The following is a 138,361-nucleotide window of genomic DNA, read 5'->3' as shown; positions in this document are numbered from 1 at the left end:
ACCAACTTACCATCCTGAGACAAGGCCGAATATAGCCCACAAAGATCTCCGCCACGGCACAACCCAAGGGGGGGCGCCAACCCAGACAGGAAGATCACATCAGAATACATCCGAATAATTCTGTAATACATTTTTTAAAATAAATTTGCTAAAATTTCTAAACTTGTTATTGCTTTGTCAGTATGGGGTATTGTATGTAGATTGATGAGAGAGAAAAACATATTTAATCAATTTTCGAATAAGGCACTGTATATGACAAGATCTTGTACTTGAGAAACTGGGACTGGAGTTGATCTAGTGTCTGAACGTTCCTACTGTGGAGCCTGAGCCAGCAGAGGGAGTGCTACTCCCCCTTACTGCATACAACTCATCAAATCGAATTGAGCTTTATTAGCATGTACATAGCACTTCAATAGATTTTAACATGTACGATAAAAGTCAACAAAATCATATGAGACCTACCGCATGTCATATTTTTCAGGGTCCTCTTCATCTTTTCAGAAGCCATGGTTGTTATTATTATCAATAACCATAGATATAATATACCATCCAAAACATAACATCATGCACATCATCATATGCATATGAATTTATTAAAAGTGTTCATTGTCATGATAATAGGTTTATTGAGATTTGTCCATAGTTTATATTTTATTAATACCTGCATGCGTTTACATGAATGTCCTGATGACATATGATCACATGGGAGACATATGGTTTGAAAACCTCCTTCTCCCTGAAGTCATCATGGGACCGTCCTGTGTTGTTGATGCACAGAAGAATAGTTCTTTTTAGATGGATGGCAGCCAGGAAATAAAAAGGTCATCGTCATGACTATACAAGCAATAAGGCCCAAGGGGCATGGTGGTATTTTGTGAACATTCTGAAGTGGTGTTGCTTGGCATGACCTACGCCTCAGTCTGAACAACAACTTTCATTACCAACACCCATATTCAAGATAAATCAATCAGATGCAATATGAATCCTTTCAACAGATTATCTGCTCTATTGAAATATTCATCATCATCATCATCATCATCATCATCATCATCATCATCAACTCTGAGTTTGATGGGCCTGAAGGCATTTTCAGCTGTCTAGTCAAATCTTTGTAACATGGCCCGTCTCTGCCACGACAGACCCAAAAGTTAAATCAGCAACAACTCAGTGCACATAACCCTAACCCAACAACACAGTGTACATTGAACACAATACTGCTATACCACACAAAAAAAGGTTGAGCTGATAACTTTGCTTGGAGGTCAACAATGTTAGTATAGAAAGCAGTGGGAGCCTTACTCTCCAGAAACAGGTAGATCTTCATCTCCAAATCAGTTTTGTTTTTCTCCAGGGTGACCACCTTGCCCAGGTAGGTGGCTAAACGTTTTTTTTCTGGTTCTGCATGGCGAACTTCCCGCTGACACTGTTGTCCCCTGCTTCAGACATGGCCATGCCTCCTCCACCAAAGCCTCCTCCTTCACCTCCACCGAAGCCGAATTCACCACCACCACCACCAGCAGAGAAGGACCTGGACGCACCCCAGAGCCACCTGCATCTCCGTACTCACTGCCAGCCCTCATGCCACTGATGCAGCTGCCATCTTTCGTGCTGCCAAATCCAGACATGGAGAGGAGCCGATAGATGCTCTCCTCATGGATCCACCACAGGACACGAAGCTGCTGCTGGAGGTCATGGTGATAGTGGCTGCAGCTGTCTTACTGTCTGTAAAGAGGAGTGAGTATATTCAAGGGAGGTACCATTGTTCCTTTTATACAGCGTCTTACACATAGGGAGGGATGAGACAGATCTGAGGAAACAGGGGAACACTAAATTCAAAAACGTTGCCTTTGGCCTTTTGACACTAGCATCAAGGCATTCTTATATTAGTGCTTGCTTTGCACATTTGCCCATGAGTTCATAAAACTTTAAATGTGCTTTGGCAATGTGGAATGTGACTGTTTGTACAAGCTGTGCCAATTATTGCAATATGAATACTTAATCTTTGATACAGACAAGATGAAACCAAGACATCTGTAAAAAACATGCCCTGGACTTTGACATATCACCTCTTAAATCACATTCTTGAACATCTACAAATTCACAACCATTATGTAATCTTGGCTGACACAGCTATTTCATACTGTAACATAATAATAGTTAGTTCATTTACATGAACTAAAATGTGAAAGTGAACAAAGTTCCCAACTTATATGGGCATTTCCTGAAAAATATACAAGTCATTGCTTGAACTTACAAGTCAGTTTGGCTAAAGATACTTTTTTAAAATCTTAAAACCTGTTTGCTTTTTCATGAGGTGAAGTTGGAGTGCGAGAACAGTGTGTGTGTGCATGTACAGTTGGAGTGCGAGAACAGTGTGTGTGTGCATGTACAGTTGGAGAGCGAGAACAGTGTGTGTGTGCATGTACAGTTGGAGTGCGAGAACAGCGTGTGTGTGCATGTACAGTTGGAGTGCGAGGACAGTGTGTGTGTGCATGTACAGTGCCTTCAGAAAGTATTCACATCGCTTGACTTTTCCCACATTTTGTTGTGTTAAAAGCATTTTGTCAAGAATCAACATAAAGTACTCTGTAATGTCAAAGTGGAAGAAAATTCTAACATTTGTAAAACAAATAATAATAATTAAAACACTAAGATATCTTAATCCTTTACATGAAAGATATATTGTTGATATGTACTGCTATGATAGTGTTATGAGAATGCAGTCTCACAATGCAGAAAGAAACACCTGGTACATGACCTTATCTTACTGGTACACATCAAAATATAATGTAACTCCCTTCAGGGCACTTCACTAACTTCACTGTCACACAAATCTGTTATTTGCTGCATGTATTGGTTTTTCACTTAGGCAAATCTTTCTTTGCCATAGTTTCCTTGCTATGTATACGCCTAGATTTGACATACTATGAAACCCTCTCTCATTAACTGATGTTAGATCAAAATGTATCCCAAATTAAATCTAGTTCTGGACTAAAAAGGATGGTCAATGCAAAACTCGCATTGAACATCAGATTTTTTGTCCAGGACTAGACTTCTATGTTTGGAAAAAATGGGTCAGGAAACCAGTTCAATGTGTTGAGAGGTGAGCATAACGAGTGGATTATTTCTAAGGTTGGTCATGGGAGTGGCCATACAAGTGTAACAGAAGACATCTTGGGCCAGTGAGTGTTAAAGCTACAGTATGTGATTTGAAAAACAATTAAAAGGGGTCCCAGCCACTTGTTTTGGTAAACAGCTGAGGGAGGGGGCTAGGGAAATTCAACCCCTCTCAGATTCATAGACAGTGTTCTAGATGCAAGGACTAACTTCCACATGATAGATTTAACCACATGATAGATTTAACCACATGATAGATTTGTTTACAGTGTTTTTTGTAAACAGTAAGTAATGTGATAAAGACAGACAATTGTGGTACAGTCATGAGTAATTTATTAGTTATATTCTTCAAAGAATCAATGGGTATATCAATAATTAAGATTACAATTGAACAGATTCCCAATTCCCAGACTGTAGCTTTAAAGAAAAGACTTTGATAGGAATTCTCGCTGTAGATAGATACAGTTGAAGTCGGAAGTCTCTACATACACCTTAGCCAAATACATTTAAACTCAGTTTTTTACAATTCCTGATGTTTAATCCTAATATAAATTCCCTGTCTTAGGTCAGTTAGGATCACCACTTCATTTTAAGAATGTGAAATGTCAGAATAATAGTAGAGAGAATTATTAATTTCAGATTTTATTTCTTTCATCACATTCCTAGTGGGTCAGAAGTTTACATACACTCAATTAGTATTTGGTAGCATTGCTTTTAAATTGTTTAACTTCGGTCAGATGTTTTGGGTAGCCTTCCACAAGCTTCCCACAATAAGTTGGGTGAATTCTGGCCCATTCCTCCTGACAAAGCTGGTGTAACTGAGTCAGGTTTGTAGGCTTCCTTGCTCGCACACACTTTTCAGTTCTGCATACACATTTTCTATGTGATTGAGGTCAGGGCTTTGTGATGGCCACTCCAATACCTTGACTTTGTTGTCCTTAAGCCATTTTGCCACAACTTAGCAAGCATGCTTAGGGTCATTGTCCATTTGGAAGACCCATTTGTGACCAAGCTTTAACTTCCTAAATGATGTCTTGACATTTTGCTTCAATATATCCACATAATTCTTCTAATAATGATGTCTTCTATTTTGTGAAGTACACCAGTCCCTCCTGCAGCAAAGCACCCCCACAACATGATGCTGCCACCCCCGTGCTTCACAGTTGGGATGGTGTTCTTCGGCTTGCAAGTCTCACCCTTTTTCCTCCAAACATAATGGTCATTATGGCCAAACAGGTCTATTTTTGTTACATCAGATCAGAGGACATTTCTCCAAAAAGTACGATCTTTGTCCCCATGTCCAGTTGCAAACCGTAGTCTGGCTTTTTCATGGCAGTTTTGGAGCAGTGACTTCTTCCTTGCTGAGCAGCCTTTCAGGTTATGTTGATGTAGGACTCATTTTACTGTGGATATAGATACTTTCGTACCGGTTTACTCCAGCATCTTCACAAGGTCCTTTGCTGTTGTTCTGGAATTAATTGCACTTTTCGCACCAAAGTATGTTCATCTCTAGGAGACATAACGCCTCTCCTTCCTAAGCGGTATGATGTTCTTGTGATCATTTTGACCCCACAGGGTGAGATCTTGCGTGGAGCCCCAGATTGAGGGAGATTATCAGTGGTCTTGTATGCCTTCCATTTCCTAATAATTGCTCCCACAGTTGATTTCTTCAAACCAAGCGGCTTACCTATTGCAGATTCAGTCTTCCCAGCCTGGTGCAGGTCTACAATTTTGTTTCTGGTGTCCTTTGACAGCTCTTTGGTCTTGGCCATAGTGGAGTTTGGAGTGTGACTGTTTGAGGTTGTGGACAGGTGTCTTTTATACTGATAACAAGTTCAAACAGGTGCCATTAATACAGGTAACGAGTGGAGGACAGAGGAGCCTCTTAAAGAAGTTACAGGTCTGTGAGAGCCAGAAATATTGCTTGTTTGTAGGTGACCAAATACTTATTTTCCACCATAATTTGCAAATACATTCCTAGAAAAATCCTACAATGTGATTTTCTGATTTTTTTTCTCATTTTATCTGTCATAGTTGAAGTGTACCTTTGATGAAAATTACAGGCCTCTCTCATCTTTTTAAGTGGGAGAACTTGCACAATTGGTGGCTGACTAAATACTTTTTTTGCCCCACTGTATATGTAGGTTTGCTTAACATCTACTTGCACCCCTAAACCCAACACTAGGTGACACCTGTACTTAGTAATCAGGCTAACACCAAGTTCCACCTTACCACTCACAACTGAAACTATTTCATGAAGTTGAATTAAATAGGCACAAATGAAATCATTCATGAAACCAAAGCAGACATTTGTGAAAAAACAATAGTATAATTTTAGCCTGTTATGAAGACAAAGTAATTGAACAAACAAAGGATTTCAGATGTATTATTTTATTGCTGTTGCCTTCCAGATATGCACTGGATGTTTAGTGAGTCAGATAATCAGTTGTTGTATTTCCCTCAGTACACTCATGTACTGCATCAGCGGCGTGCATAGGAAGAAGCTGAGGATTGGGTGGAGGAGACCACTTTCCCATCCACCACCTCTTCTACCACTGTGATGACCTTCCTGGTGCTGGTAGAGGAGGAGGAGGAGGAGGAGGAGACACTGTGGACCAAACAGAAAACACAAATGAGCACATCATCGACTGTACCCAACACAATATGGCAAGGTCTTGTACACTGGTAGTGTACAAACTGGTGAGGCCACTGTTTTGCTTCTAAGAAAGTAAGTGAGTCTAGCCTAGAACTTGCTCAAAGTTTAGAATCAAAACACCCTTGATAGCCTAAGAATAACATTTGATGGACTAATAGAATAGGCTTGTTTGGCTCACCTTCTGGCCTCTCCGTCCAGCAGTCTCCTGTACTCAGCGATTTCCATCTCCAGCCTGGTCTTGATGTCCAGCAACATCTTGTATTCCTGGCCCTGGCGTTGCAAGTCAGCCCTGAGATTTACCAACTGTTCCTCCAAGCTAGTCACCTGCATCTGATAACCCGACAGCTGCATGGAGAAACGGTTCTTTGTCTCTGCCAGGGTATTTTCCATGGATGATTTCTATTGGAGGGAAATGAAGAGTTAAACAAAACATCAGGAAGTAGTTGTGCAAATTCATTGATGGGTGGCAGACATTGAAACACAACTTACCATGCTTATTTGTGATTGCAGTTCGATTTCAAGACTCTGCAGTGTGCGTTTGACTTCTGAGATTTCAGATCTGGACGTTTGGATAACTTCTGTGCTGATTGCGACCTCCTTATTCAGCGCCTCGGTCTGTGGGAAACACCATCCAAAATAATGTTTTTACATGAACAATTCAATTGATGGGACATTTGACATCATGGACCTAAATTATGGAATCATTTTTATAACGAGAAACAGTATTACCTTGGCGTGGAACCAGCCCTCCAGTTCTCTGTTGTTCTTGGCAGCGACAGCCTCGTAGTGTTCGCGAATCTCAGCCATGACTTTGCTGAGGTCTTCCTGTGGTGCAGCGTCAACCTCCACATGGACCTGGCCGCTCATCTGGGCACGCATGGACAACAGCTCCTGAAGAAGGACAATGAAACAGATTTAGGTCTGTAGGTCATCATCATGGTTCAGAAAGTGGTTCTAGATTTGTTCAAATGTTTCTGGATTTAAATACATAGATTATGATGTATTACTTGCTCACAAAAATGTTGTACAGTAATGCCTGGCTGGATCTGTTATTTTAAGACCCGACACTATAGATAGGCTAGTATGGGAATCAGAACCCGACCTCCTCGTGGTTTCTCTTGAGGTAGACCAACTCCTCTCTCAGCCCCTCAATCTGCATGCTCAGGTCCTTCTTGGACATATTCAGCTCTTCCAGAACACACCTCAGCCCAGCGATGTCTGCTTCCACTGACTGACGCATGGACAGCTCGGTCTCATACCTACATAATAAAACATACAATGATTTACAGTGCACCAGTGTGTCTCAACTTGCTCTGTAATCATCGAACCTGAGCTATTTCACGGTGTGAGCTTTTTTACATGACAGACGGCATCAATATTTTTATTTGTACACTAGACAGGAATCAGTCGGTCACTTTTCTGGTATTGAGTCAATACTGGTATTCTGGTATTGAGACAATATTTGTCTGAGTGAGTGGACAAAAGATTTGCCAATTTGGTGAGTGAACTCACTTCATTCTGAAGTCTTCAGTGGCAAGCCTGGCATTGTCAATGCTTAGATGGACAGCACCATTCACACGGATGGCTTCCTGCATCTGAAAATAAAATGGATACTTTTGTTTTTGTTTTAAATTCTAAATAAAATACATAGTGCCTGTTTTTCAATATGTGGTATGAAATAAAAGTGTAACAGTACTGGCATACAAAAGCTTACCTTGGATTGGAGGTCTCTGATGATGACATGCGATGAACCATAGTCGCGAGCACTGGGGGAGGCCTTGGCCCCGAGGAACTGGCGGATCTTCAGCTCCAGCTCAGCGTTGGCCTTCTCCAAGGTGTGAACTTTCGCCAGGTAGGTGGCCAGACGGTCGTTCAGGTTCTGCATGCAGAACTTCTCGTTGCCGATGACATGGCTGTCACTTCCTCCACCAGACATACTGAAGCTGGAGCCTCCACCGAAACCAGCACCACCACCGAAACTGCCACCACCAGCAGAGAAGGACCTGGAGGCTATGGCACTGGAGATGCGCACCCCAGAGCCACCTGCACCCCCATACACGCTGCCGGCCCTAATGCCACTGATGCGGCTGCCTCCACCAGACATGGACATGGACATGCCACCACCACCACCAGACATGGACATACGCGAGGAACCCATAGAGGAGCCCTTCATGGATCTGCTTGAGGAGGATCTGAAGCTGCTGCTGGAGAAGGACATGTTGATGGAGTCTGCTGATGTCTTACTGCTCTGGCTGGAGAGAAGTGAGTGCAGAGCAGTGGGTCTAAGCTCCTTTTATGCTGTGAGAGGAGAGGAGGACACAGACGACACTTGAACTCAATACAGTAATTACATACTTTAAAAGGGCACGCCAGGCATGCCAAAGTTGTTAGGATTCAAACCTGTTGAGCCTACAAAAGCAATTGTTTATTTTAGGCAGTTCTTTCCATTGAATGTCACCAATGCAAAGTCATAGAATTATAATTTTTGACTGTTGAGAAACAGATGACATTTGAAAGTAATCCCTAACTGTAGAACTGGTAGTTAGGATGACCTGACAGCCTTGAGGCCTAACTTGATCTTTAGACTAATACTAGGGTGAGACAAGGATGACACAGTTACTGTATGTGAGAACTCCACCTACATTAACAATCCATCGTGTTATTTCCAAATCACATCTATTGTACTGAACATGACACAATCAAAGTTTCTGTGAAGATTCTAGAGCAGAGTACAGAATTGGTTGACTTGTTTAACATTGCTTTACACTGTAAAGGAGTGTAAAGTAGACAGGATTTCAAAACCATATATATATATATTTTTTTTTTTAAATGTAAAAACTGTTTTGTGATATTCAATTGGTAGTTACAGTCTTGTTCCATTGTCCCGTACGGGCTCGGGAGAGGAAAAGGTTGAGAACCACGCGTCCTCCGAAACATGGCCCTGCCAAGTCATACTGCTTCTTCTTACATGTCACTCCTACTCCTGCTCCCTCTTTCCGGCGCGCAACGTCACCGGTCTACTAACCACTGGTCCTGGCAACCCAAATTGCGCACACCTGGCAACCATCATTGCAGACAACTGCTCCCCATCATTAAGCACACCTGGACTTCATCACCACTCTGATTTCTCTCCCTTCATATAGCCCTCAGTAATCCTGAATCATCAGGTAGTATTTTTTTTTCTCTCAAGTTCAGTATGGGGCTCATGTTTATTCTTTCATCATTTCATTATTAAACTCCCCTTCTACACCTGTTCTACTGGGTACGACCATGAAGGAGGTCCTCTGCGTTCTCCACCGCCTCGACACCACTGGTGAGGTTCTCCATACCTCTGACGGAGGACCTCCTACTACGGGTCGTCACAGTGACCCAGTCCCACAGCCTACCCAGCAGTCCGGCCAGGTCGGAGATGCCGACTGTCCCTTCCGGAGAAGTATGACGGCACTCCATTGAAATGCCGTGGCTTCCTACTCTAATGCTCCCTCTATGTCGCCTATCAGATGGGAGCCCCCACCAGCGAGAGGTCCATAGTTGCCACGGTCATTTCCCTGCTGAACGGAAGGGCGTTGGAGTGGGTTATAGCCATCTGGGAGAGAGGAGCTGGGTTCCTATGAGAGATTCATGGCTCTGTTCAGGGCGGTCTTAAACCATCCTCCAAAGGGCAGAGAGGAAGGTGAGGGACTTTTCCAACTCCAGCAGGATGCCCAGACCACTGTGGAGTACGTCCTAATATTTTGGACTGTGGCAACCTTGCCTCCTCCCTGAACTTAACTTCTTACTTGCACTCCTCTCTTTTTCCTGTCCAAGCCCTGGATATGCGACTATTGGGATCCGGCACACTCACGCACATCACAGCACCACTGACCCTCACCGTGGGACCCAAGCACCAGGAAAGCCTTTCCTTCCTCATCATCACTGCACCCGTAGACAAAGTCATCCTTGGCCTCCCGTGGCTCCAACTCCATAACCCCACCATCTTCTCGTCAAAGATGAGAATCACCACCTGGTGACCAGAATGCTGGAGGACCAACTTTCCCCCACCCTGTGATTCCACGTTGATGGAGGGCCCTGTGAGTCTCCTCCTGCCCATCAATCCTCCTGTATTGTTGGCCCAGTGTTTTGGGACGTAGATGTGGACATCTGCCAGGCTCTAGAGAGGGAACCCGCTCTCCCGCTCTAGAACCCGCTCACCTTGCCAGTCCTCCACTGGGCTGACTCCCTTCCAGTGTGTCCTGGAATATCAGCCGGCCCTGGCTCCATGGACTCAGACCAAGGCCCCTGCAGTGGATGAGTGATTCTGGCACACAGAGAAGGTGTGGAACCCCGCCCTCGTGAGGCTCCAGCGTGCCGTCTACCGTCAGAAGGATCAGGCGGACCGCCACCGCAGCGAGGCTAACGTGTTCCATCCTTGTGCTCGCTTCTGGCTCTCCACCACGAACCTTCCACTCCACCTGCCCTGCCGGAAGCCGAGCCCCCGGTTTGTGGGGCCCTTCAAGGTGCTCCGGAGGGTCAATGAGGTAACTTATCATTTTGACTCCCAACGTCGTCGGGGTCGGCTCCAGTATCTGGTGGACTGGGAGGGTACGGTCCTGAGGAGTGCTCTTGGGTACCGGTGGCAAAAATCCTGGACCCCAACATCATCCGGGATTTCCATCTCAGCCTCTCAGCTTCTAACCACTAGGCTACCCTGCTGCCCCATTAGGCAGTATTGTTTTCTCTCACATTCAGTACGCTTCTCATGTTTGTTCTTTTGTATCATTTCATTATTAAACTCACCTTCTGCTCCTGCTTCCTGACTCCCTACGTATACGTTACATTACAGCAAGTCCTTATTAAAGTTTACTGTGATTTAAAAAAAATATATATTATTATGTTTAGAACGGTTTTGTAAGGTTGGCCAAATATAATATTTTTTAAGCACATTTCTGGAGTCGCGTGAGAACTCTGCCCTTTTAATTGAAATGCTCAAGTTAAGTAAGATTGTTTCTACCATATGCAATACCTAAACTACACAAGAACCATATCTGATAAAATCGTAGTTTTCCACCAACAAGTGAAACTTCATGGGTTTGTTCCAATGAAAAAGAGGGTGAAGCTAACTTGAAGCCAAAAACATCACACAACCTTTTTAGAGCTTTTGTATCATTCATCAGAGTAGGATATACTGTACCTGTTGTACAGGCTATGCCTGAAGAAAAGCAACACAAGCATGACCTGTCTAATTCAAAATATACCAACCTCTCAACTCGTAACAGTGTATAATACTAATGATGCTACAGAGAAAACATCCCTATTCATGAGCAATCATGTTGACAGAGGTGACAAACCAGTTTCTACACTTTCGTAACTAAGTTTTACAACCTCCAACAGAGAAAAATATTGTACACCAGAACACTAACATATGGTATCTCAGTGGCATGCCGAGTTCAATGACATCAAACTGACAACATTTGGAAACAAAACGTGTCGAAAAAGCAGTAATTTTTGAAACATACGTGTAGCTTTTTTATTATTGTAATCTATATAATTTTGACTATCTGCAAATCCTTAAATGGTGATTAGTCTAATGTTCTTTCTCAATGTATTCAATATCCAAATAAAGAGTATGTCAATAACCTAATACCCATTAACCATTTCTCTGTAGATCCAAAAGTATCTACATTTGATTGTGGAGCTCAAAAAGGTCATTTATAGATGATTTGATGTGTGAAAAATGCTCATATCAGTACCATAACTTGAATGGGATTATTGACACAAATGCTAAAATGTTAGCATTTGGAAACGGTGCCAGGGAAATTGCAGTGGCTTGCGAAAGTATTCACCCCCTTTGGCATTTTTCCTATTTTGTTGCCTTACAACCCTGGAATTATAATAGATTTTGGGGGGGTTTGTATCATTTTATTTACACAACATGCCTACCACTTTGAAGATGCAAAATATTTTTTATTGTGAAACAAACAAGAAATTAGACAAAACAAAACAGAACTTGAGCGTGCATAATCCCCCCCCCCCCCCCCCCCCAAAGTCAATACTTTGTAGAGCCACCTTTTGCAGCAATTACAGCTGAAAGTCTCTTGGGGCATGTCTCTATAAGCTTGGCACATCTAGCCACTATGATTTTTGCCCATTCTTCAAGGCAAAACTGCTCCAGCTCCTTCAAGTTGGAAGGGTTCCGCTGGTGTACAGCAATCTTTTGGTCATACCACAGAATCTCAATTGGATTGAGATCCGGGCTTTGACTAGGCCATTCCAATACATTTAAATGTTTCCCCTTAAACCACTCGAGCATTGCTTTAGCAGTATGCTTAGGGTCATTGTCCTGCTGGAAGGTGAACCTCCGTCCCAATCTCAAATCTCTGGAAGACTGAAACAGGTTTCCCTCAAGAATTTCCCTGTATTTAGCGCCATCCATCACTCCTTCAATTCTGACCAGTTTCCCAGTCCCTGCCGATGAAAAACATATCCACAGCATGATGCTGCCACCACCAATGCTTCACTGTGGGGAAGTGTTCTCGGGGTGATGAGAAGCGCTGGGTTTGCACCAGACATAGCGTTTTCCTTGATGGCCAAAAAACTCAATTTTAGTCTCACCTGATCAGAGTACCTTCTTCCATATGTTTGGGGAGTCTCCCACATGCCTTTTGGCAAATACCAAACGTGTTTGCTTATTTTCTTCTTTGAGCAATGACTTTTTTTCTGGCCACTAATCTGTAAAACCCAGCTCTGTGGAGTGTACAGCTTAAAGTGGTCCATGGGCAGATACTCCAATCTCCGCTGTGGAACTTTGCAGCTCCTTCAGGGTTATCTTTGGTCTCTTTGTTGCCTCTCTGTTGCCTCTCTGATTAATGCCCTCCTTGCCTGGTTCGTGAGTTTTGGTGGGCGGCCCTCTCTTGGAAGGTTTGTTGTGGTAACATATTCTTTACATTTTTTAATATGGATTTAATGGTGCTCCGTGGGATGTTCAAAGTTTCGGATATGTTTTTATAACCCAACCCTGATCTGTATTTCTCCACAACTTTGTCCCTGACCTGTTTGGAGAGCTCCTTGGTCTTCATGGTGCCGCTTGCTTGGGGGTGCCCTTTGCTTAGCGGTGTTGCAGACTCTGGGGCCTTTCAGAACAGGTGTATACATACTGAGACCATGTGACAGATATTTTTTTCATTTCACTTTGTGTATGTCCGTTACATGAAATCGAAATAAAAATCAATTTAAATTACAGGTTGTAATGCAACAAAATAGGAAAAATGCCAAGGGTGGTATACTTTTGCAAGGCACTGTAAACCAAAGCATGGATTGTTGTCATACCTTGTCCATAGACTGCTTACAGAGTAAAGAAACCAATATGCAATTTTGTATTTTGGGTAAACTATCCCTTTATCCCAGGGGCCAGGGCCCAACCTGGAGTTAGCCGACAAGTCTGTAATGGGCTTACTTGAATCTGTGGCCACTGCGAGCGCAACAATTTCTGTGGTTCAATTCAAACATCATGACAGTTGAAGGGCACCATGCTAAAAATGGCAGTTTAGTGAAAGCTAAAGTTAGCTAATTTAGGTAGATAGGTAGTTAACTGTAGTCATATTACTTGCTTTGCCTTGTTTTATGGTCCTTTCATACAAGCTACCGTCATCTTGTTCTGAAAAACATTTAATAAATTAAGCCATTAAGCTTTGTTGAATCAAGCTGGCTAGCTTTGTAATGTTAGCTTAATAAGCTAAGTGAGACCCATACTTGAGGAGAAAATATATGTGACGTAGAGCAAACATAAGAATAAAAACTCAATGTCAATTTTTATAAAAGTAAAGCCATCAAACTGAGTGAACTCAAATAATTGTTCAATCTCTTTGACTGAGCATTGGAAAGGGGCTAGCTAGCTAGCTAGCTTACTGTAGGCCAACAAACCTACAGCAGGCTTATAGCCCTGCTCATCAATTTCTAGTTGAATGCATGCACCAAATGTGTCTGTGGTAGCCAACACAAATACAGGCTTCAAGTTTTACTAGATAGCCATTGATATTCTTCTCATTGTTGTAATTAGAGACCTCCTTACTTTGGTAATTTGTTATATACCACAGATGATTGTTTCTGTCAGTGGCCTCCCCTGGAGCCTAGATCACACATTCAAGTAAATATAAAGAAATCCACCTCAAACTTTCATCTCAAACAGACATTTAAAAAATGCTTGCTATTTCCTCATAGAGTAGCTGGCCAATCAGCAGTCTACTCGCATGACTATTTTTAATAACCGGTATACGCCCACACCATTCTCTTGTTGGGGTACGCCCACACCCTTCCAACACAGAAAATATGCTTTTTAATATACTTAATTTAAAAAATTGGAAAGAAAACTATTTCACTAATTAATTATATTATATTTCATAGAAATCTGGAAACACTGGACAGTTACTCTAAAGGTGACTGTCACAGTTTCACAGAGTTTCAGAATCTCTTGAAGTTTACCAGACCAGAGCAGTAAAGCTCTTCAACTCAGTAGGCTAGAAAGGCCTAAAATAATACAACACAACTTCATTGTCCGTAGTCACAGCAAACAACAGGAATTTGAATTCTGCTCTCTGCATTTCTCAACCCTCCACACACATCATACAGACACACAGTTGAGAGGAGCACAGGGTCAAGCTGCAGTGCAGCACCCCTGGATGGCGAGCATGTTGTGGGGTTAAGGTACGGTAGAGGAATATTGTTAGGATATGAACCCAGCAGCCCTCCAGTTGCTGGGTTTATTCAGTTTATTCCAGCGCCCGGCCTTGGATTTGAACTGTTGGGCTACTTACAACCCAACAAAATGTTTTGCTCCAAGTTACACTATCCATGCCAGAAAAATGAAACTGAATCACATTCATATCCTACGAGGCAGATGGCTTTTCTATTTGAAGCCCTCTGCCATAGAAGTGATGGAACTGCATTACTATGTCATGGCAGAAGAGGGCAGCATTGCCTCTGATTAAACAGTATGACACCACATACAATAGGGAGCAAAAAAATAGCAGTTTAAAAAAAAAGCAATGTTGGGCCAGAGAATGCTGGTGGAAGGAGCATTAGGGTCTACAGTCAATCACGGACTACAGGAAGAAATCCAGCCCAGTCACGGACCAGGATGTCTTGCTCCCAGGCAGACTAAATAACTTTTTTGCCCGCTTTGAGGACAATACAGTGCCACTGACACGGCCTGCAACGAAAACATGCGGTCTCTCCTTCACTGCAGCCGAGGTGAGTAAGACATTTAAACGTGTTAACCCTCGCAAGGCTGCAGGCCCAGACGGCATCCCCAGCCGCGCCCTCAGAGCATGCGCAGACCAGCTGGCCGGTGTGTTTACGGACATATTCAATCAATCCCTATACCAGTCTGCTGTTCCCACATGCTTCAAGAGGGCCACCATTGTTCCTGTTCCCAAGAAAGCTAAGGTAACTGAGCTAAACGACTACCGCCCCGTAGCACTCACATCCGTCATCATGAAGTGCTTTGAGAGACTAGTCAAGGACCATATCACCTCCACCCTACCTGACACCCTAGACCCACTACCGCACAAATAGGTCCACAGACGATGCAATCTCAACCACACTGCACACTGCCCTAACCCATCTGGACAAGAGGAATACCTATGTGAGAATGCTGTTCATCGACTACAGCTCGGCATTCAACACCATAGTACCCTCCAAGCTCGTCATCAAGCTCGAGACCCTGGGTCTCGACCCCGCCCTGTGCAACTGGGTACTGGACTTCCTGACGGGCCGCCCCCAGGTGGTGAGGGTAGGCAACAACATCTCCTCCCCGCTGATCCTCAACACTGGGGCCCCACAAGGGTGCGTTCTGAGCCCTCTCCTGTACTCCCTGTTCACCCACAACTGCGTGGCCACGCACGCCTCCAACTCAATCATCAAGTTTGCGGACGACACAACAGTGGTAGGCTTGATTACCAACAACGATGAGACGGCCTACAGGGAGGAGGTGAGGGCCCTCGGAGTGTGGTGTCAGGAAAATAACCTCACACTCAACGTCAACAAAACTAAGGAGATGATTGTGGACTTCAGGAAACAGCAGAGGGAACACCCCCCTATCCACATCGATGGAACAGTAGTGGAGAGGGTAGCACGGTTTTAAGTTCCTCGGCATACACATCACAGACAAACTGAATTGGTCCACTCACACAGACAGCATCGTGAAGAAGGCGCAGCAGCGCCTCTTCAACCTCAGGAGGCTGAAGAAATTCGGCTTGTCACCAAAAGCACTCACAAACTTCTACAGATGCACAATCGAGAGCATCCTGGCGGGCTGTATCACCGCCTGGTATGGCAACTGCACCGCCCTCAACCGTAAGGCTCTCCAGAGGGTAGTGAGGTCTGCACAACGCATCACCGGGGGCAAACTACCTGCCCTCCAGGACACCTACACCACCCGATGTCACAGGAAGGCCATAAAGATCATCAAGGACATCAACCACCCGAGCCACTGCCTGTTCACCCCGCTATCATCCAGAAGGCGAGGTCAGTACAGGTGCATCAAAGCTGGGACCGAGAGACTGAAAAACAGCTTCTATCTCAAGGCCATCAGACTGTTAAACAGCCACCACTAACACTGAGTGGCTGCTGCCAACACACTGACACTGACTCAACTCCAGCCACTTTAATAATGGGAATTGATGGGAAATGATGTAAATATATCACTAGTCATTTTAAACAATGCTACCTTATATTTATGTTACTTACCCTACATTATGCATCTCATATGCATACGTATATACTGTACTCTATATCATCGACGGTATCCTTATGTAATACATGTATCACTAGCCACTTTATACTATACTATGCCACTTTGTTTACATACTCATCTCATTTGTACATACTGTACTCGATACCATCTACTGTATCTTGCCTATGCTGCTCTGTACCATCACTCATTCATATATCCGTATGTACATATTCTTTATCCCCTTACACTGTGTACAAGACAGTAGTTTTGGAATTGTTAGTTAGATTACTTGTTATTACTGCATTGTCGGAACTAGAAGCACAAGCATTTCGCTACACTCGCATTAACATCTGCTAACCATGTGTATGTGACAAATAAAATTTGATTTGATTTGAGAAGGACAGGCTCATTGTAATGGCTGGAATGGAATAAATGGAATGGAGTCTAACATGTGGTTTCTATGAATTTGATGTGTTTAATACTGTTCTGTTTATTCCATTCCAGCCATTACAATGAACCCATCCTCCTATAGGTCATCCCACCAGCCTCCTCTGGTGTAGACCTTTGCCATTTTCAGTGAAATCGACTTGATCAATTATGTTAGTGCATATTATGTTAGGATCTAGGCTCATCTGTTTGGCATAGCCTAACTCTACAGAGTATGCTATACTGTATAAAAATAACAATTTGTCAATAGAGATTGCTTCAACTATGTTGTCGATAGCTTTAATTTCATAAAATGATTCCGTCAAATCAAAACAAAAATGAAACAAGTTTTAGGGCTTAGTTTTATTGACAAATCTCTCTGAAGGTATCAGAGGAAGTATATAAATCCCAAGATACAAGTTCACACAACCCAATTGAATCACAGCTTCTGGGAAAGGTTGACAGTAGGAATCAGCGGGATCGTGTTCTGTTCTGTGAATTCCCCGTTTTAAGATGTCTCACTTGGTCTTGGTCTCACTGATCACCTTGCCGTCAACACTTTCCATGATGATAGTCACCACCTTATGTGTTTTGGTGGCTGTCGAGACACTGCAAGGTCAGAGACAGCATTGTCAGGTACACTTACTTTGGCTCAATTGTTTTTGCCATACAATCTTTACTTAAATTGAATGTAATACTTTGGACGATTTGTGCGGGATAAGGTGTAGAAGCCCAGGCTCACCTGCTTGTCATTTCTCCGTCCAGCAGTCTCCTGTACTCAGTGATCTCCATCTCCAGCCTGGTCTTGATGTCCAGCAGAATCTGGTATTCCTGTCCCTGGCGCTCCAAGTCACCACGTATCTGACCAAGATGGCCCTCTAAGCTGGTCACCTGCATCTGATAACTCAATAGCATATTGGCATAGCGGTTCTGTGTGTCAGCCAGGGTGCCCTCCAGGGATGCTTTCTATTAGACAAGAATAGGGAAAAGAGAAATGAATAGGTGCTGTGACATACTGTAGAATATTGGTTGTTAATAAACCTAAAAAATAAAAATTCCACTTGGTGTTTGTAGTTCATCTCACCATGCTACGTTCAGATTGGAATTTGATTTCTAGACTTTGCATTATGCGTTTAACTTCAGTGATTTTAGATTGGGATGATTGGACGGTCTCTGTGCTGCAGGCGACAGTTTTCTGAATTTCTTCTGTCTGTAAAGGACAAAGGGCATAGTAAGCTATCAAACTCACTGAAGAAAAATTCGAAACAATTAGTTAAAAAATGTATCATATCATTGGTCAAAAATAAAAGATCTGGTATTGTACCTTTGCATTGAACCAGCTCTCCAGTTCTTTTTGGTTCTTGGCAGCAACAGCATCGTAGTGCTCACGGATCTCAGCCATGACTTTGGTGAGGTCTTCCTGTGGGGCAGCATCAACCTCCACGTTGACCGTCTGATTAACCACCTGCGCCCGAAGGGCCTTGACCTCCTGAAGAAGAAATAACAGAAGACTAAGCGTCAACCTCCCCTCCCCAGCTTAGAAGCTTTGATGACTTGGTACTTAGTACAATCATTCAGGCACACCTCCTTGTGGTTCTTCTTGAGGTGGACCAACTCCTCCTTCAGCTCCTCAACCGCCATCTCCAGGTTGGATCCTCCAATGGTCAGGTCGTCCCTCACCCGCCTCAGCCCAGCAATATCAGCCTCCACACATTGCGTTATAGCCAGCTCATTCTCATACCTGTGTAACATCAAAACACCAACAGGTTGCCTTTTGTTTGGCAACATCTGTACTATACTTCATGTACCACACCCTTTTCCCATTTTCATAGAGGTTGCATTAATGGATAGTTGCTGATGTATTTTACAGCTATACCACAGTCATTCTCACACTCACTTGACTTGAAAGTCATCTGCTGCCAACTTAGCATTGTTAATAGCCAGGTAGAATCCTCCATTCATATGAGTGGCATCAAAGATCTGAAAGGGGGCACAGAGGAATGTCACTGTCACAATGGAATAGAAAGAAGACGGGTACAATGCCAATCACAAATGTTGGGATAAATGTAAAGGATAATTGGCAAGAAATGTAATCTGGATCACAACTGTACAGAGATTTAAACAAACCTACTGTAAAATAAACAGAAACTATTCTGAAATCTGCTAATATGGGTTGCATGGGATGCAAAAAGAGAGAACACGTTCAATTTGACATGAAAGAGGCTCAGGTAGCCTGTCTTCACTCTTGTTTTACAGTGCCTGGCGTAATTTGGATAATTTTCAAAAGTTTAACAATACAGAATGAGAACCAAGCATATGTTACCCCCTAAGGCATGGCCAATTTTTTTCTTGAGCGGATGGTCAGAGGGCTGGAACATAATTATAAATCATTTATACTCTGCAAATTGACGCAAGAAGCCAGAACAGATATTGTATTTGACAAAAACATAACCATTTCAAACCTTGATTACATTGGTACATGATCACATACTGTACTCTGTTTATGAGTGGAAATACTTGGGAATATCTTTCCTAAATAAAAAAATGTAGGTGAATTCCTAGAGATTTAAGTATTTTATGTCCAAAAATGAAGAAAAAAAAGTATCCCTTACCAAATAAACCCTTTTTAATATAAGTCTATAGGCCTCAGGGAAAATCAGTTTGGATCACAGGAGGCTGGAGGCTCATAATAATGGCATTGGAAACCTTGGGTTTGATGTATTCGATACCATTCCACTGCAGTAACATGAGTCTGTTCTTCCCAATTAAGGTGCCACCAACCTCCTGTGGTTTAGATGAGGCTCAAAGAGTGAGTGGAAACAGAAAAAACAGTTGATGCAAAATTACCCACTCAGCTTTTATCTTACTGAGGGGTCTAATCCAACAGAGTTGGAAGTATATAAACATTGTGCTTCATTTTTTGCATAAAATGGCTTTAAGTTTATCCATTGATGTCAATGAACACTATTCAAATTGATTTAAAAAAAATGGATGTATCCAAGCCACAGTCTTTTCTGAATGCTTATTATTTTGTATCTAAAGGGAGCACAGAGGGCATGACGACACTCACACCATTATACTGACACTAAAGCCCCATTTTCTAAACCTCTTCCACATTCCCTTCACAACAGTCTGACTCTGTTCAATAGAAGCTACCTGTTTAGCAGAGGATTGTTTAGGGGCCTTACCTGGTTTTGGAGTTTGCTGATGACGACTTTGAAGGCAGTGCAGTCATGAGCCTCAGGTGTGGCTTTTTTCTCCAGGGACTGGTGGATCTTCACCTCCAGATCAGCATTGGCCTTCTCTAGGGAGCGGACCTTGTCCAGGTAGGAGGCTAGGCGGTCATTCAGATTCTGCATGGTGGCCTTCTTATTTCCGTTCAGGTAGACAGCGTCGGCTAGGTTGGAGCTGCCACCAGACTCACTGCCAGCAGAGAAGGTGCTGGAGGCACTGGAGATGCGCACCCCGGACCCATCGGCACCCCCGTACACGCTGCCGCCCCTCATGGCGCTGATGTGTCTACCTCCACTAGACATGGACATGTGGCGAAAGGAGCCCATAGATGCAGAGGACATGAAGCTGTTGCTGGAGAAGGAGGTCATGGTGGCAGAAGTTGCTGTCTGGTCTGAGTAGAGAAGAGTGAGTGAAGAGTCATTGGACACAGGCTTTTTATGCTACGAAATGAGGGAGAGGCGAGGGGGCTCTACCCAGATGACATATGGTGAAATCACTCCAACCTTAGCCAAAAGCTAATGAAAACAAATCAAATTAACAGGCTCACTAATCAGGTATGGGCAGGGAGGAGAGCCAACACAAAATCTGTGGAATCTAAATTCTAACCTGTTTCATGATAAAATCATGACTTTCTTAGGACTTGCATCTTTGGCCAAACAGGTACTATTGTTTGGTGCAGGTAGTAGGCTACTTATCTTAAGGGCTTGGGGGGATGTCCTGTATCTGGGTGAGTCTGGACATATTTTTCTTGATAGACAGGTTAAGCGACAATGTGAGTTGAGACCAGTCCACCTTTTGTGCCCTTTAGTGCCTCCAATGTCCCCCAAAGGTAAATTCACAATAATCCTCCAGCTCTGTGCAATACTCCCTTGAGTGATCTAGATCATTTTTGTAAGAAATGTAGATGTTACTGAACATTGTTCAAGCCAAAATCAGAAAGAAGAATGAAGCTTGAATGTGTTCTTAAAACACTATGATTAATGTCTTCTGCTTATTTAACAGACATTCCAGTGCACATCATTGATAAAATATTTTTCAATTGACCGTACAGCACTTAATCCAAATTATAAAAAATTATATTGTGGACATTTTCTTCGACAAAAGTAACACAGAATAAGTACTTTGAGGTATACTGTCAACTAACAGTCAACACATACAGGATTCTAAATGAACATTTTCATTAATGTTTGCTTACTACTGGTAAAGTTGGCAGTTTGTTAGCTAGCTATCTAGCTAATGATATAACATGATGACAACAAGGTTATTTACAAGTAGTTAGCGTCCCGCAAGTAGTTTCAGAACGACTGTGACATGATTTATATACTGGATGTAAAATACAGTCCGGTCAATCCACGGTAATACAGTCATAAAGTTTTAACGGTATGGGCTACAAACAAGACGTTTTATTTAAGTAATGGTACAATGGTGGTCACGAATATATCCTCAGTGTTTTGTCTACGGCACTCAGAGGCTACGGTACAGAGAAGCATAATCATTAATCAATTTGCCATCCAGGACTTCTATACCAGGCGCTGTCAGAGGAAGGCCCAAAAAATTGCCAAAGACTCCAGCCACCCTAGTCACAGACTGTTCTGTCTGCTACCGCACTGCTCCGTTACCGGAGCGCCAAGTCTAGGTCCAAAAGGCTTCTTAACAGCTTCTAGCCCCAAGACATAAGACTCCTGAACAGCTAATCAAATGGCTACCCAGTCTATTTGCATTGTCCCCTCCCCCACCCCCATTTTAGTCTGCTACTCTCTGTTTATTATCCATGAATAGTCAGCATACCTCCACCTAAATGTAAATATTACCTCAACTAACCGGTGCCCCCGCACATTGACTCTGTACCGGTACCCCCTGTGTATAGTCTCGCTACTGTTATTTTATTGTTGCTCCTTAATTATTTGTTATTTTTCACATTTAGATTTTTATTTTTTATTTTTTTACTTTTATTTATTCATTTTTGACTTCAGTTTATTTTAGGAAATACTTTCTTAATACCTTTTCTTCTTAAAACTGCATTGTTGATTAAGGGCATCTAAGTAAGCATTTCAGTGTAAGGTCTACACCTATTGTATTTGGCGCATGTGACCAATAACATTTTATTTGATTACAAAAATTATTACCTGGGTTAGAGCACTAGTGCTCCCAAATTAAAATTCCAGGTTGCATAGCAAAATATTGTATTTAGGAGCATTTATTTAGAGCCCTGAATACACACCATGCATACTTTACATATATACAGACAGTACCAGTCAAAAGTTTGGACACACCTACTCATTCAAGGGGTTTTCTTTGTTTTTACTATTTTCTACATTGTAGAATAATAGTGAAGACATCAAAACTATGAAAAAACACATATGGAATCATGTAGTAACCAAAAAATATTTTATATTGGAGATTCTTCAAAGTAGTTTCTTCAAATGCAGTCGCAAAAACCATGAAGCGCTATGATGAAACTGGCTCTCATAAGGACTGCCACAGGACAGGAAGACCCAGAGTTACCTCTGCTGCAGAAGATAAGTTCATTAGTTTTACCAGCCTCAGAAATAGTAAATTATCTGCACCTCAGATTGCAGCCCAAATAAATTTTTCACAGAGTTCAAGTAACAGACACATCTCATCATCAACTTTTCAGAGGACACTACATGAATCAGGCCTTGGTCTATTTGCTGCAAAGAAACCACTACCAAAGGACACCAATAATAAGAAGAGACTTGCTTGGTCGATGAAATATGAGCAATGGATATTAGACTGTTAGAAATCTGTCCTTGGTCTGATGAGTCCAAATTTGAGATTTTTGGTTCCAACCGTCGTGTCTTTGTGAGACGCAGAGTAGGTAAATGGATGATCTCCGCATGTGTGGTTCCCACCATGAAGCATGGAGGAGGATGTGTGGGGTGCTTTCCTGGTGACACTGTCAGTGATTTATTTACAATTCAAGGCACGCTTAACCAGCATGGCTACCACAGCATTCTACAGCGATATGCCATTCCATCTGGTTTGCGCTTAGTGGGACAATCATTTGCTTTTCAACAGGACAATGACCCAAAACACACCACTAGGCTGTGTAAGGGCTATTTTACCCAGAAGTAGAGTGATGGATTGTCCCCTCACCCAACCTCAACTCAATTGAGATGGTTTGGGAAGAGTTGGACCACAGACTGAAGGAAAAGCAGCCAACGAGTGCTCAGCATATGTGGGAACTCCTTCAAGACTGTTGGAAAAGCATTCCAGGTGACTACCTCATGAAGCTGGTTGAGAGAATGCCAAGAGTCATCAAGGCAAAGGGTGGCTACTTTGATGAATCTAACATGTAAAATACATTTTGATATTTTTAACCCTTTTTTGTTTTCTACATGATTCCATACGTGATATTTCATAGTTTTGAACTCTTCAGTATTATTCTACAATGTAGAAAAACCCTTGAATGCGTAGGTGTGTCCAAACTTTGGACTGGTTCTGTAAGAACAGACAGTACGTATTTGCACTCTGTTGCACTTGTTTTACCAGTCTCAACATATCGCCCTAGGCCTTAATGTATATATCAAGATGTTCAATCAATGATATTTACAGTGGTGGAAAAAGTACCCAATCGTCATACTTAAGTAAAATTAAAGATACCTTAATAGAAAATGGGTCATCCAGTAAAATACTACTTGAATAAAAGTGTAAAAGAATTTGGTTTAAAATATACTTAAGTAAGAAAAGTAAATTTAATTGCAAAAATATACTTAAGTATCAAAAGTAAAAGTATAAATCATTTCAAATTCCTTCTGTTAAGAGAACCAGATGGCACGATTTTCCTGTTGTGTTTTACAGATAGCCAGAGGCACATCATTTACAAACAAACCATTTGTGTTTAGTGAGTCAGCCAAATTAGAGGCAGTAGGGATGACCAGAGATGTTCTATTGATAAGTGTGTGAATTGGGCAATTTTCCTGTCCTGCTAAGTACTTTTGAGTGTCAGGGAAATATATGGAGTAAAAAGTACATTATTTTCTTCAGGAATGTGGTAGAGTAAAAGTCAAAGTTGATAGAAATATAAGTTGTAAAGTGAAGTACCGGTACCTCAAAAAACTACTTAAGTGGTACTTCAAAGTATTTTTACTTAAGTATTTTTACACAACTGGATATTTACCAAATAACATGTTGAAGAAAGCCTGAAAATTCAAGAATGTTCTAGAGAAACTAGACTATCAATTTAGAATGTTCTTGACCAGTCCACTGTAACACTCTCCAGATTATATTTGCTGTCATTTGACTGTTACACCTCCAAACAATCAATAATTTATTTTGGACATTGTAACAGGAGAGGTTTCTATTTATTAAAATCCCTATGCTAGTCTTATTAATATTTTTCATGTGGTAATTTCAGTGCTGTTTTTGCTGACAGAAAATGTATCCCTTCATTGAAAAGAGATTTCACAGAAATGAATTTATTAGTTTATGGCATAATTCACAAAATATTTTAATTCATATATATAATTATAACTTTTGTTGGAACTGCATGTTTGTCAAATAAAGCAAAATGTGTAATTGTGAACTGAACTATTGATTAAAAAAAATATATGTTTTAAAATCGGTTGTCTGCAGCATGCAATACAGGAAGTCTGTGGCATGTGCCAAACTCACTTACAGGACCATACATATTTTCTGACTAAACTGAAGACTTACTTGTTACCTTACTTATTCTGGGTGCCTGGCAGCCATCCTGCACCCTGGTTGCTCTATGACAGGATGGCTGAAATTGCATTAAAGGCCCAATGCAGCCGTTTTTATGTCACTATCAAATCATTTTTGGTTAACAATTAAGTACCTCACTGTGATTATTTTCAATTAAAATTGTCCAAAAGAAACAAACTGAAAAAGGGGAAAACTGAAAACTAAATGTTATTGGCAGAGAGATTTGGAACTCTCTTTCTTATTAATCTAATGACTAATTATTAGTGATGTCACCAGGTCGGCCAAAACTCCTTTCCACTAAAACAGACTGACATTTCAGGCGGTCTTTTCAAACAGCTCTTACACTAAAAGGCCATTATAATAATTTTCACAATTTTACAGTATTATTCCAAACTCATAGTGTGGAAATATATATAAAACACTGGAACATCGCATTTTGACTGCAATGGTCCTTTAATAACAGTAAATTATCCAAATTTACCAAGGGCAAGAAACGTGGTGTTTGTGACATTTTAGAATTGGTATTGACCATCTCGATGGCAACCGCAGCAGTCAAAATTGTCACTACTTTATAGGAAACAGTTTTGATGTAAACATTTAAAAAAAAAAAAAAAAAAAAATGTTTGTTTCATCACCTCGGATCACTTTTATTTCTTAATCGCTCTGAGCAAGGTTGACAGCAGGCATCAGGGGATTTGTGTTCTGTTCCGTGTGGCTCCCAATTCAAGATTTATCCTCATCCACGATCTCTTGCACAGCGTCTGAGTTGGTGCTGACCACCTCGCCTTCAACAATCTCCTGCACATAGGTTACCACCTTCTGCAAAAAGGTATTCGTGGTGGTGACGGTTGAGGGACTGTGGAGGCAGAGACAATATAGTTAGAAAGGCCTACCTTGGCTCAATTATTTTTGGCACACACATTTCAAGACCATTGTTTTTTTAACGATTTATGTAAAGATCCAGGCTCACCTGGAAAACTCTCCTTCCAGCAGTCTCCTGTACTCAGCGATCTCCATCTCCAATCTGGTCTTGATGTCCAGTAGCATTCTGTACTGTTGGCCCTGGCGGTCCAGGTCAGCACGAAGATGACCAAGCTGGTCCTCCAGGCTGGTCACCTGCCTCTGATAGCCAGCTAGCATATTGGCATAGCGGCTCTGTGTTTCAGCCAGGGTGCCTTCCAGAGATGCTTTCTGACAGGAATAAGTAAGTAAGAAAGAAAGAGAGACAGACAGACAGACAGACAGACAGACAGACATAATCTTTTGTTTATCTCACCATGCTGAGTTGGGATTGGAGTTCAATTTCTAGACTTTGCAGTGTGTGCTTAACTTCAGTGATTTCAGATCTGGATGATTGGAGGGTCTCTGTGCTGACTGCCACAACATTGTTGATTTCTTCTGACTGTGAATGAAAGACCGCATACCGTAGGGGGTCATTACTGATTACATTCACTGAAGACTATAACTGGAAAACATAAACATGTTATTGGCCAAAAAGAAAGGATGCAGTATAACCTTGGCATTGAACCAGCCCTCCAGATCTTTACAGTTCTTGTTAGCGACTGCCTCGTAGTGGTCGCGGATTTCAGCCATGACTTTGGTGAGGTCTTCCTGTGGTGCAGCATCCACCTCCACGTTGACCTGGCCGCTCATCTGATTATGCATGGCCAAGAGGTCCTGGGAACAAAGCATTAACATATATCTGGTCAGTATTCAATCCTGTGCGTCATTATCACATAGTAGCCTAATGTTGATTCATAGCAACGTTCATCCCATAGCCTCTGCTTGAGGTCTTTGTCAAACCCACCTCCTCGTGGTTCATCTTGAGGTGCGTCAACTCCTCTCTAAGCCCCTCAATCTGCATCTCCAGGTCAGATCTGGCCAAGGTCAGCTCGTCCAGCACCCTCCTCAGCCCACTGATGTCGGCCTCCACAGCCTGCCTCATAGCCAGCTCATTCTCATACCTTTGTAACATTAATGCATCAACAAGGTTCTTAGTTCTAACTTTATGTTTGTCTAAATTAGTGATTGATTTCAACATTATTGTATAATACATTTTGAGAATAATCTATCTAGGCACAACATGAAAGTAATTATTATTCTCAGACTCACTTTGCTTGAAAGTCATCTGTGGCCCGCTTAGCGTTGTCAATGGCCAGGTAGATTCCTCCATTCAAATGAGTGGCATCAACGATCTGAAAGAGGGCACAGAGGTATGTCTCCGATTTTATGGGTGGATTACTGAGATCAGATTTCACGTAGACATTTTCCTGTGGACCAGAAGCATTGTTTGGCAGTGTGTAGTGGGTGTAGTGGTGTGTATCCAACGTTAAGAGAACAGAGCTCTGTAAATACACCACAGTGAAAGCTTCACAATGGAATAGAAGACAGCGGAGGGCAAAATGGCGATTCCAAATAGCTGCGATCATCTGATGGAAAGTTGATCACTATAGGTCAAAAAATAGGAAAAATCTATTGTGAAAGAGGCATTTCTATGTAGGCTTTGTGGTTGCACTGGACAAAAATGTATCTGCTTACATGCAACTGATAATGACAAAATACATTATTTTCTTCTTTTTTTTAAGCATGTTAGCAAAACTAGCTATAATGCACATACTGACAGCTGATCTAAAATGTGAAAATCTAGCATACATTTATTCTTCAGGTAAACATTGAGGTCTCCCTTTCTAAATACACCCTCATCCTTAGTGAAAACGTCTTGCCTCTGCGGAGCTCTGTTTGGGTGTGGCTCGAGACACAAGACAAAAAAAACTCCTTACGGGAAACTTTGTCTGGAATGTCTTTCAGCTGATGCAGCTCATATTTACAGACATTGGGCATTATTGGGACAAGTAGTCCAAATCTGAGCAGCTGCCCATTCCTAACAAAAACTGACTGCACCCCTCCACAACAACACCCTTAAAAATAAATAAACCATGATGTTGTTCTGCCAACAGAATTTTATTTTTTAGTTTGTCATTGAAAAAACCCAGTGTGCATTTGCTTTAAACTGACCTCTCATTTTCATATGGACTTTACACTAATCTGTCTTCCTATGTACAATGTTACTTCTTTGCTATATACTACTTTCTGCCAGATGTTCATTTTATAGTATCTAAGCCTGGAATTGGTGGCCTTACCCTGTCTTGGAGTTCATGGATGGTAACCTTGAAGGCAGTCCAGTCATGAAATTCTGTCTTGGTCCTGGCCTCCAGGAACATGCAGATCTTATGCTCCAGATCAGCGTTGGCCTTCTCCAGGGAGCGGACCTTGTCCAGGTAGGAGGACAGACGGTCGTTCAGGTTCTGCATGGTGGCCTTCTTGTTCTCGTTCACATCGACAGAGTCAGACACGTTGAAGCCACCAGCCCCACCACCCATGCCAAAACCACCACCAGCAGAGTAAGTGTTAGAGGCATTGGAGATGCGCACCCCGGAGCCACCTGCATCCCTGTACACGCTGCCGGCCCCCATGGCGCTGATCTGTCCACCTCCCATGCTACCACCGGAATAGCGAGGATAGCCCATTCTCATGGATCCACCAGAGGCCACAACGCTACGGTTTGAGAAGGAGGTCATGGTGACTGAGGCTGCTGTCGTACTGCTCTGGCTGGAGGGGAATGAGTGCAGAGCAGTTGGACACGGCTCCTTTTATGCCAGACAATGAGGGAGGGAGAGGGGGGTTTGAGGTTTATACACAGGTGAATGTGTGGAAAATTCCATCCATACAGCACAAGACCGGTAACTCAGGGAAAAAAATAAGAAACCTGTCAATAAAGCAGGTATGTAAGGGGCATAGAGATAGTAGTATACCCTAGTCTGGGTAGCAGTCTTTTTAACTAACATTCCACTCCTTGCTACTCCTGTCATTTGCTGATGTAATTCCTTTTATTTCCCAAATACATTTTTGGCACAACCAATATTCTAGCTAGTGCAGACTGAGGTACCCTGCAGCAGCTCTGTACAATGTCCTATTCTGTGACAGAGCACTAGTAACAGCAATCCCCAAATCACTGCTGTTTATTTTGTTTATTTTTATTTGTACATCGGCTATTGTTGGGTACTAAGCTTACTGTCTCAAACGTACAGATATTATTTTCAAGGAGACCACCATGGTCCATTGCAGTTTTCCCATTGGTAAAAGTAATGCGGAGCATTGCTGAACAACAACCACTGAACATTGTGAACCGTAAAACACTGGTTGTGTGTCCTGCTGCTTGGTCTTGAAAAATCTTTCCTCAAGCGAGCTGTTTGACACCTGATCCAAATGTGCATAGAGTTTGTCCTTGTATAGGGAACATGAGCCTTGGCTTTAACTATTTGTCCATACACTGCACCTATAGTTTTAGAATAATCCAGCATTAGGCCACACTTTTAAATTGCTATTTCCTTTAGAACTTAGCTGATTATTGTGATTAAAACCTACACTACTGTTCAAAAGTTTGGGGTCACTTAGAAATGTCCTTGTTTTTGAAAGAAAATCAATTTATTTCTCCATTAAAATAACATAAACCAGAAATACAGTGTAGACATTGTTAATGTTGTAAATGACTATTGTAGCTGGAAATGGCTAATTGTCATAAGTCTAGGTGATGCTGGTAAGGCGGAGTCAGGCGCAGGACACAGAGATGAGTAATAACCGTTACTTTACTCAAAAACAATATTCCATGAAGGAGACAAAATAATCCAGATCACAAAATGAGACAACTTGACATTAACAAACATGCACAAAATCAAGGGGGAAACCAGAGGGTTAAATAGTGAACAATGATTATGGAATGGAAACCAGGTGTGTACTATGAAGACAAAACAAATGGAAAAAGAAACGTGGATCAGTGGCGACTAGAAAACCGATGACGTCGATCGTCGAACACCGCCCAAACAAGGAGAGGGACCAACTTCGCGGGAGTCGTGACACTGATTTTTAATGGAATATCTACATAGGCGTACAGAGGCCTGGCCTTCTAGGTAGAGTTGCAAAGAAAAAGCCATATCTCAGACCGGCCAATAAAAATAAAAGATTAAGATGGGCAACAGAACACAGACCCTGGACAGAGGAATTCTGCCTAGAAGGCCAGCATCCCGGAGTCGCCTCTTCACTGTTGACATTGAGACTGGTGTTTTGCGGGTACTATTTAATGAAGCTGCCAGTTGAGGACTTGTGAGGTGTCTGTTTCTCAAACTAGACTCTCTAATGTACTTGTCCTCTTGCTCAGTTGTGCACCAGGGCCTCCCACTCCTCTTTCTATTCTGGTTAGAACCAGTTTGCGCTGTTCTGTGAAGGGAGTAGTACCCAGCGTTGTACGAGATCTTCAGTTTCTTGGCAATTTCTCGCATGGAATAGCCTTCATTTCTCAGAACAGGAATAGACTGACGAATTTCAGAAGAAGGTTATTTGTTTCTGGCCATTTTGAGTGAGCCTGTAATCGAACCCACAAATGCTGATGCTCCAGATACTCAACTACTTTAAAGAAGGTCGGTTTTATTGCTTCTTTAATCAGAACACCAGTTTTCAGCTGTGCTAATATAATTGCAAAAGGGTTTTCTAATGATCAATTAGCCTTTTATAATGATAAACCTGGATTAGATAACATAACATGCCATTGGAACACAGGAGTGATGGCTTCTGACAATGGGCCTCTGTACGCCTATGTAGATATTCCATTAAAAATCAGCCGTTTCCAACTACAATAGTCATTTACAACATTAACAATATTATTGTATTATTGACTGTATGTTTTGTTCATTCCATGTGTAACTCTGTGTTGTTGTACGTGTCAAACTGCTATGCTTTATCTTGGCCAGGTCGCAGTTGCAAATGAGAACTTGTTCTCAACTTTTTTTTGCTTACCTTTCAAAAACAAGGAAATGTCTAAGTGACCCCAAACTTTTGAACGATAGTGTACATTTTACAGCCCGACTACAATGTTGGCTTTGGTTAGTCCAGAAGTCAATTGTTGCAGATAGTGGATTTTGTCAGTTGTTGCGGATAGCAAATCTTGTTGCAGATAGAAAATGTCTTATAGTTCACTGTAATAGTCTCTTTTGTATTTTGTTTGTTTTTCCATGAGAGATATTGTTTTACAAGTTACAGTTTGTGCTTTGTTTTGTCACTTGGGTAAGCTTCATTCGTTTGTTTTGTCTGACTGCCAAGGGATTTCCAGATCACTGGGTTAGCTGAAGTTCCAAAACACTGTTTGTGGTATTAATTGTTTAATCCAAAAGTGAAAGAGAAAAACTGATAACTGGTGATCTTATATCAGTAATTGACACTTGTTGTTGAATGCACACACCATTAAATGGCCAACTGGGTTAAATGGACAAAGGTCATCATCAATAAGACTGCAATTAGACTTAACAACTGATTACTATGTTTACATTATTTGTTTGACTTTCAATTGGCCACATATAATCTGTTTATTTAGTGTCCCATGGCTTTATAGTGTGTCAACAAAAGGTTAATTATGGAGTAAGCAGACATATTACATTGTTAACTGCAGTGTAGACATCATTATTCTACGTTTATGGGGTGAGGCCTTTTATAGGGTACAAAGGGCTTTAATAGCCTATGATAAGGGCTTAGCTTATAATGCATGTATTGTGCGTGCAATTAAAGGTAAAGATAGCGAGAGGATGTTGCAACAAACAGCACCGTAGATAATGAGATGAGCGTGATGCAATACTTTGCTCTTACACAGTCACACAGAGTATCTGCGCATGTCCACGGGTGAACTTCACGCTGCTACAAAGGGGTAGCTACGGGACCAAAACAGCTGAGAAGTTTAGCCTTGCGCTTCAACACTCTTAGTTGTTGTGGACGTTGACCCACTATGTATTTACATGGTGCATGCAACATCCTCTTGCTGAGTTTCCAATATTTGGTAAAACATTTATCAAGTTGATGTTATTTTGCAAGGGAAAGAGTGTATTTTTTTTCCATACAGCCTAATTAACTGTCAGTGTTAAACACGAAATCAAAAGGAAAGGCTACCAGAGTTAGATTAACAGGTAATGCTCAGGAAATGTGTATTGAGTTGATGTGAAGTAGACAATGCCAAGACACGAAAAGTCAGTTTCAAGACTTCAGAGCACGTTTATTTCTTAATCTCTTTGAGAAAGTTTGACAGTAGTCATCAGAGATATGGTGTTCTTTGTTGTGACATTTCTGGTTCAAGATGTTTCTCACGGGGACACAACCAGTGTCCCGGCAGAGGAACTGGTAGAGCTGACCACCTTGCCGTCCACCATTTCCTCCACAATAGTCACCACCTTGCGTGTTGTTGTGGACGAGGATGAGGATGACATGCTAAAAGAGCAAAAAAAACTATGTTGTTAGGTTCCATCATTCTGAGGCAAATTTGACTGTATGTCTATGCCATTTGAAACACGAGGCATGAGACTCAAAGCTCACCTGCTAGCCTCTCCATCCAGCAGTCTCCTGTACTCGGCGATCTCCATCTCCAGTCTGGTCTTGATATCCAGCAGCATCCGGTATTCGTGTCCTTGTCGTTCCAGCTCAGCCCTGAGATTCACCAACTGTTCCTCCAAGCTAGTCACCTGCATCTGATAACCCGACAGCTGCATGGAGTAACGGTTCTTTGTCTCTGCGAGGTTATTTTCCATGGATGATTTCTATTGGAGAGAAATGAAGAGTAAAACAAAACATCAGGAAGTAGTTGAGCAAATTCATTGATGGGTGGCAGACATTGAAACAAAATAATTTTGGTTGATTTCTGAACAGTCTTACCATGCTTATTTGTGATTGCAGTTCGATTTCAAGACTCTGCAGTGTGCGTTTGACTTCTGAGATTTCAGATCTGGACGTTTGGATAACTTCTGTGCTGATTGCGACCTCCTTATTCAGCGCCTCGGTCTGTGGGAAACACCATCCAAAATAATGTTTTTACATGAACAATTCAATTGATGGGACATTTGACATCATGGACCTAAATTATGGAATCATTTTTATAACGAGAAACAGTATTACCTTGGCGTGGAACCAGCCCTCCAGTTCTCTGTTGTTCTTGGCAGCGACAGCCTCGTAGTGTTCGCGAATCTCAGCCATGACTTTGCTGAGGTCTTCCTGTGGTGCAGCGTCAACCTCCACATGGACCTGGCCGCTCATCTGGGCACGCATGGACAACAGCTCCTAAAGGAATCATGGATAGTCTGGGTCAACCTCAGTCATGCATTACTCATTATGCATGACAATGACGTTTCCCCTCCCCAATCAACTGATGACAAATCGTCATGAAGCTTGGCAATTACTTCTGTATGACTAAATCTGAAGTCACTCAGACTCACCTCCTCGTGGTTCTTCTTGAGGAAGATCAACTCCTCTCTCAGGCCCTCAATCTGCATCTCCAGGTCAGATCTGGCCATGGTCAGGTCATCCAGCACCCTCCTCAGGCCACTGATGTCGGCCTCCACTGACTGCCTCATGGACAGCTCGTTCTCATACCTAAGCAAAATCAAAACAGCTTTGTTTACTGGACTAAAGTTATACTCTGTCTACTGAAGACAGTATGGAATGATGCACATTTATTGTGATCATTCATGATGTCACCCACTTGACCCTGAAGTCATCTGCTGCCAGCTTGGCGTTGTCAATGCTGAGGTAGATTCCACTGTTGATGCGTGTGGCATCCTGGATCTGAAAGAGAAAATTACGTTTTGGAGTTGAACAGTTTTGTCTGGAGTGATTAAATGAATGGCGCTATAAACTTGATCTGATTTTGAGGCTGTTTTGGGTGTGTTAGTGTGTCTGACATTGGACCAGAGATCAATGACCCTGGGGATACGTACACTGCATTCACAGTGCACAATGGTATTAATGATAAAGCTACATTTAAGAACATCAACACGGTAATGGCCATTAACTAGATTTATGATATTGTCCTGGATATTATTGGGTAACTGGTGAAGGCTTACTAAGTAGTGGTGTTTATTTTGTGCCTTGGAGTAACTGGCACCCCCCTTCCTCTTCCACAATAGTAAGGTAACAGCTATCAGTGGCCGTAAAACCCAGCCTTTATTAAACAAGTGGTAAAAGTAGTCATAATGGTGTACTGCAGTTTTAAACGAGTTGACTGACATACCTTGCCTTGGAGTTCGGTGATAGAGAGATGGAAGTCACTGTAGTCACGACCAGTGGGGGAGGTCTTGGCCTCCAGGAACATGTGGATCTTGTGCTCCAGATCAGCGTTGGCCGTCTCCAGGGAGCGGACCTTGTCCAGGTAAGTGGCCAGACGGTCGTTCAGGTTCTGCATGGTGGCCTTCTCGTTGGCAGACACGTGCAGGTCCAGGCCATCAGACAGGTTGAAGCCACCTCCACCACCACCCATACCAAAACCACCACCAGCAGAGAAGGACCTGGATGCACTGGAACTGGAGATCCGGACCCCGGAGCCACCTGCACCCCCGTACACGCTGCCGGCCCTCGTGCCGCTGATGCGGCTGCCACCTCCCATGCTGCCACCTCCAGACATGGAGAGGCGAGAGAAGCCCATAGGTGCTCCCCTCATGGATCCACCAGATGACATGAAGCTGCTGCTGGAGAAGGACATGTTGATTGAGTCTGCGGTCTTACTGCTCTAGCTGGAGTGGACTTAGTGAAGAGTGGAGGAGAAGGGCTAGTTGTTTTATACAACTTCACGGGGGGGGGGGGGGGGGGGGGTAGAGGTGGGAGGGAAAAGATAATGAAAGGCGTGGGAGAAACACCTCCCCAAAGTCTCCTATTCAAGTCATAAAAAGCAAATGAGCGCACACAGGCATGACAGACTCAATCTGTCAATTGCTTGTGGGTGTGGCAAAGGGCAGCGTGTTCTGAGATGTCATTTCTTATCAATTGTCATGTATTTCTGCTCGTCAGAGAGTATCAGTCTGCAGAGCACATGTTTAATAATGTACTCAGGATTAAAACACACTAAACCATTGAAATTTCATCTTTAATACAATTTGACTTAAAACACAATTTAGAACAAACAAAAGTGTAGTGGAGATTGCGCCTTGGTTAAAGAGTAACTTCCCCCTGATTACACAAGGCACCCTAGCTGTGCCAGTAAGACACTAAGGGTGAGAAGTGTGTGTGGACTGGCTAAAGATAACTCATTGAGTCAAGGCCATCTCCATGCAAACTTTTAACAACTGCTTACAACTCAGCCTTTCATGAAGGAATGTGGTGCCCTGGATTCACTGGCAGCAGCTTTGCATTGTGCACACCGGGATTACGACGTAAACCAGTTCTTTGGTCAACAACACACACTATTCATTGCCTGCAGAATCACACTTCAGCGCTGTATAACCTTGAATCAACAATGATAACAGTGCATGGATTTAATTGAATTGGTGTTTTTCCCTAATAAACAAATGAATCAAAAGCCGATCCAGTCTAAGATAGCATGAGTTTTTGTTACACTCACTTAATAATCAATCTATAAGTTCTTAAGAATTTGGAATGAAATTAAGCCACACTATTGGGTCTTATTAATGCCATTTATACGTTTTGATTTGTTGTTTGTAACCTGTGTCTGTCTGAATAGGAAAACATACCACAGCTCAAGCCTTGAGCTACTGAGCTACCTTTCACCATCTTTAAAGTTAAAATTCTACCAATGCATGTGTGGTTATAAGCTAACAATATTGCGTTGCTAACAGCCTCAAGTGCACCTAAAATCATTAGCGAGGGAGGAGCAAAGCCAAAACTTGATGTGAAGCATTAGATAAAGCCCTTACACCTAAAAAAATGTAAGACAAGATGATACTTGCCTGTTCTCATCATCAGCTGTTGAATCTCTGGGGCATGTAAATATGTTATTTACCGGTACGTGCCATCCTCTACCTGTCTTGCCATCTTGAATGTTTCCATTGTGCCCTGCTTTGTAACAAGCTACAGTAACACTTTAGGAATCCATTAAGTCGCTATCATTGATTAAAAAAAAACATCAAAATATGTTTATCACCGCAAGATAATTATTCTTTAGTCTCTTTGATTACAGGGTTTGTATATAATTGTCGTAACACTTATAATTCACACGTATAATTCTATGTACACTGATTGAACCCATATCTCATCCACGGTTTCATCTGATTAGTTTGTTTGTGGACCGCTGCAGGTTTCTGCTTGTACAAAAACCTGTCCAACCTGTGGCCCCGCAAGATTGGCCCCCAGCCCCATACAGGCCTCTTCATTTATCATCCGCAATAGAAGTTGTTTAAACAAACCCTCTCTAGATGTTATGTGTAAATAAAGTCTCTTTTACGATTCGTCCAGCAGGATCCCTCTCAGACAAAGAATTGTCACTTTGTCCTGCTGAAACAATATTTTCTCTGTCTTCTCTCTCTAAGCCTCATCTGTTGCTGCATCTTGTTGCTTTACCATGGCTAACATTTAATGAGTCTGATGGTAACTGATGGTAGAACAGTGCAAACACCAAAATCACATTTCCCCCACTAACTGCAACTGACCTATAAGCTCCATTCTCTGTCATACCATAAATGCATTCAGTGTGTTACATTATTCACAAACATGTTTTTACTTAGTCCTTCATTGTTTTGGTTGTGTATTGTGTTGTGTATGTGTCACAGCAATGCATCTCTCCTGTCACCTGGCTGGGTCTCTGCATGTTAAAATGCACTTAGTGTTTCAGGCCAAGCGAGAAAACACTTGGGACTGAGAGAAAGGTGAATGAGGGTGAAGGTTATTGTCTTTTAACAACCAGTGGTGTAATACATGCCTCTTCCAGGCATAAAGCTTGCAAACGCCTGTATTAAGCTGTCTACGGACAGCCAGGGGCACATTCCAACAGTCAGACATAATTTACAAACACAGTGTTTGAGTTTAGTGAGTGTGCCAGATCAGAGGCAGGAGGGATGACAAGACGTTATATTGATAGGTGCATGAATTGTACCATATTGCTGTCCTGCCTGAGAATTCAAAATGTAACAAGTACTTTTGGGTGTCAAGGGAAGTGTATGGGAGTAAAAAGTACATATTTTCTTTAGGAATGTAGTGGAGTAAATAGTAAAGTACATATACCCCAAAAAACTACTTAAGTAGTACCGCAACGTATTTTTACTTAGTTACTTTACACCACTGTCAGCAACACATGAAAACATCTAAAACATTCCATATTGCAGTCTTTATGGCCAGTAATTGAAAAGGGTGCTGTAATGGCTGTTGGAAGGAGAGGACCAAGGTGCAGAGTGGTATTGATATATTGATTTAATGAACACAGTAATAACAAAGAGAACAACCGAAACAGTTCTGGCTGGTGCAGACACACAACAGAAAACAACTACCCACACCCATAGTGGGAAAACAGGCTGCCTAAGTATGATTCTCAATCAGAGACAACAATAACCAGCTGCCTCTGATTGGGAACCATACCAGGCCTAAACATAGAAACACAACACCTAGACATACAACATAGAATGCCCACCCACATCACACCCTGACCAAACAAAAAATAGAAACATACAAAGCAATCTACGGTCAGGGCGTGACAGGTGCCTTTTGTTTGATCCTTTCATCTCCTCACATAGAGCCATGACATACAGTGGCTGTACTTATAGGTAAGGTATAGCCTACAACTATTTTAAAGCTCTCATGATCCTTTATATAAGCTATGGGGATGGGAACAATTCAAGCATGTGCTAAGGAATTTATTCATTACGAATGCAGTGTGACTGAGTGAAAGGCAACATACAGTGAGGGGAAAAGTATTTGATCCCTTGCTGATTTTGTATGTTTGCCCACTGACAAAGAAATGATCAGTCTATAATTTTAATGGTAGGTTTATTTGAACAGTGAGAGACAGAATAACAACTAAAAAAAATCCAGAAAAATGCATGTCAAAAATGTTATAAATTGATTTGCATTTTAATGAGGGAAAGAAGTATTTGACCCCCTCTCAATTAGAAGGATTTCTGGCTCCCAGGTGTCTTTTATACAGGTAACGAGCTGATATTAGGAGCACACTCTTAAAGGGAGTGCTCCTAATCTCAGCTTGTTACCTGTATAAAAGACACCTGTCCACAGAAGCAATCAATCAATCAGATTCCAAACTCTCCACCATGGCCAAGTCCAAAGAGCTCTCCAAAGATGTCAGGGACAAGATTGTAGACCTACACAAGGTTGGAATGGGCTACAAGACCATCGCCAAGCATCTTGGTGAGAAGGTGACAACAGTTGATCAGTTCTTTGTCAGTGGGCAAACGTACAAAATCAGCAGGGGATCAAATAAGTTTTTTCCCTCACTGTACCTAACAGGTTAATGGTGGGCCTGCTAGATCTAGCTTGTGAGGTGTGTCACTATAAGAGGAACTTATAAAACTAAATGCAACAGTAGTTGTTACCAATAAATCACTTCTGTAGTCACTATCAGTCACTCCTAGTTTCCTAGTAACACAAATAAGCCTTTATAATCTTTAAATCTTGTGGGTTAAACATTGACATGCCACACCTATGTGTCAACACCCGTCCCTCAGAGAATGGAGAAATCTATCGGTTGAAACGACTAACCAATCTCAAGTCTTCGTTCTTACTTTAACCTATCTCAACATTAAAACACTATATACAAACAGCGCAAGGCACCTGGCCCTGTCAGAAACTATCTCAAACATTCGCTGACTTGGCTGATTTAAAGAACTAGCCTATGTGCTCGGAACATGCAATCTGGAGTTATTTGCCTTAAAGGGTTTGAAAAGGAATATTTAAAAGGAAGGAGTCTGAGCACACTCAGGGTTTTACCACTGATCTCTTGAGTGACAGCTAGGTCAACCAAGATGCCTAAGCTTCCTCAGCCCTGTCATAGTAATCCTTAGTTGAAGGGTAAAGAGCTGCAGGCAGTAAGTCTGGAGCCGTAGCTATCTTGCAGGGAAGGGTAAAGTAGGCCTCTGAACCCACAAGTTAATTTTCACTCGTTGACAGACATTTTGTGCAGCAAAAAGCTGGCCTCCATTAGGTTACATAAACTGATGCCCGAAAGCAGTGTAAAATCCCTCTCTGGAGCTTTTTAGAATAAAGTACAATAATAGTATGGATTAATTTCCATTATTATTGCTTTAAATTAGTGTCCATAAGTAAATGTTCCTTGGAATCGGTATAGAGGTATAGAAAACATGCCAAACATAACGATATAGAAAAACACATTACAAGGTACAGTACAATGTTCAGTCCAATGTACTAATTTGTACATTAAATGGCTAGTTTCTCCACAGCAGATTGACCCAGTCCCAAAGATAGAAAATGTAACTTTCTGACCCTTTCTGGACATGTTGCCTACACAGTAACCTTTGCCCTTCTCAACCTTCTCTGCCACACCCATCCCCACTCCCATCTAGACTAAGAATGGACACTAACGACCGAAGTGCTATTAAATCAGTGACAGGGAAACGCTGTGCATGGGGCCTCAAGCAAACTGCTGTCAGGCTAAACTAGTCCAGATAGTAGACTAATTATAAAAGGATACAATACTAAAGGTCTAATCACACAAAGGGACATTCACAATATCAATACTTATACATTTATTGAATAGCTACAACTTTTAGAGTAATTCACCTAATTACGGAATTCCATTTGAAACAATGTAGATAAACATCGCTGAAATGATTTCATGCAAATGTACCCAATAAGCTGTTGTTGGAATCCACATCACTCTGTCTAGTAATAAGACCAAGTGTAGAGCCATAAAACTACAGAGGATGCACAAACGTGCTGGTGTTCCATCCAAAAACTGGTGCGAATGAATGACTTCAGAGCTAACAATCAGTGTTGATCCCCACTACAAATTGACTACAACTCTTGAACACATCCTAATTACAGAGTAGAGTGTTCAACAAACCCAGATTGGATTACATTTCATCATGTTAACATCAGTGCAGATAATCCAAGCATTTTGAAACGCTCCGCCTCAGTGACAATGCTGGTTTGTATGAAGAAAGAGGCGTTTCTGTCATAAATCATTGCATGGTGGCTCTGGTTAGATAAGCAGTCTGGAGCCTCTCTCTTTGACATATTAACCAATCTGTAATGCATGAATTTCCCTTTATGGTTCCACAGAGAAAGAACGAGAGAGCTAGCTTTCCCCCCCCCCCGACTCATGCCACTGATAAAAACTGTGACACACCCTATTTTCAAGTCAAATTGGATCCCTATTTGCAAAGGCACCACATGCCTATTTGCCTATGCAGCCATTTGTTTTCCACAAGCCTTTCTCTGATTCCACCCCATCAATTCATACCATCCCAGCAGGCACAATGGTGTCGGCGTTTGCCAGTTTAAGGGCCTTGCTACTTGACTGCGCTATTGAATGCAGTATTATAATATTTGTATTTGTATTTATTAGGGATCCCTGGCAGCAGCTTCTCTTCCTGGGGCCCAAACACATTAAAGCACTTACATTACATATAAAACAAAATATAAAACAGTACATCATATAACATTGTTATACCACTACATATCTGCAATACAAAATGTATAATACCACCATACAACTATTACAACAAATATTACAATGTATGCGTGTATCTGCACCTTTGTGTGTCTCTTTACAGTCCCCGATGTTCCAAAAAGTGTATTTTTTACCTGTTTTTTTTAAATCTGATTCCACTGCTTGCATCAGTTACCTGATGTGGAATAGAGTTCCATGTAGTCATGGCTTTATGTAGTACTGTGCACCTCCCATAGTCTGTTCTGGACTTGGCGATTGTGAAGAGACCTCTGGTGGCATGTCTTGTGGGGTATGCATGGGTGTCCGAGCTGTCTGCTAGTAGTTTAAACAGACAGCTCTGTAGATTCAGGCTTGTCAACACTTCTTACAAAAACAAGTAGTGATGACGTCAATCTCTCTTCCACTTTGAGCCATGAGAGATTGACATGCATGTCATTAATGTTAGCTCTCCGTGTACCTTTAAGGGCCAGCAGTGCTGCGCTGTTCTGAGCCAACTGAAATGTTCCTAAGTCCCTCTTTGTGTCACCTGACCACAATACTGAACAGTTGTCTAGGTGTGACAAAACCAGGGTCTGTAGGACCTGCCTTGTTGACAGTATTGTTAGGAAAACCTGCTCTTTCCCATCACATAGACTGACCAGGTGAATCCAGGTGAAAGCTATGATCCTCATTCATTTGCAAGATGTTCATCAGGCGTGGGCTTTCTCTGTGAGCTCCTTGCAGTTTTGGAAAGGGGGATTTTTACCATATAAGGAAATGTCATGCATGATCCCCTTATCACTTCCATCTAAGTAACTAAAGTGTAGAATTAACTTGACACTTTTACCTTGGAACGAACAATACGATTTTGACACTAATGGTACAGTGGAAACTGGTCTAAAAGGAGTGAACAAATATAAACGCGATTGAGATGTTGTGAAATATGAATACAGGCAGTGTGATGCCAACAGTCCCATTTGATTAAGCCCAGTCTTTCCCCCATCTTGGATTCAGCAATATTCCATGTAACAAAGGTCCTAGCAAGTGAAGCAATCAAGCCCAACCTTCCGCCGAAAAGAAGCTGCAGCACTTGATCCCATAGCAAGGAGTTGAGTTGTTTGATGAACCACTGAATTAATAGATGATTTGTCTGTTAACCGCTTCTACATCATTTTACAGCTGTGTGTAATGAAACGAATTACAGCCATGCACAGTTATTGCCCTATGCCACAAATCAGAACAACATGTACACACATGTTTCGCAAGATACCAATTTGGTAAGAGAGTCTTAAGAATAAATGACGTTGGGAGTGACTAATGGGAGGTATGGGTCGGGAGACTGAGTGGGAGGGAGGGTTGGGTCTTACTGAGATAAGAGAAGTGGTTGTTAACCTGTGATTCCCAGTAGTCTGAATGTCGACTCTATGGCTGCATCCCAGCCCTCATCACATACTGTTGCACATTCATGAAAACCTGTAAACCACTTCCTGTCCTAGCCTTCCCTACTTATGACCAACCTGTATATCTTATGTCGATTAATGAGAACAGGTGAAGCAGTGTAAAATGTGATTAACCCCGCGTTTCTCAAAAGCCAAGTGATACTATTTGATGTCTATTTATTTCAATCTGATCATGCCACAACAAGCCTTAACCTTTTAAAGTAGGCGCTTGTCTTTATTTTGATTTCTGGCAGTAATCCAAACAAAACTTTACGCTACTTCCTCTTGCCTCAGGCTTAACTGGGTGGCATTTAGCATTTGCATGCTTAGAGCCTTGCAAGCTTTGGCAACGTGCCTCTAGATGAAGTAAAACAACTTTTGAAGTCCGGATGGGGCAAGAACTGGTGACACACAGTCGATGGAGCATTGTAACTGACACGGTCGGTTTAATGAAGGAATGTATGCAATACCTGACCTTTCCACGCTCTACAGCAGATTTCTGCTGCTTTTTATTTGTGCATGCATGGCGAATTCATCCGCCCACAGCGTTGTGCAAGCAATCAAAGCGAGAGCCAGATGCTTTTCACCCCGCAGATAAGAAAAACAGATGGGTGAGCTTTAAGGACAAGCTATCTCTTCCCACAGAAGGCACAGCTAGGGATCCTACAAAAACAGATCAGCTAACCCTGGTCTACATCTAATCTAAAAATGAACACATAAAACAGCATGTCCACAATGGTACACCCATACACAAGGGTTGGTTCACACACACATACAAAGAGAGAGAGAGAGAGTTTGTGTGTGTATGAGGGAGAGGGGACATTTTTTGCTGGTCCATGGCAACTTGGATTGCTGATAAGATTTACTAGAGCAATGATAAAGAAGACCATCTCTGGTCTTTTATGATTTGAACAATTACAGTATCATGGTTGAGTAGACTATTTGGCATCTGATATCAAAATGTCCCCAGTCCATTGTCCTCAGTCCATGTGCAACTATTTGGGATAACAGTTAAAACAGTAGTGAACCTCTCTCTCCGGGATTTACCTACATCATGATTGCCTTTTTGAGAATGAAGCCTGAGAAGTTTGGTTTAACATACCAAACCTTAACCAGGGATTGCAAATGTTAAAAGTGAATTTAGCAGGCCCCAATACAGAGCCTTGAGGATCACCAATAATCAAATCATGTCTGTCCATGATGCGTAATTATTTTCAATAAAATCACTTCTGTGCTGGCACAGCATAAACACACGGAAGTGGGAAGCTGCACCAGTCTGCACAACTAATTCACAAGTTGTAATAAAGAACATGTATTGGACAAAAGAATAGCTCTAACCCTACAGACATCCTTACCATTAGTGTGTGAGTTTGCGATAGCTCATGTACAGTACCAGTCAAAGGTTTGGATACACCTACTCATTCAAGGGGTTTTCTTCATTTTTACAATTTTCTACATTATAGAATAATAGTGAAGACATCAAAACAATGAAATAACACATGGACTCATGAAGTAACCAAAAAAGTGTTAAACATATAAAAATATATTTGAGATTTGAGATTCTCCAAAGTAGCCAGCCTTTTGGCTTGATGACAGCTTTGCACACTTGGTATTCTCTCAACCAGCTTCATGAATTAGTCACCTGGAATGCATTTACATTAAAAGGTGTGCCTTGTTAAAAGTTAATTTGTGGACTTTATTTTCCTTCTTAATGCATTTGAGCCATTCAGTTGTGTTGTGACAAAGTAGGGTTGGTATACAGAAGAATGCCCTATTTGGTAAAAGACCAAGTCCATATTATGGTAAGAACAGCTCAAATAAGCGAAGAGAAATGACAGTCCATCAGTACTTTCAAGTTTCTTCAAGTGCAGTTGCCAAAACCCTCAAGCGCTATGAAGAAACTGGCTCTCATGAGGACCGCCACAGGACAGGAAGACCCAGAGTTACCTCTGCTGCAGAGGATAAGTTCATTATAGTTAACTGCACCTTAGATTGCAGCACAAATAAATTATACCTCACAGAGTTCAAGTAACAGACACATCTCAACATCAACTCTTCAGAGGAGACTGCGTGAATCAGGCCTTCATGGTCAAATTGCTTTAAAGAAACCACTACTAAAGGACACCAATAAGATGATCACCCGACCTCAACCCAATTGAGATGGTTTGGGTTGAGTTGGACCGCAGAGTGAAGGAAAAGCAGCCAACAAGTGCTCATATGTGGGAATTCATTCAAGACAGTTGGAAAATCATTCCTCATGAAGCTGGTTGAGAGAATGCCAAGATTGTGCAAAGCTGCCATCAAGGCAAAGGGTGGCTGCTTTGAAGAATCTCAAATATAAAATAGACTTTGATTTGTTTAACACTTTTTTTTGGTTACTACATGATTCCATACGTGTTATCCATATGTTGTTTTGATGTATTCACTGTTTTTCTACAATGGAGAACATTTTTAAAATAAAGAAAAACCTTTAAATGAGTAGATGTGTCCAAACTTTTGACTGGTACTGTAGATCTCCTTGAAAGTCACCCAATTGTGCTACCAAGCAAACTGCAGTAGTGAATCATCATCCCCAGTTCATTGGTCCTCCTTTGACAATGGAGTGGCTATGAAACCACAGGCATGATTGAGGTTTATACAGGCGCAGAGAGAGAGAAACCTCCCACCACAGAGATTCTGAACAGACAGGTTTTATCTTTAACTTCTGTCTGTCATTGACTAGTTTGCATTTGACACTGGTGTCACTTCAAACGAAGCCGCTTGATGTGAAGCGTCATTCCCATGCTATATTCCATCACAAAGACTTGTACTGTCATCAAGTTCAGCTTGATCCTTTTTGTGTGTGTCAATATGGCGTCAGGCAAGGTCACGCAACTGTTTCAAATTCTCATTTGAACGGTCATGTTGAACAATAGCATTATTTAACAGTAATAAGGAGCAGCCTCCAATGCACATTAAATCGCATTAACCCGCACAGAACTCCGCTACTTCCTTGTATGTTGTTTGAGTGTGGGGCTGAAAGAATGGCACGTGATAAATGGCATGTAATTAACACACACAGGCTGCTTTTGTGCCTATGTTCTTTTGAGCTGTGTGTAAGGGGTGTGTTCATATTTGTTAATCCTGCCTTTTACATACCAAAAGTCAACTCCATACAAAGTCATGGACATTTTGATGAGCCACCTCCAGGTGCTTACAATCCCTCCCATTCATCTCTTCCCATTCTGGCCTTGCCTCATGTCATCCCGGCCCTTTGATGAATGAACAAGTTGCTCAAGTCACTGCTCAATCATTCTATGCAACTCCTACTTCCTTACATCACTATGCTTTTAATTGCCTGAAATCGTATGTATCTAACCTTAAAAAAAATGGATCTACACATACAGAACTCAGTTATTATCTTGTAGGTGGAAATATCAGCATATGATAGAATTCTGAGTGTAGAGAGCATGATGTTAAAAGCTCCAGTGTGGTAGAGAGAAATGACAGAAGTGTGTTGCAGTGACACATGGTGGCAGTGTGGAGTGTGTGGATAGCTCTGCAGTGTGCAGATGACAGTGTTACATAAGGGAAGTGGAGATGGCAGAAGTATATCTACAGCAGTGTTACAGGTCCTTTTCTGCATTCAAATGGAGCAGGAATGAATGAGAACTGCCTGTTTTTTAATAAATGTTTTATTGTTGGACAAAAACTGTAAAACAAAAATCTAGCCATTTTTCAGTTATCTCGTTTTTGCATATAAACTAAAAAACAAGTAGAAATGTAGATTTTCACATATGGGTGGGATTACATGTGGAATGCCTGTCATTGGCCAAATGCAGAGCCAACACTTCCCCCCCAAGCGAAAAAAAATATTTATATATATTTGAATACATTGAACAAACATATAAACGCAACATGGTAAGTGTCGGTCCCATGTTTCATTGAGGTAAAGATGCCTTAATAATGAATCAACCGTGTCGTGCTAGGGGGAAACCCTGCATTATCGTATGAGTAGGCATATGCTACGGACAATTGCATTTTATTGATGGCAATTCTAATGCGCAAGGATACCGTGAAGAGGTCCCGGAGGCCCATTGTCGTGCCTTTCATCTGATGCCATCACCTCATGTTTCAGCATGATAATGCACAGCCACATGTCGCAAGGTCCTATACACAATTCCTGGAAGCTGACATTTCCCAGTTCTTCCATGGCCTGTCTACTCACCAGACATGTCACCCATGTATGACAGCGTGATCCAGTTCTCGCCAATATCCATTAACTTGAAGAGGAGTGGGGAGTGGGACAACATTCCACAGTCCACAATCAACAGGCTGATCAACTCTATGCGAAGGAGATGTATCGTGCTGTATGAGGGAAATGTTGGTCACACCACATACTGACTGGTTTTCTGATCCACGCCCCTACCTTATTTTTTTAAAGGTATCTGTGACCAACAGATGCATATCTGTGTTCCCAGTCATGTGAAATCCATAGATAAGGGCCTAATGAATTTATTTTAATTGACTGATTTCCTTATATGATCTGCAGTATCTCAGTAAAATCTTTTGAAATTGTTGCATGTCGCGTTTATATCTTTTCAGTGTATATTTTCAGAGTAGCTTCCCCAACACTGTTCATTCCTGGCCTGAGCTCTGTAGTGTAGACAGTGCCTTACTACCTCACTAAACACGTTTTTTCTGTCAGCTGTTTAGACTGTGTCATTGGAATTAAATAGCATGAGCCAACTAAGGGTGCGTTTGTAAATTCACTCAGAGTGCGCTCTGGGCGTTCCTAAATTGAGAGCATTTTCAGGAGCAGTTCAGAGCGCACACAGGACGCTCTGGCGGAAAAGTAGAGTTGATCAGAGCGTTCTGACCTCACAACTGCAGTCAAGCACTCAAGCTAACTGGCTAAAGTTGGCTAGCTTGCTAGCTACTTCCAGACACAAATGAGAGAACACTTCACTCTGACCATTTCACTCAACTGTAGCAGAGCTGGTTAAGCTGTTTTTATTTTTTCTAGAGCGTTGGTGAATTTAACTATGCCTCTGGAAACAATTTAAATATGTTTTTTTGCAGATGTTTACACTCAGACGAGAGTGCTCTGAAATCGGAGTAGTTAGCCAGAGTGAATTTACGAACACACCCAAAGCTAGTTTGTTTCATGTTTGAATTAAGTAAAACTTTATTGTAACTCTATTATAAGAACACTTTCAAATACATTTCAAATGTGTATCACAATAAAACGAAATAAGATGAGAATAATATTTCAGAACAATTGTATTCATAAGTGTGAAGTAATAACAGTAAAATATGTTCTTCATCATTAAAAACAATATAATGTAATAAGTCATCAGAAGCTTTATTTAAGCTTTGATACATTGACTTCAAACTACTAAAATAAAATCTACAAGTTATACTAACTTGCGTAAATGTGTCAAATGAGATGACTAGCTGACTCGCTCCACAACTGATCACCTAAATGCATATACTGACATCTTCTGGATAAATGTAAGTGTAAGCTCTTTACAAGGAAACCGAATCCATTAAGATCAAATTGTTTGGCGTAGAACAAATTGCATCACCCCTGCGTCCCTATAACTATGTCAGAGTATATTTCAGAACTTTATAGATTACTGTTCAAACAGAAAACTCAGTGCATTACTTATTCACAGCAATGATGAAAGGCACAGTAACAGGAATTATTGCAGACAGAGATCCTGTGAAAACATGTTTTCTAACATGAAGGTGCATTGTGATACTGGTCATTTAAAGGTATTAACGCTCCTTTGATGGAATGCAATGTAATAGATATTTATTAACTATAAGTAGTGTGACTATTTTGTCATTATGCCTTGCTCCTCTGTCCACTCAGAATGGCACACTGTTGTCATCAGTTTTACTGTTGTCCACAGTTTCTTCCACTGATGTTCTCACCCACCGCTGGACCTGAGGACTGGTGGCTGGGGAATGCAAAGTGAGAGAGGGAGCGAAGGAAAGAAAAAGACAGGGTGAACTGAGAGGTTGAGACAGGGAGAGAATGCACTGGGAAGAACACCAATGTGCTTTATCGATCACAATCATTCATCTTATATTGAATGCGACTTTACAAGAACAGTCGAGCTGGAAATGTGTCTCTGTTTAACCCACTTTGAAAACTGGGGTTCTCACCTGACACCCGTTTTGTTTAGGATTCCCGACGGACCTCCTGGGCCTTTTCTCTTTCTTTCACGGCAGCTGATATGGAGAGGGCAGCCATTTTACAGACGCTGATCCGCTCTCTGCCTCCACCGCCTCCGCTTCCTGTGTTCCTGATGGTCACTCTGCTGGGGCCGCTGGCTGGACCACCACTGCTGGTAATCACTCGACTACCCCCACTGCTGATCCTGACACCACCCTCTGTACTACTAATTCTCTGTCCACTAGTACCTGCACTACTGATCATATGTCCACTACCTCCACTTCCTGTGCTACTGCTACTCAGTCTACCTCTACTTCCTGCACTACTGATCATATGTCCACTACCTGCACTACTTAGTCCACCTCCACTTCCTGTGCTTCTGCTTCTCAGTCTACCTCCACTTGCAGCACTGCTGATCATGTGTCCACCTCCAGCACTGCTGATCATGTGTCCACTTCCAGCACTGCTGATTCTTCCCCCACTTCCTGCCTTACTGATCTGTCCATTACTTCTACTATAAACCTTCCATTCTCCACTTCCTGCACTGCTAAGTCTACCAGTCCTTTCATTGCTCGTGTTTCTGTTAAACTGAGAGGCACTTTCGGAATTCACATGGGTCCAGACTCCACTGCCGTTACTATTACCTGGACCACTGAGTCTGTCTCCACTACCTGGACCACTGAGTCTGTCTCCACTACCTGGACCACTGAGTCTGCCTCCACTACCTGGACCACTGAGTCTGTCTCCACTACCTGGACCACTGAGTCTGCCTCCACTACCTGGACCACTGAGTCTGCCTCCACTACCTGGACCACTGAGTCTGCCTCCACTACCTGGACCACTGAGTCTGCCTCCACTACCTGGACCACTGAGTCTGCCTCCACTACCTGGACCACTGAGTCTGCCTCCACTACCTGGACCACTGAGTCTGCCTGTACCTCCACCATAAACCAACCATTCTCCACTTCCTCCACTACTTGCACTAGTTAACATGTGTCCACTTCCTGCACTAGTTATCATGTGTCCACTTCCTGCACTAGTTATCATCTGTCCACTTCCTGCACTAGTTATCATGTGTCCACTTCCTGCACTAGTTACCATGTGTCTACTTCCTGCACTAGATATCATCTGTCCACTTACCACATTATTCATCATATAGCCACTTTCTGTCCTGCTGATCAAACCACCACTGCCTACACTAGTCATACCTCCAGTACTTATCATACTTCCACTTCTCATATCACTGATGATCTCCACTGCACTTGCCACTGTGCTAGCTGGCACTTTTACCACTTCACCGGTGGCACTGCTGATCGTATTGTCACTTGCAGCGCTGCTAATCTGTACAACATTGGTGATCATACCCCGATGTTCTGCACTGCTGTTTGGAACTGGACCTTCCACTTTCTTCACCTGGATCACAGTTTCCTTAGCCTCGCATCCCATGCTGCTAGCATTATCGCTGTCAGTTGTCTGAGACACGGATGGGAACGAGACTACTACAGTTTCCACAGTGCTTATGTCACCTGTAGAGACATGGTCAATCATTTGAACATCTCTGCTAATCATACCTTCACTCTCCATCAAGGGGGTTTGAGCTCTGTACTCCCTGTGGACAATTGGAACCTCAAATTCAGCGCTGGATGCCATTGATATTTCTGTGCTGATCATCTCAACCACACTTCTTGTCAGGTCATCAGCCTCATCAGCACTCTTCATTTCAACCACACTTGTTGTTATGATTGTGCTCGTCAGGTCACCACCCTGAGCAATGTTTATCTGACCTCTACTCTCCTCACAGTTTGTTTGACCTTCGTCGTCTGCATCACCAACTACAGCTGTGACTTCCAGCTTATCAACCGGTCCTACGCTTTCAACCCTGCTGCTCTCCACAGTGTCACTCTTTCTGGATATACAGCTTGTCTCCTCAATGATAGTTTCCTCTATAATAACATGCTCTCCATGTTCAGCATTTATCATCTCAAATCTGTCTTCCGATTGGGTGATATTTACTTCTGTTGGCTGACTGCTTGGCTGAACCTCATTTTCTGTGATGTTTATCTCCAAGGAGCAGAGCTGTGCTCCAGTTTCAACACAGCTGATCTGACTGCCATTTCCTACACGGGTTATCTGAGCAACAATTTCCGAAACACTCAGAACTCCACTGATCTGAGTTTCAATTTGACAGCTATTCATCTGACTCCTAACCTCCATGCTGTCAATCTGAGTCTCCTCACTTCTGAATTGGTTTTCTTCCTCTGCAGAGATCATTCGAGCATCATGCACAGTACTAACAATCTGATTTTCACTGCCAATGTTAGTCTCACTTTCCACACTTCTCTCCTGGATCTCAGTTTCCCTACATTTTATCTGACCTGTGCTTTTTACATCCCTGACACCAACCACCACTACGGCCTCCTCACTGCTAACTTGTACTGTGTCATCGGCAATGCTTATCTCTTCTTCATTCACGTTGCTAGCAGTCTGTCCTCCACAGTTAACATTGGTAACATCAACATCACTACTAGTGATCTGAACAACTTCTGTGTCTTTAATCTGAGATGCATCTTCGCTAATCTGAGCTGTTGAGATAATCACACTGATATTATCAAGTGGTCTGTCATTGACTCTACTGACAGTGGTGGTTTTATTCTCAACGCTACTCACAATGTGAGCTCCTTGTTGTGCAGAGCTGGTGTTAGCGCTAGCTCCATGTTGTGCAGAGCTGGTGTTAACGCTAGCTCCATGTTGTGCAGAGCTGGTGTTAGCGCTAGCTCCATGTTGTGCAGAGCTGGTGTTAGCGCTAGCTCCATGTTGTGCAGAGCTGGTGTTAACGCTAGCTCCATGTTGTGCAGAGCTAGTGTTAGTGCTAGCTCCATGTTGTGCAGAGCTGGTGTTAGCGCTAGCTCCATGTTGTGCAGAGCTGGTGTTAGCGCTAGCTCCATGTTGTGCAGAGCTGGTTTTAGCGCTCGCTCCATGTTGTGCAGAGCTGGTGTTAGTGCTAGCTCCATGTTGTGCAGAGCTGGTGTTAGCGCTAGCTCCATGTTGTGCAGAGCTGGTGTTAGCGCTGCTCTCTGAATATCCAACCCGATGCCCACTTTCTAAACACTTGCTTTGGACTTCTTTTACAGTGCTAACCTGATTGGAAGTTTGTACACTCTGCACTGTTTTATCGGAGGCATTATACAGAAACACTTTCTGCACACGGGTAACCTGCTCCCCAATGGCTGCACCTACCACTTGTCCTCCGTCTTCTAAATTGCTTGAGGTCTCTCTTGAGGTCTCACTAATACTTGACACGCTTGCTCTTGGTATACAAATTATTGGTACACTTGCTCTTGGTACACTAATGGAGGAACTCTGAATTGGCATGAAGACGTGTTGGAAGGCAGTTCCATTGCTCATTGCACAGTGAGACGTGACACTAGCCATGACGTTGGGGCTTGATTTCCTGCTGAAGACAAAAATATCTGTCAGACCTCGGACATGAATTTAGCTTCTGTCAAAACACCCGTTGCTCCCTTTTCTTGGATAATCACTAGTGACAACCCTTTTCTTGGCCTTACCTGGCTCCCCCTCCATCCAGCAATCTCCTGTACTCAGCAATCTCCCTCTCCAGCCTGGTCTTGATGTCCAGTAGCATCAGGTACTGGACAGCCTGCTGCTCTGTGGCTGTACATAGCTGCAGCAGCTCCACCTCCAGGCTGTCTAAGTGCTGCTGAAGCCGACTGAGGTGAATACTGTATTGCTCGTTCACTTCCATCTTGTCCCTCTCCATTGACAGATTCTGTAAGCGAGTGAGTAAAGTGAAAGAGCAGCCATTTTAAACCTGTAATTCTCTGATTCTGTCTCCAGAGTTTCAGTGCAACAAAAAAAGACTGCAAACTTCATTGTGTACATTTTTTTGGCGTATGTTACCTGGGTCTCCAATAGCTGCAACTCCAGAGTTAGGTCCTGGATTTTTCTCTTTAGGTCATCTATCTCTGTCTGCCTAACCTCGGACCCATCGGAACAGACGGTCACCTGGGTCTTCATGCTGTCCACCTGAAGGGTCAATACAAACGTGGAGAATATCTTATCATATATTCTGTATCTATAACATCTTCAGGACTCAGTGTTTGTGTTGACAGTGGCCCACCTTGCTCCGAAACCAGCTCTCAGCCTCTGTTTTGTTCTTCAGGACCATCGCCCCACACTGCTCCCTTAGGCGACTGAGACTCTCATTCAGGTCCACTGAGTGAGCACAGTCCATCTCCACGTTAACCAACCCAGACATCTGGGCCATCACTCCCTGCACTCCCTATACAGACACAGGAAATACAAACGTGGATGTCATTGTTGTTTCCAAAAGCTCTGAAACAACATTGACAATAGAAAGTCAATGCAAACAGTATGTGCCGTAATGGTACTAAACCTATGGAACCATACAATATAAAAAATGTTATTGAAACAGTAACAGTATAAAGACCCCACCTCCTCATGGTTGCTCGTGAGGAGGTCCATTTCCTCCAGGTTTCCATCCAGTTGGATGTGCAGATCTCCTTCCCTATCGATGAACTCATGCTGAATACTCTGCAGGTGGCTCAGCTCTGCCTCCGCTGCCAAGAGACGCCTCTCCTCCTGTTCACACCTATACCAGACAGAAGATGAACTTTAGAGTGTGTGTGTATGTGAATTTCATTCTTGCCCATACACGTGTGACCTTTCAAAGATCACATGAGCAAGGAAAATAATGCAATTTACTTGTGACCAAAGTTCATGCCATTGTTTGCGTAATCATTCTTGGTGAACCCACAGGACACAGTGGTTCCACACATTTACACTATAAACAAACTAACTTGTATTTATAGCCATAGACTTCCAGTTGAGCATTGGCGACCTGCAGCCTGAGTTGGGCATGGGTTGTGTACCATTCAGAAATCTATAGGAGAAACACAGATAGGCAGAAGCTAATATATTTCATTAGCATGTTTACTATCAGTCTTTGTCATTGCAAGTCAGTGATGCAGTTAAACTGTTCCAAAGAAATTAGTAATCTAACATTTTATTTTAAGAGCACATGCACTCAAGTCAAAACCTGACATAGAAGGACTGTGCCAAGACCTTAGCCTTTTTAAATGTTTTCCCCATGAGATGTTGGCTGTATCCCACAACTCTGTTACACCTTCCTTCCCACTGGGCACACACTGGCTGAATCAATGTTGTTTCGGCGTCATTTCAATGAAATTACATTGAACCAATGTGGAATAGATGTTGAATTGACGTTTGTGCCCAGTGGGTTCCTTCCTTCGCTTATTTGCTTTCCCTTCTTCCCACTACTGTTTGTTTGAAAGGATGGGATAGAATTCTATATCTGGCAAGTATTTTCTAAATCAGAGGTTACAGGTCACAAAGGAACAGGAGAATGAGTCTGGTCACAAGATGATGCTTAAGAGGAGAAGGTGAACTTGGGAAGGTGTTCAGTGATAGGTCCCCATGTAGACCTACCTGGTTCCGAAGGTTATCGATCATCCCCAAGTGTCCACCCATGTCTTTACGGTCACCAAGGGAGCTTCTCTCCAGATGTTCCTTGATCTGTAGCTCAAGCTGAGCGTTGGCTGCCTCTAGTTGGTGTACCTGAGCCACACACATTCATACAACACACATCCTAGGTAGGCTTCTCATGGTTTTAGCAACTAAGAGGGGAATCACACCAGAGCAACTGACGGCCGAGTGTATTTCAATTAAAAGGCTGAGTGTACTTAAAAGCAGTGGGTGGCCGTCGTATCTGACCAGAATATCGTCCCTCGATTTCAGTTAATTTCTCAACTAATATACAGCTAACTTTCTCCCAGCATCACAAAAAAGAACCCCCCCCCCCCCCCCCCCCATTTGTTAAAGGAAATTATTTCAGCTGAGCCGTTTGAAACAAATATTAAGTGAAAAGGTATCTCATTTACCTTTTCCAGGTAGGAGGCGAAGCGATCGTTAAGCTCTTGCATATTCTCCCTCTCATTGACGCACAGGGAGTTTGGGACATTGGTGACGCTCACAGGGACACTTGATGCATATTCCATTGAGATGCGGGTTCCATATCCTCCCGCACCACTGCAAACACTGTTCCAGTGTCCCTCTCTGTGGTCATGGGAGAGCCGGTTAGCGCCACTGGCAAGGTACACCTGCCAGGGTGCCATCTCCTGCGCAGATGCTGCCATGACTACTGTCAACACAACTCCAACCTGGGAGCTGATGTGATGCTATGAAGGGCTTTTGTTAAATGTGCAAACTGCAAAGAGCTTACATATTTGTATCTATTGAAAGCAATTGTAGGTGTGATGAAACCCTGCCCACTATAGGCCTACAGATCTACAAAAAAACATTTGTGGGCATGTCTAGGGTGGAATTATGTTTTCTTCTGTCTTTCAAATGTAAATTGGATGGTTCTGGAGGCAGGATCACAGTCAAAAAGGTCAATACTGAAACAGAATCCCTTGTAAAACCAGTTTTATTTCGGGAAGTGGACCAATAAATTGGATTAAGTTTCCTGCAGTGAAAAATACCCATTGGGCACACACTTCAGTGAAATTACGTTGATTCGCAGGCCTCCCGAGTGGCGCAGCAGTCTAAGCCACTGCATCGCAGTGCTAGAGGCGTCAATAGAGACCCGGGTTCGATCCCGGGCTGTATCACAACCGGCCGTGTCCCATAGTCCCATAGTGCGGTGCACAATTGGTACAGCATCTTCCAGGTTAGGGGAGGGTTTGGCCTGGGGGGCTTTTCTTGGCGCATCGCGCTCTAGCGACTCCTTGTGGCGGGCCGGGCACCTGCAGGCTGACCTCGGTCATCAGGTGAACAGTGTTTCCACTGACACATTGGTGCTTCCCGAAGGTCGAGTCATGTGGCAATGTAAAAGGGGGTACAAAAATAAAAAATAAAAAAAAATATGCAATAATAAAAAAAATGAAATTACATTGAACCACGGCCAGGTGTGATGCAGCCTGGAATCAAACCAGGGTGTCTGTAGTGACACCTCAAGCACTGAGATGCAATGCCTTAGACCACTCGGGAGCTCCTAACCTTTCAACAACAAAGCTTTGAGCAATGTGTCTACGTTTTTGGCATTGAATTGATGTCTGTTCGCAGTAGGATACATTTACCTGTTAAGTGAAATACACATAATGCAACATCAAAAGTCACATTTGAAGTGGTAAATTGAATAAAACATTACGCTCTTTAATAAAATATTAAGACACTGTCCCAAAGTCACCCCAAAAATATTCCTGCCAAAAACGTAGGGTCTCGAGCTTGATGAAGAGTTTGGAGGGTACTATGGTGTTAAATGCTGAGATGTAGTCGATGAACAGCATTCTCACATAGGTATTCCTCTTGTCCAGATGGGTTAGGGCAGTGTGCAGTGTGGTTGTGATTGCGTCGTCTGTTGACCTATTTGGGCGGTAAGCAAATTGGAGTGGGTCTAGGGTGTCAGGTAGGGTGGAGGTGATGTGGTCCTTGACTAGTCTCTCAAAGCACTTCATGATGACGGAAGTCAGTGCTACAGGGTGGTATTCGTTTAGCTCAGTTATCTTAGCTTTCTTGGGAACAGGGACAATGGTGGCCCTCTTAAAGCATGTGGGAACAGCAGACTGGGATAAGGATTGATTGAATATGTCCGTAAACACACCAGCCAGCTGGTCTGCGCATACTCTGAGGACGCGACTGGGGATGCCGTTTGGTTATCCCTTAGGTCTAGCACAGCAAATACTTATAATACAAATAATTGTTTAAACATAAGTTGCAGTGCAGTGATTACAACAAAATAATCATAATATTGACAAAAACAAGGGGGTTAGCCATCAGTGAAGGAGTTGACAAGCCACTGACGGAGTTACATTTGTAAAATATAGAAAATCATTCATTTGAAAATCCACAATAAAAACACAACCATTCTATCAAATCTTTCAGCACTCTGACGGAATTGACGTTAGACAAAAATTTGACAGAGTTTATATTTTATGGAGATGACAAAAATTGCATTTTTCTTCTTCATTCAAGTGGTATACACAGTAACAATTTGTTTTTTCTTCAGATGATTTATGACTCTAAAACCTAATTAGATGTAACTTATTTGAACCAAAATGCATATTGCATATTTTAATCTATAAGGAAGACGGAGTTGACAGTTTCTGGTTGTGACCATGATGATTCCAGTATTGTTTGTTTAAATCTATCAAAAGTAGAGAACTTTACAGAGCATGAGTGGTCTTGTTGCACTACATGTACTGAGGACATGAATAAGGGGTCCTTATGGTATAGCTGACCCTGCCCATTCCTGATTCATTTAGGATTTTAGACAAATCTGACGGAGTAAACAAAATCTCCGGACACATTTTTTAGGAATCTAAGTTTTGAGAAATATTATTTAAAGTCACAGAGGGCTATAGCAAGAAACTATACTGAACAAAAAAATATAATGAGCTGTTTAATGAGCATTTCTACTTTGCCAAGATAATCCACCCCCCTGACAGGAAAAGGCCACTTTAAAATGTGCAGTTTTGTGATACAACACAATGCCACAGATGTCTCATTTTTTGAGGGAGCGTGCCATTGGCATGCTAACTGCAAGAATATCGACCAGAGCTGTTCATTTCTCTACCATAAGCCTCCTCCAACGTACGTTTTAGAGAATTTGGCAGTACATCTAACCGGCCTCACAACCGGACAGCTGATGAAACTGCGGGTTTTTCACAACCGAAGAAACCATCTCAAGGAAGCTCATCTGCGTGCTCGTCATCCTCACCAGGGTCTTGAGCTGACTGCAGTTCGGCATCGTAATCGACTTCAGTGGTCAAATGCTCACTTTTGATGGCCACTGGCACGCTGGAGAAATGTGCTCTTTGTGGATGAACCCCGGTTTCAATTGTACCGGGCAGGTGGCAGACGTATGGCGTGGTGTGGGCGAGCGGTTTGCTGATGTCAATGTTGTGAACAGAATGTCCCATGGTGACGGTGTGGTTATGGTATGAGCAGGAATAAGCTACGGACAATGAATACAATTGCATTTTATCGATGGCAATTTGAATGCAAAGAGATACTGTGACGAGATCCTGAAGCCCGATGTCATGCAATTCACCCACACCATCACCTCATGTTTCAGCATGATAATGCATGTCGCAAGGATCTGTGCACAATTCCTGTGACCAAAATACGCATATTTGTGTTCCCAGTCATGTGAAATCCATAGATTAGGGCCTAATTTATTTATTTCAATTGACTGATTTCCTTGCAAACTAAGTCAGTAAAATCTTTGAAATTGTTGCATGTTGGGTTTATATTTTTGTTCAGTGTACATACCATCATTTTTCAGTTAATATACATTTTTGCCAATTTTAAACACTTTTTTGGAGAGTTTGAAATTGGGATCCTTCACTTCGGACAAGGGCATTTATAGGCAAAGAGCCGGCATGAAAATGAATAATATTGAAAGTATTTTGAAAATTCCCAAATCAAATCTTTCCATTATAAAATTCCCTAAATGTACTTATGAAGCATAAATAATGCAACAAAATAAATTTCTTTAAACAAAAAAATATATATATATATGTTTTCTTACCGGGCAAGGACTGTCCTGACTTTCAATATTTTGTTATATTTGGGGGGGAGTTGGGGGCCCCCAAAGCTTGAGGGCAACCCCGTTTTGCTGGGGTGTGTGTGGTACACCAGTGCCTGTAATTTCTGACAAACACAATTCTAGCTATCAACAGCATATAATCTTTAAGTTCAAAAGATCACTTTCTGCTTTTCTACCAAGAGTAATTTACACTGCCACAGAAAGATGAATGACTTGTTTATTCTGTGGGGAAATGTTCTCCGACCAGCTTGACATTATTTATATGTGAAGATATGAAAAGTGACAAAGAAGATAAAAGCCACTGACTCGGTGGATGCCATTCTGTCTCTACACCAGTTTTTCCCAAATGGTGTGTCAGGACTTGGGACCAATTGATGGGTTGAGGACAGTTCCTAATAGGTCAAGGGCCCTAACCAAAGAGTGAGTAGAAGTGGGGGTCACAAGACACAAACAACAGTGGCTAACTGCAAGACCATTGTGTGCCAATGGGTGTGTTGTTTCCAAACAAGTCCTAATTTCAAGACTTAAAAACCTCAAACCGTACATCAGCGAGTTGAAACCAGTTGAAGCTAATTGCCGGAATAATTAGTCTAAGTCGGCGAACACACACAAGAGACACCCACATCAAACCACACCCCGAAACCAACTCATGTTTGAATTCAGTTACAGTGCCTTGCGAAAGTATTCGGCCCCCTTGAACTTTGCGATCTTTTGCCACATTTCAGGCTTCAAACATAAAGATATAAAACTGTATTTGTTTGTGAAGAATCAACAACAAGTGGGACACAATCATGAAGTGGAACGACATTTATTGGATATTTCAAACTTTTTTAACAAATCAAAAACTGAAAAATTGGGCGTGCAAAATTATTCAGCCCCCTTAAGTTAATACTTTGTAGCGCCACCTTTTGCTGCGATTACAGCTGTAAGTCGCTTGGGGTATGTCTCTATCAGTTTTGCACATCGAGAGACTGACATTTTTTCCCATTCCTCCTTGCAAAACAGCTCGAGCTCAGTGAGGTTGGATAGAGAGCATTTGTGAACAGCAGTTTTCAGTTCTTTCCACAGATTCTCGATTGGATTCAGGTCTGGACTTTGACTTGGCCATTCTAACACCTGGATATGTTTATTTTTTAACCATTCCATTGTAGATTTTGCTTTATGTTTTGGATCATTGTCTTGTTGGAAGACAAATCTCCGTCCCAGTCTCAGGTCTTTTGCAGACTCCATCAGGTTTTCTTCCAGAATGGTCCTGTATTTGGCTCCATCCATCTTCCCATCAATTTTAACCATCTTCCCTGTCCCTGCTGAAGAAAAGCAGGCCCAAACCATGATGCTGCCACCACCATGTTTGACAGTGGGGATGGTGTGTTCTGGGTGATGAGCTGTGTTGCTTTTACGCCAAACATAACGTTTTGCATTGTTGCCAAAAAGTTCAATTTTGGTTTCATCTGACCAGAGCACCTTCTTCCACATGTTTGGTGTGTCTCCCAGGTGGCTTGTGGCAAACTTTGAACAACACTTTTTATGGATATCTTTAAGAAATGGCTTTCTTCTTGCCACTCTTCCATAAAGGCCAGATTTGTGCAATATACGACTGATTGTTGTCCTATGGACAGAGTCTCCCAGCTCAGCTGTAGATCTCTGCAGTTCATCCAGAGTGATCATTGGCCTCTTGGCTGCATCTCTGATCAGTCTTCTCCTTGTATGAGCTGAAAGTTTAGAGGGACGGCCAGGTCTTGGTAGATTTGCAGTGGTCTGATACTCCTTCCATTTCAATATTATCGCTTGCACAGTGCTCCTTGGGATGTTTAAAGCTTGGGAAATCTTTTTGTATCCAAATCCGGCTTTAAACTTCTTCACAACAGTATCTCGGACCTGCCTGGTGTGTTCCTTGTTCTTCATGATGCTCTCTGCGCTTTTAACGGACCTCTGAGACTATCACAGTGCAGGTGCATTTATACGGAGACTTGATTACACACAGGTGGATTGTATTTATCCTCATTAGTCATTTAGGTCAACATTGGATCATTCAGAGATCCTCACTGAACTTCTGGAGAGAGTTTGCTGCACTGAAAGTAAAGGGGCTGAATAATTTTGCACGCCCAATTTTTCAGTTTTTGATTTGTTAAAAAAGTTTGAAATATCCAATAAATGTCATTCCACTTCATGATTGTGTCCCACTTGTTGTTGATTCTTCACAAAAAAATACAGTTTTATATCTTTATGTTTGAAGCCTGAAATGTGGCAAAAGGTCGCAAAGTTCAAGGGGGCCGAATACTTTCGCAAGGCACTGTATGTCTGCTAGCATTTCTTAATGAACCAAATCTAAAACGAGGCCAAATCAGGTAAGCAGAAAGACTTGTTGTTTGGAAAGGTCAAAATAACATTAAGAGGAGTTATGCCTGCATGGGGCTGGTCTAGCGGCCAAGTACTGTCACCGGCAGGACATAACATTAACATGTGAGCTTGGGAACAAAACCTGGTCTGTCTGTCTGTCTCTCTCTCCATTACAAGTCTTATTACTGTTTAGGGCTAGGAAATTGAGTAATATTATTGCCGTTAGCAGCATCCGAATGCTTTTAAATTCACCCATTATGTTCAATTTTATAAAGAAAGTAGACAAGTCTTGTCAAGTCAGGTGATGGAGTCCATCGTCTCATGCAGCCTCCTAACAGAGATGAGTTTTCCTTTCCTGTGCATGTTAGTTACAGTATGTTTACCAATGAATTCTGCTACCGGAATAATGATATCAGAGGAAAGTAAATACCTAACACTCCTAAAGTAATCTGGCAATCTTTAACGTTGAGAGGCAAGTTGATGCAGAGGACAGAAAGGTTCATCTACGGCTTTTCACATCAAATGACAAATATCCCACTAATTTCCAAAATACAGCCAAAAGGTTAGAGTTGTGACATGTTGGGTTGTGGTTTTTACTGTCCTTTTTTTTGTCACTGTCATAAGATGACCTTTAAGGGAGAGGTTAGCAGCAAGGCCTGATTTCCTGTTGTTTTGAAAGGGCTACTTAGTTTTCAGTTTTCCCCTCCCCACTCAGATCACTTCCAGACAGTCCTAGCAAAACTGCTACCCAGAAGTGATGTCATATTGAGATACAAATGGCAGCATTGGACGTTTAAGAGGAGTTGTGCCTGTATGGGGCTGATCTAGCGGCCAGTGTTACCTGCAGCACATAAACATTACCCTGTGAGCGGCGAACAAAACCTGGCTATGAAATAGTGTTGTAATATTACAGTTAGCAGCATCTGTATTCACCCATCAGGTTCAACTTTATAAAGAATGTAGTCAAGTCAGGTGATGGATTTCATAACAGAGATGAGTTTGACTTTTCTGTGCATGTTAGTGTGTTTACCAATTAATTGTTCTACTGGCATAATCGGATCATAATAAAGTACTGTAGATACCTAACACTCCCAAAGTGATCTGGAAATCTTTAACGTTTGAACACACATGCGATGAAGATTCTGCTTTAATTATATGTAAATCTACTCAGTTCAGAAAGCATCAAGGTATGAAAGAAAGCCAACTGGCAAGAGAGAGACAAGTTGATGCACAGGATCAGCGTTAAATGTTTATAACCACCTCGAGCAGAAAGGTTAATCTATGATTTTTCAAATCAAATGTCACGTCCCACTAATTTCCAAAATACAGCCAAAAGGTTAGGTTGAGTTGTAACATGTTGTGGTTTTTACTGTTCTGACAAGGTGCTACATTGAGGACAATTCAAAAGGTGCGGCTTGTTGAGTTCACTTAGGGTCAGGCAGCCATACCACCAGTGAATTTACACTAGGCTTAGGCCTGGCTGCAATATCAATCCTACCCACAGGACTATGTGAACTATACAAAAGGTCCTTGAGGTCATCCCAGCTGATGATAACGCTGTCTCAAACTCTGTACCAGGAGGTGTATCATAGTTGGTATTTGTTTACCTATGTCAATAACGTCTGAGCAGCGGCTAAAATCTTTGGGTTTTACACAGCCGGGAGCGGTGAATGTCATAACTAAATGAAACAACAGAAGAGAAAGATGATCACACAGATCAAAAAGACAGCAGCAGGACATTGTTCCATTAGCCTCTGATGCAAATGGCTGTTGAAATTTTTGTTAATCAATGATTAGAAGTTCATTTGTATCCACCACATGCATTTCATTGTTGTTGTTTTTCTCACTCTTTTTCTTGAGCGGGGCATTTAGCATTCAATTGCAAATTGAGTGCTAACTCCTACCACCCGGGCAACAGCTGGGGGACCAGGTCATGAAAAACTATTAGGAGATGGGTTGGGGCATCGTATCTGCTTTAGTTTTCGTGATGGTCGGTCTCTGGCGAGTAAGAGCTGTTTTTTAAATATTGTGTGAGTTTATTTATTGTAAACAAAAGTTTATTTGTTGCCAATGTCAATTTTATCAAATGTTTTCAACATACTTTTATGTTCTCTAGCTAGACAGGCAAATGCTGCCAAGTACTAAATAGTAAAGCAATAACGAATGGTGTACTATCCAGCAGGTGTGTACTGCTGCCGGAGCGAAGAGGAGCGGCGCTCCCTCACTTTTTATTCAATTTGACAATGCACAGAGCTGGTCAAACTTTTTATGGAAAATTTGTTCTGATAAATTTCTGAATAAATAATATTTAATTACTACAAAAATTCAATGAAAAACGCTAGAATGACAACCCAAATAAATATGTTTGGCAGTGCAGAAGTATGTAAATGGTGTTCTTTTTCCCCCTGGCGGTGGCGAAGATGATGAAGAACTATAGGCTACGTGTGTGTGCACGACGGAAGCTCATCTGAGGCTTGACCACTTTAGCCAATCAGAACAAAATGCACTGTGTGTCTGCCTTGATGTTCATAAAAATCTACAGACCCCTCTTGTGCTTTAGAACCCAGAACAGTATGTGACCACTTACTTACAGCAACACCGTTCTGACGAGGACACCCAAACCACAAATCTAAAGGTGCCTGATTCTCTCTGGAAGTTGCTGTATCTCTGCTTGGGATATTTAGCCTACATGGGCTATTGTTTGAGACACAGGGCCCATTCTAGCTTGGTATGTCAGGGTGGGCAATTGGAAATGTGAATTGGGCCAAGTTAGAGGTCATAATGCATTTAGATTACAGTTTATTGCGATGCATGAATACACAACACCGAAAGCTTGATTTTTATGGCTGTTTTAAAATGAATTTCCTGCATTTCTATGCAGTGTGGCGTACACCAGGTTAGCCACCAGGGAGAGACTGGTGACCGACGGAGTCTACATCACGCGGCGGTGGCTCCCTCTGCTGGATGTGCCAGGTATTGACGGACTCTCAGACCAGGACTAATTGGGGCTGATTGCCCACCAGTTGGACTAGTCTCATAAAGCTGCCAGAGTGGTTACTTCTGTATCGACGTGCGCAGTGCGCGAGAAAACGGAGGGAGCTGTTTCGGTATGATATGTTGGATAAAGGAATAAAGACAGACACCAATGTCAAGTTCAATAGCCTTGTTTGTGCATTGTACAAATTCCTACACATGGAGTCCGGGGAACAGTCCGGCTGGTCGAATACCTATCAACTAGACTCCGTAACAGGAGCTTGAATACCCCTGGGCTATAGCCTACAAATTGCTATACCACATAGTCATAGGTCTATTAGGCTATATAGGCCTAATGCAAAGTATTTCGTTTGTTCCTGACCTGTTGCCAGCTAGCAGGAGCACATCGTTTTATCACTACGAGCATGTCATTCCGGGACAGAGAGCTTTAGCTATAATTATTTCAAGTAATAATTTAAGACAACAAAAATCTATAGGACAAGTGTTGTAAAGCTAATAGTCATTAGGGAAGACTCACTGACTTCAATCATGCTGACAAATAATACATTGCCCATTATCCCCACTAATTGGAGTTAGCTAAAGATTGTTACACCGGGTGAGAGCATAGCACAAAATGTTATCGACCAAAGTGAATCATAAAATTAGGTTCCTTGCTAGAACCTCCAAATATCTGGACAAGGATGCAATGGGGACATTGGCAGGGGCTCCTGTTCAGTGTCACTTTGACTATGCATGCTCTTCCTGGTACAATAGTGCCCCCAAAATAATAAAAAAAAACGAATTGCAGGCATCTCAGAACAAATTAGTCAGGATTATTCTTAAACTTCCAGCATTTACGCATCTGGACTATTCCCACTTTGAAAGCCTTAGATGGATTAAAGTGGAGGAGAGAGTCGCTCAGATAAAATTGTGTCTCATACATAAGATTGTCCACAGTATGGTCCCCAGATACTTATGCAACTATTTTAACTTAGTAAGGGATAACCATAACTATTCAACTAGAAGGACTGAAACTGACGTTGTTCCTTTTAGATTTAAAAGTGGTATGGAGAAAGATTTCATTTTGCTGCCATTCTTTGGAATAATCTTCAGAATAATTTTAAACTTATAACCTCCATAGGTAGTTTCAAGTTGTCACTGACAAAAATTGCTAAATAGTAGCATGTCTCAAAAGTGATTAAGATTAATTAGATAAATTAGATTAAAGTAAGATTAGTCAAATTAGTAAGATTAAAGTAGGTGGTGAAGAGGGAAATATGGAGGCATATGGTCTCACAAGTCCTCAACTGGCAGCTTCATTAAATAGTACCCGCAAAACACCAGTCTCAACGTCAACAGTGAAGAGGCCACTCCGGGATGCTGGCCTATGCAGGGCGTTTCTAGCTCAGTGTGCCCTCATTTTCGAGCTTCAGCCCTCCTCCTTCCCCTCAGATCGCTCCAAGATACACTGCTGTCCGGGAGGGCTCTCACCTGGGCTACAGCTGTATGGGAACAGCAGCCGGTCATATGCGTTAGTCTGGAGGGGTTCGTGGGAGAAGTGAATAAGGTTTTTTATGCCCCGTTCTCCGGGAGAGAAGCTGCACCTTCGGCAAGACTCCTGCAGTGTGGCTGACTACGCTGTGGATTTCCACACGTTGGCAGCGGAGAGTGCTTGGAACCAGGAACAGTGGCAGCGGAGAGTGCTTGGAACCAGGAAGCACTGTTCGATATGTTCCTGCACGGCGTCTCAGAGGAGGTCAAGGACGTGCTTGCTGCTCAGGAGTTACCTACGGATCTCGATTCCCCCATCACTTTGACCATCTGAATCGATGGGTGACAGTCCTGCACCTTTCCTGTCAGTTCGTGGTGGAGGCCAATGCGTCGGATGTAGGAGTGGGGGCGGTCCTGTCCCAGCGTTCTACCCTGGACCTGAAGCTACATCCCTGTGCCTTCTTCTCCCATCGCCTCAACGCCACGGAGACAAGCGACAATGTGGGAAATTGTCAGTTCTCGCAGTGAAGTTGGCGTTGGAGGAATGGAGGCACTGGCTGGAAGGGGCGGAACATCCGTTCATCGTATGGACCGACCACAAAAATCGGGAGTATCTCCGCACTGCCAAATGCTTCAACTCCAGGCAAGCTAGCTGGGCCCTGCTGTTCACACGGTTCAACTTCTCCCTCTCATATTGGCCTGGATCCAAGAATGTCAAGCCGGATGCACTGTCTCTGCATTATAGCCCCACGGCTATTACCGTGGGGCTATAATGAGCCAGAGACCATCCTTCCCACCTCGTGCCTGGCAGCGGCACTCAGCTGGGGTATAGGGAAACAGGTCCAGGAGGCACAGCGTTCCTAGCCGAATCCCGGGTCAGTATCCCGGAGTCACCTCTTCACTGTTAACGTTGAGACTGGTGTTTTGCGGGTACTATTTAATGAAGCTGCCAGTTGAGGATTTGTGAGTCGTCTGTTTCTCAAACTAGATACTCTAATGTACTTGTCCTCTTGCCCAGTTGTGCACCGGGGCTTCCCACTCCTCTTTCTATTCTGGTTAGAGTCAGTTTGCGCTGTTCTGTGAAGGGAGTAGTAGACAGCAAAAGATCTTTGTTTCTGGCCATTTTGAGCCTGTAATCGAAGCCACAAATGCTGATGCTCCAGATACTCAACTAGTTTAAAGAAGGCCAGTTTTATTGCTTCTTTAAATCAGAACCACGGTTACCAGCTGTGGTACATAATTGCAAAAGTGTTTTCTAATGATCAATTAGCCTTTTAAAATGATAAACTTGGATTAACTAACACAATGTGCAATTGGAACACAGGAGTGATGGTTGCTGATAATGTGCCTCTTTACCCCTTTGTAGATATTCCATTACAAAGCAGCCATTTCCAGCTACAATAGTATTTACAACATTAACAATTTCTATACTGTATTTCCGATCAATTTGATGTTATTTTGATGGACAAAAACTAGCTTTTCTTTCAAAAACAAGGACATTTCTATTTGACCCCAATCTTTTGAACGCTAGTGTACATCCCACCTTTCATGTGCCTAGAGTAAAACCCATTTCTCACAGCCCTTTGTCTCCTGTTTCCAGTCTGCATCTGGGTCTTACCTTCAAACCTGATAAACAGAGCATATTTTCTACATTCAAACAGACCCCCTGCAACTCTATACAGACTTTTTATAAGACTCCTGTTTCCATGAATTGAGGACACAAACACTATCACCAAGCTAAGGTTTGTCCAAAAAAGTCTCTGTGCTACACCAAACATTACCTTTCCTGTAACTCCCAGTAATGGATACCAAAAATCTTTGGTTAAATCACATTATCTGGTGTAACAATCTGTACCTAAGTTGGAGTAGGATGCAAAGTACCCTGACTCTGTCCTTAGCCTAGTAGTTGCAACATGTCAGGATGTCCATTTCTAGCATAAACTACCCACTGGGCACATCACATCATTTCAACGTGGATAATTGGCTAATATTTAGTTGAGACGTTGATCAATGAGATTACAACCTATAATCACCCACTCGAAAAAACAGACAAAAGTTGAATTTCCAAAATGTTGTTACTATGCTTTCAAACATCTAAAAGCACAACCAAATTCAAATGGAAAAACAATGTCTGATTTTTGGTTTAGTTGTCACCCAAATGGCTATCACTGTGCATTCAACCATTTAAAAGCACAGCAAAGTTCAAATGGGAATACAATGTCAGACATTTTGTTTATGTGACAAACAGATTGTGTCATCACTGTGCTTCAACTCACAGCAGAACCAAATGACTTGGATTACATTTAAGGTACATGTTGCAAGTCATTAATGCCATTCTAGATTCTGTGCAGATTATTACAACAAATGTGAAGATCTCCACAGACCTGCGACAACCTATGCATGCTCTCTTGAACATGCACACTTTATATGACTACATATTAATAAGACATTTACAGTTACAGTAACCTCAATGTGTCCATGGATGTGTTACTCATTTTAAGGTTGAATAATACATTAGTTTGAAAGATAGCCTTAAACTTTAAGGCTAGTTTGCAACTGCACATGGGGACAAAGATCGTACTTTTTGGAGAAATGTCCTCTGGTCTAATGAAATAAAAATAGAACTGTTTGGCCATAATGACCATTGTTATGTTTGGAGGAAAAAGGGGGAAGCTTGCAAGCCGAAAAACACCATCCCAACCGTGAAGCACGGGGGGTGGCAGCATCATGTTGTGGGGGTGCTTTGCTGCAGGAGGGACTGGTGCACTTCACAAAATAGATGGCATCATGAGGCTGGAAAATTATGCGGCTATATTGAAGCAACATCACAAGACATCAGTCAGGAAGTTAAAGCTTGGTCGCAAATGCGTCTTCCAAATGAACAATGACCCCAAGCATACTTCCAAAGTTGTGGCAAAAGGTATTGGAGTGGCCATCACAAAGCACTGACCTCAAAATTTGTGTGCAGAACTGAAAAAGTGTGTGCGAGCAAGAAGGCCTACAAACCTGACTCAGTTACACCAGCTCTGTCAAGAGGAATGGGCCAAAATTCACCCAACTTATTGTGGGAAGCTTGTGGAAGGCTACCTGAAACGTTTGACCCAAGTTAAACAATTTAAAGGCAATGCTACCAAATACTAATTGAGTGTATGTAAACTTCTGACCCACTGAGAAAGTGATGAAATAAAGAAAAGCTGAAATAAATCATTCTCTCTACTATTTTTCTGACATTTCACATTCTTAAAATAAAGTGATCCTAACTGGCCTAAGACAGGGAATTTTTACACTGATTAAAATGTCAGGATTTGTGAAAAACTGAGTGTAAATGTATTTGGCTAAGGTGTATGTAAACTTCCGACTTCAACTGTAGATACTTTATATACTGCCTGAGACACCTTTGCTATTTTGCATATTATGGACAATATGCCTAACACTCTGTCATAGTAGTAGAATAATGGATTGGCAAGAATTTGGCACGGTCAACTTTTAGGTTAGTTGGAAAGTTAGGCTAATCATTTAAACCCACTAAATATATTCACATTCACTGAACATTTTGTATTTGAAACTTCAACATTCATTTCCCAAATGCTTTTTCTGTAATCCTGCAGACCCTTTATCATTCTCCATACCTTAAATGATAATGCATCCAACATTATGCGTGCCGACCATGGTATTGGGCAACTGCTGACATTTGAGAACTCATCCGGTTTAGAATCAAATCCTGGTCATCATATTGCAGAGCACATTGTAAGCTATACATTCTGCTCAGCTGTTTTTAGAGAAGATTGTATTGCAAGTTATGCTATTATGTGTAGGATATGCTGTGTTGGCTAATATGCATATGCAGTAGAGGTCTTCAAGGATCCACCTGTACCCGAATCCCCGAGACCCGATTCGGGAAATAATGTCACGGGTCTGGGTCAGATCTGATATGATTGTCACGGGTTTCGGGTATGTGTGATTTTAACTGACTTGTCCGGAAGGGCCTGTACAGATCCGAACACGACCGCTGCAGTAGAGCGAAAGAGAGACATTTTATAATATATGCTGCTGCTCTTGCTTTTCACAATACGGAGACTTGATTACACACAGGTGGATTGTATTTATCATCATTAGTCATTTAGGTCAACATTGGATCATTCAGAGATCCTCACTGAACTTCTGGAGAGAGTTTGCTGCACTGAAAGTAAAGGGGCTGAATAATTTTGCACGCCCAATTTTTCAGTTTTTGATTTGTTAAAAAAGTTTGAAATATCCAATAAATGTCGTTCCACTTCATGATTGTGTCCCACTTGTTGTTGATTCTTCACAAAAAAATACAGTTTTATATCTTTATGTTTGAAGCCTGAAATGTGGCAAAAGGTCGCAAAGTTCTAGGGGGCCGAATACTTTCGCAAGGCACTGTACTTACTAAAATCATTTCTACACTGAACAAAAATATAAACGCAACATATATTGTGTTGGTCCCATGTTTCATGAGCTCAAATAAAATATCCCCCCCTCCCCTTGTTTACGTCCCTGTTAGTGAGCATTTCTCCTTTCCCAAGACAATCCATCCACCTGACAGGTGAGGCATATCAAGAAGTTGATTAACCAGAACGATCATTACACAGGTGCACCTTGTGCTGTGGACAATGAAAGGCCACTTTTTGCTTATGAATATAAAATGCACTCTAAAATGTGCACTTTTGTCACACAACACCATGCCACATATGCCTCAAGTTTTAAAGGAACTCGCAAATTGGCATGCTGACTGCAGGAATGCTCACCAGAGCTGTTGCCAGAGAATTTAATGTTAATTTCTCTACCATAAGCCACCTCCAACGTCATTTAGAGAATTTGGCATTAAGTCCAACCGGCCTAACAACCGCAGACCACGTGTAACCACGCCAGCCCAGGACTTCCACATCTGGCTTCTTCGCATGCGGAATTGTCTGAGACCAGCCACCCAGATAGCTGATGAAACTGAGGAATATTTCTGTCAGTAATAAAGCCATTTTGTGGTGAAAAACTCATTTTAATTTGCTGGGCCTGGCTGGCTCCCAAGTGGGTGGGCCTATGCACTCCCAGGCCCACCCATGGCTTCGCCCCTGCCCAGTCATGTGAAATCCATAGATTAGGGCCTATGGAATTTATTTTAATTGACTGATATCCTGATATGAACTGTCACTCAGTAAAATCATTGAAATTATTGCATGTTGCGTTTTATATTTGTGTTAAGTATATATTGTTTTGTCTTTCTAAGGTCCTGTGGAAAAACATATAAATCTATTTAAAGAAGACAAAAGCTGTTGATTGTATGGAGGGTTTTCAAGGCTGGAAATACCAGAGACAGATTGGACAAAAGACCAATTAGTGGAAAAAATATCATAATTGCTTGTCTAAACTCAGCCGTTGACAGTTCAGATGGGGGACCATTCCAATCCTCATTTGGTAGGATATTCATTCAACAAGTGTCATCATTGGACTTGGAATATGCAATTTTGTCAGTCATCTCTTGCACTCAGCTCACTACATCTGCAGCAGCCAGGAGGGAAGATTGTGTCACTAACATGGGCAGCAGGACAAAGACAAAGAGGCTGAGCATGAATGAGAAACTGGTGCTAAATACATTAGTTTCATGAGTGAAAAACTAATATATTTAAAAGAAGAGCATGATATGAAGATGCACACCCTTCATGTTGAGTTGTCTATGAAGGAGGAGAGAAAAATTAAGCAGCAGCAGTACCAATGTTCCTCTCAGACCAGCACCAGTTTGGGGTCCCGATATTTCCATTTGTGAATCCATGGCTATTGTTTGCTTCAATCACTTGAGCTACAGTGCCTTGCAAAAGTATTCGGCCCCCTTGAACTTTGCGACCTTTTGGAGAGAGTTTGCTGCACTGAAAGTAAAGGGGCTGAATAATTTTGCACGCCCAATTTTTCAGTTTTTGATTTGTTAAAAAAGTTTGAAATATCCAATAAATGTCGTTCCACTTCATGATTGTGTCCCACTTGTTGTTGATTCTTCACAAAAAAATACAGTTTTATATCTTTATGTTTGAAGCCTGAAATGTGGCAAAAGGTCGCAAAGTTCAAGGGGGCCGAATACTTTCGCAAGGCACTGTATCTTTGTTGTGAGAAGTGCTGCATTGCACAAGCATCTCTGCAGGCTAGTCCATTTGTGTTGTTGTCTGCCTCAACCATGGGAACATCTATCTGGGTCATCCTCATCTTCAATACGAGGATCTAGGAAGCCATTCTGTTTGAGGTAATTATGAAGCACTGCTGTTGAAATTATGACAATGGAGCATCTTCTTGGTTGAAAGCGCTAGGGTCAGTCTGTTATATCTGCAGTATTTATCCTGTCTTATCCGGTGTCCTGTGCGAATTTAAGTATGCTCTCTCTAATTCTCTCTCCCTTTTTCTCTCTCTCTCTCTCTGAGGACCTGAGCCCTAGGACCATGCCTCAAGACTACCTGGCCTGATGACTCCTTGCTGTCCACCTGGTCGTGCTGCTGCTCCAATTTCAACAATTCTGCCTGCGGCTATAGAACCCTGACTTGTTCACCGGACGTGCTACCTTGTCCCAGACCTGCAGTTTTCAACTCTCCAGAGACAACAGGAGCGGTAGAGATACTCTGAATGATCGGCTATGAAAAGCCAACTGACATTTACTCCTGAGGTGCTGACCTGTTGCACCCTCTACAACCACTGTGATTATTATTACTTGACCTTGTTGGTCTATGAACATTTCAACATCTTGGCCATGTTCTGTTATAATCTCCACCAGGCACAGCCAGAAGAGGACTGGCCACCCCTCATTGCCTGGTTCCTCTCTACGTTTCTTCCTAGGTTCTGGCCTTTCTAGGGAGTTTTTTCTAGCCACCGTGCTTCTACACCTGCATTGCTTGCTGTTTGGGGTTTTAGGCCGGGTTTCTGTACAGCACTTTGTGACATCAACTGATGTAAGAAGTGCTTTATAAATACATGTCATTGATTGATTGATGGGAATATGACATCCATCTATACTAAGGTGACCAGATTTCTGAAATGAAAAAAATATCCAGTGTTATTATCTATGAAATAAAAAAGGGGGACAATTCCAGTTTCATGTATTTAGTCTAATAGGCACATTGTGATACAGAGAAAACAACTACACTACAGAAACACTATAGACAAGACAGAACTGTCTGATCTGAACAGCCATTCAGTGGTCCTGCTAGAATAAGAGCAGAAGAGAACATGAGCAAAATTGAAAAAACAGACAATAGTATACGTGAAATACTAAACAACATAATAAAGAAATAAGATGCTGATGAGATTGGTAACTACATAATATACTTATACCAACCTAATCTGTATGTTTCTCAGAAGAATGTATTTTCTTCAGGATCGCTGTCTTTGGCCAGGTTCTCCATGAACTCCTGGCAGGGGAGGTTGAAGTTTGTCTTCACAATAAGCACAGCCTTGATGGTAGGAACAGTGAACCTATTTCTTGCTGCTGTCCATAGATCATTCATTTGGGAGAACACTCTCTCGACTGGTGCATTACCTCCAGGTAAGCACATGACAACAGACGCTAATCTAGCCAGGTTAGTGTGTGGGATGGCATTCTCTTTGAAGTGGGTAACCACCGTGCTCCATCTCTGACTAAGTGGTGCCTCAGATGTTTTCCATTCTTCAAGCGATCCCCCCTTTTGGAACTCTTGCTGGCCAGTAACCTCGTCACACAATGCATCGTCATTGATGGTCACATTGGGGCATTTTTCCTGCAGTGTGACTGCTGCCTTCTGGATCTCTTCACGCAGAGGTTGCAGAGAATGTTTTCCAGGTTACATTTTTGGATGACCACCAAGACCTCAGCTGCAATTTCCTCTGCTGTTTTTCCATTCAATTCAACAAAATCAGGCAGTTTTGTTTCCACAGATGTGTTGCCACCATATATCTTACAATATCTGACTACTATTTACAGCAACTTTACATGTCCATGATTGAACACATCAATGTACAGGGACACAAATTCAACCTGGTCTAGGTCCTGTGTTACCAAAGTAGTTGCCCATGTTGCTAACACGTTACTCACTATGGCGTCACATTTTGTCCTAGCACATGTAAACTTTGGCTCATAAAGCTTCTGTGTCAGTTGTGCTGTGCAGTCCATAGATCTGTAACTATGATTGTGTTGCATAGTGTGGTATGAAAAGACACCCTCCTGCACAGCTAAACCATGTTCTTCTTGGGAAGGCTCTACTTTCTTGAAGAATGTGGTGACAGAGGGCATACCAACACGGGCAATCAGAGAGGCTTTGTGCTTTTTCGTCTGTTGATGTTCTACCACTGCCGTTCTTCTCCGGCTGCCAATTGAAAGAGAGGAATTACAAAGGCTGCAGTGAACCATTCTATCGTCTTGACCTGAGCGTATAAATGGAAATTCTCTCATCATGTTTTTCATAAAAAGTGCATTTCCATTTCTTGGAAACCGAGTCATTGTATCTCCTCTTCACTCTCCTTGTGTCACTCTTCTTACTCTCTTAACTTTTTCTTCTCCTCCTCTTTTCTTCACTCGTCTTCCTTTCCTTCTCTTCACCTTTCCACCTCACTCTTCTACACTCTCCTTGCTTCACTCTTTTTACTCCCTTAATTTTTCATTCTCCTTCCTCTCTAATCTGTATTAATAAATAGCATACTATTAGATAAAATACTTTGGTTAACAGATTCCCATTGCTTTCCTAATTTTTGTATTTTATCTCTAAAACATCGTTTGGAATAATACATTGGCAGGCTCTGTAACCATATCTTTACCTTTCCTCCTCTGTCTCCTTCACTCTTCTTCCTCTCCACTGCTAATGTTATCCATGAACATTTCTAAATATATTGTCACACTAGTTATAATGCCAAACCATTAAAATTGTAATCTACAAAAATATTATCAGAATGAATTGTGCATTCATTTAAAATAATCATATTTTCAAAATAGCCCGTCCACTGCATGTTTACATGTTTTTTAACCTAGCTACCATAACAGTAGCTAGCTAACTTAGCCTACAGAGCTACTGTTAGCTAGCATAACCTATTTAAAACCTTATACAGCAGATCATCTATCTATATAATAAATTGTGACATTATAACATCACTAGCTGGTATCTCAAACGATTGTTTGACTTGAAAAGACGTTTGTGGTGATGTTGTGGATTCACCTGATACTTGCTAGCTTCTGGCTGAGTTTGCCACAGCAGTTTTCTCTAAAACTATCGCGAGCAAGTAGTTAGTAGAAGAAGAAGTGAATGAAGCTGCTATGGGGAGCAGCCCCCTCTGTTGGCCTAAACAAGCACAACGCGATTGAGACGTCAACCGGTAGGCTCTGCTGCCCGGTCTTTCTTGCCAAGTAAACTTTTTTTTATTAAAAAAAATATATATATATATATTATTACTTTTTAAAATTAATTTCAAATCAATACATAAAGCACATGAGGGAACACAAGCATACATAGATTACAAACAATAGACAATCGAGCTAGGGGGTACAATATCACATTACAATTACACAAGGACCTTAAGGGACATAAATATACTTACAATTCTAACAGCTTTTTTGTTAGTAGAGCATTTAACCGTCTTAAAATACAGTTCAATTTCTTTTTGTAGGGTACGAAAATGTGGTTTTCTGTTTGTAAATTTACATTTGTGTATATGAAATTTGGCCAAAAGAATAATGAAATTAATTACATAAAAATGATTCCGCTTATTTCTATTGTATGTAAAGAATCCAAACAGTACATCTCTCCACAATAGTGTAAAATCTTCATAAATGTGTTCAATTATAAACCTACTGATGTCTTGCCACAGTTTTCTTACATGCATACAATGCCAAAAAAAATGCACAACTGTTTCTGGGTGGTCATTACAAAAGGAGCAATTTGAGTTGATGTTTTCCTTAAACTTCTTCATATAGTGGTTGGCAGGATAATATTTATGAATAATTTTAAAGGAAACTTCCTTAATTTTGTTAACAAGTAGGTATGTGTGTGGCAACATCCAAACTTTTTTCCAACAGATATTCTCAATAAATCCATTCCAATAAGGCATGACATAAGATACAACATCCTGCTGAAACAAGGTTCGTATCGCTTGTTGTTGAATGGACCAAAAGAGAAACAAATCTTTCCTACTGATGAGTCAACAGGGTCAACAGAAGGTAGGCTCTGAGGGTCAGGTCTTTCCTACTGATGAGTCAACAGGGTCAATAGAAGGTAGGCTCTGAGGGTCAGGTCTTGACACGTTCCTGAATAACAGAGCAACACCTGAGGGAATGGCATCTAAAACAATTGCAAAATCTTTAGGTGTTACAGGGACCTTGTAAAGTGATAAGAATTCTTTATAACTGAGTAAAAGACCCTCTGCATTTACCAGTTGGCTCACCAATAGGATATTATTTCGGAACCAATATTCTAAAAACAGAGAGGTATTTTTATACAATATATCCCGATTATTCCATATATAATATCTGTGTGGAGAAAAATTGTGTTTATAAATTAAGGACCATGACAAGAAAACCTGCCGATGAAAAGCAGAACGTTTCACTGGAACTTTGTCAATATTATAATTGCAAAACAACATGAAGGTAAGGCCACCAAAAGTAGAGAAGACATGATGAGGAATAAAACTCCAGATAGAAGTGGGTCTTCTTAGGAATTGTTTTATCCAATTGATCTTAAAAGTATTATTTAAAGTAGTAAAATCCAGAAAATTCAGTCCTCCATTCTCATTTAAAGTGTTCATTACAACAGTTTTCCTAATGTAATGGGTACGGTTTCTCCAAAGAAAGTTGAAAAGCATCTGGTCTATCTCCTTGCTTATTTTACGGTCAAGATATAAAGATAGCGCACCATATGTTAGTCTAGAGATACCTTCAGCCTTGGTTATTAGGACTCTACCTTTTAAAGATAGGTCCCTCTGTAGCCATTGATTTAGTTTCTTCTGTGTTTTTTTAATAAGAGGGTTAAAATTTAGTAAGCCTCTAGACTTCTGATCCTTTGTAATTGTTATGCCTAAATATGTAAGTTCTTCTTTTACTGGAATACCATAATATGAAGGTGTCACACAATCTTTGACAGCCATGAGTTCACATTTCTTAATGTTAAGATATAGACCAGACGCTTTGGAAAAGGATTGTATCACATTGATCGATATGGGAATTTGGTTAGCGTCTTTCAGAAAAAGTGTAGTATCGTCAGCCTGCTGGCTTATAATAATTTCTTTACCAGCTATGGAGATACCTTGTACAGGACTATTATTTAAAGAATTTGCAAGAAGTTGGGTGATTAATAAAAACAGGTACGGAGAGATAGGACAACCTTGCCTAATTCCTCTCTTCAACTCAAATCTAGGTGAGGTGCCATATTTCAATTTGATAGAGCTGTTACCATTTGCATAGAGAGTCTTAATAGCCTTACAGAAAAAATCCCCAAAGCCAAGTCTCTCAAGGGATTGGAAGAGAAACTGATGCTCTACTGTGTCAAATGCTTTATAAAAATCTAAAAATAATATGAAGCTATCCTCAGTTATTAGGTCTGAGTAGTCAAGTACGTCTAATACTAGTCTGACATTGTTAGAAATATGTCTGTTCCTCATGAAGCCAGACTGTGTTTCATCAATGATTGCATCCAGGACTTCTTTAATTATTTTTGCAAGTAGTGAGGCTAATATCTTATAGTCATTATTAAGAAGACAAATTGGACGCCAGTTATCGATGAGCAGCACTTCTTTTTGGGGTTTAGGTATCAGTGTTATTAACCCCTGACTCATTGTAGGAGGGAGAACATTGTTTTTAATACTCTCTAAAAAGACTTCAAATAGGAAGGGAGCTACTTGTTCAGAAAATAATTTGTAAAATTCTGATGTAATTCCATCAACACCTGGTGATTTATTGTTCTTTAGATGTATCTTCTCCTTCCCCAAGAGGTCAGCTGGGCACCTCTGAGAAAGGGAAGTTATCTTAGTGATCACCTTTTCCTCCTCAGCTCTTCTGGTCTTAGCAAGATTACTACCATATTTTCTAAGATATTTAGACACCTCAAATTTAAAGAGCTCCCAGTTCTTGCAATAAGATTTTTCTTCACAAGCCTTTTCCCAAAAGTGTGAGAGCAGATCTTTAACCTCAAATGTAACTATATCCTTATTTAATAATGAGCTATTTAGCTTCCAGTAGGATGCTCTACCAAGGTTCGTATCAGGGGTAAATATTTTGATATCAATGTAAATAGCCTTATGGTCTGTGAGGGGAGTAGTACAAATATTTGTAGTAACACACTCACTATCAATACATTTGGATATAAGCCAAAAATCTATTCTGGATTGTCTGTAGCCTGTTTTGTTACTCCAAGTGAATGATCTTTCGGCCGGAAACCTCTCTCTCCAACCTCTCTCTCCTCCGTAAGATCAAACTTTTCCATAAAAAGTATTAAACCCAAATTCTGATTGGTTGGCCTACCTGGGGGCCATCTATCAGTTGAATTATCTATTGTAATGTTAAAGTCCCCTCCTATCAGTAATAACGAATTGGGAAATTTAGATAACCAATGAAGTATATGTTTCTCTATAGATTCAAGCAACTCATCATTCTCATGTTTGGTGTTGTACCCGTAGAAGTTTACAGTAATGAGTGTAATGTCATTGTAACTGATCACAAGACAAATAAAGTGACCAAAGGGGTCACATTCCGAGTGTAGAATATTACCACCAAAGGTATTTTTCATTGTAGTGACACCAGCAGAGCGTTCAGATCCATGGGAAAGCCAAATATCGTTGCCCCACTGTGACCTCCAGAAGTTGGCATCAGCCAAAATTGAGTGAGACTCTTGAAAAAAGCAAAAATCTGTTCGAAATTGTTTAGCAAATAAAAATAAGGCCTTGCGCTTCACACTGTTTCGTAACCCCCTAGCATTAAGAGATAATATAGACAAAGACAAAACAGCAAAGATGATATAAAAGTACAAACTGTAGTAGGATGAGTCAAAGACGTAGGAGCAGTGAACGTAAACGATAAGGAACTGAGATCTGCACCATTTAAGTCAATTTAAAGTGAAAATAGCTTATTCCATAACCTTTGAAATTCAACTCAACTGGAAATTATGTTCAAGACCAAACCATGGGTTCTTGAAGTAAGAGAGACTAAAAACCCTCTTTAGTGTAATCAGGAACTATTCTGAGAAATAAAACAAATAATAATTTAAATAAAAGGGTACCTACTATTTTAAGTACATATGAAAACTGATCATAAAATAATTGAATAACAAAATGTTTTACATATAAACGTTCCTTGCCAAATAAACTATTTCACGTTGCGGTCTGTTTTTAACGCACAGTTAAAAACGGGGACATTCTCCAGCCGGGGACTGTCTCCGGAAAACGGGGACGTCTGGTCACCCTAAATACAGCCAATGACTCCAGGAAAGTTCCCATATTCATAGAACTCTACCTTGGAGTTAGCTAAGGTCGTCACACTTAATTTATATATTTTTTATGCAGCCTAGTGGATATTTCCCCCCCAGAAATACCAAAATAATTATGTCATCCTTCCAGTAAAATAGGGTGGCGTAGCACACGTCCACACGTACGTCAAAAACGTCGGTGACGGTAGTTTCGGGGAGGCGCTGTAAAAGGTTGTGTACCACTTTGCAATCTGAACGATGTCCATTTTGTGAAAGCCGGTCAGCCGACTAAAGCTTCGTCCCCGTGTAAAGGAAGATTCAAAGAAAAACAGAAATTGGGCGGACCCGTCGATCGCTAGCCAGTTATTATCCGAAAGCAAAGTCAATCTTATCGTATGTCCGCTATCCAGAACCTCCAAACTTTCGGTAAGACATTTCAACCATCTCGGCTAACGTGATTAGCGGGGGGAATGGCTGTTGGTAATGTTAGCTAGCATTTGCAAACATGTTGACGACGTTACAACTAAATATAACGTTTGATTTTAATCATAAATTGTAAATAAATCTCTTCATAAAACATCTGTTTAGTTATATCGAGAACATTCCCTTCAGATTGCAAAAAGTTATTAATAGCATGCCAGGTGTTTTTTATTATTATTATTTTTTACGTTGACCAACACTTATCGACATCATCAGACTAAGTTAATGTCCTTGTTTAACGTTTGGTCCCAACACGGATTTGTAGCCGTTATAGCAAATTACTCTATTGTGGACACATTAATCAACGTACAATACGTTATTCGGTTAGCAAATTGTTACTGCCGGTTGTTTTTCTGGCACAGAGTCAACAATGGCCAGAGTATAAATGTAACTTTTTGCCCAATCTGTCTGATACGACAGTTTTTTTTTTTCAGGAAGTCCCTCAGGTTGAAACTATAAATAGTTCAAACAAATAGCTAGATCTAATGATATTCCCCTACTGTCGTAGTTGTCCAAAATCTCAATTTCCATGTACTAGTCTGTTAACCAGCATATAAACAGCGTTTTGCTTGGGCCTGAGACTCGTGGATAGGACGTTACATCACCAGTTTATCGGCCTGCATTTTTTTTGTTATCTAGGTCAAACAAAAGTGACATCTTAGGTATCACTTTAGGTTGCTTGTTTTGAACTCTATTTTTGTCTTCAGTAAATTGTTTTGTTTTTAATGGTGTTCTTCCCACAGACCCATTTGCAGATGCAACTAAGGGTAATGACAGACTCCCATCTGGGACTGACGACTACATCCACATAAGAATCCAGCAGCGTAACGGCAGGAAGACTCTGACCACGGTCCAGGGCATAGCCATTGACTATGATAAGAAGAAGCTAGTCAAGGCCTTTAAGAAGGTATGTTATGGCAGAGTTTACACTAGGTGGTAAACTAAAAAAGTTCCATGTCTTGTTTGACTAGTTCTGCTTTGTCAACAGAAATTTGCCTGCAATGGGACAGTGATTGAGCACCCAGAGTATGGGGAAGTAATTCAGCTGCAAGGTGACCAGCGCAAGAATATCTGCACGTTTCTGATTGAGGTAGGTTTGACTCTTGTCCCTGCTATAGCACATTGCACCCAGCTTATACTCCACACTTGTGTGTACTAAGTGGCCATCTGTCATGGCCCCTACAGATGGCTCTCATATAGAAAAGCACCTGTTTGTAAATGTTCTGTGACTGGAGTTCAAAGTTCCTTTGTGTGATGTCTCTTCTGCCCTCATCCTACTTCCAGATTGGCCTGGCGAAAGAGGAGCAGCTCAAGGTCCACGGATTCTAGAAGCTCTCAGCAGCCTCATCTCCCTGGTCCTGATACACTACATGGCCAAAATTATGTGGACACCCCTTCAAATTAGTGGATTCGGCTATTTCGGCCACACCCATTGCTGACCGGTGTATAAAATAGAGTACACGCCATCCAATCTCCATAGACAAACATTGGCAGTAGAATGGTCCGTACTGAAGAGCTCAGTGACTTTCAACGTGGCACTGTCATAGGATGCCACCTTTCCAACAAGTCAGTTCGTCAAATTTCTGCCTTGCTAGAGCTGCCCCGGTCAACTGTAAGTGCTGTTATTGTGAAGTGGAAACGTCTAGGAGCAACAACGGCTCAGCCGAGAAGTGGTAGGCCGCACAAGCTCACAGAAGGGGATCGGCAAGTGCTGAAGCAAGTAGCATGTAAAGATCGTCTGTCCTCGGTTGCAACACTTACTACTGAGTTCCAAACTGCCTCTGGAAGCAACGTCAGCACAATAACTGTTCGTCGGGAGCTTCATGAAATGGGTTTCCATGGCCGAGCAGCCGCACACACGCCTCAGATCACCATGCGCAATGCGAAGCGTCGGCTGGAGTGGTGTAAAGCTCACCGCCATTGGACACTGGAGCAGTGGAAACGCATTCTCTGGAGTGATGAATCACGCTTCACCATCTGGCAGTCCGATGGGCGAATCTGGGTTTGGCGGATGCCAGGAGAACGCTACCTGCCCGAATGCATAGTGCCAACTGTAAAGTTTGGTGGGGAAGGAATAATGGTCTGGGGCTGTTTTTCATGGTTTGGGCTAGGCCCCTTAGTTCCAGTAAAGGGAAATCTTAACGCTGCAGCATACAATGAAATTCTAGATGATTCTGTGCTTCCAACTTTGTGGCAACAGTTTGGGGAAGGCCCTTTCCTGTTTCAGCATGATAATGCCCCCATGCACAAAGCGAGGTCCGTACAGGACTGGTTTGTTGAGCTCGGTGTGGAAGAACTTGACTGGCCTGCACAGAGCCCTGACCTCAACCCCATCGAACACCTTTGGGATGAATTGGAACGCCGACTGCGAGCCAGGCCTAATCGACCAACATCAGTGCCCGACCTCACTAATGCTCTTGTGGCTGAATGGAAGCAAGTCCCTGCAGCAATGTTCCAACATTTAGTGGAAAGCCTTCCCAGAAGAGTGGAGGCTGTTATAGCAGCAAAGGGGGGACCAACTCCATATTAATTCCCATGAGATTGACAAGCAGGTGTCCACATACTTTTGGTCATGTACACTGAACAAAAATATAACTGCAGCAATTTCAATGATTTTACTGCGTTACAGTTCATAAAAGAAATCAGACAATTTAAATAAATTCATTAGGCCCTAATCTATTGATTTAATATGAATGGGCAGGGCTGCAGCAATGGGTGGGTCTGGGAGGGCATAGGCCTACCATCTTGGGAGCCAAGCCCAATCAATCAGAATTAGTTTTTCCTGACAAAAGGGCTTTATTACAGACAACCTCCTCAGTAACCTTTCATTTACAGGGATGTAAACAAATTTGTGCACAATTTGAGAAATGTTTTTTGTGCTTATGGCAAATGTTTATGATCTTCTATTTCAGCTCGTAAAATGTTGGTTCCACATTTCAACTGTTGCATTTATATTTTTGTTCAGTGCTGTGCCAATATCTCTGTTTAAATGTTTTCCCCATTAGATTTTGTTTGTATTGAATTGATGTCTGTGCGCAGTGGCTTCCTTTGTTCGCTTATCTACTTTCCCTCCCTCCCACTACTGTTTGCTGAAAGAATGGGATAGAATTCTACTTGGTGACAGGTCACAAATGAACGAGAGTAAGTCGTCTGGTCATAAGATGATGCTTAGAAGCAAAATGAGACTGTCAACTGTGGAAGGTGTTCAGTGATGGGTCCCCATGTAGACCTACCTGGTTCTGAAGGTTATCGATCATCCCCAAGTGGCAACTCATGTCTTTACGGTCACCAAGGGATCTTCTCTCCCAATGTTCCTTGATCTGTAGCTCAAGCTGCGTGTTGGTTCCCTCTAGTGAGTGCACCTGAGCCACACAGACATCGAGCCTCACACATTCATACAACACATCCTAGGTAGACTTCTCAGTGTTTTAGCCACTAAGAGAGGAATCGCAACTGAGTGTACTTGAAAGCACTGGGTGGCCGTTCTATCGCATCTGACCAGAATATCATCTGATTTTTACACCTAATGATAGGAGAAGGTGAATGGTAGTTCTTTAGGCTAACAGTGAAAAAAGAAAACCCTACAATTGTGATGCGAAAAGGTATCTAATTTAGATTCTCCGGGTAGGACGCAAAGCGACCATTAAGATCTTCCAGGTTCTCCCTCTTGCTGATGTACAGGGAGCCTGATAATTTTGTCATGCTCCCTGGGACACTTGATGCATACCCATTGAGGTCCAATACCCTCCTGCACCACCACAAACACTGTTCCAGTGTCCCCCTCTGCAGTCGTGGGAGAGCTGCTTAGCGCCACTGGCGCGGAACAACTGCATTGATGCTGTCACGGCTGCTGTCAACGTCCCTCCAACCTGGGGTCTGATGTGATGCTATAAAGGGCTTTTTTGAACTGTGCAAAAATGTTACATGTTTTTGTCTATTGAAAGCAAGGGTAGGTGTGAAGAAACCCTGCACACTACACAAATCTACAACAACAGAAACAATTGTGGGTATGTCTATGATGGAATTATGTTTTCTTCTCTTTCAAATGTAAATTGGATGGTTCTGAAGGCAGGATCACAGTGAAAAAAGGTCTATATGGAGACAGAATACCTTGTAAAACTTTTCTTTCTGGAAGTGGACCAATAAATACATTTTTAAGTTGCCTACAGTGAAAAATACATTAACTGGTTAAGTGAAATATACATAATGCAACATCAAAAGTCACATTTTAAGTGGTAAATTGAATAAAACGTTACGCTCTTTATTATAAACTGGGTGGTTTGAGCCCTGAATGCTGATTGGCTGACAGCTGTGGTATAGCAGACTGTATACCATGGGTATGACATCTTTTTTTACTGCTCTAATAACGTTAGTAACCAGTTTTTAATAGCAATAAGGCACCTCAGGGGTTTGTAGTATGTGGCCAATATACCACACCTTCTCGGGCCTTATTGCGTAATTAAGACACAAACTGTTGCCACAAAAAGTGACCAGAAGAATGCTTTGTTCCAAAATGTTGACACATTGCTTAAAGCTAAATTGTTGTTGAAAGGTAATCATTTCCACCCAAAATGACAGGTACTTTCTACATGTTATGTCTGACAAAAACTGTTCAAGCTAAATTCTAGTTATTGGCGGCATATAATCTTGGAATTTAATGAAGTTCAAAAGATCACCTTCAGCTTTTCTTCCATAATGAGATAAATTTACATTGCCACAGAAAGATTAATGACTTGTTTATTCTGTGGGGAAATGTTATCAGACCAGCTTGACATTATTTATAAGTGAAGATATGAAAAGTGACAATGACGATAAAGGCCACTGGTGGCTCGGTGGATGCCACCCTATCTCGACACCAGTTTTTCCCAAGTGGTGCGTCAGGACCTATTGGTGGGTTGAGGTCAGATCCTTTTTTTTCGTGGGGGTCAAAAGACACTAACAAATGTAGGACCCACTGCATGGATGAGCAGTGGCTAACTGCAAGATCATTGAGTGTCAATGGGGGTGTTGTTTACAGCAAGAATGCCACTCATGAGCCTTTTTCTCCTTTGGTGGCACTACACCAAATCTATGTTGGTGACAATGATGTACAACAACCGTAATCTCTTAATGATCCTTTTTTGTCACTGTCATAAGATGACTTTTAAGGGAGAGGTTAGCAGCAAGGCCTGAATTCCTGTTGTTTTGAAAGGGCTACGTAGTTTTCAGTTTTTCCCCTCCCCACTCAGATCACTTCCAGACAGTCCTAGCAAAACTGCTACCCAGAAGTGATGTCATATTGAGATACAAATGAGATGCAGCATCTGTATGCTTTTAGGTTCACCCATCATGTTCAACTTTATTAAGAATGTAGTCAAGTCAGGTGATGGATTTCATAACAGAGAGGAGTTTGCATTTTCTGTGCATGTTAGTGTGTTTACCAATGAATTGTTCTACTGGCATAATCGGATCATAATAAAGTACTGTAGATACCTAACACTCCCAAAGTGATCTGGAAATCTTTAACGTTTGAACACACATGCGATGAAGATTCTGCTTTAATTATATGTAAATCTACTCAGTTCAGAAAGCATCAAGGTATGAAAGAAAGGCACCTGGCAAGAGAGAGACAAGTTGATGCACAGGATCAGCGTTAAATGTTTATAACCACCTCGAGCAGAAAGGTTAATCTATGATTTTTCGCATCAAATGTCACATGTCCCACTAATTTCCAAAATACAGCCAAAAGGTTAGGTTGAGTTGTAACATGTTGTGGTTTTTACTTTTCTGACAAGGTGCTACATTGAGGACAATTGAAAAGGTGCGGCTTGTAGAGTTCACTTAGGGTCAGTCAGCCATACCACCAGTGAATTTACACTAGGCTTAGGCCTGGCTGCAATATCAATCCTACCCACAGGACTATGTGAACTATACAAAAGGTCCTTGAGGTCATCCCAGCTGATGATAACGTTGTCTCAAACTCTGTACCAGGCGGTGTAATCGTAGTTGGTATTTGTTTACCCATGATGCACCTCCAGAGAATGGAGAGGTAAAGGTTGTGTTCACTGATCAGACGTTGCATGCATCAACCATTGTTTGCATGCCACATCATCGACTGTCTGGCAACAGATTACTGGAGCATATTATGTGTTTAGCTGGTGCGTGAAATACTTATCCAGGCGTTGTAAGATCTGGCATGTGTCAGCAATGTCTGTGCAGATACCAAAATCTTTGGGTGTGCACGTTTTGCAAAGCAAGACCAAAGACAGATGAGCTGGGGGACTTGTTGAATGGGATCATTGATAGCCAACAATCCCTGGAAGGTGTCCCCGATGATCACCATTTGGACAGTTCAGATGGGGGACTGTTCCAATCCTCATTTGGTAGGCCACATTCATTCAACATGTGCCATCCCTGGACTGCAGGGAATATATAACGTTGTCGGTAATCTCTTGCACTTCCATAATAACAATGATGTAATGAATGCAACTCTTGAAGAAATAATATGATCTAATGCAGCAATGTAATCATTTTCTAGAGGCAGATGATCACCATAGCTTGGAGGGGATAAGACAGGATGAAGGTCAGCTCACTACATCTGCAGCAGCCAGGAGGGAAGATTGTGTCACTAACATGGGCAGCAGGACAAAGACAAAGAGGCTGTGAGCATGCATGAGGAACTGGTGCTAAATACATTAGTTTCATGAATGTATTTAAAAGAAAAGCATGATATGAAGATGCACACCCTTCATGTTGAGTTGGCTAATGTTGGTTCCACTTTTCTGGGCTCTGTTATTTACTTAACAAATAAGGAACACTCAAAATGTGCATATATAAATCATAACGATTTTAATTAGAATACAGCTGTAGACAGAAGTCAAAGATCAAACATCTGACATACAAATGATGCCTCTCCTGATGTTCTGCCCCGAACAAAAGAAAGACAGGATCTTATATACCCAAGATGGCACCTTATGGTGTGATCTCCTATGTCAAAACCTGCATGTGCAGCTAAAAGAACAAGTTATTCTTAACACAAGGTTTCTGAGAACCTTTCTCAGTGGCGTGCAAATCTGCTCTTGTTTCATAGAAAAACAGACACTGTCTCTCTCTCTCTCGCTATCACCCTCAGTCCCTTTTCACACCTTTTCTCACAGGCGGGGCTGCGGATTTTGGCAGAGAGCTAGACACAGACAGAGGCCTCAATATTCAGCTATACAGTGAGCATAAGTACAATGGCACATAAGCAAATTAATAACCACATCATCAATGGTTTTAACCTTACACTATGAAGGAGGAGAGAAAAATTAAGCAGCAGCAGTGCCAATGTTATTCTCGAACCAGCACCAGTTCATGGTCCCAATAGTGGCTAATGTTTGCTTCAATCACTTGAGCTATCTTTGTTGCGAGAAGTCCTGCATAGCAAAAGCATCTCTGTAGGCTTGTCCATTTCTGTCGGTGTCTGCCTCAACCATGGGAACGTTTGGATCATCCTTATCTTCAGTGTGAAGATCTGGGCAGCCATGCTGTTTGAGGTAATTGTGAAGCACTGCTGTTAAAATTATGACAATGCAGCATCTTCTTGGTTGAAAGCGCAATGTGTTTCTGAGAAACTGGAAAGGACTCTTCCATACACCAAACATGTGCTCCTCTACACCTCTGGAGTGGATATGAGCTGGGTTGTACAGCTGTTGTTCAGGTCCTATTGCATGAAGATAGGGGATGAACAAGAAGTTGTTCTGTGCATACCCACTGTTACCAAGTATGATTCCACAATGTTGTCCTCCTTCAAGCTGAGCATACAGTTTTGGAAAATCCTTGAGTCATAAATCGTACCTTTCCTATATGCAACAATGTTGGAGAACTGCAAAGTGGGAGTGCACACACTTTGTACATTTATTGAGAACCAGATTTACGATTCCTGTAGTCCTCAGCATCTGCTGCAGTGGGACACTTAATGGGAATATGACATCAATCTATATAGCCAATGACTCCAGGCAAGTTCCCATATTCATATAAATCTACCTTGTAGTTGGCTTGGGCCGCAGCATCAGGGAACTTGATGTAATTGTCTTTCAGTTCACATATATCATTGCAGACTTTTGTGTACTATTCTGCATACAGTCAGTTCACCTACACCACACAAATCTCCTGTTTCACGAGGAAGGTTGCAGATGCCAAAAAAACTCAAGGTGATCAGTAGGGAAGGAGGAATGGGCTTTCCCCTAAGAGAGTCAGATAAAAGCCTTGGCTCAAGCAAACAAATGATGTTAGCTGCATTTTCTTTGTACGTCAGGAAATAGTCACAGAAATTTGACTTCATCAAAATCATTCAGTGAGTTGCTCCTGTCTATAACTGTCCATTTGTCTGGCCTTGGTGGTGCTCTTTGATCATCCTTAAATTAGTCCAGGGTAATCCATTTTACTCCCTTGCCAAGGTCAACATGGGGGCCAACATCCATTAATCTGAAGTTAAACCTGACTCTGGACAGGTTTAATTTAAGCCTTCACTTAAATCTAGATTTACTCTAATAGTCCTTCTGGAAATCTAGACTAGAGCAACTCTGAGGCTATTTTCAACCATGTCTGAGAAATTCCATTTCAGTTAGTCCAGTTTAAAAGTGCAATTTAGTCTAGGATTAGGCTTAATCTGTGTCCGTAAAACCACCCCATAATCATGCCAAATCATGATTCAAAAATGTGTTCACTGACAGAGAGATAGCTAATGAAACACTAGCCTCAGCAGGCAAATGTACACTGCTCAAAAAAATAAAGGGAACACTTAAACAACACAATGTAACTCCAAGTCAATCACACTTCTGTGAAATCAAACTGTCCACTTAGGAAGCAACACTGATTGACAATACATTTCACATGCTGTTGTGCAAATGGAATAGACAACAGGTGGAAATTATAGGCAATTAGCAAGACACCCCCAATAAAGGAGTGGTTCTGCAGGTGGGGACCACAGACCACTTCTCAGTTCCTATGCTTCCTGGCTGATGTTTTGGTCACTTTTGAATGCTGGCAGTGCTTTCACTCTAGTGGTAGCATGGGACAGAGTCTACAACCCACACAAGTGGCTCAGGTAATGCAGCTCATCCAGGATGGCACATCAATGCAAGCTGTGGCAAGAAGGTTTGCTGTGTCTGTCAGCGTAGTGTCCAGAGCATGGAGGCGCTACCAGGAGACAGGCCAGTACATCAGGAGACGTGGAGGAGGCCGTAGGAGGGCAACAACCCAGCAGCAGGACCTCTACCTCCGCCTAAGTGCAAGGAGGAGCAGGAGGAGCACTGCCAGAGCCCTGCAAAATGACCTCCAGCAGGCCACAAATGTGCATGTGTCTGCTCAAACGGTCAGAAACAGACTCCATGAGGGTGGTATGAGGGCCCGACGTCCACAAGTGGGGGTTGTGCTTACAGCCCAACACCGTGCAGGACGTTTTTCATTTGCCAGAGAACACCAAGATTGGCAAATTCGCCACTGGCGCCCTGTGCTCTTCACAGATGAAAGCAGGTTCACGCTGAGCACGTGACAGACGTGACAGTCTGGAGACACAGTGGAGAACTTATGCTGCCTGCAACATCCTCCAGCATGACCGGTTTGGCGGTGGGTTAGTCATGGTGTGGGGTGGCATTTCTTTGGGAGGCCGCATAGCCCTCCATGTGCTCGCCAGAGGTAGCCTGACTGCCATTAGGTACCGAGATGAGATCCTCAGACCCCTTGTGAGACCATATGCTGGTGCGGTTGGCCCTGGGTTCCTCCTAATGCAAAACAATGCTAGACCTCATATGGCTGGAGTGTGTCAGCAGTTCCTGCAAGAGGAAGGCATTGATGCTATGGACTGGCCCGCCCTTTCCCCAGACCTGAATCCAATTGAGCACATCTGAGACATCATGTCTCGCTCCATCCACCAACGCCACGTTGCACCACAGACTGTCCAGGAGTTGGCGGATGCTTTAGTCCAGGTCTGGGAGGAGATCCCTCAGGAGACCATCCACCACCTCATCAGGAGCATGCCCAGGTGTTGTAGGGAGGTCATACGGGCACGTGGAGGCCACACACACTACTGAGCCTCATTTTGACTTGTTTTAAGGACATTATATCAAAGTTGGATCAGCCTGTAGTGTGGTTTTCCACTTTAATTTTGAGTGTGACTCCAAATCCAGACCTCCATGGGTTGATAAATTTGATTTCCATTGATAATTTTTGTGTGATTTTGTTGTCAGCACATTCAACTATGTAAAGAAAAAAGTATTTAACAAGAATATTTCATTCATTCAGATCTAGGATGTGTTATTTTAGTGTTCCCTTTATTTTTTTTGAGCAGTGTACATTTACAGCAGTAGCAGGCTAGGTTAGTCAAACTCTAAGCATTGGCTAGCTTTCTATAAATTGGCTAAATATGGTCAACGGGATACATCTTCATACGATCAAGACAATTCAGATTGCATGCTGCATTTTTAAAGTACACTCTAAAACAGATATTTTCCCTATTTCAGTCATTGGGAGTTCATCACACACGGCCCGTTCTTTCAGGGATCCTTGGTAAGTCCCTACCCAATTGAAGTTGACATTTTAAATGGTTAAGGTTAGGTTAAGTGGTTAAGATTACAGTTTAGCGTAGGGACGTCCCAAGGATGCCGGATAGCACTGTCCCATCAGACACAGACAAACAGCAGCTAGTTTTCAAGTAAGATCGTGTTTACATTTGAGATTAAAAAAGGGGGGGAAAGGGGATGCCTAGTCACTGTACAACTGAATGCTTTCAACTGAAATGTGTCTTCCGCATTTAACCCAACCCCTCTGAATCTGACTTCATCAAGAGGGGTGCTGAAATTGACATTTTTATGAGAAAATGTGCATTAATTAAAGGTGCCAACACATTTTATAGTTGGCATAAGAATGTTTTACTGTAATCTGCAGTTTACCCGAGGGGGCTCGATCAACTACACGTTAGGAGAAGCCTTTAGTTAGTCAGTTAAAAACAAATCAAATGAAATGTATTTTTAAAGCTCATCTTACTTCAGATGATGTCACAAAGTGTTGTACAGAAACCCAGCCTAAAACCCCAAACAGCAAGCAATGCAGGTGTAGAAATACCAAAAACAGAAACATCTGTTTTCAATATATTTCCTAAAATGGAATAATGTACCACTGACCATTGTTTCATCGACGAAGAACATTGCTTTATTAACTAAGATCTTCACATTTAATTTAGATATTTGTGCTATAGTTTATATGTAGCCTAGGTTCCAGGTGTTGGTATTTTCCCCTCTGAAATACCAAGATAATTACGTAATTTTTCCAGTAAAATAGGGTGTGGCGTGATGCACGTCCTTACGTGCGGGGAGGCGCTATAAAGGGTTGTTTTCTACTTTGCAAGCTAAACAATCTCCATTTTGTGAGAGCCTTTCAGCTGACTAAAACGTCGTCCCAGTGAAACGGAAGAGTCAAAGGAAAGAAAAATAAATTAAGCAGACCAGTCTATCGCTAACCAGTTATTATCCGAAAGGAAAGGAAATCTTATCGTATGTCCGCTATCCAGAACCTCCAAACTTTCGGTAAGACATTTCAACCATCTCGGCTAAAGCGGGGTCGGAAAAGTGGGGGAAGGGCTGTTGCTAACGTTAGCTAGCATTTGTAAGAATTTTGACGGCGTTCCAACTAAATATATCGTTTTGATTTTTATATGTTCATGAAACATCCTAGTTATTTATAGAGAACATTCCCTCTCGATTGAAAATATGTTATTAATAGCCTTTTCTTTTTTTGCAAATGTTGGCCAATATCCATCAGACTTCAACTAGGCCGAAGTTCACTTCCTTTTTTTTAGGCCCGAACGCGGATTTGTAGCCGGTATATCAAACGAGTCTATTGTGGCTACATTGATCAACGTACAATACCGATTTGGGAGTGTAACTCGTTCTTACTGTCGGTTGTCTTTCTGCCACTAGCTATCAACAATGGACCGAGTATAAATGTAGAATTTTTGCCTTTATATGTAATACGACCCTGCCGGGAAGGCCTTTTGGGGTGAAGCGTAAACTATTTTAAGGGTAAAGTAAATGGCCAGATCAAATAATGTAGCCCCGCTGAATTGTGGGCTTCTCTAACATTTCATTACGTCCTTTCGAAATTTCTGCTTGTTTTCCCGGATTGATTTTCTATCTGGGCTAGGGCATTTTACTTTCTCCCATGTCACTAATCTAATCTCACTAAATATTCCGAATAAATCTAGGTTTGAGCAGATTAGCCGCCCACTCATAGATTTTATTTTTTTCCCCCCCTCTAACGTTAATCCCATATTCCATGTAATTTGCTGACAAACATCTGTGCAGGGTTTTGCTTGGGCCTGAGCCTCGTGGCTAAAACGTTACGTCACCAGTTCATCGGCCTGGATCTTTTGTTAGCTAGGTCAAACATACCACTGCCATTTTAGTTATCACTTTAGGTTGCTTCCTTGTAATCTTACATGACTGATTGTTTTTAACTGTAGTGTGGTTTGTTTTAAAATGGTGTTCTCCCCACAGACCCATTTGCTGATGCAACTAAGGGTAATGACCGACTCCCATCTGGGACTGACGACTACATCCACATAAGAATCCAGCAGCGTAACGGCAGGAAGACTCTGACCACGGTCCAGGGCATAGCCATTGACTATGATAAGAAGAAGCTAGTCAAGGCCTTTAAGAAGGTATGTTATGGCAGGGTTTACACTAGGTGGTAAACTAAAAAAGTTCCATGTCTTGTTTGACTAGTTCTGCTTTGTCAACAGAAATTTGCCTGCAATGGGACAGTGATTGAGCACCCAGAGTATGGGGAAGTGATTCAGCTGCAAGGTGACCAGCGCAAGAATATCTGCACGTTTCTGATTGAGGTAGGTTTGACTCTTGTCCCTGCTTTAGCACATGGCCCCTACAGATGGCTCTCATAGAAAAGCCCCTGTCTGTAAATGTTCTGTGACTGGAGTTCAAAGTTCCTTTGTGTGACTGTCTCTTCTGCCCTCATCCCACTTCCAGATTGGCCTGGCGAAAGAGGAGCAGCTCAAGGTCCACGGATTCTAGAAGCTCTCAGCAGCCCTCTCTCCCCTGGTTGTGATACTTCCCTCCCCCGTGCTGCAATCACCGCACCCCCTTTAAGATAATGATTACCTCTGAATTGAGACTTTTTACTACCAGTTTAACTCCCCCCTCATACGGGAGCAGTCCAGTGCAAACATGGACAAACGGCTTGACAGATGTGGGATGAGTGGTGATTTAGTTTTTTCCTTACATTTTTTTAGTTTGCTGTGTGAAGGGCACAATTCCATGTAACTCTTTTTGTTTTGTACAAGTTTCAATAAAATGATCAACCGCCACCTCATGCGGAATCCTGTTGTGGTTGGGGGGGTTGGTTAGAATAGATAAGGGTGGTTCAGTTTGGGGAGAAGCACTTAACTGCAGTTCCAATGTTTTGTGGGGCTGCATACGTCCATGTTACAGCAGAGTGTTGCTGAAGTTCTGATCATCGCAGCCCCATCTACAAGGTTGTGCTTCTTCCTTTTAAAAAGTCAGCCATGTTAGGATTGATGCTGGGCTACCAACTGAAAAGTGAGTGGGGGAGACTTGTTTATACAATTCCACATTTTATTCAATAAATATTTGAAATTTACATCTTGTTTTGAGGTACAATTATTTAATCATAGCTGGGTTTGCAATGACAGTACACTATGCATACAAATTGAAGGGACCATACCAAGATATGATTTGGTCAATATTGACGTGTTGCAAAAAGCCAACTGCATATTGTACAGGACTTGGTGTCTTGTAGAGAATAGGGCTGTACGTGGTGAGTGCCTTTGCATACTAGTGTTGATGTTTACCGCCCTTTGAATGCACTCACTGGATTAGAACTTCTGCTAAATGTAAAAAGGAAAAGCAGTATGGGCTGGAAGTGAACCGCTACATGCCACAGGTTCAGCTAGTGTCTCCACTTAGGTTGGGAGAACGATATGGCTGTTCGTGCGGGCTCAGGTCTTGACTCAACATATGTAGGGGGGGGGGCCATTTGATACATGATAAATATGGGTGCAGTGTTGGAGAACTTCCCAAAAGCTGCACGTTAGAATAGCCACACAGCATCGCACTGACAGTGTCTCCACCCCTGCTCCTATTTATGTGGGAAATGCTAGTGCTGCATGGAACTACTTTTTCCTCTGTGGCTGTGCAGATAGCATCAAATGAACTGATGGTATCTAACAAGAGGTCTACCATCTACCCAATCTGTCCTTACCTCGCACCATTCCTTTGAACGCGTACCAAGCCAGTTATTCTATTATCACTGCTTTAAATCATTTGTTTCCTGCATGTTCTCAGTCCTTTGTAAAAAAAAAAAAAATATGACAATGGGAAGACCCATGGGAGACATTTTGGACCAGTTGGTTTTCTCAGATTTGTATGTGTAAAGAAAACAGTTAAGACAATGAGAAATCCTAATGGTGCAGTTTCAAACACTGCACACAGCTTGGTAAATAGTCAATGCTATATTTCTGTCATGTGATGCTGTTTGGACCTGACAGCTCCAGACTGCATGACGCAGCTCAAATACGCCAAACCAACGTACTGTTATACTATGCATTCTCACTTGGGGGCACTATAACAGCAGAGTTTCAATCTTTTGTTTTTAAAATAGACTCTAATCAATGCCAGATTCAGTACTCGTTACAAATAGTTGTTGCTGTAATTTCAACATTTTCCCTATCCATAATTTTAAACTGCTTTGGGTTTCACATGTTCTACACTTAGTCAAATCGAAGACTCCAGGGCCTTTCCAGTGTGTTATGCTGCATTCGTAACCAGGTGGGAATTCAACTGTTGGGAAGTCATAAATGCCAGTTGGATGCATTCATGTGCTTTGAACTCGTTGAGAAATGCTAATGGCTAACAAGCTGTGTAAACCATGAACTGAAAGTACAGCTATTCACTTGTAAACAAATGATAGTGTTAAAAAACCTAATGAATTGCTTTTTATAAATGTTTTTTAGCATTTGCCGAAAATGCTGTCATCGAGGTTATTTCCTTTGTAGGTGATATCAGAGGTCAGCATGCTCAGGATGATTGATGAGTTTCCCACTGGTAATTGCCAGTTGGAGGGTCGTTCAAGTAGATTTTTCCCAGTTGTATATTGTAGTAAATTGTCACTTGGTTACGAATGCAGCGTTGGGTAGGAGAAGGAGGGCAATTCCACGATAAGAGTGATGCTGAGACTCGCTTTAAAATGTAAAACAAGCAAAAACCATTGATTGCAAAGTTTAACAAACCGTACACCTATATGCAGAAGTAAACTTTTAACAATTGCCTCTGAAAATTGTACTAAAACACATTAACTTGACAAACAGTGCAGATGCAAAGTTTGGTAACAGAATGACTGTACAATCTCCCTCAGTTTTTATGTGACCACATTTTCCCAAAATGGTTAAATACCTAATCTGAATTAAGATTCACCCATGTTTGCAGAAAGAATGGGGTGTCAGCTGTGATATAACATGGGGGGGACTCTGTTTTAACAAATCTAACGCAATGGTAAACATTAGCACTGGCGATGTTGCTATAGGTTTGGGGTGTGTCTGAAATATTTTTGCTTTCACAACCGGAATTATGGGCTCAGTAGCTGGCGGTGGTTGTGGGTATGTCAAGGCTTGACACCTCAGTGGCCAATCAGAACGTGCTCCATGGATAAATACAGTTGTGTATTTACAGTCTTCTCTGTATTGTGTTGTCTTCAACTCCAATTCTAATGTTAGTTCGTTAGCCTTCCCCATGCATTGCTTCAATATGGAAATACTGTACATTGTTAAACATAGACGCTAGACGAGGGGAAGAACTCCCTTTAACATGCATTGATGGATCAAAATCTAATCTGATAGCATTCACACTGACATAGGGCCTAGGCCTACAGTAAATTGCAGTCTGGACATGAACATGATAAACATAGTCAATAAGCAAGATCACATTCACTAGGCTGTTGATGAGGCCTAAGAAGAGAGTGTATAATTCTAATCAAATTCAAATAAAAACGAAACAACATGTCTAAATACAGTTACAGGCACCATAATTGCTCCCTGTGGGCGTATAATACAGACAAGGCAACTTAGGCTATGGAGGGTTTTACGCACATCCAAACATTTCACAGGAGCTGGACAAAGATCCAATATAAAGAGAAATGTCATGGAACCAATTTACAGTTCATATTTGCACTTCTCCAGAAATAGCAGACCAAATTGCATTGCATTCGAGCCATGTACGTTTTCAACATAAGCCCACGGACGGGGAATCTTTCAAATGAGTAAAAAAAATAAAGATATATCAAATTAAACAAAAACAATCATCTGTTAAATAAATAGGATCAGGTCAGAAATATGATATCATAATTAGCGGCTCTCGTCCCATGACCATAAGGCAATGTGTGCACACAGTCCTAAAGGCGCCTGCATACATAGGTTCAGTTTGCTCCTAGTAGAACTCAGTTTGGCGAATATTCCCTAAAGACCTGCTCTTGAAAAACAAGAAAAAGAGACTCTGGATTCGAGTCCATACGGGAGTTGTAGCGATGAGACAAGACAGTAACTAACTAACAATTGGATACCATGAAATTGGTTAGAAAAAGGGGGTAAAAAAAAGTAGGAATTAAAATAAATCAATCAGAACTTCGACTTGCCTCAATAATTTTTGTGTGTGTAGCCAACATAGCCACAAAAACCGCTGCCAAATTCCAAAACGAAGAAAAACCTCACAAAATGTTACCATTATATATGCGCAAACTGTTTTGACTGGGAAGCTGTTTTGATGCTAGTGCGCATGCCACTATCCACATTGCTTAAAAATACGTTTTTAAAGTATGTACATAAAAGTATGTTTTATTCTTGGTCACGACCTTTAATCAAAACCTAATATTAGGTTGAAAATCCAGACCTAATCCCAGTTGAGATCTTGTGGCAGGATTTGAACCGAGCAGTTCATGCTTGAAAACCTATAAATGTCGCTGAGTTAAACCCGTTCTGCATGCAAAAGGGGGCCAAAATTCCTCCACAGCGATGTGAGAGACTGATCAACAACTACAAGAAGCATTTGATTGCAATCATTTCAGCTAAAGGTGGCACAACCAGTTATTGAGTGTAAGGGGGCAATTACTTTTTCCACACAGGGGAATTGGATGCTGCATAACTTTGTTAATTAAATAAATAAAATACTTACCATTTTTTTTGTTAGTTGTAAACTCTGGTTCCCATTATCTAATATTAGCTTTTGGTTGAAGATCATTCAATATCAAAAATAGACTAAATCAGAAAGGGGGCAAATACTTTTTTTTACAGCACTGTATAGCTACTTACCCACACATCTAAACCCAATTACTCACACACCCCAGCCCTGTCACCCTATGCCCTAACCCTAACACCCATATGCCAATAACCTAATATTGATACAATCATGTACAGATACACCCATATCCTAGCTCTAAATGCCCTATTTGTTACTCACTATGCCAATATACCTCATCCCTGTTACTTGCCAATCTCAGCCCTGTTACCCACTTTCTTTAGGCCTGTATTCCCCAAGTCACCAACAGTAACCTACAGTGCATTAGGAAAGTATTCAGACCCCTTGCATTTTTCCTTATTTGGTTACCTTATAGCCTTATTTTAAAATTGACTAAATAAAAACATGTTCCTCATCTATCTAAACACTATACCCCATAATGACCAAGTGAAAACTTCAGCTCCAATTGACATACCCACAAAGTCTGCGCCTGTGCTTGAACACAATTAGTCAACTAAGCCAGGTCTAAATGTGCTGAAGCCTGATTACTCCTAAACTGTTAACCAGGTCTACCCCCTGCACCTGAGTCCCAGTACTAACATAAACCAGATTTGCACCTGCATATCTCAGCCCAAATACTCATACCAACCAGGTTTATTCCTGTGTCTATGTCCCAATACTCTGATAAACCAGGTCTACCCTTGTGACTATTTAACAAAACTCACATAAACCAGGTTGTGCAAGAGAAACTAAAAAAACCTATTGACATTAAATATTTGTTAAGTTATTACACTAATTCAGTTTATGGGTCTATACATGGCCAATTCCCCCTGAAAATATAGAAATATGTCGTTTTATAGTCAAACTCCCCGTTTGAAGCATATGTAAAGGCTAATGGATAATGGCAAAATCATCTGTAAAATCATCTTGATCAAATATATCTATAACCAAACTCAACTTCAATCTACTGAAAAAAGAAATAATCTGTACTGAACTCTACTCTATTTTTTTTTTTTTTTTTTTACTTTACAGTACTCTACTTTAGTGTGCTCTACTGTAAATGTGATTTGTGACTATTATGATTTCCCATTGTGGCCAATTCAATTGCGATCATTCCATTACTCATTTTTCGGTCACTCTGTTACAGATTTGGTTATCACTTAATAATTATATAACAAAATTGTAATCAGTTAAAACACAAATGAATTGGTAGGTCTACCTTTACTAGTTACTTCTGTGTACTTTCATAATCCTCCCTCATCAGATAGAAATGTGAAAATATATTTAAGATATGTGAGTTTTTGGTAACAGAATGACAAAACACTAGGTAATATTTTTTAAGCTTACAGAAGGAAAATAATTTCTGCAAAACTAAATTTAAATATTAATATTGGCATGTGTTTTTCTTCAACATTATTCTGTTTTGATGCATTTCTAATACCCTTTAAGAGTTTTTTTAGTAGAAAAAAAAAAAAAAAAACTTTTCCATCTTTGAAATCAAAAGCTTTTGCTTATTCCTAATATTTTGGATGGAAAAATGTTTAAAAACGTATCTATGCCTTAATTTCCCTTAAATATAGACTCTTATCTTTCATTTGACACCAAATTTGATATACTCCTATGAACTTCACATGTTGGTGCTCATGGGTCCTTTACATGGAAATTACCAGGAGGAGAAATGAGCAGATCTCAGTCAGAGATAGCTACACTTTAAAATGACAGTGATAGGTGAATGCTTCCATTCAGCCGTTACACAGTACCCTCTTAGAAAAAAGGGTTCCAAAAGGGGTACTTCGGCTGTCCGCATAGGAGAAGCCTTTTTGGTTCCAGGTAGAACTTTCTGTGGAAAGGGTTCTTCATGGAATCCAAAAGGGTTCTACCTTGAACCAAAAAGGGTTCTTCAAAGGATTCTCCTATGGGGACAGCCGAAGAATCCTTTGAGGTTCTAGATAGAACCTTTTTTTCTAAGAGTGTAGGTAGTGTAAAGTATAGCACAGAGAATTTTTGACCAACCTTTACTTCCTCAATTCCCAACTGGAAAGACAACACATATCTTCTAAACTTCTATGTCTAGTTGCAGGGGGTTCGTAAGAATTTATAAAATGCTCCATGAATAAATTAAATATTTGTTTTGCGCCATGAAGTAATCCAGCAATGATATGCATCACTTTGGGGTGGACACCCACATGTCTCAATCAATGAGAGAAGATTAGGAATGCACACATCACCAACTGTCCCTTCCCTTACATTTAATGTGACACCATGTTCTTGAAAATAACAACATTGTGGATGTCCGTGCCTCAAAACAAGTCACCCAGCTCAAGGACCAGTTTGTTTTGCTAGCTCTGGGGTTATTGACTGCTACAAGGTGTTTGTGTGAGGCATTAAGATTTTTTTCTGAAAAATGCTTGACCAGGACACTTTTTGATGTGGAGAGAGGTAGCTTGTCACAGGAGAGTGACACTTACCAGTGATTTGGCTGGTTTCCTAGGGCCACTACCAGTCATAGGGTGCTTGCTGCTATGTTGAGGGCCAAAGGTCTCAACCCTCTGTTCAGAGAGTGCCACGAGTTGGGTGAGCAGGCTCGCCTCTAGCTGTAAGGGAGTGGCAGGAAGTCTGAAGGAGTGGGACTAAACTGTTGTGACAATATACACACTGACGTAGTTTGGTCAGTATCGCCAATATTCAAGCATTAAAAAACACTCACCAAGTGACTTGCTATTAGTCTTGTTTTGACACTGTAGATGTATAATCTGGTCTCGTCATCTAGTAGGCATCTTACACTATCAAATCCAGTATATGGTCAAGATATGCACATACAGTGTATTTGATTTGCATTCTGAAGTCCTCCGGATACAGATCCTAGTTCTGATAAATGATAAATAGTTCTGCTAAATGACATTAAGCGTGAAAGGCTGGCTGGGTTTCGAGCTGGGAAGGTAGTAGCAGTCCCAGCAGATTTTCATCTAGGTATTATCAGTGTTCGGCACACTACACAGCCATGGCCGCTGGGTTCAAACCAAAGGTAATTGGCTTGAAAAAGATAAAGCCATCTGATATTTAATTGTCACGGATAAAAATGTGTCCTTTTAAGTGGCTTACGCCTGTGATCTCTGCTGTGTGATCCAGACTGTGTCTGATTTACTTTGAGCTGTGTATCATCTATCTAATACATGCTCTGCAAGAACGCATAAATAGTGTAGATTCTACTGTATTAAGAATACAAATACACCTTGTATACACTAATGCCATCATTACGATGAAACTGCTGATGAGGATGCATTGTTGATGATGTTGATAACCCAATGGTGCAGCGGCTTCAGATAGGTTAACTCTTTGGTCAACAGGGTTGGGGCGAAAAACAGATGCTTCTCACCAGCTCTGCTCAGCTCTCATCCTTCACGTCTCATGATGATATATAGGGATGGGAAAAGATCCTCTATCTGCAGCTTTTGCCAGGCAAAGACAAAAGGGAGAGAGTGTGAGAAACGCCAGAGGAGTCCAGGGACACAGAGAACAGAGTGGTTGTACTCTTTCATGTCTTGCCTTATTTTCCCCTCCGAGTTCATTTGATTCTTTTCTCAAAGAAAAAGCATTTGGCATCTTATGCATGATCTTGTCAACACAATAAAGCTGTTCCTCTGTTGGGAATATTGTGGCCTGGCCAAACTGCCAGCCACATTCAGAATTCCCTAACATCACCGTGCAAAGCCTCTTAGTGCCATGGCAACACAAGAGACTGTGATTTGGACTGAGCTCGATATGTGGATGTGCTTTGTAGCCATTCCGTTGATGAATGGGATCATCTCCTGAAAGGTCTTACAAAGTTGTGTAACATTCTCTGTTGCTGGCTGAGTGCTTGAGTCAAAAAGTCTATGCTGGCTATTTTAACTTGATCGTTTTGCGAAGGAAGCACAGACGGGCTGACAGACAGCTACATACATGTAAGCGCATGCACATAAATACTTCCATGAGTATTAACAACTAGGCTGAACTGAACTGAGGTTGGGACAGAACAGGTGTTTGTTCCATTTGTTTCAGGGAACGCCAGACCAGGGTTGATGAGTCCAGACAGGGCTTCACATGTAGCCCTCCTCAGAGATTCCTAATAAAATCCCCAAGGTAAGTTAGGCCTGATTCCTTTGCCCTCCCCTCCCTTTATCCGCTCCACTAGCCCTACTCCCTGGGGGACAGGTGACAGCAACACCTGAGTTTTGATGGGTGCAAGGTAGAGCCAGAAAAAAATGGCTCTTACTCTCCTCTCCACTGTCATAGCAGAAGGCAGAGGTGAGCATTGTGACACAAAATGGCTGCAGAGTATCACTCAGCTGGGTGCTAGAGATGGATGATGGATGTGGGAAGTTACAACACAAAGTTACACATGGAAAAACAAACATACAGTCAATAATACAATACAAAAAGTCTATATACAGTGTGTGCAAATTAGGTAGGATAAGGGAGGTAAGGCAATGAATAGGCCATAGAGGCAAAAAATTACAATATAGCAATTAAACACTGGAGTGATAAATGTGCAAAAGATGAGTGTGCAAGTAGAGATACCTCGATGCAAAGGAGCAAAATAAATAAAATAAATAACAGTATGGGGATGAGGTAGTTGGATGGGCTGTTTACAGATGGGCTAAGTTCTCCCACTTAAAAAGATGAGAGAGGCCTGTAATTGTCATCATAGGTACACTTCAACTATGACAGACAAAATGAGAAAAAAAATCCAGAAAATCACATTGTAGGATTTTTTATGAATTTATTTGCAAATTGTGGTGGAAAATAAATTACAGGCCTCTCTCATCTTTTTAAGTGGGAGAACTTGCACAATTGGTGGCTGACAAAATACTTTTTTGCCCCACTGTATGTACAGGTGCAGTGATCTGTGAGCTGCTCTGACAGCTGGTGCTTAAAGCTAGTGAGGGAGATATGAGTCTCCAGCTTCAGTGATTTTTGCAGTTCGTTCCAGTCATTGGCAGCAGAGAACTGGAAGGAAAGCCGGCGGAAGGGGGAATTGGCTTTGGGGGTGACCAGTGAAATATACCTGCTGGAGCGCGTGCTTCGGGTGGGTGCTGCTATGGTGACCAGTGAGCTGAGATAAGGCAGGGCTTTACCTAGCAAAGACTTATAGATGACCTGGAGCCAGTGGGTTTGGCAACGAATATGAAGCGAGGGCCTGCGAACGAGAGCATACAGGTCGCAGTGGTGGGTGGTATATGGGGCTTTGGTGACAAAATGGATGGCACTGTGATAGACTTCATCCAATTTGCTGAGTAGAGTGTTGGAGGATTTTTTGTAAATGACATCGCCGAAGTCGAGGATCGGTAGGATAGTCAGTTTTACGAGGGTATGTTTGGCAGCATGAGTGAAGGATGCTTTGTTGCAAAATAGGAAGCCGATTCTATATTTAATTTTGGATTGGAGATGCTTAATGTGAGTCTGGAAGGAGAGTTTACAGTCTAACCAGACACCTGGGTATTTGTAGTTGTCTACATATTCTAAGTCAGAACCATACAGAGTAGTAATGCTGGACAGGCAGGCAGGTGTGGGAAGAGATCAGTTGAAGAGCATGCATTTAGTTTTAATTGCATTTAAGAGCAGTTGGAGGCCACGGAAGGAGAGTTGTATGGCATTGAAGCTCGCCCGGAGGTTAGTTAACACAGTGTCGTGTCTTTACTATCATGAAATTGAAGACATAGTTTTATCAAAGATTCTCTGTAATTAGTATTACGCGATCAACTGATTAATCATGTAACTGTAATTAACTAGGAAGTCGGGGCACCAAGGAAAAATATTCAGATTACAAGGTTATCCTAAAATAACTGTTCAGATATTCTATGCCTTGCGAAAGTATTCGGCCCCCTTGAACTTTGCGACCTTTTGCCACATTTCAGGCTTCAAACATAAAGATATAAAACTGTATTTTTTTGTGAAGAATCAACAACAAGTGGGACACAATCATGAAGTGGAATGACATTTATTGGATATTTCAAACGTTTTTAACAAATCAAAAACTGAAAAATTGGGCGTGCAAAATTATTCAGCCCCTTTACTTTCAGTGCAGCAAACTCTCTCCAGAAGTTCAGTGAGGATCTCTGAATGATCCAATGTTGACCTAAATGACTAATGATGATAAATACAATTCACCTGTGTGTAATCAAGTCTCCGTATAAATGCACCTGCACTGTGATAGTCTCAGAGGTCCGTTAAAAGCGCAGAGAGCATCATGAAGAACAAGGAACACACCAGGCAGGTCCGAGATACTGTTGTGAAGAAGTTTAAAGCCGGATTTGGATACAAAAAGATTTCCCAAGCTTTAAACATCCCAAGGAGCACTGTGCAAGCGATAATATTGAAATGGAAGGAGTATCAGACCACTGCAAATCTACCAAGACCTGGCCGTCCCGCTAAACTTTCAGCTCATACAAGGAGAAGACTGATTAGAGATGCAGCCAAGAGGCCCATGATCACTCTGGATGAACTGCAGAGATCTACAGCTGAGGTGGGAGACTCTGTCCATAGGACAACAATCAGTTGTATATTGCACAAATCTGGCCTTTATGGAAGAGTGGCAAGAAGAAAGCCATTTCTTAAAGATATCCATAAAAAGTGTTGTTTAAAGTTTGCCACAAGCCACCTGGGAGACACACCAAACATGTGGAAGAAGGTGCTCTGGTCAGATGAAACCAAAATTGAACTTTTTGGCAACAATGCAAGACGTTATGTTTTGCGTAAAAGCAACACAGCTCATCACCCTGAACACACCATCCCCACTGTCAAACATGGTGGTGGCAGCATCATGGTTTGGGCCTGCTTTTCTTCAGCAGGGACAGGGAAGATGGTTAAAATTGATGGGAAGATGGATGGAGCCAAATACAGGACCATTCTGGAAGAAAACCTGATGGAGTCTGCAAAAGACCTGAGACTGGGACGGAGATTTGTCTTCCAACAAGACAATGATCCAAAACATAAAGCAAAATCTACAATGGAATGGTTCAAAAATAAACATATCCAGGTGTTAGAATGGCCAAGTCAAAGTCCAGACCTGAATCCAATCGAGAATCTGTGGAAAGAACTGAAAACTGCTGTTCACAAATGCTCTCCATCCAACCTCACTGAGCTCGAGCTGTTTTGCAAGGAGGAATGGGAAAAAATGTCAGTCTCTCGATGTGCAAAACTGATAGAGACATACCCCAAGCGACTTACAGCTGTAATCGCAGCAAAAGGTGGCGCTACAAAGTATTAACTTAAGGGGGTTGAATAATTTTGCACGCCCAATTTTTCAGTTTTTGATTTGTTAAAAATGTTTGAAATATCCAATAAATATCGTTCCACTTCATGATTGTGTCCCACTTGTTGTTGATTCTTCACAAAAAAATACAGTTTTATATCTTTATGTTTGAAGCCTGAAATGTGGCAAAAGGTCGCAAAGTTCAAGGGGGCCGAATACTTTCGCAAGGCACTGTAGCCCTTCGTACATCAGCTGATATCTCAAAGTGCTGTACAGAAACCCAGCCTAAAACCATAAAACAGCAAGCAATGCAGGTGCAGGTGTAGAAGCATGGTGGCTAAAACTCCCTAGAAAGGCAAAAACCTAGGAAGAAACCTAGAGAGGAACCAGGCTATGTGGGGTGGCCAGTCCTCTTCTGGCTGTGCCGGGTGTAGATTATAACAGAACATGGCCAAGATGTTCAAATGTTCATAAATGACCAGCATGGTCGAATAATAATAAGGCAGAACAGTTGAAACTGGAGCAGCAGAATGGCCAGGTGGACTGGGGACAGCAAGGAGTCATCATGTCAGGTAGTCCTGAGGCATGGTCCTAGGGCTCAGGTCCTCCGAGAGAGAGAGAAAGAGAGAAAGAGATAATGTGGTGATTGACAAAGTTGAAAGCCTTGGCCAGGTCGATGAATACAGCTGCACAGTATTGTCTCTTATTGATGGCGTTTATGATATTGTTTAGGACCTTGAGCATGGCTGAGGTGCACCCATGACCAGCTCGGAAACCAGATTGCATAGCGGAGAAGGTACGGTGGGATTCGAAATGGTCAGTGATCTGTTTGTTAACTTGGCTTTCAAAGACCTTAGAAAGGAAGGGCAGGATGGATATAGGTCTGTATCCGTTTGAGTCTAGAGTGTCTCCCCCCTTTGAAGTGGAGGATGACCACGGCAGCTTTCCAATCTTTGGGGATCTCAGACGATTCGAAAAAAGGTTGAACAGGCTAGTAATAGGGGTTGCAACAATTTTGGTGGATAATTTTAGAAATAGAGGGTCCAGATTGTCTAGCCCAGCTAATTTGTAGGGGTCCAGATTTTGCAGCTCTTTCAGAACATCAGCTATCTGGATTTGGATGAAGGAGAAATGGGGGAGGCTTGGGCGAGTTGCTGTGGGGGGCGCAGGGCTGTTGACCGGGGTAGGGGTAGCCAGGTGGAAAGCATGGCCAGCCGTAGAAAAATGCTTGTTGAAATTCTCAATTATCACAGATTTATTGGTGGTGACAGTGTTTCCTAACCTGCGTGCAGTGGGCAGCTGGGAGGAGGTGCTCTTATTCTCCATGGACTTTACAGTGTCACAGAACCCAGAAATATACTCCCCTGGGGTGGGATTTGAAAAGGACTGGATTTTTCCCGGACATTGAGAGAAACACATTCAGTCAATTTGTAAATTCACACGCAGGACATGGTTTGTGCTAGTGCCTGTGCTTTTTTTCTGGAGGCCAGCGAGGGCTAATTCCAGGACAGTTCCAAGCTGACAGCTTCATGGAGTGCAAATACGCCTCCAGAGTTTCTACAGTTTTACAGCTTTCCTGGGTTTTTGACCCATTAATACATTGGCACGGTCATGTATCACCTTGCAGTGGAATGCTGGCGAGACAGAATGATGGATTTTTACATACCTCACTAATTGGTTCTAATGGAACGTAATCACAACAACAGTGATATGACTCACAACTCACCTCTGACACGCAGGGAAAATGACTTTTGTGGGACATATTGTGGTAGAGATTAGGGTACAGCTGAAATCTCTTCAACAGGGATGAATCTGTTGCAATAGCAGTATTTCAAAGTTGAAGTCTTAAAGGTAAGGGGACTTTAGTGTCACCATTAAAGTTACAGCAGAACGTGTGGTGTCACTAAAGAGGTATTCATTCAAATCGATGGAGGCCAAGTTGAGATTATGCTACTTGTTTGAACAGTATGCTAGACTGAAAATGGCATGTTAAAATCCTAAGTGGCCATTCTGCGATATAATCTTACAAAAAAAAGCACTTATCGAGCCATGTCTTAGAACAAATTACTACAATTTAAGGTCAAATTAAATATCTCAGAAGGAAATGATGGGAATGATTTATTATGGGCTGAAGTGGATGAGGTAATTGACTAAGAGGGATTATGAAGAAACCTCTCATTTTGTCTGCAGCAGCTTCCTCAACATAGAGATAACAATGCAGATAATGAGGGATTCAGAAACCAAGTGATTAAAATGTGTCCTAAACCAACAAAGTACACACAGTGGCGACAGTGTCTTTGATTGGAGAGTTGGCCTTATTGTTCGGTTGCTGTGTCTTCGGCCAAAATTATGGTCATCCTTGGCCTCCTTTTTAAAGTGTTGCCGAGATAACAAAGTGAGAGCTTCAATATCGCTATCTATGTAGCAGAACGACTTGTTTTGTGACAGAACAATTTGTCTGGAAGGTTTTTCTTTCCTGTGGGATAAATACAGTATATCTAAGTGTTTCACCATTAGACCTTAACAAAAAGGCTTGCTCACTGCAACAGCGTAAATTGGTAGACCATTGCTAATCTGAGTTGAAAGGTTTTTTTTGATAGAAAGTATAATATTATTTAACTCCTCTCTATCTCTTTCTGAAGCAGTTATTAGCCTAAATCTGCTCTGTATGGTGTCTCTTGCCATATTCATCTATGTCTATTAGTTAGGATTATGGTCTGCAAGAACTTTGCACTTAGAGGTCAATTGCCACAAACTATGCTTTATTGAAATACTGTGTTCTATAACTGCTTCTACAAGAGAGAAGGATACACATACTAATTTCCAAGAGACCATAACAGCACAACAGCATAGCAGACCATAAGAAAATGTGAAACAAATGCACAGTATAGAAAAACACCCATTGTCCTACTTTGAATAAAACAACAAGCTCCATTAGTAAGGAACAAATAAAACACTCACAGCCTCATCTGATCCACACACACACACACACACACACACACACACACACACACACACACACACACACACACACACACACACACACACACACACACACACACACAGCCCAAACCCCCTGCAGCCAATGAGCTGTTTGAGCAGGAACAAGATAAAGCCCACCGAGGCAGGCCACTTCTCTGACCCACAAAGGAGCTGCAAGCACCAGGTCTGGAGAGGACCCAGGCTACCTGCTACTTTCTCTCTCTCATATAACAGACTACACATCAGCATCCCCTGCATAAGCCAGGAGTGTTTAGGGAGTGGTAGTGGTTTCCATACTAATCTTTTTCTTGGTTAAATTAGATTTTAGAGATGCAAGGTTAGGAGGATGTAATGCCAGATGGAATGGCAATGGAGTTGTCCCTGCATTTTGCATCAGTCTAGTGCAGCAGCAACTTTAGCTGACTGCTACAGCATGTCTATTTGGAGCAAGAAGCTTCCCAGCTAACAACAAATGTTCCCACAACGTTAGAGAACGTTCTCTTAAGAGTCTCATTAGGTTATTTTTAACTAGCATTAATGAACGTTAAGGACTGTTCCCGTGATGTGCAATGAATATTTCCAAGAGACAATTCCCTTAAAACCAGAAATCTAATTAGCATCATAAAAAAATCCCCATCAAAATCCATCTGTTTAAGCTAGAGATATCTGTTTTTTTTTGCATGGGCTTCAACTCAATCCACCACATCCGCTGATATCGCCCTTCCGCATCTGCAGAGCTAGAGAGGTGTTTGTCAGACCATGAGACATCCCAAAAATCGATCTTCTCACAAAAATGTCTGTAGCATCACAAACACTGTTTTGCTCTTGGACGGCCACAAGCCTCACAAGACGCATCTGAAGTTGATACCGCCTCTTCTGCCAACGTCCATCTGTAGCGTCCGAACGGTTTAGGATACAAACTAATATGACCCCTCTGTGGACAGCTGAGACTCTCACAAACACAATGGTGTTCTCTGTTTTGTTCACAAGACTTGTCTGAAGGACCCCGGTACTAGTTCAAATAATATATGCATGTATTTATGGAGATAGTTTGGTACCTAAAATAAGGTGGAAAATACATTAAATAAATAAAATAAAAATAGTCTCCTGATCTTTCTTATATCTCTCAGATATAGGACAGACACTTCAGAACAAACTTGTTTTAGATATTTTTGGGGGACTATCCATGTAGTCGTTCCATGTAGTGAATCTGTTATTCAATGTGTTTCTATTGGTTAATAGCAGTAATAGCAAATTCAATGTTTCATCCAATCATTTTTTTTTCATATCGTTTTTTTGATACCTTAAGGGGTCTTAAAATTCAAAATCAAATAGCTAAATGATCCTTGGTATGACCATCTTAAAACAATTCCATATGTCAGCTTATCTTTATTAATGTCCCACCAAACATTCACAGAACATGGTTGCCATGTTCTCAGAATATGAAATATTTTCCCCCCGGAAAGTTACTTTACACATCACTGTCACGTTCTGACCTCTATTTCTGTTGTTTTGTATTTATTTAGTATGGTCAGGGCGTGAGTTGGGTGGGCAGTCTATGTTTGTTTTTCTATGTTTTGGGGCATTTCTATGTTTTCGGCCTAGTATGGTTCTCAATCAGAGGCAGGTGTCATTAGTTGTCTCTGATTGAGAATCATACTTAGGTAGCCTGGGTTTCACTGTGTGTTTGTGGGTGATTGTTCCTGTCACTGTGTTTGTTGTCACAGGATAGGACTGTTTTGCGTTGTCACATTTCTTGTTTTTGTTAGTTTGTTCATGTGTAGTGATTTATTAAAACATGAATAACCACCACGCTGCGCTTTGGTCCGCTTCTCTTCCTCCTACAGACGAACGCCCTTACAGAATCACCCACCGCAACAGGACCAAGCGGCGTGGTAACGGGCAACAGCGGCACAAGGAGGAATGGACTTGGGATGATGTGTTGGACGGCAAGGGTTGCTACACATGGGAGGAGATCCTGGCGGGAAAGGATCGCCTTCCATGGGAACAGGTGGAGGCAGCGAGGAGAGCAGAGGCAGCCGGAGAGAGGAGCCGGCGATATGAGGGAACACGGTTGGCAAGGAAGCCCGGGAGTCAGCCCCAAAAATTTCTTGGGGGGGGGCTAACAGGGAGTATGGCTACGCCAGGTAGGAGACCTGAGCCAACTTCCTGTGGTTACCGGGGGGCTAGAGAGACCGGGCAGGCACCGTGTTATGCTGTGGAGCGCACGGTGTCCCCAGTGCGGGTGCACAGCCCGGTGCGGTACATTCCAGCTCCGCGTATCGGCCGGGCTAGAGTGGGCATCGAGCCAAGTGCCATGAAGCCGGCTCTACGCATCTGGTCTCCAGTGCGTCTCCTTGGGCCGGCTTACATGGCACCAGCCTTGCGCACGGTGTCCCCGGTTCGCCTGCATAGCCCAGTGCGGGCTATTCCACCTCGCCGCACTGGCAGGGCGACCGGGACCATTCAACCGGGTAAGGTTGGGCAGGCTCGGTGCTCAAGAGCTCCAGTGCGCCTGCACGGCCCGGTCTATCCGTCACCACCTCCACGCACCAGCCCTCCGGTGGCAGCTCCCCGTACCAGGCTGTCTCTCCGGCCCATCCTTGCAGGGGCTCTCTCCTCTCCAGCGCTGCCGGAGTCTCCCGCCTCTCCGGCGCTACCAGAGCCTTCCTCCTCTCCAGCGCTGCCGGAGTCTCCCGCTTGTTCGGCGCTAGGAGAGCTACTCAGCCCAGCGCCGCCAGCGCCGCCCGTCTGCCCAACGCCGCCAGCGCCGCCCGTCTGCCCAGCGCCGCCAGTGCCGCCCGTCTGCCCAGCGCCGCCAGTGCCGCCCGTCTGCCCAGCGCCGCCAGTGCCGCCCGTCTGCCCAGCGCCGCCAGTGCCGCCCGTCTGCCCAGCGCCGCCAGTGCCTCCCGTCTGCCAGGGGCCGCCAGTGCCGCCCGTCAGCCAGGGGCCGCCAGTGCCGCCAGTCAGCCAGGGGCCGCCAGTGCCGCCAGTCAGCCAGGGGCCGCCAGTGCCGCCAGTCAACCAGGGGCCGCCAGTCAGCCCAGCGCCAGCGCCGCCAGTCAACCAGGGGCCGCCAGTGCCGCCAGTCAGCCAGGGGCCGCCAGTGCCGCCAGTCAGCCAGGGGCCGCCAGTGCCGCCAGTCAGCCAGGGGCCGCCAGTAAGCCAGGGGCCGCCAGTGCCGCCAGTAAGCCAGGGGCCGCCAGTGCCGCCAGTCAGCCAGGGGCCGCCAGTAAGCCAGGGGCCGCCAGTGCCGTCAGTCAGCCAGGGGCCGCCCGAGCAGCTGTCCCTCTGTCCCGAGCAGCTGCCCCTCTGTCCCGAGCAGCTATCGTCCCTCGGTCCCGAGCAGCTATCGCCCCTCTGTCCCGAGCTGCTATCGCCCCTCTGTCCCGAGCAGTTGTCCCTCTGTCCCGAGCAGCTGCTTCACCTCTGTCCCGAGCTGCCCCTCTGTCCCGAGCAGCCCCTCTGTCCAGTGGGGTCATTGAGAGGGGTGGCCATGGTGAGTAAGCCAGGGAGGCGGACAATAAGGCGGACTAAGACAATGGTGAAGTGGGGTCCGCGTCCCGCGCCAGAGCCGCCACCGCGGACAGACGCCCACCCAGACCCTCCCCTATAGGTCAAGGTTTTGCGGCCGGAGTCCGCACCTTTGGGGGGGGGTACTGTCACGTTCTGACCTCTATTTCTGTTGTTTTGTATTTATTTAGTATGGTCAGGGCGTGAGTTGGGTGGGCAGTCTATGTTTGTTTTTCTATGTTTTGGGGCATTTCTATGTTTTCGGCCTAGTATGGTTCTCAATCAGAGGCAGGTGTCATTAGTTGTCTCTGATTGAGAATCATACTTAGGTAGCCTGGGTTTCACTGTGTGTTTGTGGGTGATTGTTCCTGTCACTGTGTTTGTTGTCACAGGATAGGACTGTTTTGCGTTGTCACATTTCTTGTTTTTGTTAGTTTGTTCATGTGTAGTGATTTATTAAAACATGAATAACCACCACGCTGCGCTTTGGTCCGCTTCTCTTCCTCCTACAGACGAACGCCCTTACAATCACACCTTGTTACCATGCCAATCAAGGCACTGATCCATTCATAGCTCTTTGTCTGTTGGCAAGGTTAGGAACACTCACACACAGTGCTTTTAACATAGTGTTTTTTAATTGACATATTTGACTACATTGTGCATGTTCATTTAAACAGTAATTAATATTCAACATGTCCTCACAACCTCTTGGTTCACGGTACTCCAATCTTCCCGCTACACCACCATGACAGTGTCAGGTATCTCTTAATCTGACTATTCTCATCGTTGATTTGATTGACTTATCTCATCAATTTAAGAGTTTTCTGTATAGTTGTCTAACGTTAGTGGGGCGTGTTAACCTGTTTTAATGATACTCCTGAATCACTATGACAAATAAAATAGTTTTTTCTTGAGTGTACTTTTAACAGAGCTGAGATTTATTTCAAAGTGCATTCACCCTATTGCTTACACCTATCACGTTGTTTCAGATCTACATACGTGAGAGGAGGGGTTAGAGTTTCTTCTGGACAGGGCCTAACTATGCTGGCCTATTAAGCACATGTTCTAGAAACATCACTTATTGGGACAGCGTTCGTCATTTGTGCTGTTGGCCTGGATATGAGATCCTAGTCTAGGGCCTAACCTAGACTCACGTTCTTAGCAATATATGTTTGTCAGTTACAACACACCTATCTGATCTAACAAAACATTTAAATGAGTTTCCAGCTGGGCGACTGTATGGCAAGAACCTAGTCTGCAAATGCACCATTTTAGCTTGTCACAAAGCCTTATGCTAGCATAATAATTATGGGGGGGGGGGATTTATCTTTTGTTTGTGCTCGTATTAATTAAACAATAGAGAAACTGGGGATTCTTGATTCAGCAAAGGGACTCTTCTGCACAGTTTAAACCTACAAACCAGTGGCAGTGTCGCTGTTGTCGTGCCATCCGGGTCTCCGTGGACACTGCGAGAGTCACTCATGCATCACCTTTTTTGTTATTTCCATTTAATCCCAATTAATTCGCCTCTCTTTGAATGCATTTGTCAATGAGAGACAGCAATTCCCAGGGAACAGCAGCAGCCTCTATCTCATGAAACAGAACTAATGTATAGGAGGAGGCGTAGGGGGACATTGTATGTGTGTATAACTGGAAATTTCAGACATCACATCACGCATCAAAGCAACCATTATTCAGGATCACTTGTGTAATATAAAGCAAAGATAATTTGTGTTAATCTGAAGAGTTACCATTCCTTGGCCTACACCAGTATAGATATTTAGTGAATGTATTGTACTTAAATACGTTCTTGGATTATATATATATTTTTAGGGGGGGGGGGGGGTTATTCTCTGTCCATTTGTCCATTTGTCTCAATAATAATGTTGGATATCTTCCTCTCTCTCTCTCTCTCTCTCTCTCTCTCTCTCTCTCTCTCTCTCTCTCTCTCTCTCTCTCACACACACACTCATTCACCCTCTCTCTTTCTCTCTTTCTCTCTCCTTATTTCTCTCTTGTTGTTTAGCTTTATTGTGCTTATAAGCAGTATGCTCTGAGTCACTGTTACAGCTTACGTGATAGACAGCCACTGATTGGCCAGCAATGAGTCACTAGTACCATCCAGGTGTGGATTGGGTGGGCACAGTTCCTAGAGGCTTGCCAAGCAATGTGGCCAGCATTTAAATATTGGAGCTGTCATGCAGGAAGAGTGATGTAATATGACAGGCAGCTTGGAGGCATCCCTCAAAATTTACATAAATGTGGGTGGGGCTTGGGTTGATAGTGGGCTGAGCTAGCCTCAAGGAGGTAGGGCCTAACATGAATATACAGCATCATTAGAACTGTCATAATGTATCTAATAAAATAAAAAAAAGTTAGTCTCTCTTAATAAAAACATGTTCTCAGCTAATGACTAATATAGCCATAATAACATTATTTCACCCCTCTAATGTGGTTTACATGTGAGCCTAGAGTTAACATTGAATGTCCACCCATGATTCTCAAATACATTTTGAATGACTGTCGTCAGGTCAAGTATCAATAATCCTTTTATTTTTTGACAACTTTGGCTCGCTTCACGGAAGCGTTTCCAATCTTAAATGGTCCTCACGGGAGTCGGTCGTTGGTCGAACAAGGCCTCATCTGATTGGTGGATGGGGGGTTTCCTCTCTCTGACAGGATGCTAATTTTGAATAATAGATATGCGTGAGCAAGTGCCAAGCTGCATTTGAATCAATTATTCAAACTGCCTCCATGCTCTCCTCCTCCTTCTCCTCTTCTTCTCACCCTCCTCCCCTGCCAGCTCTATTATGCCCGCCATTTTATTTATTTCATTCTCAACACGTTTGTCGCTTCTGCATGAGCGATAGCAGGGACACGGCCCTGCGGAAGAATTTGAATATGAGCTTTCTTATCGAACGATGAGGGAGCCTGTGATTATTTTTCTCCTTTTCTCCTCGTCTCGCTTATCTGGGACTCCCACACGCCGAGCTGTGTGGACGTGCACTCTCTCCGAGACAAGCTCGCACTGACTCTTCTGTTTCACACTCACTCTCTCCCTCTCTCTCTCTGTCTCTCCTTCTCTTTCTCTCTCTCAACCTCTCACTCCCATTCTCTCTTCCTTCTCTCTGTTTGCTTGTCCTCCATCCCTTTTTTTTCTCTCTCTCCCCATTGTAAACTCTCTCTTGATATGTATCCATCTGTTTATCCCTTGTTCACTATCAGTTTTGGCCCCGTATCTCCGCGTCCATCCCCATGTTCCAATTATATTTCTCTTGCTCATTTTGTAGCTATATCTCTGCCTGTGACATCTCCTGTGCCTCCCAATATGACTGTGTAGTGTCACCATGTGAGTGATGTACAGTAAGTCCCGGTGAATTTTCACTACAGGTTCTATAAAGCTTTTTCCAACAGCTTTCACTTAGCTGTACACAGACACATTTGCATTAATACTCAAACCAGCTGCAGTAATAAAAAGGTGACTAATGGGAATTATCTGTCAGAAGTTTCACTCTACTTGAGGCTGATCTGGTGATTTCATGATGGGAGCCATCCCTTCCCTGTGAAATGTATTAGATCATATTGAAAACTGCTCAAATCCATCAGAAGCCTCCTTTTTACAGGTATTTCATTACACTATTGCGACCAATCGTTTCTATCTTGAATCAAGAGATGCTACACAGTTTCAGTGATGCCCTTGATGTTACATTTTTTCAATAGCTCTTGCTTAACACGCCATCAGTGTTTGTTCACAATGCTCAAACCTTTGGTGGAAAAATAAATATATTGATGGAGTCTGAATGACTTCAGAAATCCAAGTTTAACAACTTAGTAATAAGCCTTACATGTCAAAGTGAAATGGAAATTGTTTGACGGTCCTGCAATAGGAGGTTAAAGGAGATAGATGAATAGATAGACAGAGTAGTAAAAGTAAAAAGAGAGTCTTTACCCTTGTAGCTCTCTCTTTCTCTCTCTCACACACGCACACACACACACACACACACACACACACACACACACACACACACACACACACACACACACACACACACACACACACACACACACACACACACACACACACACACACACACACACACACACGGCCGAAGGCAATAACAGGGCTTTATGATCCGTGAAAGAGGCCTTATCACCAGGTGAGTTATCACCCCCAGGACTAGGCCGTGTCCTGGAAGACTCCCCTCCCCCTTCACTCCCTGTCCTTCCCAGTGTCCCCAACCCGCTGAACAGCCTGAAAAACAGACCCAGGTTAGGGGTCACCTCCATGTGTAATGCCTGCCAAGGTGCACTGTTATTGGGCTCTGGTTGACAAATGACAACCCTAAGTTTCATTGGAGCCTGGATGACTGAGTCAAATCTTCCCACTGGTTTAATTTCAGATTGTTAAATGTTATGGAAGACACTGTTCACTTCACCTGTCCTACGTGTCATTCCATACAGCTAGTGTGGCATTAAATGAGAATCATAGATAGTTTTATTTAATAAATGTAATGAACAAGAACAAGAACAAGAACGATTGCATGGGCAGAGATGAGTAGTATTTCTGTTACATATATTTGAAATAAGTATTTCAATTACTTTGAGTATTTCCTAATTTGTATTTCACTGGCCTGAACTACAATCCAATGTATTTTGCAACAAGATACTTTTGAGACCGGTAATATGTAAAAATATATATATATATATATATAATAAATTTAAAAAATGGTGTATCAGATGTCTGATGGCAGTATGGTGTGTTAAGAGTGTCTGGTAAATGACCAAAATGTAAATGTTAAAATTAACACTTGCAAAGCATGGGCATTGTTGTAATGAGCCCTACCCACGAAACAAGGCCAATAATAATACCCAGTGTGCTTTGCAATTGTTAATTTTTACATAAACATTCCCATTTTGGTCTTTTAGCATACACTCTTATCCAGAGCAACTTACAGTCAGTTCAACTAAGGTAGATAAACAACCACATATCACAATCATAATAAGAAAACATTTTTTTGTTCCTGTTACTGAGAATGTTGTTGTAGTGAAGGATTGTACTTGCAAACAAATGACTGTATTTTGATTAAATACACTACTGATGGAGGGGGCAATCAATTCACAATCAATTCAATCAATTCGCAATCAATTCACATCAATTCACATATGGAGTCTAGGGCACAGCTGGGAGCTGAGGGGGGTCAATAACAGGTGGCAACAGTGAGAGACTTATTTCTGGAGAGATTAATTTTTAAAATTAGAAGCTCGAACTGTTTGGGCATAGACCTGGAAAGAATGACAGAACTTTGCAGGCTATCTCTGCAGTAGATTGCAACTCCTACCCCATTAGCAGTTCTATCTTTTTTTATATACTTTGTTTTTATTGTAGGAACACAAAGAAAGTTCAAATAAACAGCCTTTTTACTGGCTGCCAGTAGGACCTTCAAGAGGTACTTTTCTCTATTGTGTACATTATCAGGTATTTCACCCATGTACAAAGAAATGAATGTTTGTTCTATGTCAAATCCCATTATTTTTCCAATGTTAGATCTTATTTCTCCCCAGTAAGGTTCGATTGCGGGGCAAGTCCAAAAGATATGAGAGTGATCCGCCCTCAATAGACCGCATTCTCTCCAACAAGGGTGTAGTGAGCCTGTCTGTTTTGATTTCAATTTAGGTGTTATGAAGAAACGTATAACATTCTTCCAACAGAATTCTCTCCATGACCTTGAGTTGGTGGAGCTTTGTTGAGTCTCTAATATGTTCAACCATGTTTCATCAGTTATTTCAATGCTAAGCTCCATTTATTTTTAATATAGTTTGTAGAATGTTTCTTTGAGGATTGGATACCCAAGTAGAGATTTTAAATAGTTTTTTTGTTACTCCCCAAGTTGTATGCGTTAGTGAATACTTGGATTAATTTTGGAGGTGCTCGAGGGTCAGTCACTTTTATCTCCCTTAAGAAATAGTGTCGAACTTGTAGGTATCTGTAAAAATCTTGTTTATCCAAGCCATGTTTTTTACTTAGGTCCTGGAAGTTATCTAGTTTCCCATTCCTTATAATTGTACTGAATGATGTGATGCCTTTCTGCGTCCATTGTTTAAACCTGCTGTCCTGAGTTGCAGGGATGAAGCTGGGGTCGTATGCGGGCCAACTCAGCAGTTTGATCTCTCTGTCTAAATTATTTTGCTTGACTACCCTAAACCATGTCTTCAGGGCGAAATTAATCCACTGATTTTGTCTATTTTATATTTATTTTACCATGTCCTTATTTCCCAAAACTGACTGTATGGGTATCTCTGTCAAAGTAGTCTCGATGTCTTCCCATTTGGATTAGTATTCTGAATTGCACCAACACACCAGAGGTCTCAATTGGGCTGACACATAATAATCTTTTAGGTTTGGTAAGGCCATACCCCCACAGTTTTTTGGTAACTGTAATGTTGTATATCTAGTTCTTGGTCTCTTACGGTTCCAGATAAACCTTGATATCCGTTTATCCCATTCCCTAAACTGTTTAGGTGGAATTTCTATGGGCAGTGATTGGAACAAATACAGTAACCTTGGCAGGATGTTCATTTTGATTGTTTCAATTCTACTACTAAGATCTAAGGGAAGTGAATTCCATTCCATTCTAGGTCGTCATATATTTTCTTGTTAATGTGATCATAATTCATGCAATAAAGTTTGGGTGTATCTTTTGGTAAATATACTCCCAGATATTTAATGGATGAAGAGGTCCAGGTGAAGTTATACCTACTCTTCAGCTCTTCCTGTGGGGTATAATTATATACTAGGGCTTGGGTCTTGTGTACGTTAAGCACATACCCTGAATATGTTCCAAATGTTTGTAAAACATCCATCAATCTAGGTGCACTTGAGCCTGGGTCTTTAAGGAATAACAGAACATCATCAGCATACATGCATATCTTATGTTCACTGCCTCTTATTGTTATTCCCTCTAATGTTGGGTCCTGTCTTATTGCCTGTGCTAATTGTTCTAGGTACAAGGAGAAGAGCGTGGGTGAAAGATTACAGCCTTGTCTTGCCCCTCGCTCTAATTTTATCGTTCGTGTCAAATGTCCATTTATCTTTATTCTAGCGGTCGGACATGAATACAGTGTTTTGATGCACTGTATCACTTCTTTGTTGAAACCAAATCTTTCCATAACTTGGAATAGGTAATCCCATCCCACTGAATCAAATGCTTTTTCTGCATCTAGGCTGATTAATATTGCACTTGTCTTATTCTGAGTAATGTGGTCCATGACATGTAGTGTTCTCCTTATATTGTCCTGTGTCTGCCTATTTGGTATGAAACCAGTTTGATCTCCGTCAATCAATTCTGGGATTCTGTTCTCCATTCTTTTGGCTATTATTGATGCATATAGTTTATAATCTGTGTTAAGAATTGCGATAGGTCTATATGAACTGCATTATTTCTTATCTTTACCCTCTTTTGGGATTACTGATATGATGGCCTCTCTCCATGATGGTGGGAGACTCCCCTCCCTCAGAGTCCAGTTAAAACAGGCCTTAATTAAGTAGAGGTGCTAATTGTTCTCTGAAGGTCTTGAACCATTCTGAAGGGAAGCCATCAGTGCCTGGAGACTTGTTGACTTTTTGTTGAGATATTGCTTTATTAATTTCTTCGGTGGTCATTTCTAAAGTTAGTCTATCATTTTGCTCTGTCCCAATTGAGGGAAGATCAAGTGAGTTCAAAAAGTGCTCTATTGTCTGTGCATCTGCCTTCTCTGGTTGCTTGTACAGATTTGTGTAATATGATTCAAATGCATTCTGTATTTCATCTAATTTGCATATGATCTTTTTTGTTTTGTGGTCTTTTATTTTGAAAATTGTATTCTGTGCTTGTTGTTTCCTGAGTCTCCATGCTAGTAATTTGGTTGCCTTTGAGCCTGCTCCATAATATCGTTGTTTCAGGAATCTAAGCTTTTTCTCTACTTCTTCTCTATAAATCTGGTCAATTTCCTGTTTTACCTTTTGAATCTCTCGTAATATAAGAGGGTCTTTGTATTGACTATGAGATTGTTCTAAGTTTCTTAGGGTTTCCTGTAATTTCAGCAGTTTCTGTGCTTTAATCTTTTTCTTGAGAGATGATGTGGCTATGATCGTCCCTCTAATAACCGCCTTAGCTGCATCCCACAATATAGTAGGAGATACTTCCCTATTATCATTATTCTCCAGATAGATGTTCAATTCTGACTTTATTGATTTCTTGAATGCTGTATCATTCAGCATGCTTGTATTAAGTCTCCATATAGTATTTCTTGGTTTGCTATCAAGGTGTAGAGTTAGGTAAACTCCATTATGATCTGATAAGTCGCTCTGCCCGATCCTACAATCCTTAAGCCTGTTTCTATCTTCACGGTACATAAAAAAGTAGTCTAACCTGGAGTATTCAGTGTGGCGGGCTGAGTAAAAAGTATATTCCTTATCGGTCTTGTGGGTGTCACGCCATACATCGAGCAGTCCTAGATCCTGCAGTTTCCTATTGATCTTTTTGGCAACTAGGCTCATTTTCCTATTTTGGTTTGTGCTGTCCAATTTTGAGTTTAGAATTGTGTTAAAGTCCCCTCCACAGATAAGAGTGCCAGTGGTTTCTGTGGCAATTAAATTAAACACCTTCCCATAGAAGACCATGTCACTCCCTGGGGGTGCGTATACATTAAATAATGTAACTTCCTTGTTATCCAGTTTACATTTAACAAGTATAAATCTACCCTCCTTGTCTTTTATTTCTGACATAAACTCAAAATGAACTGAATTTGGGATCAAGATTGCAACTCCCCATTTTGTAAGAAGAAAAAAAAGTGTTCCTATATCTCATTATCTTGAGTTTCTCGTGTTCAGGTGTGGATAAGTGAGTTTCCTGCCAGAATAGTGTGTCACCTCTCTCCTGTTTCATCTTTGCTATTGCCTTACTTCTCTTGATGTCACTCCCCAGTCCGTTCACATTGAGACTTATGACCATAAATTCCAGATGATGCATCGATATAAATAAAAAAAAACCTGTGCACCATATCTGCCTGCTTATCATGAACCTTAAAATGAACGAAAAATCAAGAACGATAATAAAGTAAACCAAAGTGGGAAAATATTTTGGTATTTGGACTCCCATGTCAGAGGACTGTCTCTTGCCTCTGGGGTTTGAGGGGATGAGCCTGTCCGCAGGATGGGCCCCTCGCTCAGATATGAAAATGCATGACGTCACAAACAAGACCTGGTGGAACCGAAAATAATAAGGCCGCCTATTTCGTCGCTTATACACATCGGTTATTTACAAGTGAAAACTATATCGGTCAGGCTTGCATATCATGAATCCTCCCCTTGATGTGCCCTTCTGTCGCCCCGGTGTCAATGTGTCATTAATCCTTAGCTAATATATATGTTATTAACGTGACGCTACTTAGTGTGTTCGTAAAGAACACATGCTTTTTGGCTACTCACCCTTGTTCAGCATTGGGGGAAAATGGATGATATATTTTATCTATTGCAATGTCAACCGCAATGTCCACCTCCACTATGAACGCCAAAGAGGGATCCGGATGGGCTAGCATGGTGACCAAAAGCTCTGTCCGCCTCAGCCGACCACTGCAAATGCACCGGTCCCCCCTTCAGCAGTGAGGTAATGGGAGCCACTACCTGACCAAAACCCAGGATAAACCTCCGGTAGTAATTGGCAAACCCTAGAAACCGCTGCACCTCCTTTACCGTGGTGGGAGTCGGCCAAATACGCACGGCTGAAATGCGGCCACTCTCCATCTCCACCCCGAGGTGGAAATGCGATACCCTAAGAAGGAGACGGACTGTTGGAAGAACAGGCATTTCTCAGCCTTGACGTACAGGTCATGCTCCAACAGTCGAAGCACTGTTGTGTGTGAAAACCTTGTGAAGACTTACAGAAAATGTTTGACCTCTGTCATTGCCAACAAAGCATATATAACAAAGTATTGAGATAAACTTTTGTTATTGACCAAATACTTATTTTCCACCATAATTTGCAAATAAATTCATAAAAAATCCTACAATGTGATTTTCTGGATTTTTTTTCTCATTTTGTCTGTCATAGTTGAAGTGTACCTATGATGAAAATTACAGGCCTCTCTCATATTTTTAAGTGGGAGAACTTGCACAATTGATGGCTGACTAAATACTTTTTTGCCCCACTGTAAATGGTAAATATTAAAAAGCATAATCAGAACCTGCAAATACAGTATGTGCATCAGACACCCCCAACCCACCAGATGAGATACTCAGTGGCCTTTTCCACTCCTCCACATCCTTACCCCTTCAATAGGCTTGATTAGAGGGTACTGACCTTTGGGCCTCTTCCGAAGGTCAATTTGCCGCTTTCTGGATGAGGCCACTTAAATCACTTCTCCCATCTCCATCCCCATGTCCTTGCTCATGGAAAAAGGTTAAATATTTCAGTCCATGTGCTGTGAACCCTCTATAATAGAGTACATATATAAGAGTAGTCCTACATATAAAAAGTACATGAGTAATGGTACTGGCTGTTCTGATGCAACATGTGTGTCTAAATACTGTATATAAGAGCTCCGACACAGATATAGAATCTTCATTTGAGCCAGTTTGCTACAGCAGGAACATTTTCCTGCAGCAACAGGAAATGTGAATTATTATGTGGATTATAATTCATGGACATTTTTTGTAGGGATTGGTACATTTTTCATCCAGTGTGACATTTTAAAGTGGAAATTACAAACTCTAGAATCCTTTTTAAACCTTGAATACACTACTAGTTTGCATTTCCTGCTGTGCGTGAAATTTCACATGCAACAAAAGAGTGATCAAATTAAGATCCTACATCTGTATGTCAATGTACTGTATAATTATTATTTAACTAGACTACTGTATAAGAGACCATGCTACTTAAAATTCCACTTATAGTGGAATTAATACAGAGTGGCAATAATGTATTCAATATTGATGCTGATGCAATATTTGCTATGTAACAGTGCAATTTCATATAAGCTGCCAAAATGTCACCCTCACTCAGCCTGAAAAAACACCACTGCCAGTCCGCTCTCTCTCTGTGTGTGTGTGTGTGTGTGTGTGTGTGTGTGTGTGTGTGTGTGTGTGTGTGTGTGTGTGCGTGCGTGTGTAAGCATTAAACCCCCGAAGCACTAAAGCCCAGGCCTGTGTGTGTATTATTAGTGGAGTGTTTTAAGTGGAGTGGATGTGTTGCCGGGGGATAGACTCTATGGACTTGTCCATTTAGTCACTCTGAGTGTGGACTCACTGTGCTTACGTTCCGTGAGGGGAGTACAGGGATGTTTCTGCTATAATGTCACCATAATAAATCTAAAGGTCTTTCCCCACACTGTACTATAGTGGAATGGCATTTCACAGCATACTGTTGAACAGCACAACATAACATGGCCGTCATCAATAACCACAACTGTTATCCCCTATGCATGAAGAATATGATCATTATGATTAAGAGAACAATGGGATTATATGTTTTCAGATGTGTAGCTATGCGTGTGTGTATGTTGTGTGAGTGCTGGTCTAGTTTGTGATCTCCTCTGAAGGAATGATAGAATGCGGGGTGGCACTTATTGAATGAGTAGAGAACTGTCTGGCCTAGCAGAGTCCATATCCCAAATAATACATCACATCAGTGTTTACAGAGGAGATGGCCCAATAAGATCATGATCTCCGTCTTTTTCACCTCTCTCTCTTTCCTTCACTTTCTCCTCCATCAATAACCAGCATTGTCTGTGTGATTATGACCAGTGGCCTGGAAAGACAGTGTCTGTCTTAGGGCCCCCTCAGGTAATACAAACAACATTATCACCCTCCCATTATAATCATCATCATTATCATTATCAGGGCCATAATAATTCACCTTAATAAACTGCCATAAGGGAGTACTGGAGTTCATTAAATGGCTGTCAAGAATGTCCACTGTATTCCAAATGTTCTCCTCTCCCTAAGGATAGCTTCCCAAACAGGCACATGACCCACACCATGCTGTATCCTGGATCATGATAAACATTATGATGACAGCAGCAACACAAACTCCAGAAGCCTAAACTGCAGCTCACCTATTTAAAATAGCATTTATTTAAAATAGTATTTCCCTTCGCTTCTTTGGTGGCATTTTCCATACTCAATAAGGGTCAACTCAGAGAAAATGCCCTGGGGTCCACTCCTGGTTGGAAAACTATAAATAGATGAAAATATGAAAAAATTGTGGGCTACAGAAATGCTGAGCTGAGGACGACATCAGTGACAGCAAGCCAACTGCATCCCCGGCAAATCAAATCAAATTTTATGGGTCACACACACATGGTTAGCAGATGTTATTGCGAGTGTAGCAAAATGCTTATGCTTCTAGTTCCGACAGTGCAGCAATATCTAACAGGTAATATCTAACGAATTCCACAACAAAACCTAATACACACAATCTAGTAAAGGAATGGGATAAGAATATATAAGTATAAAATATATGGATGAGCAGTGACAGAGCGGCTAAGATGCAATAGGTAGTAAAGAATAGATAGTGAAGAATCCAGTATACATTATATGTATATATGAGATGAGTAATGTGAGATATGTAAACATTCTTAAAGTGGCAATATTGAAGTGACTCGTGTTCCATTTATTAAAGTGGCCAATGATATCAGGTCTGTAGGTAGGCAGTCACCTCTCTGTGCTAGTGGTGGCTGTTAAACAGTCTGATGGCCTTGAGAAATAAGCTGTTTTTCAATCTCTCTGTCCAAGCTTTGATGCATCTGTACTGACCTCGCCTTCTGGATGGAAGCAGGGTGAACAGGCAGTGGCTCGGGTGGTTATTGTCCTTGATTATCTTTTTTGCCTTCCTGTGACATCGGGTGCTGTAGGTGTCCTAGAGGGCAGGTAGTTTGCCCCCGGTGATACGTTGTGCAGACCGCACCACCCTCTGGAGAGCCTTGCGGTTGTGGGCGGTGCAGTTGCCATACCAGGCGGTGATACAGCCCAACAGGATGCTCTCAATTGTGCTGCAAGCCAACTGCATCACCTGGCATCACAGGCTACAAAGAGGCCAAGGATAACATCAGAGCCGGCAAGCCAACTGCATCACCTGGCATCAAATCAAATCAAATTAGCATCACCACCATCAACCATCCTCTAACTCAGTTTAGGAGCCTGAGATCCCTGATTTACTGAGGGACTCCTGCACTATGGCTATGACAATGTTGCCCTGTCCTTTGTTCTGGTATGTGTTATATGTGGAACCCAAGTAGGCTAAGTCTACCGTGTAGTCTAGGACTACTATATTTATGTTTGTGCATTTTTATATGCCTTTAGAGTACCACAAAATCATTTTTTGTTGTGTCATCCTTATCACGACATAGGATATGACCCAGATGCAGACACAGGAGGCAGATAGTACAGTTCTCATAATATGTATTATACAAGGGGACAGGCAGAGGTCAGTAATCCAGGTAATCCAGTAATTCAGATCCGAGAAGACTGAAAACAGCAACTAGAACAACTCGAAACCGGGGAAACCACGCTGGTAAGACTAGACGGGGACAAGACGAACTGGCAACAGACAAACAGAAAACATATAATGGGGACAAATGGGAGACACCTGGTGGGGGGAGGAGACAAGCACAAGACAGGTGAAACAGATCAGGATGTGACAATCCTCGATGATTTGAAATGCTTTATCCAGGTGGTTGTATGTATTAAAATGGTCAAATAAACCTATCTATATGGCTAAAAGGTTTCATTGGGGTTCACAGTATGATAAAGCATTTTTATTCCAACCTTAAAGAGGTTATGTATTTTGGGAGGTCAGGTATTTTCATAATAACTGTCAAGGGAATTGAGACAGGTAATATAAGTTATTTTCTCACTATAGAAACCATCCAAGGTTGCTAGGCAGAAGTAGGTTCTAGTCATTGAAAATAATATTCATATTAATACACTATAAACGATCCTGGTTTTGAAACCGAGGTCAGCGCCATACAGATAGACATCTACAGAAACTAAGATTGTATTGACATAAAGACATCATTAGAGCTACATACAGTTCTTTAGATTGAGAAAAAATGGCTACATTGAACAGTTCCAATAAAAATTGATGTAGCTAGATCCTATGAAATCTACAGAGATAAGTTCTGCTGATAAGGATCATTACTGTTGACTTGAAAGGTGGAGATACTTTCATTGATACAGACTGATGTCCAAACATCTCATCACTGTCAGTTTCCGAGGCTTCTATCCCCCCCCCCGTCAAATGACAGAAACCAACCAATCAGGAACAGGTTGGTATCTGTGACCTGCTCTTATCTTATCTGCTGTTATGTTTCTGTCTCTTGAGTTGAACCGTGTGGTGATTAGTCAACTTCAGATGACTAAAAGTCCCAGTAAGCTTTAACGTGATCACCGTGCAAGAGTATAGCATATTTAGAGGCTTTGTAAATACTCTATGATAATCGCACATTGTTTAGCTGTTCACTGACAGACAGTTGAGTCACCACATCAGGTCCCACTAGAGTGGCCTAAGATCACATGGGTATCATACTGATTGACTATGCATTGAATACAGAATGCACTGTATTGAGATTGGTAGATTGATTCTACTGCATCTCACTCTAGGGGACTTGATTTCCCTTCTACAACTATGATCACGGATCAGCGTTCAGTGATTTGATGCATTTTGAAGCTTGCATTTACCTGACAGAGTAAATTAAATTATACACAGGGATAATGATACGTTAGACTGCTACCAAATTGTTGTATCGTGCTTGAAATGCAATTCCTTGCTCCTGACATTCTGTAGAGGGCGTATTATACTCAAGGCTGTCTGTCTCTGTCTTTTTGGCTGTCGCTTTGTTTCTACCTCTTCATGCCTGGCAGTCCATCCGTCTGCCACTTTGTCTGCCTCCACTATCTCTCTGTCAGTATGTCTGTCTGGGTTTTGGTTGTTTCTCTGTCTCCGTGTCCATTCACCTGTCTGTCTATCTGCCTGTCTACCTGCCTGACCCCCCACCCCCCACAGTCTGTCTGTCTGTCTGTCTGTCTGTCTGTCTGACCCTTTTCCCTGTTTCTTTGCACATGGATGCCTGTTCATCTGTCTATAGAAATGCAGCCTTGCTGTTTCATCTAGCCTTGGCCCATCTACCCTATTTTGTCATTCCTGTTTGCCCCCATTCTTCCCCTTGTCAGGACTGCTGCACTCTCACAGCGAACCCAGAAACACCCCAGGCAGTGGCAGGCAGACTCATATTCCACTGCTGGTGCTGTACTTTGGCTGGCTTCTATCCTCCCATTAGAATCATTTTTGTTTGTCTCATTCCTTTTTCTCTCTCTCTCTCTCCCTCCATCTCTCTCTCCCTCTGCCATACACTTACTTTACCTCTGTGCTATTCATTATTCCCATACTCTCTCTCTATCGCTCTCTCTCTCTCTCTCTGTCTCTCTATATATACCTCTCTCTCTCTATATATATATATATACCTCTCTGCCTTAGGGTGCATTTTCCTGCCAGGCAGATGAGTCCAGTTGTCAGTCTGCAATGAAAAGGGGAGGGGGTATCAGCTCAACGTAATCATATTCAACTATTGCTGTACATATACTATTCTATCCTACTTATTTCCTAACATTCGCTAAAATGTTCATAAAATCATAAAAACTACCACGGAACATTCCCCTGAGGTTCTTATTAGGTTGCCAAGGAAAGAGAACACAATGTTCCGGTAATGTTCTTTAAACACACTGCTGCAACAAAAGGTGGGAACAATAGAAGTGGTTCTAAGGAAACATTACCGGAACGTTCTGCTAATGTTGATGGATATTTTATTAAAAACACCCGTAACAACAAGCAGGGAATATTCCTACAATAGTCTAATGAAGTTATAGTGTGACATTATGACATGATGGTTCTAATAACGTTACCGGAACATACTTCAGCAAGAAAATGTTGGAGTGTAGACGGGTTAGCTGGAAACATCATGAAAACCATGTGTGCGCTTCAATGGGGCAGAAGGCCGTGTGATTCTGGATGGGTAGATTGCTAGCAACAATGACAAGAAGCTGCCATGTGGGGAATCGTGGGTGGCTCATTTCAGCTAGTTTTATTTTGTTATTGACACTATGTCCTGTTTTAAGGTGTTTTGACTGATGCCACGTCGATGCTAATATGGCTGAAATTTGCTAGCTTGCTAGCCAACAACTGAAACAATGTATTTGAGGTACAACAGGTGCTCATTGTGCAAATGTATTTATGTTTAAACGTGTAATAAACATTGGAGACTAAATATAGTTTAAATGTTGTCAGTAATCTAAGCCAACTGTCACGACTTCTGCCGAAGTCGATGCCTCTCCTTGTTCGGGCGGTGCTCGGTGGTCGACGTCACCGGTCTTCTAGCCATCATTGATCCATTTTTCATTTTCCATTGGTTTTGTCTTGTCTTTCTACACACCTGGTTACAATCCCATTCATTACATGTTGTGTATTTAACCCTCTGTTTCCACTCATGTCCTTGTCAGAAATTGTTTGTTTGTATATTTGTGTGTTTATGTATTGGTGCGTGACGGGTTCTTGTACCCACTGTTATTTTATCTTGTATTTTGATTATGGAGTTTTGTCAAGTCTATTAAACGACTCCAATTATACCAAGTTCGATTCTTCTGCGCCTGACTTCCCTGCCACCTACACACATGACATCACACCAACCCTATCTCTTTTGTGCCCCATGCCACAGGTTGTGTTGCTAATCAACCCACCCGTCCATAGAAGTTGCGAAGAAGAAAAAAACATCCCTTGAATATTCAGTTAATGTTGATTGAGATATTAATACTAACACATATAACAACAAACAAGAAACATTCCTTATGAAGCTATTCTGTAAGGTTATGACATGATGATCCAGAATGGTTCTAAAAACATACTTCAAAGATAATGGAAGTAGTTCTGAAAACTTTGCTGCAATATTGATGTGTAATGTTACATTATTATATGAAGTTACCAAACCAAAGTTTGAACGCCTACTCATTCCAGGGTTTTTCTTTATTTTTTACTATGTTCTATGTTGTAGAATAATAGTGAAGACATCAAAACAATGAAATAACACATATGGAATAATGTAGTAACCAGAAAAGTGTTAAACAATCTGTCACACCCTGATCTTTTTCACCTGTATTTGTGCTTGTCTCCACCCCCCTCCAGGTGTTGCCCATTTTCCCCACTATCCCCTGTGCACTTATACCTGTGTTGTCTGTTTCTCTGTTACAAGTTTGTCTCGTCAAGCCTACCAGTGTGTTTTTTTGTACTCCTGTTTCATTGAGACCATGTTTTCTAGTTTTCCCGGTTTTGATCATTCTGCCTGCCCTGACCCTGTTTTGATGTCTTCACTGTTGTTCTACAACATAGAACATAGTAAAAAATAAAGAAAAACCCTGGAATGAGTAGGCGTTCAAACTTTTGACTGGTACTGTATGTTTGGGCAATACCTTAATAAAATATCAGGATGTATAATGATGTAAGAAGATTGAAATGCCATTTCTTTAAAAGTTTGGTAACTTCATATAATAATGTAACATTACACATCAATATTGCAGCAAAGTTTTCAGAACTACTTCCATTATCTTTGAAGTATGTTTTTAGAACAATTCTGGATTGCCGTTCTGTACCTTTTGCCATTGCCCTGGATTACTGACCTCTGCCTGCCCCCGACCCTGAGCCTGCTTGCCGCTCTGTACCTTACAGATTCCTCCCTGGACTACCGACCCCTGCCTGCCCTTGACCTGTCCTTTGCCTACTCCCTATTTATACAGTTGAAGTCAGAAGTTTACATACACCTAGGTTGGAGTCATTAAAACTTGTTTTTCAACCACTCCACAAATTTCTTGTTAACAAACTGTAGTTTTGGCAGGTCGGTTAGGACATCTACTTTGAGCATGACACAAGTCATTTTTCCAACAATTGTTTACAGATTATTTCACTTACAATTCACTGTATCACAATTCCAGTGGGTCAGAAGTTTACATACACTAAGTTGACTGTGCCTTTAAACAGCTTGGAAAATTCCAGAAAATGATGTCATGGCTTTCGAAGCTCCTGGTAGGCTAATTGACATCATTTGAGTCAGTTGGAGGTGTACTTGTGGATGTATTTCAATGACTACTTTCAAACTCAGTGCCACTTTGCTTGACATCATGGGAAAATCCTAAGAAATCAGCCAAGACCCCAGAAAAACAATTGTAGACCTCCACACGTCTGGTTCATCCTTGGGAGCAATGTTCAAATGCCTGAAGGTACCACGTTCATCTGTACAAACAATAGTACGCAAGTATAAACACCAAGGACCCACACAGCCGTCATACTGCTCAGGAAGGAGACTCGTTCTGTCTCCTAGAGATGAACGTACTTTGGTGTGAAAAGTGCAAATCAATCCCAGACCACCAGCAAAGGACCTTGTGAAGATGCTGGAGGAAACAGGTACAAAAGTATCTATATCCACAGTAAAACAAGTATTTTATTGACATAACCTGAAAAGCCGCTCAGCAAGGAAGAAGCCACTGCACCAAAACCGCCATAAAAAAGCAAGACTACGGTTTGCAACTGCACATGGGGACAAAGATCGTACTTTTTGGAGAAATGTCCTCTGGTCTGATGAAACAAAAATAGAACTGTCTGGCCACAATGACCATCGTTATGTTTGGAGGAAAAAGGGGGAGGCTTGCAAGTCAAAGAACACCATCCCAACCACGAAGCACGGGGGTGGCAGCATCATGTTGTGGGGGTGCTTTGCTGCAGGACGGACTGGTTCACTTCACAAAATAGATGGCATCATGAGGCAGGAAAATTATGTGGATATATTGAAGCAACATCTCAGGAAGTTAAAGCTTGGTTGTAAATGGGTCTTCCAAATGGTCAATGACCCAAAGCATACTTCCAAATTTGTGTCAAAATAGCTTAAGGACAACAAAGTCAAGGTATTGGAGTAGCCATCACAAAGCCCTGACCTCAATCCTATAGAAAATATGTGGGCAGAACTGAAAAAAGCGTGTGCGAGCACGGAGGCCTACAAACCTAACTCGGTTACACCAGCTCTGTCAGGAGGAATGGGCCAAAATTCACCCAACTTATTGTGGGAAGCTTGCAGAACCATACCCGAAATGTTTGACCCAGGTAAAAAAAATGTAGAGGCAATGCTACCAAATACTAATTGAGTGTATGTAAACTTCTGACCCACTGGGAATGTGATGAAAGTATTAAAAATATGAAATAAATCATTCTCTCAACTATTATTCTGACAAATCACATTCTTAAAATAAAGTGGTGATCCTAACTGACCTAAAACAGGGATTTTTTTTTTTACAAGGATTAAATGTGAAAACCTGAGTTTAAATGTATTTGGCTAAGGTGTATGTACACTTCCGACTTCAACTGTATTATTACCACTACATCACTTATATTAATACAGAATCGTAAGTAATATTCTAGTAATTTATGTGAATGTAATAATGCGATAATCTGTGCTCCATTGATGTCTGTTTGTGCAGAGATTGATTCGTAGTGCCTAGGAATAAAAATGTAAACGCTATGTAATTTCAGAAAAGAGATATCTATGTAAAGAGTTGATGCAATTCATCAATTCATCATTCCAAATGAAGGAACAGTTGCTGATGCTACGTGTCAGTGTGATCATTTCAAATTTGTTCCCCTTTTAGGGGTATAACATTACAATCGTTTAGCTAATAGGCTATGTGTTTGTAGATCGACAGAGGTGAATGATCCCAATGTTTCTAGTGGATTTCCCTTTTCACTGAAATCCTTAAATTATTATCCAAACTATGGCTATATGTCTTAGTACATATGCACATCTACTGTATGTACACCTCACAGCATTCTGCCAGGCAATAATTTAACATGATTTCTGAAATCAATATTGTAGGGAAAATATAGGTCAAAACATTTACAGTATATACTTTACAGTATATAATGAAGATTAGCAGAGTAAGAAATAATAGAGGATACTTCATTTAACAGATTTATTTATCATCTCTTTTGCAAGGACAAAAACCACAACCTGGAAGTCAGATGATATTTGTGTTAGTGTCATCCCAGTGGTGTAGTGGCTCATTTTCAGGGAATAACATTCCAAAGCTCCCAAGTTCAATCCCCGCTTGTGACTATCAACAAAATACAGTACAACTATGTTTGTACAATAGTTGTCATGTGATTCCAAATAATTAGGCTTTCTCAGCAAAGTTATTCTTAGATCGTTTTTTTTTTTTCTTGATCAAGGGCAAATAACTCAAGCATAGATTGTGAATTTGTTTCCAATCTGGCACACAGAAACTAGAGGCTATGAGTAACTTGGTGAAAAAAAGAATTGCCCAATCAGCCTATAGGTGGCGCTGCTCTAAGCAGTCTCACTCAAACCCTCATATACACCGCCCAGTTTGATCTAGAGACCTGAAACTATGTATGTAAAAGAGACACAGGTGAGGACAGTTGTCTTACCTCATGCTAAACAAACTTTGCCTCAACGGACCTATAAGGTGCGTCTGGACAGACTTTCCTCCATCTTGAAAATGTTGGAAAACCTTTGGAAAACATATTCTCATGAACCATGAGTCCAAATAACAATTCGGTATGTAGGCCCACGGTACAGCTCTTAACTTAGTTTGAGAAAAGCTAGGGGATTGGTTGAGATGGCTGAGTTGTTGATAAATCAGGAAATCAGATTTTACTTGTCCATTAAAATCCTTTGTAAATCCACTTCACAATGGCCCATCAACTTGAACAACGCCATGAATAACTATGTTAAGTTTGGCATTAGTATCTTAAAAAATAAGGAAACTATTACCAATTAAACTTTTTTGTATCACTAATGCTTAAAATCATTTAAAAATCTTCTCATGGACTAAAAGTCAGATTCACTCCAAATTTGGTCTTTGGACTCATCACAAGAATCCCTAAAGAGTTTGAGAAAAGAACTATGATGCATTAAAAGGTGGCCACACTATACCAGTAGATACATATTAGCACATAAGCTAATATGCTAAAATGTGCACAACAACATAATTAAAAAAATCTTCTTCTCATGAATAATAGAACCAAATAACACAACACGTGGAATGTAGGCCCATGGTACATGTCTTAACTTAGCTAATTTAGGCCCATGGTACATGTCTTAACTTAGCTTAGCTTTTCTCTAACTAAGGGATTGGTCAAAAGATGGCGGAGTCCCCACAACGTTCCCACCAGACTTCTTCCATAACATAATAAAACATTCTGGGAACATTTAAAGAACAGACTAAATGGGTTCTGGGAACGTTTCAACATCAGGCAAATGTTTCCTACAATCATCAGCACAACAGTTTTTGTGTTATGAGAACATTTGCCGAAACCTAACAAATGTTCTAGGAGCTTTAATCGAACCAGTTTTGCTGTGTGTGTGTATTTGAGTTGCATTTGAGGTTATGTTGGTGCTTTGAATATTTATCTGTGTGCATGTGCAACAAAATCTCATGGTTTGACCAATTTGACTTCAGATTCTGACATTTTGTCCACGTTTCTCCGAACGTCAAATTTCTAAGTTGCTCTAGTGAAACATTCTTTACTGGGCTGCTCCTCCTGCTATGGCTCCCCCTTCATTAATTCTGAATGGTTAAGTTAAGGGTTAATAAGGTTTGGAATAGGGTAAAAATGTATGAAAAGAACGAGTGTCTACCACTGGGATTGAACACGTGACACTCGGAGCCGGAGCTTGCGGCTTACGTGTCCATCTGCCATCCCCTTCCATAACAACATAGCAAAACCCAAGTCTACTTGATGGTAATAAACCTCAATCTTGCCCCTAGAGGCAGGTTTTGAAAGCATCTCCTGACGTCCTCGGGACATGCATGGACGTCCAATTTCGAAGTGAATCTTGAGCGAACTAGCTGGAATGTGACAGTTGATGGCTTGTGTTTGAAAGCATGAATATGTGAGTGTGTCTACAGGTGTTGTATGTGTGAGCGTTGATGTATGTTCGAGAATTATGTGTGAGTACGTGTGCGTGCATGTGCTTATGTGTGTTTCGGAATAGAGGCTGTGGTTCCAAGCACACCCACTCAGCCGCTCAGTGTCTGATGGCTTTTAACAGAGAGCACTGACTGCACGCCATGACACATTTTCTGTGATAATCATGACTCTCTCTGATGGACGCAGTGGGCTTCGCTGGGAGCACTCTGACATTACACTCCGTGAAAATGTGTTTGGGTGGATGCGGCACATCTTTTCAACCCTAATGCAATGTTTTCATGCACACGCCCTCTCCAACAGCTCCTACTGTACTGTACTGCAGCACACAAAAAAAATCCTTATTGTGTATAATTTAAGAAACACACAAAAAAAAGCTTAAGTCTTCATGTGTAACCATGGTGATGAATAAAATTGTCAGCATGTGTTTTAAGGAAGTATCAAAACAATCATCTTCAATCGAAATGTTAAAATAATTTGTTTTGCATTTCATCTTGAGGCCTGTGTTCACTACAACAACAAGAACACAGAGTGCATCATGGCATGAGGCAGCAGTATCGTGTCCATATGGTCCATATTGTGGCCACAAAGCCTTTACTCCCATGTGTATCATTTTCTGCTTCAGTCCCATTGTGACTGAAATGTTTTCAGCCTGTGTGTGTCTGCGTGTGTTTGTGTGTCTGTGTGTGTGTTCTGTCTGTGTGTGTGGGGGGGGGGGTGTGTGTCTGTGTGTGTGTATATAAGTTGCATTCTAAAAGACTGGATCTGGTGCTGTGAGTGAGCAGTGTGTGCAAGGGGACATTGTGGTGAGCCAGACAAAAAACAGCCGCTGTACTGAGGTTAAACAGGCCCTGTTGTGTAGGGTAGTGGTGGGGGGTCAGGGGGTTGCTGGTGGTTGGTGGACAGTGGATGGCTCATAGTCAACAGATAGCCAGCTATCCATCTGCCTGGGAACACAAAGCCTTTTCTCAGTGTAGCCTCTCTGAGCTCGACAATGGGCAGTCCTCCATGGCCGGACCCCAGGCAGCTGCTGGTTCTTCCGGCCTCATGTCCAGGGAAGGGACAGAGTGCCTGGGGGTGGATGGGGGCCCAGATGGGGATTGGGTGGTGAAGGGGAAAGGGTTAGAGCCAGGGTTGGACAGTTCAAATGGCAGCGGTGTTGGGGAACAGCCACATCATCAGTCCATCAGAACAGCTGCTGAACAGGTTGTGGGTTCTCCAGCCAGAAACAAAAGGTGCCAAAAATTGGTGTGTGCGTGTGTGTGTGTGTGCACATGCCTCCTACTGCACAGCTGTGTGAATCATACAGGAGAGGAGGAGCGCGTAATCAATAATAGCATCATAAAAGGTATGGAGACATGGCATGGGTCCTCAGATCCTCAAAAGGTTCTACAGCTGCACCATCGAGAGCATCCTGACTGGTTGCATTACTGGTAACTGCTCGGCCTCCGACCGCAAGGCACTACAGAGGGTAGTGCGTACGGCCCAGTATATCACTGGAGCCAAGCTTCCTGCCATCCAGGACCTCTATACCAGGCTGTGTCAGAGGAAGGCCCTAAAAATAGTCAAAGAATCCAGCCACCCTAGTCATAGATTGTTCTCTCTGCTACCGTACGGCAAGCGGCTCCAAGTCTAGGTCCAAGTGGCTTCTTAACATTTTCTACCCCTAAGCCACAAGACTACTGAACATCTAATCAAATGGCTACCTAGACTAGTCATTTTAATAACTCTATGCACATGTATATATTACCTCAATTACCTTGACTAACCGGTGCCCCCACACATTGACTCTGTACCAGTACCCCCTGTATATAGCCTCGCTATTGTTATTTTACTGCTGTTATTTGTTACTTAATTTCTTATTTTTTTTTGTATTTTTCTTAAAACTGCATTGTTGGTTAAGGGCTTGTAAGTAAGCATTTCACTGTAAGGTCTACACCTGTGACAAATACAATTTGATTTGATATCACAACAAGCACCAGGCGACTTCACAGAAAGATTTTAAACAGGCATAGGGGTGATAATTTACTCCAATTCAATATACAACACAAAAACCTACGTATAATATCCCTCCTAGGATGTCGAAAAGCCCCTCCACGATTACCATGCCTTTCAACCCGAGAGTCGTTAAATCCTGATTCAAATCCACTTAAGTTTCCACAACATCCTGGTCCTAAGACCCACAACATCCTGGTCCTAAGACCCACAACATCCTGGTCCTGGTTCCCTTGAGCCTAATCAATGAAGGACCATGGGTAATGGATCCACCGTGTATCCTGTGTCGGTGGGTGAGTCTGACAGGGTGATATCATCGCCCATCATGTTCCTGTTACTTGTCAGTCAGAACCCTACAGGAAGCATTATGCATCTCATGAATGTGTTCTCTGTCAACTTATCTGGTAAAAAAAAATTAAAACGACAACTTCGTCTCAAAAAGGCCCAAACCCGACCATGATTTTTTCCACAAAATCAGTTGGAGACAGTATACTGTGTTTTGTTTCACGCTCTACCGTACGCTGAACTCAAAACAATAGGGACTATGGTGACTTGAGTCCAAGTCATGTGACTCGAGTCTACACCTCTGCTATCATCTGTGAGTCCTGCCGCAAGTTAATATGTAGTCTTTAATGAAGACAGCAGTGTCCCATTATCACATGCACGCACACACACACAAACACACACATCATTAGAAACAACAGATCATTTGTTGTGGAGATTGACAGGAATGTCAGGGAAAAGAGTCAAAACAGATATTTTATTCCTTATCCGCCCAAAGGCACTCATTACCTGTCCAAAACTCCCTTGTAGTAAAAACAATGATTCATCTGGGGATTCTGTTTGAGATGAGTTTATCCTATTTAATGCCTGCACCATGTCTCATAGAAGGTCCTCCTAACCTTGAACTGACAAGTCGTGTTTGGGTTGATTTCTACGCTTGGCACCATATAAGAATTTTTTTATTTAAAAAAAACATTTTTTTTAAGCAAGGAGTCATGCTGAGACCACGGCCTCTTTCACAAAACATGAAAAGCAAAACACAATCCTATGAAACAAACCTATTCTTCAGTACACGGCTCTGCAACATCCACCTGAATTGCCCAATAGGCACCAACTCCACCAACTTGAAGGAGTTTTAGAGGTCATTCCACGGTGATAGGCGCAAGAAAAAAACAAAAAGCAGTTGCAGATCAAAGGGATCTCCAGCTTAGCCATTCCTGAGTCCGGGTCTGGTAACTTCTTCTTCTTACACGTCTTAAGGTTAACAATGAGGGATGACGGAAGTTTTTGGAAGAAGGCTTCATAGACAAAAAAAAAGAGCGCAATGCGTTGATCGTAATAAAGAAGACACCGTACAAGACATCTAACAACCAGCTGAGAATGTGCAGATAAGCTAGGTTGGAGTGAAATAGAACAAGCACTTGCTTTTGAATGGCAAGAACTCCCTGTTCTTTTCCAATGATTTCTAATATAATATCACATAACAGTTTATATTATTTACTTGCGTCGAATTAGCGTACGTAAACGCATGTGGTTGTAAAGTGGAAGGCACCGCAGTGTTGAGCACTCTCTGAATCCGACATCAATCAGGTATTGGCTCTCTGCCATGAGACACAACTGTAACCCATCATAGAGGTCTGACACTTTACAGTGAACAGTGCATGTTCCACTGTGTCAACTCTCCCTTCATTCTGAGAAGGATCTGACAGCTACATTCCTTTCAGAGCCTGTGTGGAGATGGAAGAGGTGAAGTTAAAGAAGTCTACAGTAGGACAGGAATAGTATAATATAGGCTACAGTCTGATGCTGTATATGACCTTTATTCTAAGGGAGTATGTATCAATGCTATGAGTATATATACAGTATATATATATATATATATATATATATATATACACAGTGCCTTGCGAAAGTATTCGGCCCCCTTGAACTTTGCGACCTTTTGCCACATTTCAGGCTTCAAACATAAAGATATAAAACTGTATTTTTTTGTAAAGAATCAACAACAAGTGGGACACAATCATGAAGTGGAACGACATTTATTGGATATTTCAAACTTTTTTAACAAATCAAAAACTGAAAGATTGGGCGTGCAAAATTATTCAGCCCCTTTACTTTCAGTGCAGCAAACTCTCTCCAGAAGTTCAGTGAGGATCTCTGAATGATCCAATGTTGACCTAAATGACTAATGATGATAAATACAATCCACCTGTGTGTAATCAAGTCTCCGTATAAATGCACCTGCACTGTGATAGTCTCAGAGGTCCGTTAAAAGCGCAGAGAGCATCATGAAGAACAAGGAATACACCAGGCAGGTCCGAGATACTGTTGTGAAGAAGTTTAAAGACGGATTTGGATACAAAAAGATTTCCCAAGCTTTAAACATCCCAAGGAGCACTGTGCAAGCGATAATATTGAAATGGAAGGAGTATCAGACCACTGCAAATCTACCAAGACCTGGCCGTCCCTCTAAACTTTCAGCTCATACAAGGAGAAAACTGATCAGAGATGCAGCCAAGAGGCCCATGATCACTCTGGATGAACTGCAGAGATCTACAGCTGAGGTGGGAGACTCTGTCCATAGGACAACAATCAGTCGTATATTGCACAAATCTGACCTTTATGGAAGAGTGGCAAGAAGAAAGCCATTTCTTAAAGATATCCATAAAAAGTGTCGTTTAAAGTTTGCCACAAGCCACCTGGGAGACACACCAAACATGTGGAAGAAGGTGCTCTGGTCAGATGAAACCAAAATTGAACTTTTTGGCAACAATGCAAAACGTTATGTTTGGCGTAAAAGCAACACAGCTCATCACACTGAACACACCATCCCCACTGTCAAACATGGTGGTGGCAGCATCATGGTTTGGGCCTGCTTTTCTTCAGCAGGGACAGGGAAGATGGTTAAAATTGATGGGAAGATGGATGGAGCCAAATACAGGACCATTCTGGAAGAAAACCTGATGGAGTCTGCAAAAGACCTGAGACTGGGACGGAGATTTGTCTTCCAACAAGACAATGATCCAAAACATAAAGCAAAATCTACAATGGAATGGTTCAAAAATAAACATATCCAGGTGTTAGAATGGCCAAGTCAAAGTCCAGACCTGAATCCAATCGAGAATCTGTGGAAAGAACTGAAAACTGCTGTTCACAAATGCTCTCCATCCAACCTCACTGAGCTCGAGCTGTTTTGCAAGGAGGAATGGGAAAGAATTTCAGTCTCTCGATGTGAAAAACTGATAGAGACATACCCCAAGCGACTTACAGCTGTAATCGCAGCAAAAGGTGGCGCTACAAAGTATTAACTTAAGGGGGCTGAATAATTTTGCACGCCCAATTTTTCAGTTTCTGATTTGTTAAAAAAGTTTGAAATATCCAATAAATGTCGTTCCACTTCACGATTGTGTCCCACTTGTTGTTGATTCTTCACAAAAAATACAGTTTTATATCTTTATGTTTGAAGCCTGAAATGTGGCAAAAGGTCGCAAAGTTCAAGGGGGCCGAATACTTTCGCAAGGCACTGTATATATATATATATATATATAAACAGAGAACAAGTTGAGTCACAGAAAATACTGTACATCTTGTCTGTGACTCAACTGGTTGATAATGTATGCTATGGAGGTTTAACTCCCAGCTAATGAGCACTGCTTTGTCTCTGTAGCGATCGTGACCTTCCAGTTCATTGTCCTATCACCAACCATTTGACCTCTGACCTTCTCCATGGCCGATGGTTGATTTAAAAAACGTTCTTGTGACGCGTTACTGATAGCACATGTGTATGATGAGAAACCTAAATTGAGCCTGGTTCTGGTTGTAGGCTATAGAATATCAAACCTAGTTCATTCTTCTCCCTTCCTTGGTTGGCTTGTGATTGTCTAACCCGGAGGGTATTGGGAGAGATGTGCATCGTTGCTAAATTTATCGGCCAGAGGAATGTACTCCTGTATAATCTCCTGAGACCCATGCTAGCGTGCCCGTATGTGTGTTTGTTTGTTCAAGCATGTGTTTATATTTGTGTGTTTGCTTGTGCGTGTGTACCTGCATGTGTGCCTGTTTGCGTGTGTATATAAACAGCATGTGTTTACACACTTACAAGAGAGATCCCCTTCTCAATGTGACGTCCTGATAAATAAATACGTGTGTACGTGTCATGCATATGTGTGTGTGTTTTTGTGTGTGTGTGTACGTGTGTGTGTGTGCGTGCATGCAAATTATGCTATTGCACGTGTGTGTGTGTGTGTGTGTGTGTGTGTGTGTGCGTGCGTGCGTGCATAGCACCACAGTCCTACAACACGGTTGAAGCCTAATCTCCCTGATACCACCATACATGTAAAATAATGCTGGTGAGCTTGAAATGCCTCAGGGCTTATCATCCTCACGCTGCTTTCACTCTCATTGGCCTTTTGTTGAGTCCCTCCCTCCCTCACAATCTCACACACAGACGAACACACACACACACTCGCGCACACACACACACACTCGCGAGTACACACACACCCACACACTCACGCATACACATACACTCGCACATACACACATGTGCATACACACACACACACAGTTTTTCATTGTAGCTGTTACTAGCTGTCATATGTGTTGAGGCTCTGTAACAACAACAACAACCATGTATTCAGAATGACTAATGTATTCAGCAGTGCCTCAACAGGATTACTCATATGTCACTACCTGCAGGGCAGGCGATGTGCTGCTGTGCTGCTATGTTGTAGTATTCGGTGTGTGTCTCACTTGTGAAGTAGAGGCAGAAGATGAGGATTACAGCTGCTGATGTGCTAAGTGATAATGGCAACGTTTGTTGATCCTGTTTGATTATTCACTTATTTGCTTAGTGGATAGAAAAAAATAACATGCGGGGAGGATGGGAGGAGAGGAAGAGGACAAAACAAAATCTCTTACTCACTTTGCACATTCTGACTTACTGAATTCCACACGCGCACACTCGCCCACACACATGCATGCACACACACGCTGTTATTATTTTGCCTCAGACACAAACTGACAGACAAGGCTGCATCCCTCCAGGCTTCCTGCTCCTCCTCTCCTCACCTTCTCACTGAATGATATACACCTGTGACCATAGAGTGGGAGCCAGGAAGAAGGATCCTGTCAACGTCTGTCAGGTAGACGTCCTGCTGTGACTAAAAGGTCACGCTCAGGTG

General features: G+C 42.0%; 8 protein-coding genes and 1 long non-coding RNA gene across 9 annotated transcripts; 2 read left to right on the top strand and 7 right to left on the bottom strand.

The window, feature by feature from the left end:
* Nucleotides 1-5,492: 5,492 nt before the first annotated feature.
* LOC110538111 (keratin, type I cytoskeletal 50 kDa-like) lies at nucleotides 5,493-8,106 on the bottom strand. The gene is made up of 7 exons (XM_021624710.3): nucleotides 7,488-8,106; nucleotides 7,286-7,368; nucleotides 6,876-7,032; nucleotides 6,503-6,664; nucleotides 6,263-6,388; nucleotides 5,952-6,172; nucleotides 5,493-5,725 (listed from the first exon to the last, which is right to left on the bottom strand). The coding sequence occupies exons 1-7, from the start codon at nucleotides 7,989-7,991 to the stop codon at nucleotides 5,599-5,601; spliced, it is 1,380 nt and encodes a 459-aa protein (XP_021480385.3). The 5' UTR covers nucleotides 7,992-8,106; the 3' UTR covers nucleotides 5,493-5,598.
* Nucleotides 8,107-17,255: 9,149 nt separating this feature from the next.
* Nucleotides 17,256-21,020, bottom strand: LOC110538113 (keratin, type I cytoskeletal 50 kDa). The gene is made up of 7 exons (XM_036938143.2): nucleotides 20,096-21,020; nucleotides 18,805-18,887; nucleotides 18,492-18,648; nucleotides 18,232-18,396; nucleotides 17,992-18,117; nucleotides 17,650-17,873; nucleotides 17,256-17,516 (listed from the first exon to the last, which is right to left on the bottom strand). Exons 1-7 carry the CDS (start codon nucleotides 20,507-20,509, stop codon nucleotides 17,426-17,428), a joined length of 1,260 nt encoding a protein of 419 aa, XP_036794038.2. The 5' UTR covers nucleotides 20,510-21,020; the 3' UTR covers nucleotides 17,256-17,425.
* Nucleotides 21,021-25,449: 4,429 nt separating this feature from the next.
* Nucleotides 25,450-28,495, bottom strand: LOC110538112 (keratin, type I cytoskeletal 50 kDa-like). The gene is made up of 7 exons (XM_021624711.3): nucleotides 27,968-28,495; nucleotides 26,940-27,022; nucleotides 26,635-26,791; nucleotides 26,343-26,504; nucleotides 26,104-26,229; nucleotides 25,798-26,018; nucleotides 25,450-25,683 (listed from the first exon to the last, which is right to left on the bottom strand). Exons 1-7 carry the CDS (start codon nucleotides 28,403-28,405, stop codon nucleotides 25,551-25,553), a joined length of 1,320 nt encoding a protein of 439 aa, XP_021480386.3. The 5' UTR covers nucleotides 28,406-28,495; the 3' UTR covers nucleotides 25,450-25,550.
* A 3,400-nt stretch (nucleotides 28,496-31,895) lies between these two features.
* LOC110538110 (keratin, type I cytoskeletal 50 kDa) lies at nucleotides 31,896-34,439 on the bottom strand. The gene is made up of 7 exons (XM_021624709.3): nucleotides 33,925-34,439; nucleotides 33,397-33,479; nucleotides 33,131-33,287; nucleotides 32,814-32,975; nucleotides 32,574-32,699; nucleotides 32,238-32,458; nucleotides 31,896-32,132 (listed from the first exon to the last, which is right to left on the bottom strand). The coding sequence occupies exons 1-7, from the start codon at nucleotides 34,390-34,392 to the stop codon at nucleotides 32,009-32,011; spliced, it is 1,341 nt and encodes a 446-aa protein (XP_021480384.2). The 5' UTR covers nucleotides 34,393-34,439; the 3' UTR covers nucleotides 31,896-32,008.
* A 12,395-nt stretch (nucleotides 34,440-46,834) lies between these two features.
* On the bottom strand, nucleotides 46,835-51,381 carry LOC110538109 (uncharacterized). Its single transcript, XM_021624707.3, has 2 exons — nucleotides 47,850-51,381; nucleotides 46,835-47,641 (listed from the first exon to the last, which is right to left on the bottom strand). Exon 1 carries the CDS (start codon nucleotides 51,289-51,291, stop codon nucleotides 47,866-47,868), a length of 3,426 nt encoding a protein of 1,141 aa, XP_021480382.2. The 5' UTR covers nucleotides 51,292-51,381; the 3' UTR covers nucleotides 46,835-47,641; nucleotides 47,850-47,865.
* A 40-nt stretch (nucleotides 51,382-51,421) lies between these two features.
* LOC110538947 (keratin, type I cytoskeletal 19-like) lies at nucleotides 51,422-54,053 on the bottom strand. Its single transcript, XM_021625915.3, has 7 exons — nucleotides 53,799-54,053; nucleotides 53,347-53,475; nucleotides 52,698-52,780; nucleotides 52,333-52,489; nucleotides 51,998-52,159; nucleotides 51,778-51,903; nucleotides 51,422-51,646 (listed from the first exon to the last, which is right to left on the bottom strand). Exons 1-7 carry the CDS (start codon nucleotides 54,051-54,053, stop codon nucleotides 51,422-51,424), a joined length of 1,137 nt encoding a protein of 378 aa, XP_021481590.3.
* A 17,299-nt stretch (nucleotides 54,054-71,352) lies between these two features.
* Nucleotides 71,353-73,511, bottom strand: LOC149979362 (uncharacterized). The gene is made up of 2 exons (XR_016485221.1): nucleotides 73,450-73,511; nucleotides 71,353-72,606 (listed from the first exon to the last, which is right to left on the bottom strand). It is a non-coding gene; the product is annotated as an uncharacterized LOC149979362 (long non-coding RNA).
* Nucleotides 73,512-77,948: 4,437 nt separating this feature from the next.
* Nucleotides 77,949-82,325, top strand: LOC110538108 (eukaryotic translation initiation factor 1b). The gene is made up of 4 exons (XM_021624706.3): nucleotides 77,949-78,108; nucleotides 78,906-79,069; nucleotides 79,151-79,252; nucleotides 79,447-82,325. The coding sequence occupies exons 1-4, from the start codon at nucleotides 78,078-78,080 to the stop codon at nucleotides 79,489-79,491; spliced, it is 342 nt and encodes a 113-aa protein (XP_021480381.1). The 5' UTR covers nucleotides 77,949-78,077; the 3' UTR covers nucleotides 79,492-82,325.
* A 7,324-nt stretch (nucleotides 82,326-89,649) lies between these two features.
* Nucleotides 89,650-91,792, top strand: LOC100305288 (eukaryotic translation initiation factor 1B). The gene is given in 4 exon segments (NM_001165193.2): nucleotides 89,650-89,705; nucleotides 90,675-90,838; nucleotides 90,920-91,021; nucleotides 91,164-91,792. Coding segments are annotated over 4 exon segments (342 nt in total). The 5' UTR covers nucleotides 89,650-89,674; the 3' UTR covers nucleotides 91,209-91,792.
* Nucleotides 91,793-138,361: the final 46,569 nt, after the last annotated feature.

The sequence above is a fragment of the Oncorhynchus mykiss genome, chromosome 12, assembly GCF_057628025.1.
Source record: "Oncorhynchus mykiss isolate SJ-2025 chromosome 12, ASM5762802v1, whole genome shotgun sequence".
Classification (NCBI taxonomy): Eukaryota; Metazoa; Chordata; class Actinopteri; order Salmoniformes; family Salmonidae; genus Oncorhynchus; species Oncorhynchus mykiss.
Note: the sequence above shows the minus strand (reverse complement) of the source record. Positions and strands in the feature narration are given on the sequence as shown.

Coding starts and splice junctions, on each gene's coding strand:
- LOC110538110 (XM_021624709.3), bottom strand. CDS start 34,392: ATGTCCTTCTCCAGCAGCAGCTTCATGTCATCTGGTGGATCCATGAGG. Junction 32,976..33,130: donor TCAAGAAGAACCACGAGGAG/GTGAGTCTGAGT, acceptor TGATTCCTTTAG/GAGCTGTTGTCCATGCGTGC. Junction 32,700..32,813: donor AGGGCTGGTTCCACGCCAAG/GTAATACTGTTT, acceptor TGTTTCCCACAG/ACCGAGGCGCTGAATAAGGA.
- LOC110538109 (XM_021624707.3), bottom strand. CDS start 51,291: ATGGCTAGTGTCACGTCTCACTGTGCAATGAGCAATGGAACTGCCTTC.
- LOC110538113 (XM_036938143.2), bottom strand. CDS start 20,509: ATGACCTCCTTCTCCAGCAACAGCTTCATGTCCTCTGCATCTATGGGC. Junction 18,888..20,095: donor TCAGCAAACTCCAAAACCAG/GTAAGGCCCCTA, acceptor GCCCCCTTTCAG/ATCTTTGATGCCACTCATAT. Junction 17,874..17,991: donor TCCAATCTGAACGTAGCATG/GTGAGATGAACT, acceptor CTTGTCTAATAG/AAAGCATCCCTGGAGGGCAC.
- LOC110538112 (XM_021624711.3), bottom strand. CDS start 28,405: ATGACCTCCTTCTCAAACCGTAGCGTTGTGGCCTCTGGTGGATCCATG. Junction 26,019..26,103: donor TCCAATCCCAACTCAGCATG/GTGAGATAAACA, acceptor TATTCCTGTCAG/AAAGCATCTCTGGAAGGCAC. Junction 25,684..25,797: donor CTGGAAGGAGAGTTTTCCAG/GTGAGCCTGGAT, acceptor CTGCCTCCACAG/TCCCTCAACCGTCACCACCA.
- LOC110538947 (XM_021625915.3), bottom strand. CDS start 54,053: ATGGCAGCATCTGCGCAGGAGATGGCACCCTGGCAGGTGTACCTTGCC. Junction 52,490..52,697: donor GTCTATGGCTATAAATACAA/GTTAGTTTGTTT, acceptor TGTCTGGTATAG/GTGTGAACAGGAGGAGAGGC. Junction 52,160..52,332: donor TCACGAGCAACCATGAGGAG/GTGGGGTCTTTA, acceptor GTGTCTGTATAG/GGAGTGCAGGGAGTGATGGC.
- LOC110538108 (XM_021624706.3), top strand. CDS start 78,078: ATGTCCGCTATCCAGAACCTCCAAACTTTCG. Junction 79,070..79,150: donor TAGTCAAGGCCTTTAAGAAG/GTATGTTATGGC, acceptor CTTTGTCAACAG/AAATTTGCCTGCAATGGGAC. Junction 79,253..79,446: donor TCTGCACGTTTCTGATTGAG/GTAGGTTTGACT, acceptor TCCTACTTCCAG/ATTGGCCTGGCGAAAGAGGA.
- LOC110538111 (XM_021624710.3), bottom strand. CDS start 7,991: ATGTCCTTCTCCAGCAGCAGCTTCAGATCCTCCTCAAGCAGATCCATG. Junction 7,369..7,487: donor TCAGAGACCTCCAATCCAAG/GTAAGCTTTTGT, acceptor TTTTATTTTCAG/ATGCAGGAAGCCATCCGTGT. Junction 6,389..6,502: donor AGGGCTGGTTCCACGCCAAG/GTAATACTGTTT, acceptor TGTTTCCCACAG/ACCGAGGCGCTGAATAAGGA.